This window comes from Xenopus laevis, chromosome 1L (assembly GCF_017654675.1).
Source record: "Xenopus laevis strain J_2021 chromosome 1L, Xenopus_laevis_v10.1, whole genome shotgun sequence".
NCBI lineage: Eukaryota > Metazoa > Chordata > Amphibia > Anura > Pipidae > Xenopus > Xenopus laevis.
The window spans coordinates 172521379-172665557 of record NC_054371.1 but is presented as its reverse complement, the minus strand read 5'-3'; the positions used below and the strand labels follow the sequence as shown (position 1 = coordinate 172665557).

At 37.6% G+C, this 144179-nt stretch overlaps 2 protein-coding genes across 4 annotated transcripts; one reads left to right on the top strand and one right to left on the bottom strand.

Moving 5' to 3' along the window:
* Nucleotides 1-51297: 51297 nt before the first annotated feature.
* On the bottom strand, nucleotides 51298-65829 carry slc15a4.L (solute carrier family 15 member 4 L homeolog). Its single transcript, NM_001093999.1, is given in 8 exon segments — nucleotides 51298-52638; nucleotides 53519-53677; nucleotides 54326-54481; nucleotides 55936-56104; nucleotides 59600-59668; nucleotides 60720-60879; nucleotides 61596-61891; nucleotides 65153-65829. Coding segments are annotated over 8 exon segments (1710 nt in total). The 5' UTR covers nucleotides 65720-65829; the 3' UTR covers nucleotides 51298-52504.
* A 5968-nt stretch (nucleotides 65830-71797) lies between these two features.
* glt1d1.L (glycosyltransferase 1 domain containing 1 L homeolog) lies at nucleotides 71798-143784 on the top strand. 3 transcript variants are annotated; one of them, XM_018245480.2, is made up of 12 exons: nucleotides 71798-72147; nucleotides 80632-80777; nucleotides 84512-84617; nucleotides 97555-97606; nucleotides 97912-97948; nucleotides 99296-99352; nucleotides 102458-102553; nucleotides 107264-107313; nucleotides 124112-124155; nucleotides 127602-127722; nucleotides 132203-132301; nucleotides 143208-143693. In XM_018245480.2, exons 1-12 carry the CDS (start codon nucleotides 72080-72082, stop codon nucleotides 143367-143369), a joined length of 1038 nt encoding a protein of 345 aa, XP_018100969.1. In that variant the 5' UTR covers nucleotides 71798-72079; the 3' UTR covers nucleotides 143370-143693.
* Nucleotides 143785-144179: the final 395 nt, after the last annotated feature.

Genomic DNA, 144179 nt, shown 5'->3' with positions numbered 1-144179 from the left:
GGGTAAAATACTGCTCTGATCTAAAACTAAAGCAGAATCCTTGTGTTCCAGCGACAGAGAATCCTTATAAACTAGAGCTATTTCCCCATCTTCAGAACATTTGCTGTTACTGCACCCTGGCTCCTGATTTTAAGTTATTTTATAAGGATTTCCTTTCCTGCTCTATTAAGATTGCTGTACTAGCAAGCATGGTCCCTGCTTTTCATGGTCCCTCAAGACTTGAATTTAAATAGCAATATTCAGTTAAGGAATACAGAACTGTGTGACATGTTTCAGAAGATAAACCCTTTGCTGTATAATAAAGAAAAAACAAAACAAGAAAAATATAGAAATTTCGGATTTCCGTGCTGCTTAGATAAACCCAAAGTCTTGTTACTGATATACAGTATGATTCCCAAAATCCTCTGTTAATAGCATAAAATGTTTATCTTCAAATATGTTTTCTTACTATTTTAACACTTTATATTAACTTTTCAATTTACTGCACAAAGCTCTTGTCAAAAACCTTGATGCTATGCTATCTAACATAATTATTTTATGATAAATTGACCAGATCATATGTCGCTCAAATGGAGCTAAGGGCTCCAGTAAATCATATCCAAACCAAAGACAGAATCTTAACAGTTTACCTGGCTGTGCACTGAAACCACAACTGAATACTCTACTAAATAATATAAAACCAAACAGTACACATTATGCCATCAGCAGTCACAAATGAGCTTATAGGATAAGTAAACCTTTAGAATAAGTGAATATAAAATTGAAGAGGGTGCTATACTTTTGCAATTGACATTCATTATTTATTTAGTTTTTATTCTAAGATATTAAGACATACACGTACTGTTAATATAAATGAATTTTGTTACAACAGAGCCACCTGTTGGTCAGTTTCCAAACAGTCTGACCCCCAAGTAGTCAAGAAAGTTGTCAGGAGATAGAAAGAGGCTGCTCTGAGGTTGGAATGATTTTATCAGGCCAGTCGGAGAATCAGTCATCAATATCAACTCACAGGCAGCTCACACTGATACCAAGCTGTCACAAAGTGAGTACAGGAAGCCAGTGGTGTGGAGAGAGGTTGGTGAGGTCTAGGACAGGGTACAAGGGAGTAGACAAGCAGAGGTCACACAGCCAGAGATCGGAAAAGGCAGCACAGGATCAAGGTCAGTTTCAGGCAGAAAGTCAGCTCAAATGGCAGGCAAGAGTCAAATAGGTAGAAGTCTTAACCAGAACAGAGAATCTATCACAAACAGCCAGTGACAAGTTTAGAAAACTAGCTTGTAAGTTATGAAATGTTGTGCCTGGTTCCTTTAAACAGGCTGGATCAAAATCTTAGCTGCTTCAAGACCCATGCATCATTGGAATGCACATTGACTTGATAAGCTGCAATCTTTCATAATCCACCTTTAGAATTGTTAACCCAATTTTAAGGGCATTGTCCCACACTATACTAAATTTGGAGTGCTGGTGTTTATTTTCCTTGTAAAAGGTGGTTTTGTTTTTTGTATAAATTTCAGTGTGTAAGGCTAATTAGGCTAGGGAGACCAAAAAGGGGTTAATGTCTAGCTAGTGATAGGAGCATGGGTTACATGTGGCTAGGGCCTTCGCTAAATGGAAGATTTCAAGAATGGTGTAGTGTAACTACAACTCTCAGGCTACTGATCTAGGAGCCTTGGGAAGCTACTCCCTGCTACAGATCCTTGATGGAGCAGAAAACTGCTCTTACTATCTGTACTTTTTATCTCACTCTCCTAGAGAGCCTATGCCAGAAATAACCCTGTCTCTAGCTCACCTCGTTCACAGGGTTCCCTGGTCCCCAACACCAAAGGTGTTGGTCCATTTAGGGCAATGGCTTTACTGGGCCTTGGTGTACCCAGGCTCAATGGGCACTTCCAGTCGATCAGGACACCAGCAGCCAAAAAGGAAGATCCACCCCTTTCCACAAACTATATTGAAGTGAAGAAGGAAGTGGTCATTACACCTCTTCGCCAATAACTGGAATATGTAAATTACACTAGATACATTTGCCCAGCAACTAGGGAAAAAGAGCAAGGGTAGGTAATTAAAACCATAGGGGCAACTTAACCCTATTGGTCACTACAAGTGTTACGCTGAAAGTGACTGTAACGCAAGTATGAGATGCCACAAGCCAAAGCAGTGCACTTTCGGGGTGTGGGGGTTCATACAGGTGATGTCCCCAGCTCCCTTATTAATTGTGCCAGAAAAGAAGTAAAATAAAATCTACACAGTGCATCTAGCAGTTTGTACATAAAATAAAATTGGGCATTTATTGAAAACAGATAGCAGATGTGTTTGAGGCAAACATAAAAGGTTTTCAATATCAAAAAATTTAATCACAGACAAACAACAACTTGCAACTGCAGTTGTGCATCAAGAGTTGTCTTCCATAATCTGTTATACATGGGCTGGTTTAAGATGCCGATTGGTCCCTTCATACCAATTCCGATGGCTTATCTGCCTCTGTATGGGCCTTCCCTGACTTCTCCTTGACAGATATCTGGGCCAGATACCTATTGGCAGGTTTGAAAAGGCAAAAAAAAAGGTGCCAAATGATTGATCGGTCCAATTTGGCCCAGCATGTAGGTGGCCAAATAGGTATTTGGCAACTCCACCAAACAAGCAGATCTTTATTTGTATGACCAGCTTTATAAAAGTAGAAACAAAAGGTTTACTACACATAAACTGATGGTCCCAGAAAGCTGTACACTGATATAAATTACAGTGTACCTTGTAAATCACAATTTCTCTGTGTCCACTGAGCTTGGTACATAAATTGTATGTAGCAAAGTTATACATATATCCTTTTATATCCTGGTTTAAAGCTATAATACAACACCTAATAAAAAAAAAAGGGTTCTAAATAAATTTACATTTTTATTTAACATATTAAATCCCTTAGGTTGGCACAAAAAGGCACACAACTGGTTAATACAGCAGAATTTTCTTTTCTTTTAATTTTCTATTTTTAGGAGCTGAACTCAAAATCTACATGACAAATGCAACACGATTTATTTTGCCACCAGAGAGGAATATGCTCATGTAGATTGCATTAATGGAATCACTTCAGGGTGGTAATTATTCAGCATTATACCAAATGGCCTGCTCTTGAAGTTCAGAGCACTCAAGTCTCCAGCCAACACAGTTTGAATCTTCTGGTACGTAAATTAAGATGTAATAAAGAACTGGATCAGTAAGACCATTTAATTCTTTTCTATGCTCCTTTTGGTGACCAGTATTAGCAACACCATTTCTAGTACATATGAAGGACATATTCAGAGCCAGTGATTTTTACCTGGTGGTTTAATCTGTTTCTAATAATAACACAGCATACGTGTTCATTGTGTGCACAGGGAATCAAAACACAAGGAAAGATTTATGTAAACGCTGAATACATCGATATACTATTATGTCTTTACGCTTTTATCTTTCGCCAGATATGTGACACAGGACTAATTAGGCATTATGTGCAGAGCTAATAACTATATTATGCACCTTTCATGCTTTTATTGCTCAGAGCGATAAGTCTTTCTAATGCACACTGATTCAGAGAACTATAAAGCTGTAATTGTTTTATACTGCCTAAATCCAAAGGGGGCACTATTGTAATACTAATTGCTAGAAATACAGTAAATGGCTGTTGTACAGTTAGAGAGCCCTCTGTTATATAAGTGTGCAAGAATGAAATGATGCTCAGATAATCAAAGCATGTCAATACAAATTAAACCTATGGCATAAGGTTGGGGGTAAGGGTTGATGGGAGTTGTAGCACATTTTACCAGTAAGGATCCCAAACATTGACTTGTTGATTTCCCTTAAGTGGTATCATAGCATTAGGAAGTAATGATTTTTACTTGAAATCCTCTTGCTTTGTACAGATCGATGTAAGAGCCTTAAATAAAAGTTTCTCCCAGCTGATTAATTAATTGACTGATTTCTGGAACTCAGCTTGTCCTTTGCAACATTTATGAATATCCAGTCCCTTCCTTTTTTCAGTGCTAATCTTTAAGGTTACTGCAAAGCACTTGGACCATCTGGCTACTAAAGAACATTTTAAAGCTAAATAGAGACACATTTGGCAGAGAACAAGCCCTTTAAGACTGGGCACTGACTGTGCTGGGCTCCCTTCCAAGGTTTTCATCAGAGCAATGATGAAGAAGAAGAAAAAACATTGTGAAGAATTTCAAGGTTATTCCAAAAATAAGTACATTTGGAAGGAAAGGCTGCATTGCTGTAGTGGTGCCTGAGGAGGAAGTGCCTTCTGTTGTGAGGGCCACACAAGGAGCAACACAGTGTATTTACATTGGTAAGCACCCACATTTCACCACTCCTCCCTGTGATCACATCTGCGAACTAAGTGCTGTCCTTTCTAGAGATTGTATGTCTGATTTACAAACATAGGTGCTAAACTGGAAAACTGCAGATAGCAACCAATCAGCAATTAACTTTTGAGCCGTGAATGAGCGAATTTCAGCAGGTTCACTTCACCTTTGATTTTGTTAAATCCTGGAGATTTCACAAACTCAGATGTAATGGATGGTGACATTTTTTTTAATTTTATGACAGCTAGAGCAAGCAGATGACTTGATTGGATGACATTTCCTGCTTGCACTGGCCATCACTTCTGTCTGCAATGTTTAGATCATAAGCTCATTTGGTCAGGGCCCTCTTTACTTTTGTTATTGATGGTTTTGTGTATTTTTCTGTATGTTTAATGTATAAAATCATTTATTGTACTACACTGTGCAATATGTTGGTGTTTTATACATGCTAATAGCCTTTGAACTCTGATTTGATTTCCCTCTCTATAAAGGGGCACTTGTATAGAAAGGGAAAACTCTGTATAGTTGGTGCCCAGAGTTAGAGAAAATACTGCAAATACCTGCAAATGACTGAAAATGCTAATAACTGCTAATGGTGCAAATTTGCCCAGTTATGGTAAATGGGCTGTTGCCCTAATTATAAATAAAACACATATACTGCTTGTCTACCTTTATGGAAAACTAAATGCACACAATAGCTAGACAAACAGACAGACCGACAGACAGATAGATGGCAAATAGGTCTACCCGTGTGTAAAGCTAAAATCGTACAAAATAAATGTGATAGGTAGATAGATAGATGGATAAATATATAGATACCATATTAAAATACTAAACTTACATAACTAAAACAAAAACTTGTTAAGAGCGAATTCCATGAAAAAAAAGAATGTATAAATACGCATACTGATGTGTGGTCAATGTAATACGCGTGTTTTTTTAAATGCACTTCCACAGAGTAATGTTAGTGTTTATTCTGCTTCATCTAAAGCTCGTGTGTAAATGCAATAAAATGACACAAGTTAACATGGCACCAATGTACACACATCAGCGGGGTAGACACATTATTTGTGAAGCATGTGCACCTGTATGGGATTCCTTTGAAACCATCTAATGTACTGTATATGTTTAAAGTTAAAGGAGCCCAAACTCTAATCCAGCACTGGGGCTATGTGCTATATTTGTCAGCCCAGTGCATTACTGTGCACATTAAAAATATGTTTAGTGATACTTCGTAATTAGTAATAATTCAGAGGATATGACTGTAGATTTTTCTGAATGTCATCATAAATATACAAGTTCTTTACATTTTTAATGAAAGCAATATCCATATGCAGTACTAAAAGAATGAAAATAAAATGCTTTCTGGAGCTAAGAATATGAATTCATTGAAGCCCACTTTTATCAGTCTATAGACCCAAAAAGCATATGTACTGTAAGTATACACACACATATGCAGCACCATACAGTCAAAAGGAACCAGTGTTTTCCAGCAGATTGTTGCTGCCCTGTAATCACTGCTGGCATGCGCTTCTGAAAAGATGCTTTCAAAAGTACTTAGCACTCCTACTGAAGCCCTATTAATGGGCCCACACAGCTACCTCGCTAGCATTAGTAATGATGCGCCAAAGTGCTAGTACATGTTATCACCGACATACATGCAAAGCAAAAAAAAAAAACATACATTAAAAAAAAAAGGGGCAAGGTAAGTTTTCAGCAGTTTCTCAATAAAAAGGTTACGTATGCTTGTTTAATATTGAATTTTAAGTCGCTTTTTTCTAGGTGTGATAAAGCTGCGAGCATATACATACATACATTTTGTATTCTTTGGTAGGCTGTCAATAGAGTATTTGACTGGCTAAATATGTGATAATTTGTATGGATCTTCTGTAACACATCTTTACACATTAATTATACTTAAATATCACCTAGGTGAGTGGTGTTTGTTGACCATACAACTTACACAAATTATTTAAAGAGACTGAATTTCCTACAGTGTTTTACCTTGGTACCTACTGATACGAGGGAATTTTAAAGGTGATTTCCGAAAACTTGACCAAAATCACCATAGTTACATAGTTACATAGTTACATAGTTAAATTGGGTTGAAAAAAGACAAAGTTAAACCCCTCCAAATGAAAACCCAGCATCCATACACGCACCCCTCCCTACTTTCACATAAATTCTATATACCCATATCTATACTAACTATAGAACTTAGTATCACAATATTATGTCTGTCCAAAAAATGATCCAAGCCATTTTTAAAGTTATTAACTGAATCAGCCATCACAACATCACCCGGCAGTGCATTCCACAACCTCACTGTCCTGACTGTGAAGAACCCCCTACGTTGCTTCAAATGAAAGTTCTTTTCTTCTAGTCTAAAGGAGTGGCCTCTGGTACGGTGATCCACTTTATGGGTAAAATTTAGATTTAGGAAAGATTTGTGGCTTGGTACTTTGGAGTAAACAGACATGTGTACCCATTTTGGATTCAGTGGAATGTGTACTTTCCAAAAATATATGGTTTTCTGGGGTGCAAATACTTTTTTGTACTTTTGCCCCTCATAATATGCTGTAAATGTGTTGATTTTGCGATATCTGAAATTACAGTACTAATAGCTTATCTGAGGTCTCTTTATTTTGAGGCCTCTATATGCCACATACTTAGGTAAACCTATGAATACTGGACATCAAACTGTTCAGCGGATGCAATGCATTCATATTTAGGGTGTTTTATCTGGTTACTTAATGATATGTGGGAGATAAGATGTTGCAATTTGAAATTTTTAGGTGATTTTCTGAAATGTCACCACAATCAACGATGGCATCACTTTGAGCATGCATCACTATTGTCAATTCACTTGGTAGAAGACAATTTCAGCTACTAGTGCACTTTATAAATTCTTATAGATTCTTAGAATAACAATATATCCAGGTACTTGCTGGTAGTTATTCTATTGTTCCTGGTTAGAAAGAGTATAATTTAATAGTTGCTTTGGTTTTGAAGTACCACATAAAACCATATATCTCTTGTCTACAGCCTGACACATGCAAGATCTAAGATGAGTGAGTGGAATAGAAATGACAAAGAATAAATCATATAAAACTAAAAGGGTTGTAATGTAGCAGCAGCAACGAAAGTTAAAGGAAAACAACCTTTAACCTCTTGTAACACAGCCTTATTTACTTATCTTTTATATCCTTTTACATCTAAGATAAGAGGTTTAACATTTAGGAATGGTTGGGAGTAACTGTCAGGATAACATCAATGACTGAATGATCCATCCTCTTAGAATGGTTTGGGTTTTTCCTGCCCTGCTGCCAACAAAGTCAGAATAAAGATATTAAACTTAAAGATGGCTCTACACCTGTAGGCAAATGCCTGCTGGAAAGATATTACTGTATTAAATATATACATTTTTAGAACCTAAAATATACTTGGATGCTAGAGGTGTTAGATAAAAGATTTGTACCCTAATTATTTTATTTTATGACATAATTTTTCATACTTTTTTAAACATGTTTTTAAACTTTATTAAATGTTATAACAATGGGATCTGGGATCACTTATTTTAATGTAAAATATATGTACTTTTTGTACTAAATGTGCTCTCGATGATGTTTCCAAATCTGCCCAAACAAATCAGAATAGAAATAACTAGATGCAAATTCATCAAGAATTAAATGTTTAGCTTGGCAAACTGGAGTAAAGAGAAACATACAATGAAAAATCGACATTCTGCTTTTCATTGATATAAGGTTGATATTTTCATACTTTTTTTTCATCCAAGCCCCTCTTTGAGGTCCTTCATTTGTTCTTGGACCCCTTAGCACAAAACAATTAAGTTTTTACACCCTAACTGAGCTAAATAAAGGTTTATAATGTGAAAAAGGTTTATAATGTGAAAACTCATTCTATTTGAGATGCAATTAAATTCCGAAAAACTTATCTCACTGTTTATCATGTGAAAAATTTATTGGGAAAAAACTGTAAGTGAATTAGGAGAAATGTTTCTTCTCCTAGAATGGAATATCATCCATGAGTTTTCACGTGATAAACTGCAAGATAACTTTTTTTTTCAATCAATTAAATCTGGCCCATTGTATGTGAAAAAGGCAACACTTGAATATCAATTAAAAATCTGACATGAAGAGAGAGATATTGCTGAGAGGGGGGATACTGGAGAATGTCTTAAACAGTACAGATTTTTTAACTGATTGTATTTTGAAACTTTCTTAAAACTTATATTACATTCTCATTTTTTGCATGAATCTCTAAGGGCTATGATGTTGCAGCCCATACTTCTGCAGTTGTGCCAGCTCTTAGTAAACAGGCCATTGTGATTCCTCTTATGCAAAGTGATATTTGCTTACTGGCAAAACAGTCAAATGTTTTCAATTTATCACAATGGGAAGTGCAGTAGGTGATCATCTGGTGGCAGACAGGATAATCCCCCACCCTCACTTTATCTTGTCAGATGTAAAATGCAAAGCTGTACAGGATGTATTTTGTAATAGCCTATACAGCGAATTGGTAGTTTATTTGACCACATACTGTATGCAACCAAGTCTACAGCCAGGCTGATCATACAGCAGGTTTAAGTTGAGGACTGCATCAGTCTACTGGTGGCCAAAACAGGTAAAGATCCACTCACTGGGGACCTAAGCCACCAAGCAGAATTCCATTGTGATAACCTGACTGGAGTTGAACCAGGGACCTGGTGTTCTTGTGCTGTTTGCAGTACCATTGCTCTATGTGAGCAGACAGTTAAGGCCCTGGTTCACTCTTATGGCTATGCTTGGTATTTGCTAGTAAGCATGGCTTGCTTCACCTGATGCCAAACTGGCAACAGGTGATTTGTGTAAGCTATTTGTCTGGCTATAAAACCCCTTATGCTGCTGTAATCATTGTCCAGTATAGATCTATGTTCCATAGTTCCTGGGTGTGATATGTTGTTTGATCCTGTTATTGACCACTGCCTGACCTTGACCTTGCTAATCTGCTGCCTGAACTGACCCCTGCCTGTGTTTGACTATGCTTATGTTTCCTGAATTGGTACACTACAGTTTGTTTGGTTTTGAACCAGCCTGTCCCCTGACCTTGCTCCTTGTTCCCCATTCCCTTCTCCAGTTCCCTCGCCTGCCCAGAGCTTTCCCCTTGGTCCGCTCGCGTTAAGTCCTGGTGGCATCCGAATAGCAGAGGGCTCCTCCCAAAGCCAAAGGCTGCTGCTATAGGCAGAAGTGCAAGCCGTGACTGGGACCTTGGGGTTTACTGTGGGTTTTGGGATACCATACGTTACATCCTTGTTTTTGCTCTCCTTTTGTCTGAATTAATTGGCAATAAATCATTGCACAATAAATACTAAATTATACTAATAATAATTAATAATACTCTGGTATTATCTGTTTAATGATCCATTCTTGCACTTCTTTTAGGCCTGCCTCTGATGCAGTTTTGTAAACCACGTATTGAAGGATAGTCCAGATATGACTGTCCTCTGACATTTGTTGTGCATATAATATTAGACATGGAAACCTATTTTTTCAAAGAAAGCGCCATTTACTTTTTACTTGCTTCATTTTCATTTACAGCATAATTTATGTAGATATTTATTTCTCAAATAGGCCAAGCTAATGATATCATGTATCATTTTCTACGAATGTCATAATGTCATATAAACATCATTATCCAAGCAAATCAACTCCTGGTGAAGCAAATAAGCATTTATTTCATTGAAGACAAAGTATATAGCAATTGCTGTTCATTTTCTAACTTCACTAATAGCCTGCAGTAAGACTATTTTATTTTATTTTATAGAATCAGAAAATAAAAGGTAGGAGTACTGCAAGAAGGTGCCCTGCATGCCAAAAGCAAGTGGACTAGAACATGACCACTAAGATTTCAATCATGATAGATGCGCCACCATCACTTATATATATAGTATGAACAAGTTTTGAATCACTTTACATTAATAACAATCATGAGTCAAACAATAATTTACTAAACAATGGTTACAGAATAAGAATAGCAACAATGGGCCCTGCTCACAAGTGCTCACACTCTACATTAGCCCCCAAGCAAACGTACCTGTGGTCCATCAGCATGACATGATGGCAGGTTAAGTTCATTATAAGTAAACATTATAGGTCACATTGAGTTGCTAGTCAAGCAGTCAAACAAGAATGCAATGGTTCATGGTCCACAAGGCCTTTGTAAATAAAAGATATGCTTTCACAAAAAAATCTAACACCATCTTGTGAAAGAAAAAAGTGGAATTCCAGAAGTTTGGACCTTAAACTAGTTCCCTGCCTGACTGCATGACTTTGCTTCTCTCTTCAACCTGCCCAGACCTAGGCCTGTTTACCGGACATTCCTCCTCCTCTGCCTGTTTCACGGAGCTGTCATTGCTACCTACCTGTCTCTGGCCAACTTGTGTATCTCTTTACGCTTTGCTCAGACTCTGCTGTGTTCTTGTTCTTCATTACAGCATGTCTGCTGCCTTTTAACATACCAAATACATGTACTGGACATAAGCTCTTACCTGCTAACCAATCAATGTCAGGTATCCATTTTTTGTTATTTTTTATTGCTAATCTTTCTTTTCTGACCCTCTCCTTTTCATCTCACATTCTTACTAAGACACTTCTTTCCGGTTGCAAAGGTAAATTGAACTCTTTCCTAGCATCCAAGTAACCATTGAAATTCCAAAGTGGATTGTTTCAGTGCCAAAATATAAATAATTCAACAAACAGGAAAAATACAAAAATGAAGAATAACTGTAAACTTTATGTAATCTTTATGCAATTAAAAAAAAAAAGGCACCGATTCGTAATTCAGAATGTAAGATGAATAGTAGAATGGCCAGAAAATAAAAAATAAGAATAAATGGAATAAAATGTTTCCCTGGTTGCCAGGGTAACTGACCTGAACAACCAAACAGCTTTTAGTTGCAGGCCAGAAAGAGGCAGAATAGGAAGGGAATCATTTTAAACCCTACAAATACATAAGGAAGGCCACATGAAATATTGCTTAGAACAGGTTGTTCTGTAAAGTGCTAAAACTTCATTCTATGGTGAACTTCCCCTTAAGCTGAATCCTCAGGCTTCAAATAATTCCAATGTTAATTAAAACTGAGTTTCAGCTATCTTCTATTTTCTCCCTACTCTTGTCTGCTAGGATTAATTGACAAGCCCGCAGGTAAAAAAAAAAAAAAAGCTTTATTTAATTTATCTTGTCTGCTGGGAAGTTTTCTTTGGGCATGTTAAATTAAAACAGGTTTGCCTTGCTGGGACAAACAAACTTTGTTCTGTCTTTTCCTCTGTCTACTAGAAAAAGGAGGAGTAATTTATTAGTAGGGATGTAGCGAACTGTTCTGCGGCGAACTTGTTCGCGCGAACATCGGCTGTTCGCGTCCGCCGCAAGTTCGCGAACGTCGCGCGACGTTCGCCAATAGGCGTTCGCGTCAAAATCGTTCGACCATTCGACCATTCGATCGCTAAAATCGAACGATTTTCGTTCGATTCGAACGAAAATCGTTCGATCGAACGATTAAAAATCCTACGATCGTTCGAATCGAACGATTTTCGGATGTTCGAAGTTCGCGAACAGTTCGCGAACTGTTCGCATTTTTTGCCGGTGTTCGCGAACGGCGTTCGCGAACACATACTCGGCGGTTCGCTACATCCCTATTTATTAGGAAACTTTTTAAAAGCGTTGTGTTCTCTAGTTTGAAAGCTCACTAAAGCTTTGAGTTTGAGGATATGCAATTGAGTAATTGTTTACAAAAGCGGCATTCCAGAAGTTTGGACCTTTATGTCAATGAAAGGATAGACGTTCATCTACTGTTGAAGAGATACTGTATCAGTTATCCTAATGCTAATCACCATGGAGTGGTTTCCATTTTTTTTCTAGATCACATGTAAAATTACAAGTGCTGCCAAGTTGTGTCCACTGCAATTTGCAGATGATGCACTAATATGGATACAAATTAGGATCTGTTTTGGTAACTCATGCACAAGTTGCAGCAGTAATTTCAGAACTCCCCTGAGTCACTGCATGCCCTTGCATGTAAAAGCATTTGGAATAAGCGTATATGGCTAAACATGGATTGGCAGGTAGGAAGGAAAAAGAAACCTTCACCTCAGACAGGACAGATATATTCAAGACATGAATAGGGGCCAATTTAACGCTCAACTTTTTTTGGTCAAGGTTTTTACGGGGAAAACTCAAATTTTTCGTTGAAAACTAAAAACTCAAATTTTCAAGATTTGTCATACCCCAAAGCTGCTAAAAATCCAAAAATACTCCATCCCAAACCTGTCGGGGTCATGTAGAAGTCAAAGGCAATGTCCCTGAAGTTGTTTCTTGTGATCTGAAGGGACAGATTCAATCCAGTAGAAAAAGGTTTATCACGTAAAAAGTTATGGATGAGATTCAATTTGAAATGCAATTTAATTTAGAAAAACTTCTCAAAGTTTATCACATGAAAACTCCATTGAAGTCTATGGGAAAAAAACTGGAACTCAATTTGGTAAAAAGTTTTTTCTCTTCAAATTGAATCTTGTCCATGAGTTTTCACTTGATAAACCAGGATCTTTTTCTTACTGAATTGAGTCTGGCCAAAAGTTGGGGTTTTTGTTCAATATTCCAAAAAAGTCGAGTTTTTGCAGCGAAAATTCAATAAATTCGAGTTTTCAGAGCTTAAATTTTCACTGTATGATTTGTCGCAGCATTTTTTCACTACAATTTTTTTCGAGAAAAATTATTGATAAATTAGCTCAATTCAGTTCAGTCATCTTTATTGTAAAAGAGCAAGAATTGTCTCCAGAGAGTAGTTGTCCATGGAACTATAGTGAAGCAGGGTTTTATGGTGGGTCCAATGCTGTTTATATTGGAAAACAGTTGCATAGGTGGGTGAAATCACTATGTATAAAATATATAAGGTAGCCATATAATAACTTCTCTGATGCCTTATTTGCCAGTAGATAATTGCAGAGGACACATTGGCATACCTTGAAATTGGAAGAATCTTATTGGCATTCCATCTCTAAATTGGCTGCATGCAAAAATATTTTATTAAGAATAACAAGTAAGAGAATACAAAAATTAGCTTAAATTAACTGAAATTAACTATTGGGGGTGTAAGTAAAATTGCATTTTTGCGAATGTTTTACATTGTTCGCAATGTAAAACCATTGACCGTTTGATTCGTTAAATATTTTGCTGCAAAAAAGTGCTTTGCAAAATTTTACTACATACACTGTTGGTGTTTGCAAAAATAGTTTTACATTCAGTGGTTGAGGTCTGAAATCAGTCAAAAATAACACAAAAAATGAAAATCTTGGTCACTGACATTCACAATTTTTTTGCGCTAACAAAACATATTACATTCCCCCATTAGTATAGAGTTGATCTTTACTCTACAAGTGGGGATAGGAAATCAGAGGTAAATGGCATTTATTTAAAGAAATATATCCCAAGTACACTTTCTCAAGAAAAGCAACACATATTAGATTCTAATATTACTTGTTTAGAAATAAAGGAAACCATTAAAACTGTGAAAGTGGGTAAAACTCCTGGGCCTGATGGCTTCTCCTCATTATATTCAAGATCAAGTAATTCCACATTTACAAAAGCTTTATCAACATATTACTAAAGGGAAATCTCTTCCTTCAGAAATCAATGAAGCCAGAATATTGCTTATATCAAAACCTAATAGAAATATACTTGCCCCAAAAATTATAGACCAATATCATTACATAGAGGGATTATTTATTAAGCGTTAAATTATTTTTTACTCGAACATTCTGAGTTTTCAAGGGTGTTTTCCAGTCAAAACTCGAGTTTTCGGGATAAAAACAAACTCATTTTTTTGCATTTTTAAAAAGAAAATTAGCATTTTTGGAGATTTATTATACCTGAAGCAGATAATTGCTAGAATTTGAAAATACTCCAGCTGAAAGCTGTTGAGGTCATGTAGAAGTCAATGGCAGAAGTCCCTTGAACCATTTAAGATGATTGTAGCCTTCATGATGAGGTTTTTTTTGGTTTTCGGGTTTTTCACCCAAATTCACCCCAAGTTTTTTCATAAATCAGAAAACATTCGAGTGTGAGTTTATTTGAGGTATAAAAAAAAACTCACAAATGTCACAAACTTGACCTTTGATAAATAACCTCCTTAATGTTGATATTAAAATCCTGGTCACAATATTGGCATCCTGACTGAATAAAATCTTAAATACAATAATTCATAAGGATCAGATTGGCTTTGTTCCCACTAGGTTTTTCCTATTCAAAAAACCCTTAACCTAATAGCCTATGCAAATAAATCTAAAAAGCTTTAGACACACTTAACTGGCAATATTTATTCAGTATTTTGGAAGTATTCAATTTTGGCCCTACTCTTATTAATATGCTTTAGCTATATTCCAATTTAACAGTGGTCCAACATAATCTACCTTCCACTACTCCTCTAAACCTCATTAATATGGCAATGTGGGACTAGACAGGGGTGTCCTCTTTCTCCAGCTTTATTCACCCTTGCAATGGAGCCTTTAGCAACAGCTATTAGAGACAATGTAGATATTAAGGGCCTCACAATTAAAGGGAAGAAATACAATAGACAATTAAAGGTAAGATCCTTAATTGCAGATGACCCTTTAGTACACTTGACTAATCCACTAAATCTAACTTTCCGACTATATTTAATCCCTTGTGAAAAATGTATTACAATGGAATAAACATCACATATCTTGGATTGGAAGGATCTAGTGTGTTAAAATGGTGTTGTTTGGCGAACACTTGCAAAAAAATATCATCTCACTTCCTCCCCCTCACTTCTTAGTCCTTTGTTGAATAATCATGACTTTCTGCCTGGGCTTTCCAGACACTCTTTTTGTTGGTGGACAAACAAGGGATTCTTTAACTCAACATGGGAAACTGCTCACTCTATAACAATAATGAACACTGCGGCTGTTACATTATGTTAATAGACAAACTAGTTCTGTGAGCACAGAACTTTCACTTCTTCTAGCATTGAATCTGTGTGTAAACAGGCTCATTTGGCTCCTGGGATCCTTAGCCTTACATAGAAAATGTTCAATCAGTTATCCCCAAATAACAAAAAAACATCCTTATATGCTTGAGTGGGAAAAGATCTTGATACAACGCTCTCAACTAAACAATGGTCATGCTGCAGCCTGAACCGATGAAACACTTGTGTAACTATTAGAGAAACTTCAATAACATTTTGCATAGCACATACTTAGTTCCAGGCAGATTGCATAAGATGTACCCCATGTGCAATCCACACTGTTTCAGGGGTTTTACAGAAAGGGGGAACTATGGTCAATATTTGGTGGAAGTGTAAAATTGTATCCAGATAATGGGACTCGGCAATACAGCTAATTTCTATAGTGTTACATGTTAAATTCTGTAAAGACCTTTTTGTTATGCTATTAGGAAATAAACCAAAACATGTTTCCAGTGCATCATATAGACTTTGTCAACACATTCTCACGGCAGCCAAGTTGATTATTGCCAGTAATTAGAAAAAAAAAATCTACCTTTGACATTTCCCAAAACTAAAATAATACATATAGAGACCGATGAAAAGCTCAGTTTTATGTTACACAATGATATGGAGGCATAAGACAAAATGGCTTCCATGGCTTATGAGAATGACTCTTTGCTTTTTTTTAGCATTACAAGACAACTTGCCGGTTTAGAGGTCTAGAAAGATTAATAAAGATTTTGCTGGTACAAAAAGCTCTGTAGTTTATGAAAACTCAGTCGCCAATTATACATTTCAGTTGTGATATTTAATTTATTTTTATTTTATTATTATTTTGTGTTGTATTGTTTGTATGTTTTAAACATTTAATGAAATATTTTAGTAAAAAAAAAAAAGTGTGCCTGCTGAAGCACGGATTTAAGCAGAGAGCAATCCAAAGCATAGGAGACCTGGGAATCAATGCTGGAATCCCATTCTTAATGCTATTTTGTGGCTTGAAATCTATTTTCTGACTTTGGAATTCAAGAAAAATTGCTATTCCAGTTGGAACCTCTGCTATCTCTATATCGATCAGTTGTCTTTCATGACGACACTAAAATGAAATGAAATTCCCAAACACAATCAGATCATTCTGATTAGATTCTCTTCATTGTAGACCCATCAGTATTGAAATTGATGCACGTTAAATAGCTCAACTGTTATGTCTGAGTAAGGCAGTGATGTATGAAGGATAAAAGATGTCTGTTTGGGTCTTAGATGGTTGCTGCCCCATTGATCAAAGGCGGCAATTGATTTAAGTTAACTGAATAATCACCCAGGCTCGTGCTTTTCTAACTCATGATTAGCTCTATTTCAGCACTTTCAAAAACATTTATTGCTGTTCAAAGTCAACTTTGTAATTTTAAATGAGTTGTTCTTAGAGATAGGAAATAAATGGTCCTGTTTATTATGAGCTGCTTTGGGGAGTTGCTGGAACAAACCATACAGACAATATAATGGCTCTGTGAAAAAGTACACATTGCATAAGATTAATAGAGCTCAAACTGGCATTTTCACAGAACGTTACCATTTCAAGTTTTGGACTAGGAAAAACTGACAATGTGCTTATAAAGTTTAAAGATCCTTTTCTTTTATTTGTTCTTAAGAATGTGTATTTTGCATAAGGAAAGATGGCAACAAATGTACTTACTTACATACTATTTTGAACATGTTTATTGATCTCCCTGTCTTAAATGCCAGTCCATCATTGTTTTTGGGTATTCTTTTAGAATAGTGAATTAGAGTTAGAGCCCAATGTATCTTTGAGAATTACAAGGTATATTTTTTATAATATTCTAGAGAGACAGGAGTTGGTGGATAACAAACTAGTGTAAATATATAGTAGTTAAACTTTAAAAAGGGTCAGGAGAACATCATGAGTGTTGGAGCAACAGACATCATTCTAATGATGGAGGCAGAATCTTTAGAAACATCTAAGGGACCATAAAATTTGTTGGGCAGAAAGTTGGCAGAAAAAACATTTTGAAGACAGATGGGTCCAGTTACCAACATACTATGGGTACTATGGGGTAGTTACCCATAGAACCAGATGAGATTTCAGATTGACGGGAATCATTTTGCTGTCAAAGCTAACTAAAACTCTGTTGTTAAGGTCAGCTAAACTGGTCTGATCTAGCATCTGTGTTAGTAAATATACTCCTGTTTTCTTTGTTGTTAGGAATACCTAGGAATATTTACTAAAGCTCAAATGTTTCTAATATTTTTATTAAAACAAAATCGACCTAACTCCCATCTAAGATTTGAATTCATTTGTCAATAATTCTTCTCGAAAAAAGTCAGGTGCAGAAAAAGTTGTGACAAATTAGTGCATCAATTTGAATTGTGCAACTTTATCGAATCAACACCGCAAAAACTCGACTATCAGATGAAAACCAGGGCAGATCATGATGTCAAGAAACATCTTCAGGGACATCTGCCATTGACTTCTACATGAGCTAAACAGGTTTGAGATGAAGTATTTTTAGATTCAATTTTTTTTAATAACATCTCTAAAAATTGTAGTTTTGCCTTTTAAAAACTCAGAAAATATTGAGATTTGATAAATAGGCCCCTTAAAGTAAGTAGAACAGGCAGCAATAGAATTAACCCTGCAGCTATTCCATGCAGTTTCTGGCAGCAGATTTGTTACTATTGTTTAGAATATATTATCTATACATTTTGTAATGTCATTTATCTCGTCTTTAGATACAGTATGTGCCCTGGAACATGTTTTAAGGTGTATATATTCTTTAATATATTTTTGCAATATGCGTTAGTAAGGTAATCTTGGAACATTATTTGCAAAATCACAGAAAAGGTGTTAGCGTTAGAGATACTGAGCTGCAAAAGAGATTGGAAGCAGATGGTTCATACCTCTAGGACAATGGATGGCATATGCATAGCACTCACTCAGATAAAGCAATTCTGCAAACATAAGTATTTAATTTTTTCCTCAAACTCTGTAAAGCATGCAGGTACCAGGAGCATCTGGAAGCTTTGCATTTTTCTACGGCTTGTGAATGAGTAATTTGTGATATGTTGCAATCTAATTACAACAGCGGATAGTAGTCTAATTTCTGTTCAGGCCTGCAATTTACAAAAGCAGAATTTTTAATGAGCACTGTGGGGAAACCTGTATTTCTTGTACAGCTCTAAGATTAGAGACTAGATTCTTGTACAGACATGGAATAGGGGGATCTTCACCAAGTAAAAGTCGTGTGTATTTATATATATATAGTAGTAGTGCCCTCAAATATATTACTCAACTGAGAACAAATATACTGGGTAGCACCCCATATAATCTTAAAATAGCTTTATTGCTTGATAAATTCAGGCTCGATTATGAGCCAACAGAGGCTTCAAACATTGCAGTTGCCCTACTGTTTGGAATAAAAGTGTTTTAAGGTTATTTGTAGTGCTGCCCACTATACTTGTTCTAGTATGTTGCAAACTGTTTGGGAATTTCATTTCATTTTAGTGTCTTCATGAAACACAACTGATACAGATGTAGGAAAGTAGAGTTTGGGTCTGGGGTTGTTCACCTTTGAGATAACTTTTAGTATGATGTAGAGAGTGATATTCTGAGACAATTTGCAAATGGGTTTTCATTTTTTATTATTTGTGTTTTTTTGAGTTATTTAGCTTTTTATTCAGCAGCTCTACAATTTGCATTTTAAGCAATCTGTAGCCAGTGTCCAAATTCCCCTAGCAACTATGCATTGATTTGCATAAGAGACTGGAATATGAAGAGCAATAACAATAGATTTGTAGCCTTACAGAGCGTTTGCTGTTTAGAAAGGGTCAGCAATGTCCATTTGAAAGCTACAAAGAGTCAGAAGAAAAAAGCAAAAAATTATAAAACTATAAAAAATAAATAATGAAAACCAATTGCTTAGAATTGGCCATTCTATAGTATACTAAAAGTTACCTTAAAGGTGAACCATCCCTTTAAGATCCAAGCAGTGCAGTGTTTGTGTCACTTAGGATAAGAAGTCTGGTTTTTTGTAAGTCTGGGTGGAATAGTGTGAAGCATTTCTTGTGCTTGGTTAAAATCCCTGTTGGTACAGGACTTTCAGGTGGTCTCCAATAGTGGTATAAAATGTAGCAGGCAGCCATGTTCACTCTCTTGGAACCCCTCGTGGAGAAGTATGACCAGAGCCTGGGTAGTGAGAAGACTACAATGAATAATGAAACCTCAGTTGATGGTGGGAAAGCACTATACTATATTTAAAAGGGTTAGCTAGAGGAGAACCAAATACTGATTGTAGTTGCTTTATAAGTAAAATGATGTCCTCTGTTTCTCACCCGACTATTTATGTAACATTGCAATGGTCTGTCTGGCTTCTACCACTTCAAACCCACAGAATACAGAAACCCCCAATTCCTTATCTAGTGATGATCAAAGCAACCAAAAATTTTCTTTGCTGAAGTGTTGCATGATGCCACTGATATCCTGCTTGCACCAATAAGAAAGCAGAAAGCACACCCTTTAAATTAGAATTGCAGAGCCATGTCCTTCTGTAATGTGAATAAATACAAGTTGTACTGACCTAAAAACTTAAAGGGGGAGTACCAGATGCCTCAGCATCTTGCTTGGCTACACAGCAGCACTGAGGTAACGCTATGACAAATGCTTATAGTGGCTTTCAGCAAATGGTAAATAAAACGGGAAGCTTTATTGTTGTTTGTGTGACACTGAAAAAGTTCTACACATGAAGGGGCAGATTTATCAAGGGTCAAATTGAAAATTCGTATTTTTTAATGGTCAAAACTGTCAAATTTGACTAGGGAGTTATTCAAATTCGGTTCGAGTTTTGGAAAAAAATATGAATTTGATTTTCAAGATTTATCCTACTCTGGCCCTTTAAGAACTCAAATTAGAATATTCACCACCTAAAACTTGCCGAATTGATGTTTAAGTCAATGGGAGACGTCCAGGGATCAATTTGGAGTTGTTTGCAGCCTTGCTGACATTGGCGTTTATTCGTAGAAAAAACTTGAATCGAGTTATCTAAATCTATTTCTAATTTCTATGTTTTTGGGTCGATTTAATTCATCTGAATTTAGATTTTTTTTTTAATAAAATTGGATTGATCGAATTTATGGGACTTTAGGGAAGTCAAGGCTCAGGGCTGCTGTACCAGGGAGGGCTACTCAAGTTATTTTATAAGATGGACTGAATTTGTTACCTGTGGGAAAGCCTTTCATCGACTGTACAACCTGAACAACAGCAGGTCACATTAGTCTAGTGAGGAAAATGAGGCGCCCTGGTCACTAACTGATTTTGTTATTCTAATATTGTTTCTTTATAGTGAATCTGTTACTGGGTTGGAAATGCTGCGGGGTCCCTATAGTTTTATAGTATTTGTTTTGTTTGCCCGTGCCCTGGAGTAAGTTTGTTCCTGTAGAAATGATTCCTGTTAATTTAAGGATTATGCCAAAGGGAATTTTATGAATGGGTAGAAAGTTGCTTCTTAATGCCATGTACCATGAGGCCAAGACAAACAGCAACTGTAATACTTTCTGTGTGGTTTTTAGGGACTCAGATCAGGTTTAGATGAATAGTAATAAGCCGTACAGCTGTACAAGGTGTTTCACCAAGGAGACCCTTTGAAAATGTTGTCTGACAGATCTCTAATAATTTTCTTTTTTTCTGCTTTATTTTTCTGTAAGAAAACTTGTGAGGGTGACATTACATGTCATATGATAATATTGAAATATATATATACACACATCAATCAAAACATTAAAAGACAAACGAAGCATGGACAACTTTCTCTCTCAAAAGCTGCCCATACACTATAAGATCTGCTAGTTTGGCGACATCGCCAAACGAGCGGCTCTTTCCCCCATATGACCACCAATGGTAGGGCTATATTTGGTTAATCTGAATGTTCGGCCCTAGGGATTACAACGAGGAGCAATGGATAACGACGGATCAATTGCCTAAAAAAATTAAACCTTCCCAATCGATATTGTGGCCAGATATCGATCAGGAAGACCCGTTGGCAGCCCCCATACACGGACAGATGCCTAGTTGGTCTAAAGGACCAATATCGGAAGCTTTAATCTGCCCGTGTATGACAGAAATTCAAATAATAGATACTAAAGTGGTGATGTCTACTGGCTTTTTTTGATCTCACAGAATGTAAATATTCAGGGTGAAATACATTTGTGTACTTAGATTGTAGTTTAAAGCCAGCTTATCCACACAGGTATAAGTACAAGATTTTAGAAACTAAAAACTCAAAGGTATTTTAAATTATATTTCTCTAAAAACCGACATGGTCTTACAGGTACATGCCCAATGGGGTTTTCACTATAACTGTAAAAGCCATGTAATGGCTAATAGACACTGTTAAACACAGTAGGGTATTATCTTGACAAATCTCTACTAAACCAGGGACGAACAATAAAGTATTACAAGTAGCCCACAGCACACAATTATCACTCAAAATGCAGGCAGGCTGTGGGAAAAACTCATGTTACTCCCAATGGCAGTCAATGAAAAAAGACCTCACAGCAAATGAAATGACACAGTTCTAGCAATGTGTCAATTTTCCAAAGGACTGTGCATCAAGCAGAACACAAATAATTGAAAACAGCAGCACATTTTTACTTAACTGTAAAAATCCTCTGTGGGAAATGATGTTTTCTCAGTAACTTCATAATAACTTACCCAAAGCATGCTGGGGATTTCAGTGACTAGCTGATGAAGAAGAGCCACACTGCCTTTGCACACTACAAGCTTTTGAGTATATTTAGAAAAAATTAAACTGCTTTTAAGGTAAGTCCAATAACTTATAACATCAACTTTAACAGGCATAGTGGAAACTGTATGCTGAGTTGTACAGTTATGGGATCTGCAATCTGGAAACACATTATCTAGAAAGCTTCGAATTACGGGAATTCATTTTATCCAAATAATCCAAATTTATAAAGTTATTTCCAATTTCTCTGTAATAATAAAACAGTAGCTTGTACTTGATCCAAACTAAGATATAATTAATCCTTATTTGAGGCAAACCCAGCCTATTGGGTTTGTTTAATATTTACATAATTTTTCGTAGACTTAAGGTTTTAAGATCCATACTACAGAAAGAACCGTTAATCAGAAAATCAAAGGTTCTGAGCATTCTGGATAACAGGTCCCCATACCTATAATACACCAAATACACCAATAGTTATGGACCAAATTCAAATTTGCTGCTGTGCTGTTTTTTCACACAAACATATTTATAAATTATGTATATATACAGGGCCGCCATTAGAAATCACCGGGCCCCGTACAACAAAATGTTCGGGGCCCCCTGGGTCCTGCCCACACTAGCGCCCAAGCCCCACCCCAGATCCCACCCACTCCACCCAAGCCCCCCCAAAGACCAGACAGACATCAGCACTAACCCAGACACACAAAGACCCCACACATATACATCAAAAGATAAAGATGGTCAGGGCCCTCTTATAAGTTTTAAAAAAAAACATTGGTGCCAGGGCCCCCCATAAAAGTTTTTTTTTTAAAAAGCACTGGTGCCAGGGCCCCCCTTACAAGTAAAAAAAATTGGGCCCCAAAATAGAAATTTTAAAAAAACATTGGCGCCAGGGCCCCCCTTACAAGTAAAAAAAAATTGGGGCCCCAAAAAAATATTTTAAAAAAAAACATTGGTGCCAGGGCCCCCCTTACAATTAAAAAAAAATTGGGGCACCAAAAACATTTTTTAAAAAAACATTGGTGGCAGGGGCCTATAGAATATTAAAATAATACATTGGTGGCCAGGGGATTAAAAAAAAAACACACACACAAATTGGTGTTCAGTAGAATTGAACTCATGGCTTCAGGACTTCAACTTCACCTCCTTTCGTGACTTCGGGTCTTTTCGCCGCTTCAGGACTTTGGCTTTTCGGCACTTCCGCATTTTCGGCTGTTCGGGCTGGCCGCTCTTTGGCGCTCGCAAGGGGGCCCGCCTCTTTCAAAACTGCAGCACTGCCGGATTCCCCATGATGCCCGGGCCCGGGACACTTGTCCCCCCTGTCCCCCCCTGGGTGCTGACCAAAAAATCCAATATAAGACAGCAGAATGAAAGCACTCACAGCAAAAGTCGAATTAGAGCAAAAATAATGCTTTACTGCATCACAGCAAATTATGGACATCGACATGTTTTGATCTTCTAGAGACCATCGCTAGGATGTCGACGATGCCGGTCCCTAGAGGATCGAAACACGTGATCATTGCTGGATTGTAATCAGGACTATTTATAGATAAAAATAGAAATATGGAGAAAGATAATTGCAGTAATATGCAAGTAGTTAAGGAGAGATAATGAAAGGACACATATGGTACCCTGAACCTAGAAACCTAGGGAAAAAATAAATCTTTACAGACAAACAAACAGCTACACTGAATGCTGGAGAGTGACACACCCCTCCAGATCAGCTACTTATGCCCCTGACGAAGCTGCTTGTCAGCGAAACGCGTAGGGTGGCGTAGGTGGAAGGTGGTGTGAATAGCTCCCACTCTTCCCAACGTAGCTAGGTAGAACTTGGCTGGGGAAAGGGTGGAAGGGTGGGAACCAATACTACTTTTTTGGTGGCATTCTGATGATTATACCTTTGAGCAGCTATTGACAATGGGTATTTAAACCTGCGATCAATTACTTTGTGTATACCCACCACCTTTCCCACCTACGTGATGAGATTTTAACTTGTGTGTTTTTTAGGGACATGGTCCCGCACGGTGTAGTGTTGTTTTCCACGCTGTGAGTGTGTATGCTGGTGTAGCCAAACTAATAATATTTTATAAACAGTTTAAAATAAAAGTTATGTTTTAATACTTTGTAGCAACCTTTGCCTGAACTGGTTGGCTGGCTGCAGCTGATCTGGAGGGGTGTGTCACTCTCCAGCATTCAGTGTAGCTGTTTGTTTGTCTGTTTTGGTTCATTTAGAGCATTACCAACCTGCGGGCTAAAGGCTACATTAAATCTAACAGGCTCCGATCATCTGTTTCTAAAAAATAAATCTTTGTAGGAACTGAGAAAACAAAATACTTTTTTTCTCAACAACTTGGTGCTTACTGGAAGGGAGATCACCTCTATCCCAATATCTATTGCAGTTCCCAAATTCTGGTTTGGTCTTTTTTTAGAACGATAGCATTTTTCTCATAGTAACTTTCCACGATTTTTTTCTGTAAAGGCCCCAAAGCCATAAAATACATGAAAACAAATCTACACCAAAAAAAAAGCTGTCATGGTCATATTGAAGTCAATGTAAGTTGCCCTTCATTAAAATCTGTATTTTAATGTTTTAGAGTTTTTCATAGATCCGTTTTTTTTTTTTTTTATCATGAAAAATTTGAGGTTTACAGATTTTATTTTTTGGATTACTCAGTGGATATTTTCGTTCGAGTGAATAGCGTAGTTTCAAAAAGCCTCCACACCTTTATTAAGCAAATATTAAGCTTTTACTATGTATTGATACGTCAAACTGACTTGAACTACTACCAGTTTTCTCTGCAGACTTTCAGAAACCCTTTGACTTCTGACCAGTGAGAAATAACATAAGAAAGAAAGGAAATTTTATTTAAGTAGGATGTTATTCAGGAAGGTACGGGAATGGTTTGCCAAACAACACTCTGCCAGAAGTCATCAACGCATTACTGCAGAGTCTTTCCACAAAGCCCTGTACTGTCATTTCTATCTATAATAATAAGCACAGAATTTATTACACATCTTTTCAGCCCAGTAATGAAACATCTGCTTAGAGTACTACCTATTTCCTTACATGTATTCATCAGTCAGACATAAATCCCTTGATAAAGCAGAGCCCAATCATAGCATGCTAATGAAGCTTTCCTAATGTGCAGAGATTCAGTTCGTTAAAGGCTAAAGATGTAGGTAAAGTGTTCATTGGATATCAAGAATCTTTTTAAACTTACCTTTTTTAGCTACTTTTAACTCAGTTTTTCAGTAATAGGAATGTTCCACATGGATTCAGTTATCTGCTTTAAAAATATTCAACTGATGGTGGAAAAGAAACTAAACTCCCAAATCAATATTTGCAAACTTTTGGAGGTGGAAATAATGTTGTTCATTCGTTAATGAATGTAATTCTATTTTAGCGTGGGGCAATTTGCACAAAATGGGTACTGAGATTCATAAATAGCACAACAGTAAAACATAGGCATGTTTGGGCTGCAAAACACAATACTGAGCACGTACAAGTTACTGTCTCTCTAGCCTGATTAACCTGTTGCCTAAACCTACAGTGTTTTGGACCATAGGTGCTAACCTCACAATATCTCCATAGTAGACAACAGCTAAACAAGCCTAAATATGTTGCTCCAGCACCTGAACTTAACATGACTAGGATTGCTTTTTGGCTGGTATTTCACTGTCCTAACTTGTAAAATACCAGCCAAGCCTGCGGCCAGTATTATAAATTTACTGACAATGTACTTGCTGGCCAGAAAAAAAGTCCTAAACATAAATAGTAGTAATAATAACTTATCCACTTTCACTGCACCTCTTTACCCAGCCTTAATCTTTAATGTGACCTGCTTTAAGCCCTGGTTTAGTCTCTGTCTTATGGTGGATGAGGGAACAACACAGATTTATATTATACTTATGGGTGAATTCAGCATAAAAATGGCTTACATATAAAGGGACCCCATATGCCTGTCAGTCACATGACATTTCCCATTGTAACAAGAAATTCAGATTTTCTAATGAATTGAGTCCTCAGTAAGCCCATTTCTACAAATCAAACCATGTCAAGTTTACATCACTGTATTTGCTTAGCACCTTACAGTGCAAGACTAAATACATATATTATGACTCATAGACACACATTTAGAAGAAATTTTGCTCAGCAGAAGGAAGTAAGATTATGATAGAAACAGTATCAACCCATTCTGAAAAAACCCTCTCTTGATCCCTCCAATCTTGAAAACCTCCGACCTATCTCTCTGCTACCTTTCATCTCTAAACTACTTGAGTGACTAGTCTACAACCAACTAACCTCATTCCTCTCTGACAATAACCTGCTGGACCCCCTACAATCTGGTTTTAAACCACAACACTCCACTGAAACTGCCCTGACCAAGCTAACTAATAACCGCTAAAGCCAACAAAAATGTCTCTCTACTAATACTGCTAGATCTCTCAGCTGCATTTGACACCGTAGATCACCCCATCCTTCTCCAGTCCCTCCATTCACTTGGCCTTTGTGACACAGCCCTGTCCTGGTTCTCTAATTACCTCACCAATTGTTCCTTCAGTGTCTCCTAAAATGGAGTAGCATCTTCTCCTCTACCTCTTTCTGTTGGGGTTCCTCAAGGCTCTGTCCTGTATACTTCCTCCCTCTGCAAATTAATCAGCTTGTATGGTTTCCACTATCACCTATATGCTGACGATACTCAGATCTATCTCTCCTGATCTCAACCCAGAACTCCTAACTCAAGTATCCTCCTGCCTGTCCGCTATCTATACTTGGATGTCGCAATGCTACCTTAAATTAAACCTCTCTAAAACGGAATAGGTTCTCTTTCCTGGAACTAATACCAGTAACATCCCAGAAGTATCCATCATAGCTAACAATTCCACTATCACCCCATTTCCCCAGGCCCAGTGCCTTGGGGTTATCCTAGATTCTGCCCTGTCATTCACTCTTCATATCCAGTCACTTATTAAATCATGTCACTTCCACCTAAGGAACATATCCAAAATACGATCATTTATCACCCAAGATGCTGCCAAAATTCTTATTTACTCTCTCGTCATACATGTCTAGACTACTGTAACTCTATTGTAATTGGCCTCCCCCTCCAGAAACTGTCACCTCTCCAGTCCATAATGAACACTGCCACGAGGCTTATACACCTCAGCAACCGCTCCTCCTTTGCCATGCCACTCTGCCAATCCCTGCACTGGCTTCCGCTACTCTTCAGAATTAAATTCAAATGAATGATCTTGACATTCAAATCACTTCATAACTCTGCCCACGCTACATCTCTGAACTCATCTCTATATACTCACCAAACCACTAACTACGCTCCTTTACTGACCTGCTACTCAACTCTTCTCTCATTAGCACCTCACATGCTCGCTTTAAAGACTTTGCAAGGGCTGCACCCCTCCTCTGGAATTCTCTCCCACAGTCTGTCTGACTTTCTCCCAACCTTTCTGTTTTCAAGAAATCTCTTAAAATGCACTTATTTAGAGAAGCCTACCCTCACTCTGCTTTACTACCAAATGCAATACCACATACAGTACCACATCTCTCACCCACTTAATTCTGATCTTGCTCACTCCCACACCTTGTGTATTATTCCCTTCCCTTTAGATTGTAAGCTATTTCTGCACAAGGCCTTCCTCACCTTTTGTACCGGTATTGATTGTGATGTATGCAACTCCATATGTTCTATGTATGTAATTAATGTGATTTAGTTGTATAAACACATTTACTTTACAGCGCTACAAAATAGGTTGGCGCTATATAAATACATGTTAATAATACTAATAATAATGTCTGAATGTCTACTTAAGGGGACTGCATGCATTCAATTGTATTGATGCCATTTACCAAGATCACTACAGCTTCTGCAATTAAAAACATATTAGAAAAATGCACAAATAACACCATCAGTGTTTGTTTTCTTACAGATTTTGCAATGTTCAGTAATTACAGATGAAATGCAATTTGCAAAATAAAAAGAAGGAACCTACAGACTTTTACATTTCCACTAATATATCAGCTTGGCTTATCTAAGTAATTCCCCTGTGTGTGTGTGTAGACAGATGTCTTGCTTATATTTTTGCAGGGACAGTGTCAATTCAAGCAAATAGAACACACTCAGCTGTGACACTCCAGTAATTGCAAGACTCTGATGATTCAGCTAACACAAACCTGGATTTTTCATGGGTTGTAATCAGTTTATGGAGATGTTCAGTACCCAGAAGGGATTAAAGGATTTTATCACTGAACCATGGTGGGTCATTACTGCAATGTAATGTCCAATATTTAAATTCAGGTACCTGCTTGTACAAGTAAATAGGCATTTTAGTTTGTTTCAAATTTAAAGTTAAATCAGGGGAATGTGTAATCTACATTTTTCAATTCACTAAAGAATGTGTTTTCACTATTTACCGTACTTTGTTCTTCTGCTCATTGTCTAAAAGTTTATGTTCTTATTGGAAAGCAAATCATCCCAGAGTCTTCCTTACTGCCATAGACATAAAAAATACGATCTTTCTGGGAAAAGATCTTTCCAAGAAAGATTGTTAGTTTCAATACACACGTGTAGAGCTGAATTGTCAAATATACAGGTAGAAACAATAGAATTCTACCTGTATTTGACGATTCAGCACTAACAATCAAAATTTTCCGTCCAGGCCAATCGATGAGCCGACCTCTTTCCAAGCCATCTGCCAATATCGGTCGGCTCTTTTCTCACCATACACGCACCGAACAAAATGTTTTTTTTATCATATTATCTGTGCGTCTATGGCCACCTTTACTTGCATGTCATTCAGATGGCAAGAGGTAAGGGCAGGGCTTGTCGGCACCTTACACCAGATTTTTTTTATCCAGTGTGAGGTACCGACTGGGGGAAGAAGTGCTGCCTAAATGAACCCTTAGGGCGCACTTATTGCTATTGCATGTCTTCCACCAGTAACTGTAAATAACCCGAACATGTCAATGCCATTTGCCGTTAATATAGCCACAAGAAGTAGTGACACTAGTTACTACAGTAACATTGACCTTATTCCATTTCTATTTAATTCCTAATTTCAACAGGATTTTTTTTATTATCTTTTTATTGAGTTTTCATTTTAAAACAGGATCATATGGAGCAGAAGTACAGCTCAAAATTAAGAGAAAAGGGAAGCAAAAGAAAAAGGGAGAAGAAGCACCCAATAACATCCAAGAACAAAATTATTGGGGTTCACGTATTAATATCTGAACACCATATTTCGGGTAGAATGGCTAGTCCCAAGGATAAATTGTGTGCCCTGTCTCTTTCAAGGCTTAAAGCCTGAGTTTAATTACCCGCAGTCTCCTGTCTGTTAGTGGATAGATTATCCACATTATCCCAATTCACCCAAACTATGCCAAATTTGCCATAGTATCATGTCTAAGGGCCATAAGATATTCCATTCTGTGGATATATTCTATTTAGGAATTTTACCAAATGTTAACCCTTCCTTCATATTCAGTTTCCAAAGGGGAAATACCTTCTTCTAAGACTCTATTAATAAGTCCTTCAAACTCAGTTTCTCTCCTGGCAGCACTGCATCCTTTATCTCTCTACTGGGCCAGTTTAATCTTCATCCCCTCAACCAACAAAATGTGATTTTTTTTTCTTCTTGCTCTTTAAATTACACACTAAATTACATTGTGTACATTTAAAAGCAATTCATTCTATTTAAAAAGTTATTCTTGAACTGATGAGTGTATTTTTTAGTTGTGATATAAAATAAAGGAGCAGTTCAGTGTAAAAATAAAAACTGGGTTAATAGGCTTTGCAAAAAAAAAAAATGTTTTTAATATAGTTAGTTAGCCAAAAATATAATCTATGTGCCCCTCTCAAGTCTCTGATTGGTTACTGCCTGGTAACAAATCAGTGGAAACCAAGAGAGCTGAAAAGCAGGAAGTAGTGTTTTGTCTATTATGTTAGACATTCAGTCACTCCAGACTTTATACATTACATTTTTGGCTAACTAACTATATTAGAAATATTTTTTATTTTGCACAGCCTATCTATTTACCCAGTTTGTATTCTTATATTGAACAATTCCTTTAAGGTGGAAAAGAAATGTTAGTAGCAACCTTGAAGTTTCAACCCTTTTTGACAATACCAACCAGGGTAACAGCACGCCTACTTGTTATTCCAATTGAAAGACAGGCCACCAAAGAAGCAATGCACTTCTAGAATGAGTCACTGGCTCCTCTGCTGGTAGCAAATTAAAGTGAATACCTCTGCAGTGCAGAGTAGTACCAACTAATCAGTTATTATCGTTACAAATCCTGAGTTGATGCCTCCCATTAGTCAGTGCAATTATCTGCTGCACAGTGATACTACATTGCACAAAGCCTGCACAGATATGAATTATATTGGCCCAGCCATGCTTAACATGATAGAAGTAACGATTCTGAGACTTTTTTTATGAACTAAATGCAGCGTGATTCTTCCTATTTCTCCATAATATACTAAATTCATTAATATTTAGAGACATCTGAATATAAATTGCTTCTTAAATATTCATGGTAGGAACTTCATACAGTATACGAATCTACTCTGACATTAAATTGTCACTTTTTATTTACAGGGGTGAGAGAGTTCAACATGATACAGCTGAACAAAACAACCGCTACAAAGCTCCCACTTTATTAATATGTGTTGTTTGTCTAAGTGGCATGAATAAAAAATGACAAATGCAGATATTCTGAATTTTAAAATTGGGGTGAGCTAGGCAGGCCAGTGTAAGTGCCAGGGGTTAAAGAGAAGCATTGCTCTTCCAGACTGCCTGTCATTCCTTTTTTTAAAAGAAAATATCTATGGCAGGATTGTTATACCAGATATATAAATATTAATTATACATTGACACGGCCTGAACTGATACTCGTTCACAATTTGAAATGATGCAGCCAACCCCAATCTTTGTATGACTGTAATTTTCATGTGGCTTCAGAACTTAATTATAACAAATTTTTATAGATGTCAAAATATAACAGAGATGGAATAGACACAAAATGACAACATATTTTGTATACAGTAGAACCCCCAGTTTACATTTTTCAGAGGACCAGAAAATATGGTGTAAAATATGTGAAAACATAAAATCAGGTTAATGCATTATGCACGATATAGTATATTGGTGGGACCACAAAAAAAACTGTGTAAAATGCAGGAAAACATAAAATCAGGGTATGCAAAATTTATGTTTCACCATATATACTGTATATATATTGTAAATGGTAATGTTTTCCCAATTCCCTATCATTTACATGATGACTTTTTAGTGCACCATGTTTGTGGGTGCGGACCCACAATCCTGTGCCATTCCTGGTTGGGGTCCGAGTTCTACTGAGTGCGCACACCATGGCCTGACTGCGGCTGAGATACATATGGTATTACTCCAGTAAACTGTATATGGCAGGCAGCGAATTGCGGTGGTAACCTGGCTATTCTCACAGCGGTCTTTCAGCCTATATTGCCACGTAGCCATAGACCTGGTTATGTTACTCAGATTATCCTGGGCTGTCTTTGATGAAGGGAAGGTCTTTGTTTGTTCTGTTATTGCCACGTCCTGCTCTGCTTTGCATCTGTCACTCAGATAATGTATTTTGTGATTACATGTAGTTTGCTCACTTTAAATGTTTTTTGTTACATTTGGGTCGTTTTCATCCCTTGACTTAATGCCCTTGTATATTCAAGACAGAACTTTATTTGCTTTAATGGCCACAGAATAACATTTTCTGGAATTAGACAACTTGTTGTCTACAAAAAAAACCAAGATCCTTCTCAGTTAAGGAAACTCTCAACAGTGCTGCAAAAATATGTTGGTGTTATTTAAATACATGTTAATAATAATAACACACTGTCAGGTTAGATTATAACTTGCATTGATGTTATTTCTACCAAAGTGCATAACCTTGCATTTATCATCACTGAACCTCATTTTTTTTCAGTTTGCAGCCCAATTTTCCAATTTAGTCAAATCACTCTGCCATGGCAACATCGTGTACAAAAGTTATTGTTCAGCACAATTTAGTATCATTAGAAGACAAGAGAATAACAGTGAGGAAAATGTACTAACTGCAGAAACCCACCACATTTGGTTTCTATCCTTTCAATGAGGTTGAAGTGAGATTTAAAATGTTTCTCATCTGAAGGCAATGTTATCACAGCATTTGGCCCATTTGGCCCATTGAAGTATGATGTATGATACGAGTATGATATGATATGAGTATGATGCCCTAACACATTTTGTGTGTTATATTTATGGCTTTATAATTATTTAATATTTTCTCCATGTATCTATGTTTGGGCTCCGCTTTCACGAGCAACAATTCTGAAGACTGGTAGTTAGTGACTTATTTGTTGGTGTGTTGGCAAGTGTGCAGGGCAGATTACTCAATTTACAACACTGCAATGGACATAAATAATCGTACACTGGTGGCCTTAATTCTTTCTCAGAACATTCAGAACACTAGACTGGAACTGCTGGTTTTGCCAGTTAAATTCTGGTTTCCTTAAAGTTGCATTAACATCTCAACATCTAATGGAAAGGTATGTTATACATCTGCATCTAACAGTTGTCATATGTGACATGATATAGATTGTAGGGACAGGGAATTCATGCCAACTCTATATAGAAACGTATCACACTTGTGTATTTATTCTTACTGTCTTACTGCTTATGTCCTGTAAAGCACTGTGTACATTTATGATGCTATAAAAATAAATATCAGGGAATTTACTGTTACTGGAGACAGTTTTAAAAATATATCATTTGCTATTTACATAGTTAAGTTGGGTTGAAAAAAGACTAAATCAGTTAAAAGCAAAAAAGTCCAATCGGCGCTGTATTGGATGTATACGTGTTTGACTGAATGTGTCCACCTTGCAGGACTAACACATGTATTCTGTGGGGAAGCACAAACAAGAACTCTTGGTGCAGAATATCCAGATAAGTATGTGCTCAGTAAAAAGTGCAGAAAACACATCCACTGTGTCAGTATGGTAACCTCACTAATAAAGGTAATAAGAAACCTCTCTGGAGAGAATACCTACTCACCGGAGTTAAGAGGTATATAGTAGGGATGGACGAATTTTTTGGCCTTGTTTCGCTGCAGAAATGACGCCCATAGACTGGTATGGCGTTGTGTGTCAAAAAAAAAAAGCCGCATGTCAAAAAATTTTTGACACCCACAGACTTTAATGGGTGTCTGCGACATTTCGATGGTGGCAAATTTTTGGAGAAATGAAATGGGTCAAATTTGCCCATCCCTAGTATTAAGGCCAAACACAGTTAGTTCAATCTTCACAACAAGATACAAAACTAAAACAGCATTGAACAAATGTTCAGTCCAAGACCACAATATTAATTCCTCTACACGTTTCATGGGGTGCGCCACACTTCCTCAGGAGGATAAAGTGCATCAAGTTCAACCCCTCCAAATGAAACCCAAAAGCCATATACTGTATGCACATGCTACTACAGATCTTTATAGACTCACATATATACTAAATACTGTATATCAATGTCTATACTAACTGTAGATCTTAACTGCCGACCCCTCCATAGTCCATACACTCACTGAAACTATATCTATATATAGTTCCACATTTAAATATTCCACATTTAAATATATTGGTATTGACCATATTCCTTCCCCTAGGAGAGGAGGTGATAGGTCCAAAATGCTGCTTCAAAGGGAATGCTTTTGGATAAAAAAAAATTGAATACATTGGCACCACATGGTCTCAACGAACAGTTGTCCCTATCGTGCTTTTTAAACCAGTGATAAACAAATGCCATGAAATTTACATGCCATGTTCTGTATTTTCCTTCATATGGAATTTAGACTGATAAATACTGACTGAAGGGAATTGTAACTTTTGAGTGTAAATTACTATGTTGCAATTTAACACTGAGTGTAACAAAGTTAGTGTTAAAATTACTTTGAAGCTGTAATATATAACAAAGTTTTAATTCAGTATAGATTGCATTGTTACCTTTATTCTGTATTATGACAGGTTCGATTCTGAATGTGGTGGAGGGTGTGTTTTGGTGATCTCACTTCCTGTTATGTGCTATATGTGAGTATAAAGCATTGTTTTTTATAATATGGGGGATCTTGATAACGATCCCAGACCCGGACCGAAACGTCGATCCTAATGATTTTTCATACTTTTGATAAATAAATGAATGATGTTTTAAATTCCGGTGTGCGCTGTTCACTACCCTGGATCTGTGAATATCTGAAATTACAGCAGCACCCGGTTCTGTTATACTCAGAGGTGTGCAAGAGACTTTTCTGGTTCTATATATATATATATATATATATATATATATATATATATATATATATATATATATATATATATATATCTACTAATTGTAGATTTTTCTATAGCCTTGGTACTATGTCCAGAAAATCATCTAAGCCACTCATAAAGGCATTAATAGCCATCACAACATCATCCGGCAGGGCATTCCACAACCGCACTGCCCTCACTGTGAAGAACCACATACACTGCTTCAAATGAAAGTTCTGTTCCTCCTCTAAAGTACTTGTAAAGATTAATCATGTCTCCTGGCAAGCACATTTTCTCCAGAGAAAACAACCCCAACCTTGACAGTATATCCTCAAAGTATAAATCCTCCATCACTTTTACCAGTCTCTGCATTCTCTACAAAAACAATATTGCCCTTGAGCCATCTCAGACCTGGTAAAAATATTTGGTGATAAATCAATAGTAACATATTAAAAATGCTTTAGTAAATAAGAAAAAAAATTGTCCTGCTAAAAAGGAAAGGCTGGTAAAAAAAAATGAAAACAACTTGTAAGGAACACAAACATGTGACAACGGAAACAAACATCTTTACATTCAAACTGGCAGCAGAGGAAAAATGTACCTTTAATAAATATTCCCATAAATGTCTGCCAGTTACTGTTATAGTTACTGTAGGACAACATAACCCCTGCTATTTAGCTTTATATGGTGCCATTCAAAAATATTTCCATTTTCCCATTATTTAAAGCCCTTGGCTCCAAAGTGGTTGACAAGGTTCTCATTTTATTGCCATGGGTCTGTTACTAAATAGTCAATATTCAGACTGTGTAGAACAAACAGAAAGCTATTTTCTGCCATTATTTCCTGCGGCTGGTACTTAGATAGCAACCTGTTTACTATATAAAGTGTCATACTCCCCCCTTCCTAGGAATTGCAAAAATGAGACTAAGCCATTAGCCAAATGAAGAAATGCAATGAATTCCCAGCTCTGGGGACTTTTGACATCAAACTAGCAAATATCCTACACAGACTCTAACTAGATTACCCATCAGTTTTCCCAAACTGCTCTCTAAAGTGAAGCACAAGCACAAATTGCTCTGCAGTTCCCGTCCATGGGGAGGCCATTGATGTGGCAGGCAGAATAAATCCTATATTGGGTACATCCATCAAGTATTTGAACAAATGTTTATATAGAGCTGGTGGCAGTCCCCAATGGTGAATGCCACCAGCAAAAGGCCATTTTATGAAAGCATCTAGGCAAATCAGGTTATATCTCTCAATGTCTATTTGTAGACACTATATTGTTACATTTTAAACATTTTAAACAAAAATTACTGTGGTTTTTGTTCTGGTGTATTCCTATATCTCTTATTTAGGTCACTTAAGACATGTGTGACTCCTATTTATATTACATTTGAAAAGTTCATAAAGGAAATAAACATTTTATTTTAAATCTGAAGGGATTGGCATCATTTTATTGAGGGGTAACCATAATTGCATCTCATTAAGATAAAGAATGTACTTAAATCTGCCCCTATGTTTCAGGAATGTTTCCAGACCCCTTTAATATACTGTATTTTTAGAAAAGAAAAAAGTGAAAGGATTGGCTACATTCTTGTGGTGTTTTAAAACTGCTGCATGAAAGCTTCTGTATGAAAGTAACTGGTTACGATCTGTTGGCTTGGTGAATATTTTGGTTGCAAACCTGTCTTGTGTCTGTATCAATTTCTTAGAAACTAGCATGAATAGTGAATTTTATATCATCATGGGCTTCATTAATTGCATCCCGGAAGGCGTGCAAGGAAGCCAATTTGCCCCCCATAGGAGGAACACATTATCGGTGTAACGCCACTAAGCCAAACAATGGCTGGCAAACAGTCCATCGGTGTAGATGTGTCCCTCCTCAAACCAACTCATGAATGAGTTGGTATATGCCAGGGCCACGTTGGATCCCATGGCAGCCCCCCGGAGCTGCAAGTAGAATTGTTCCCGAAATCTGAAATAGTTTCTAGGTAGAATAAAGCTTAATACCTCCAAGAAAAAAGAAATCTCTTAGGGCTATACAGGTTTCTTTGTTGCAACAAAATTTCCATAGCATATAAACCCTGGGTGTGGGGTATGGACGTGTACAGGCTTGAGACATCTAGTGCGGCAAGCCAGACCTGTCCATCAACCTCACTGAGTGTTTAAAGTTTATGTAAAAAATCAGAAGTATCCCTTACATAGGATTTTGTTGTTTGAATCAGAGGGCTAAGAATTTTATCTAGCATTTCAGCAGCTGTACTGGTTAATGATCCAATACCAGCTACGACCGGCCTGCCCGGTGGATTGATGGGATCTTTGTGAATCTTAGGTTGGACAATTGGCTGACAAACATGTGTATATATGCTTGCAGAAAGATCCGACTGAGGAATTTAAGGGTGAATTTAATTTGATGTTAAAACAAGCTTATGAACAGGGTGTTATTATGGAATCTACTAGGACATATATGGGTGGAATATCCCATTATCCCCCTCATCGATGACGATCTTCTGCAGATCGAAATGCATAGATAATACTATGGACGAATAAAGTTCTCTCTATTATAATGTCCAAATACATTGACTTGCCGTGAGTGCTCTCTCTAATGGCGCAATATATATACATTCTGACTCCAATTGCTGTGATAATGGCGGATTTCCACGTGAGACCTCCCTGCTGGGCCTGTATGAAGCTGTAGCAACCACTGAGGGCAATCTTTGCCAGATAGCTGAACTCACCAGATTATTTAACAAACTCTGAATACAAAAATTACAAAAAATTCGGAATTTATTATACCCCGAGGCTGAAAAGAGTCAGAATCCAAAAATCCACCATCTCCTGTCGGGGTCCTGTCGAAGTCAATGGCAAAGGTCCTATTTCAATATCATGGTCCTCTGAGTTTCTGGCAAAAGTCCAATTTTTTCAAATTTTGGCAGCAAAAGTCTGATTTTGGCAGGAAAATCAGACTTTTTTGACAGGAAAATCAGACTTTTTGCGGGAAAATCCATTCATTTTTCCGATCTTTTTGCCCCAACCGATTTTAGCAAGCCTTTTCTATGATAAATAAGGTCCAACCTGCAATTCAGAGTTGGTCGGACTTTTTTAATAAAAATAATGAGATAAAATCGGACTTTGATAGATAGTAGATCGATAGTTGATTTGGACAAATGTAGATGGACAAATGTAGGAGTGGATGGACAAGTGCTGCAGGTCAAAAAGAATATTCCTTTTCCTAACCTCAGTGAGTAGCTCCTCAATCATGGAAGGCAGGAACACAAGGCGATGATGTGAGAAACTGACATCACACATGAGGAAGGAATAGGAGGAGGGTTTTACAAACAAGGAAGTATAGCGCTGCCATATAGCTTTGGTCACATATAGAGATAGATAGATAGATAGATAGATAGATAGATAGATAGATAGATAGATAGATGATAGATCTATAGAATATTTAATGTATTAATTTCCCTTATATATAATATTTAATGTATTCATTTCACTTCACCTTTACATTAACTTTCAGTATGATGTAGTGAGTGATATTCCGAGACAATTTGCATTTGGTTTTCGTTTTTTTTTTTTGTCGTTTTTGAGTTATTTGCCTTTTCATTCACCTCTCTCTAGTTTGCAATTTCATAATCTGGTTGCTAGGGTACAAATTACCCCAATGCACTGCTTTGAATAAGAGACTGGAATATGAGAGGGCCTGAATATAAAGATGAGTAATAAACAGTAGCAATAACAATAAATGTGTAGCCGTACAGAGCATTTGTTTTTTTTAGATGGGGTCAGTGACCCCCATTTGAAAGCTGGAAAGAGTTAGAAGCAGAATGCAAATAATTCAAGAACCATGAAAAAGAAAAATGAAGGCCAGTTTAAAAGTTGCTTAGAATTAGCTGTTCTATAACAAACTACAAAATTAACCAAAAGGTGAACAACCCTTTAACAAAATAAGAAAACAATAATAATGTCAATAATCTGAATGTTTAAAAAATACTAGGGATGCACGGAATCCACTATTTTGGATTCAGCCGAATCCCTGAATCCTTCGGGAAAGATTCGGCCGAATACCGGACCGAATCCTAATTTGCATATGCAAATTAGGGGTGGGAAGGGGAAAATGTTTTTTACTTGCTTGTTTTGTGACAAAAAGTCATGCGATTTCCCTCTCCGCCCCTAATTTGCATATGCAAATTAGGATTCAGATTCGGTTCGGCCGGGCAGAAGGATTCGGCCGAATCCGAATCCTGCGGAAAAAGGCAGAATCCTGGATTCGGTGCACCCCTAAAAAATACAGAGGGGATGCTTGGAGTGAATGAAAACAGAACATGAAATCACGATAATACTCTTATATGCTAAATATGTGCATTTGTGGTTGAAAAAAAAAAGGGAACAGAATAGATTTACAGTTCTTGGCCAATCCTGGATCTTAACATGGCAAAGTGAGGCAAGCCAGCTATAGACCTATTAAATCTCTGGGCAGTAATTCTGCTCAGTGATGCAATACAATAAAATGTTATGAATTCAACTGTGAGTTTCTAATGTCTGGCCACAGTAAAGAAATGCTGGCATTGACCCTTTGCTTACCAATAAGCACAAACAAATGGACTATGAGGTTATTTAAAGTTATAATAAATATTTTGCAACACTGAGCTTTTAAATATCTTGTATCTCTCTTAAACAAGGGTCTTTGTTTTCTAGGAGATGCTTTGTTCAGAATTGATCACAGGATTTTATGGGGCAGATTAATTAAGGGTCAAATTGAAAATTTGAATCTGAATTTTTTTTTTAAGGTCTAATCTCTCAAATTTGAATTGTGAATAATCCAAACTTGATTCGAATTTAAATATGAATTTGCATTTTGAGATTTATCAAACCTTGGCCCTTTAAAAATTTGAATTCGACTATTCGCCACCTACAACCTGCCGAGTTTGTGTATAAGTCAATGGGAGATGTTCAGGCACCAATTTGAACATGTTACTAGCCTTCCTGACATTCAAGTTTTTTTCAGAGAAAAAAATCTATTCGAGTTTAGACGAATTCAAGTTTTGTTAAGATATGTATTAATGTGTGTGTGCTCTCATACAGATCCCATACTAATCTGATACTTATACAGTGTCACATGACATGATCTTTTTGTCTTCTTGCAGCAATAGAAGCATGGTGTCTTGTGTACAGTTTCTCCTCTGTCTAAAAGAAAGTTGCAGGCTCACGTGAGATTGAGCTACCGGTTATCCCATCTCTTAAGCAGAATGGCAACAAGTTTAGTTGAATTCGAGTTTAGTAGAATTAGATTCAAATTCGAGTTTTCAGGTCGGTAATATTTGTTCGAGTTTTAGATATTCAATTTTGTTATTATATAACCCCCAATCGAATTTTGAGTATATTCAAATGTATTAAAGTTAAAAAAATTCACATGAATTCCAAATTCGACCTTTGATAAATGTGCCTCTATGTGTCCTTGCAGTGAATTGCAATTTTAGTTCTCCCTAGGTATGGGTTTTATACAGAATGCTCGGGATCTGGAGTATTCCAGATTACGAATCTTTCTGTAATTTGGATTGCCATACTGTAAATCTAATAGAGAATCATGTAAATATTAAGGGGCACATTTACTTAGGGTCTTATATCGAGGGTATTCGACTGTTGAAGTTAAATCCTTCGACTTCGACTATCGATTTAGTGCTATTCGTTCGATCGAACGATCGAAGAAATAATCATTTGATCGAACGATTAAATCCTTCGAATCGAACGATTCAAAGGATTTTAATCCGAACGATTTTCCTTCGATCAAAAAAAGCTAGGAAAGCATATGGGGACCTTCCCCATAGGCTAACATTGATGTTCGGTAGGTTTTAGGTGGCGAAGTAGGAGGTCGAAGTTTTTTTTAAAGAGACAGTACTTCGACTATCGAATGGTCGAATAGTCAAATGATTTTTAGTTTGAATCGTTCGAGTCCAAGTTGAAGTCGTAGTCGAAGGTCGAAGTAGCCAATTCGATGGTCGAAGTAGCCAAAAAAACCTTTCGAAATTCAAAGTATTTTTTATTCTATTCCTTCACTCGAGCTAAGTAAATGTGCCCCTAAGTAAACCCAATAGGCTGGTTTTGCTTCCAATAAGGAATGTATTATATCTTAGTTCTGAGCAAGTACAAGGTACTGTTTTATTATTACAGAGAAAAGGGAAATATTTTTTTACAAATTTACAAACCATCCAAAGCATTAGCACTCTTCCAAAATTAAACAGAGATACACTTTTCCCCCACACCTTATATATTGATTCCCATAGTATGAATTTATTCTGAAGACTTTTTAATTGGTAAATTATTATAACATTGGTGTGTTCTTCTAGCTCTGAGGAATATATTGCCATTTTATAAATACATGTTAATAATAAAACTTGTTTTTAATACATTTTTTGCTTGCAGAGTCAATTATAATGGCTAATTAGCTTGAACTCCTTTTCCCTGAATTACGTAAATCAGTTTAAAAAGCTTATAACATGAAATAGGTTCTAAAAATCTATAATTCAGCACATGGCAATTTCAATTATACTTCCACCCTTCACATATTCCACTTTTAAGAGCTTTGATTTGGGATCAGCTGACGGCAGCCTGTACAACTGGAAGAAATGTAATATTATTTCACATCAAAGTTTTATCACTTACTTTATTTTACACATGAAGTTTTCATGGTGATATATAATGCAATTTTAAGATAGTTATACTGTGTTTAAATATTTTAAACACTTTAAACATTTGTTCAATCATGGTATTAATGACCAGAAGCTATAAACTACGACTTTACATGCATTGATTTTTTTAGGGGGGATATAAAGTTTAAATAATTATGAAAAATGTCAAATATATATCAACATTCAACCCATTATCAACATATTTAAGACATTGAGACATTTTGTGCATATGTCTCAATGTCTTAAATATATTGATAATGGGTTGAGTGCAGAGGACCTCTTGTATTTGTCTACAGGGTTGGACTGGCCCGCCAGGTGACCCTCATGGGCCACCGCCGGGCCAGACCCCCTCTCCCGATATTGGGATAACAAAAAAAATAATTCTGCACATGCGCGTGGCACCGGTTGCGCATGCTCGCCAAGAGGATCGGTGCATCACAGTAGGGGAGCGGGGGAGGGGGCAGGAGTTCTGCATGGCTGGGAAGTATCAGCTTTGTTTATGACGATCCCTAAGCAGCCCAGACCACACTGAGCATGTGCACAGTCTTAGTCTTGCAAAGATGTTTAACAAAGTTACAAGATGGTGACCCCCTGTAGCCAACTTTGAAAGCATAAATTATTTGTTTGATTAGGCTTGTGGTGCAGTAAGTTCATGTTTATATTTAGTATACAAAATACAGCATTTCTAGCCTTATTTTATTTTAGACTTTACATGCCCTTTAATGCAGTTCCTTGGGGATAACCAAAGATCGAAGTGAGGCATATAGGATTAACTAGATATTGCATAGCAGGTTGAGGATTGTTGCCCAGGCACACACACACACACACGAAAAAAGCCCTAAACAACCTGTGGCAAGACATTTTCTACAAATGGGCCACACCCGTGGATTGAACGAAACCCTCCCCCTTGTCTGCCTTATATGAACCCTTGGATTGAACTTTTATATGGGGATAGTTTATATCACTAAGTACAAAACTCTGCACAATGGCGATATTGATACATTAATAAGACTTTCTGTGACAAGCTTACTAGCTACATTTGTAGCTTTCTTTATTTGTTTGAGCTCTATGATTTCTATCGCAACATTTCTTTTTGCTTCCTCCATCCCTTAACCCCCATCTTAACTATTGTTCATGTGCTGTCCTGTTATTTGTGTTTTTAACCCTACGCAGTACTGGGGCACCGGACCGACCAGTAGCCACTAGACTCCTATGTGTTTCCATACGCGACGGGCCCTAGCAACAAAGTAGCATGTGGGTTGTGGTCAAAGTACTCTGTCTACCTCATAGCTGCCGCACTCCTTGCCGGAGTGGCGCAGCGCCGGGCATACCATCCCCCGACGCAGTAATCCTTTACCCCAATGACAGGCCTGGAGTTTATTTACCCTCTAGTTCTTTAAACTTTCGTGCAGCGACACTGAGAACCACTTTGACAGTGATCGTATCCTGAATACCACACACTCCATGGCTGGGCTGGATAATTGACATGCAGAACTGCTTGGACAGCGGTCGTGTCTTAATTACTGTATGCTCACTGAGATGGTTATTCGCCCAAAGCACCCGATAATGCAGAAGTACAGAGACCCAGTAGAAGCACAGTATACACCCACCACTGCTCAGTGATAGGTCGCCAGGCCGGCCTTTGACACGCACTGACAGTTAAAGCAGGAGTTGGGGGAGTGGCCTTTATACTGACACTGTGCACTCACAGTACTGCGCTCTCGTTTTCTTTTTGTTTTCTTTTTCTCTTAATCTTTTTTGTGCGTTTCACCCTGCTGTTATACCTTTCCCTATGTGCCTTTTAGATTATATCACTGGCTAATAGATTTGAGCACTTTCACTGACACCTGTATGGTTGCCTAGCAACATATTTGGGCGCCATTTCAAGGCTTTATTACCTCTGGGGGGTTGTGGGTGCTGGATGTTTGTTTGTTTTTGCTCCTGATGAAGATCCCTGTGGGGGATCGAAACGTTGAGGCTTAATAATAACATTTTATTTTTTCACTAAAACCCTGTGAGTGCCGCAATCGTTGTTCACTGCTTATTTCCCATGCTGGCACCCAGGAATTCATTTTTTCTAAGGAGTGCACCATTCCTTTGGTTATATATATATTTTTCTCTGGGAAGGCTTTGCCACACTTCGCCAGATGCAAATTTAATGTGAAGTTGCGTCTTAGCAGCCGAACGCTGGTAAAGTTTCGTTAGTGTTAATTTTTCAGTGGCTATTTCATAGCGAACTTTCTCTAATGTTCATTTCTGCCTAGCGAAACTTCGTTAGTACTCTTAAGTCAGTTTGAATAGGGTGGGTATATATAGGTCATATTTATGTGTCTTTATTCGGGATGTTGGTGCAAATGGTTGAAGTGGCCACTTATTATTACAAATGTTCAAGGAAGCAAAATAAAGACAAAAGAGATCCTCTAATGCCCTAAAAACAAATGTGGCATGCCCCTCAAATGGTTAAAAAAAGGTTAAACAAATTATAATAAAAATTTGTAATAGTTACAGCTTTTAAAGACAATCTTGCTTTAAAATATGAAAAAACTGCAGCACTTTTTATCATTTTAATAACTTTTCGGCATACAGGATATGATGTCACTGACAATATTGAGGAGGATGTAGCTTCATCTTATCAGTTCGCTAGGTCTAAACTGGCGAAAGTAACTGTCATAATCGGTAACCCAGAACCACTTCCAAGATCCTGAGGCAGCTCACACTTCTGCCTATAACAGAAGTGAGAGGATCAGGGCAAAGATTGTATAATGAGGACTAAGGTAGCTTACAAGAATCAAGGTCAGGCAAGCTTGGTCAAAACCAATCGGTAAAACGGTACAAAATCAGAATCCAGTAGAAAAGTCAAGCAGGCAAAGAAGGTTGGTCCAGGCAGAGTTCAGTCAAAGTCAGGATACAGGCAGGGGTCAGAATCAGATTAGCAGAACAGAATCACTCCCAGGAACTAAACTAGATATAGTGAATAAAGTACCCCCTCTTGTAAAATATAAGGATATTAAAAGTTACCGAGGAGTTTCATGACCATATAAAAACACGAGGCCGAAGGCCGAGTGTTTTTATACAGGTCATGGAACCCCGAGGTAACTTCTAATATCCTCATATTTTACAACTGGGGGTACTTTATTTATTAAAATACACAAATTTCAGTGAGTCATGTGACAGAAATGACATCAGAACTCACCGTTTATAACTGATGACATCAGAACTCACCGTTTATAAGGATATAATTTACAAGATATTCATGGCTTTTGTGTATTATAGACCTATAACGGGCGTGGAAGGAACTGAGAGGTAGGGATTTATAGGCTGGATAGGTGTGGCTTAATACACCTATAGCCATCATTTCTGCCTGAAAAACGTAGAATATTATTGAAGTGAACCAGAAAACCAGTAGTCTGTTCAAATAGGTGATTGACATGGCGACTTCACAGCAAGCAATGAGTCCCTGGTTCAAATCCAGGCAGGATGTTACAGTAACATTCTAATTGTTTGCCGGGTGAAACTACTCTCTTTTGCTGGCAAATTGTCCTTTATGCTTATTAGTAAATTAGCAATGTCCCTGCGCAGGCCCGGACTGGCAATTTGTGGGTTCTGGTAAATGCCAGTGGGGCTGCTATAAGGTGCCATAGAAAGTCACTATTTAAGGGGCTGTGTGGGCTGATTGGGCCTTTGTGTACCTGAAATGTCAGGGCCTATTTTAATTCTCAGTCTGGACCTGCGGGGTGAGATTTCTGGCAATGTTTTGCTAGTGACGGCCACTTCACCATTTAGTAAATCTGCCCCATTATGTTTTGGACTTCTGTACCAGCCAACAGCAAACACAGCCCTATTTCAATGAAGACCTGTGCCCTCTAGTAGCTCCCCATCTTTTTTTCCTGCAGATTCAGAACACATGCTCTGAGCTACTGTCAGTTATCTGACCTTAGGGACTGCCCAATAATATATTTTATATAGAAAATATATATCTTACAGTACAAGGCTGACTAGATTCTCATTACCTGCAATTAGCATCAGCATTTAATAATCAGTCCTGTAGGATCAGCGTATACGACCTTATTATATCAGTCCTAAGCTTAGCTTCTCAACAGCTTCTCAAAGCCCACTGAGTATGTGCAGTGTCACAGACACTCCTAATAAAATCAAAGATGGTGCAGTCCAGTGACAAATTGGAAGGCCTGGATTATTACTGTTGTAAATATTCTGAAGCTTTAGGCTGTTGCATTAAGCTAAGTATATAAAATGAGGCATTTATAGCTATACCAACTCAAAAACCTTTTCTAAGGTGGTTATCAGCACGCATACACAGGAGTAATCATCCGGACCAACGAGGAGTGTAAATGTATTGGTGTAACTACAGAGGAAGTAGATCCTGCAGTTGCGGGGGGGGGGGGGGGAGTGTTGGCAGTGCAGTGAGAGCCTAATTAATGAGCAATTTTAATATATCATGGTAGAACAGGCCAACCTGTCAATATTTTGGGGCTCTAAATTGAATTTGCTGTAGGGCCAGTAGCATCTATTTATAAATGGTTTTAGCTCATGTTCAATGCAAAAATCAAATAAAATGTACCCCCAGTTCTACAATGTCAATGATGCTCGGTTCTTACAAGTTAATAAACTTCCCCATGAAGTCTGACTCCTCATACCCCTACCTACCTGTGCTGTAAGGGCAAAGAGATGTGACTCATCTTCATACTGATACTGACACTAAAAAATTTTAGTTTCTAAATATTAATCTACATTAAAAGTTACCTATACGTCACGTTGACCATTCTTTGCCGATAGTTCTGCTTTTGTAATAAATAGTATTTGTTACTTGAAGTTCCTAAACCTGACTGTTTTGCCAACCTGACTGTCCCTTGTCAGCCTGTCAGTTAGAGTTTCTAATGCTAACGGACTCCTGCTGCACAAATATGGCAGCCCCCTCATACAGGAACATGGGGATAAGAAAGGTAATGTAAAAGCATCAGGCAAATACTTTTTATGGCAAAATTATAAATAGCATTCAATGATTATGATGGATATAAAAAAGGGTTATTTTCTGGTGTCAGTATCTCTTTAAGGCTATGGGTGAGTGTTCATGATATGCCTACAACCCTGTGAAAAATATATAGGTCTGGTTCAGTCCTAACCAAAATAAAATAAGGATAAAACTACTTTATTAATACTAAATGAAAGGGCAACGTTTGGGTTTAAGTGCATGACAAACCCTGGTAACACCATGAGGTTAGGAGAATCTTAGGACAGATGGCAAAGTTCCTAGGAAGCATGAAGGGATTTATAGTGTAGTTTTATTTCTAAATTACACTGTTTGCACTGAAAATAATTCACTCTACAGTATAAAATTTCATTCCTTAATCAGTAAGTGTTTTTTTTTTTTAGTTGTAATATTGGTGTGTAGGCAGCCATCTGTTTACTCTTTTGAGAAACTAATTTCAGTGCAGAATCCTGCTGGAGCAGCACTATTAACTGATGTGTTTTGTGGAAAAAAAACCATTTTCCCATGACAGTATCCTTTAAAGGAAATGTTTTAATTACAAACAACAGGATCATATAGGGAGCCACTGATCACCAGGATGACTACTGGTTTTTAGTACCCTGTTATTCTGCTTATATATTATTTCTGTATAAATATATATATATATATATATATATATATATATATATATATATATTTATGCTAGAATAACTATTTGTACTTTCAAATGTTGTTTTAATGATGAGCCACTAGGGGCAACGATATACTGCTACTTGAGGATTAATTATGACTGCGCCCATGAGACTTACTATTGGCTCTTTTTCCCTTTAAATACTTTGTATGTATCAGTAACAAGTTAGCCTATGATCAAGTGTCCTGTGGGGACACGAAACGCGTCAGGCTATTATTTTTTATACAAGATGTAAATAAATATTTTTGTACTGCTTTATCAAATTTTCAGACTCCTGGATTCTACTAATCAATCAACTTTTTTGGGGTTCCGGAATTGTGCCAGCTTAATTTTTAGGTTTTTGTACATATTCCACCCCCTGCTGGGGGTTTGGAGCATGAGCACCGGGACTCCTTGTGGAAAGTGGTAAGCTTGTCCTTATATTTTAAATGTCCATGCTTTCTATGATCTTCTACTATATGGGTGACAGGTCCACTTTAAATAGATACATAGAAAATATAAAATGTAACTATATATATATATATATATATACACATACACATATATATATATATATATATATATATATATATATATATATATATATACACATATACACATATACACACACACACACACACACACAATATCCTAAGCCTATTTAAGGTTTTCCTGCTGAAAGCAATTGCAGCCTATTGCAAGTCCAGAAGGCAACAAAAATAATACCGGTACTCACAATTTAAGGTACTCTGTACAAGCTGCTCTGTATTTTAAAGCATTTTTATGTGTGAACATGTACATTTATCTATCTTTCATTTTAAGTCTTTCCTAAAGTATTTGTAGGTAGACCGATACAAATGTATGCCTGCATCAGTGACCATTAGTGTCAATGTGCTTGAGCTGAATTGAGCCTTGTCATACACATGAATTTGTGAGTGCTATAAATATTGCTGTGTCTGTAGCTGCTGTTTCACTTCAGTTTAGAACTTCTCAGAAAGAACAAAACAGACCGTTTTAGGAAAACTCAGATGCTACAAAATCAACAGAAATGAGGCTCTCTGCCAAACGATGTTGGGTTGCTGAAACCTTTAGTTTTCAGTAGTATGTGGGGTGCCAAAATCTGTCTCTTTCTCTCTCTCTATAAAATACTGTCAATATTTTCAGTAAATTGTGCATGCAAAGATGATCATACATTTTGTAAAAATAGAATGTTATTGGAGGTCACCCAGTGGTTTGCACTTCTGTCACACTCCAAAAACATACAGACAAGTAAATGGCTCCTATCAAAATCAACCCAAGTGTCTAGTGTCGATGTGATAGGCACCTTATTACCATAGCAACCATACACTGATTTGAATAAAAAACTGGAATATGAATAGGAGAGGCCCTGAATAAAAAGATGAGTAATAAAAAGTAGCAATAATAATACATTTACAGCCTTACAGAGCATTTGTTTTCTAGATGGAGTCACTGCCCCCCATTTGAAAGCTGGAAAGAGTCAGAAGAAGAATGCACATAATTCAAAAACTATAAAAAATAAATAAATAATGACGACTAGGAGCAGATTTATTTAGATTTGAGTTGTGTTTTCGAGGTTAGAGTCTATAATTGATTCTTCGGGTTAAAAAAAAACTTGAATTTTTCAAGATTTATTATACCCCAACCCTGGAAATAGATCGAATCTAAAAAAAGACACCATCTAAAATCTGTCGAGGTCATGTAGAAGTCAATGGCAGAGGTCCCTTGAACCACTTAAAGATGTAAATAGCCTTCATGATGTTCACGTTTTTTCAGAGGGTTTCACTTGAAAGTTTTTTTCATTCAAGTTTTTTCTTAATTTTGAAACCATTCAAGTTGTACATTCATTTGAGGTCTAAAAAAAACCTCACATTACTCTAAAATTCAACTTTTGATAAATAACCCCCTGTATGTTACTTAGAATTAGCCATTCTATAACATGGTAAAAATTAACATATAGGCAAACCACCCCTTTACGATTGTGAGCTCCACTGGGGCTGCGTAAATATGCTGGAGCTAAGCACTATCTGTAAGGATACAGTACAACAGAAATTGTGTGTATTACATATTATGGATATATGGGGATGATATACTAACATTTGGATTTCCTTTTTTTTTTTTTTTTCACAAATAGTAAAACTTATTAAAAGACATTTTTTCTCTAAAAAATTGTGGTTGTTTTTTTTTCTCTAAAAGTCTAACCCCAATATGTGAAAAATACACTAAGTTTTCCCAGGAGCAGTAACTCATAGCAACCAATAAGAATCTTGCTTTTAAACAAGTGACCAGTGGTACTTGCTGATTGGTTGCTATGGATTACTGCTCCTGTGCAAACTTGGTGACTTTTATTGAAGTTAAATGTAAAAAACATGAAAAACTCGAATACAAAACGTCTCCTAGTAAAAGCAGTCGCGGTCCCATAGAAGTCAATGGGAGCTGTCCGAAAAACCCAAATTTTTAGACATATCTGTATTTTTTAGCGCATCCTTCAGCACTTTTTTCAGTTCATAATTTTTATATTTTGATCTTTTAATAATGTTCATGGCATTCATAATTTTAGATATATAGGTGTTTAATTGTAATTTCAAAAACCTCTAAAACCACTTAAATTTGACCTTTAATAAATTGGCCTCTATGGGGGCTTATTTACTAAACACCAGGCTTTTTGGGGCAAAAGTCATTTTTCAGTGGGTTTTTTTTTTTAACTCAAATTTTTCGAGATTTATTAAAGCCTGAAGCAGCAAGAAGCCCGAATCTGAAAAGCCGTCATCTCAGACCTGCCAAGGTTGTGTACAAGTCCATGGCAGAGATCCCTATTCTATTTTGAATTTTCTGTGGTCTTCGCTGGAATTAGCCCAAAAATCCGACCTTTTTGGGCAAAAAAGACCGAAATAAATAGAGTAATTCAGGTTTTTGCTCGATTTTACCGAAACCCATAAAATCAAGCTTTTTTTAATAAATAAGGTCAAATCAGGTATTAGTTTGGTTGTGTTTTTTTATTTAAAAAAATGAGAAGCTTGGATTTACTGTAAGTAAATAACCCTCCCCGTGTCAGTTTAATAAGTCTTAAATGTTCATGTTCCTATTTTAGAAATGCAATCTTTGAATAGTACACTCTTTCAAACTTAAATTGTTTATTTAGAAATTTAAAACAGATTTATAACAATAAGGAGAAAAAAAACATTTAACACTATACAAAAGCAAAGACAAGAAACATTTCTGAAATAATGTAGGCTTTTTAGGCAACTTTACATTATTCTGTGCAAACAAAGCTCCAGCAGATCTGGTACTGTCGGAAAAGATTGGCAATATAAAACATTTAGCAGATTTCATATACACACAGAAAACAAATCACAAGTTACCCTCCCAGTGCTTTGGTCTACTCCAAACTGGCATTAATACAGACAAATATTAGAGTTAAAAATTTCTAAATCTGATGTCTGGTAACTCAAGGTATTCAAGGCAAAACAAGAGGAAGACTACGTGCTGAAAACATCAGTGGAGATGGAACAGGTCTTCAGAGAAACTGCCGAAAAATGTGAAATGTGTCTTGCTTAAAAATGGTGTTCTCCATAAAGGAACATTTCCCACTATACCAAAAATGTTTGTATTCACGTCTTTATACTAAAGACATACAGTATTTGTTCATATTACACTGAAGTCTGGTTGTGAGCAGAATGCATTACAAGACGTATGTTCTTTATTGGCAAAAAAAAAAGATCCACTGAAAAATCAAGTGTTTATCAGCTTTCTACTTCAAGTTATATCATTCAAGATTCACCCTCACTAATAAAGGCTCTTAGTGGGTAACTGGAAAGATGTTTTTTTTTAAACTCTGACTCAGAATGAAGAAGACCATTAGCCTGTAAGGGTTTTCCCACACTTAAACGCTAAACAGGTAGTAGGAAGTATACGGTTTAATGTTAGTATTGCTGATGGCATGAAAACTCCAAAGAACTTATGAGCAATCATTATTTATCAAACATTCATTAAATATTCAAAAGGCCACTCAATAATACTCAATATAGAAATGAGGCATTTGGGGGTTTAGATGCATAAACAAAGGGGTCTCAGAAAACTTGTAATCATTAAAACGAAATGGCTACGTATAGAACAGCTGCACTATATTGAATACACATATATAACGTAACCTGTCCTCTGTTTTGTTAACGGAGGTACGATGCACAAATAGACGTATGCATTCATTTATCTGTATCCATGGGACTTATAAGAGAACAGCTCATCCAAAGCTTCACGTCAGCCACTGTAATATCTCATACACAACGTTTACATTCTAAATCGAGCAGTTATAAGATTCCAGAAAACCACACTGTGAGCAGAAAAACTGCAATAAAAATCTCCTAATGCTATATTTTTAGAGGTAAATGTGTCACTGGTGAATACCTGTGTTGTGTTATAAAAACAATTTTTTTGGGAAATTTATATATTATTCTTGGTTCTCCTTTCCAGATCATGTGGCAATCGTGTTTTTTTTTAATTTTTTTTTTTTAAATCTAGCGGTGGCATTTTTGGAATCTTAAAATCTGCATTATTTTATCTCAATAAAAAAACTCATGTAACTGGCTGGCATTATTTTCACTCTTCATTATAAAAAAACAAAAAGTTGAGATCAAAACTCAGGTAGTAACTAGGGGCTCTGGCACCCATGAGCGTTGGTTATTATCAGGTAAAGGTTGAAGATCCTTTATCCAGAAACCAATTATCCACAACACTCGGAAATACTGGAATATCATTGATCCTAATTAAGCTGTATTAATCCATGTCTATGGATTACATGATTTTTAACAGACTAGTAATACAATGATTCAGTACTTAGTCCTCCAGCTGTAAGAAAACTGCTGTAAGAATAGGTAAATCTTACTATAGCTTAGATTTTTTCAATTAACACCCCCGGTCACCTTGCTACTATATAGCCTTGTGTAAGCATAATTCTAGCTGGTAAAAAAAATCCAAGGGGGATGTAATACTTTATTATTACAGCAGTATAGGGGCAGATTAATTACTAAAATATTTGGTGTTACTGGCCCTTTAAAGTATAGAGATCCAAATTTCAAAATCCTCCCTTATCTGGAAAACAGCAGGCACCACGCATTTCATATAATAAATACTGTACCTGTATATGTTTGTTACCTAAATGGTGCAGGCAGAAAGTACCTTTCACTTCCAGAAATGTCACTCAACAACCACTTTCCTTTGACAGAAAAGGATACAGTGACATTAATTCACTTTGCACGGACTCATTGCTGACAGCCCATTAACTGGAAGAATAAAACTGAGCTGCGTGCTGGGCAGAACACACACTTGTAGCAGCAATTTAAATATTTGAAGTCCACGGGATTATCAAAGGCATGTTCAAACAATGATCTCAGTTTTTTAAATATCTCAAAATAAAAACTTGACCACTAAATATCAGCCATATAAAAATGAACCTAGTTTCACTTTTTACTAAGAGGAGTGCTAAAATACCCTTCAGTGTACTTGTAATTGGCTTGTCCTGAAGAATGAAAGTAGTGCAAAGTGTTTGTAGCCCTTCAAATCAAGTCTCTTTGGCTTTAAGGGACACTCTGAGCAGTGAAACTGAAGTCACAGAACAAGCTGGTGCTTTTTAGGAGTTTGTCAATACTTCAGTCAGGCCTTCAGCTTAACTCCGCAACAGTATAAATGGTATATTTTAGCAAATGTAGTTAAAGTCTCCTGTGAGTTTTGGACTGCTGTCGTTCATATTTCACAGAAATGATAAGGAAAAGAAGGAGCGTTGCAGCCTGAACAGCTGCTAGTAGGAAGAAATAATAGTTCAGCGTGCACCCATTTATATTACCTAAGGGAAAGAAAGAAAAGAAGGTAAAACTTATGACCTAGATTTGCCCACATCGTATGGCTGGTTTAAACAAATATAATATCATCTAAAGAGGAACCCTTGAGAATATTCAAGCACTGAGTAGCTTGCCAGCTGGATCTTCAATGCTCTGCTTCACAATATCATCAATATCTTCATGCTTCTGAGCAACATGCATATGTCATTTTTTCAATCAACAGAACAAAGACAACATGTATGTGGAGGGCTGTAGGGCCTAATCTTTGCCAAGCAGGCAAAGGATCTTTAGGGCCCATACAAAGACACACTGGATGACGACTTGGACAAGAGTAGCTGAGTTACAGGCCAATATCTGTCCATGTGCCAGAAATATACTATACTGTGACATTTATTATTGTAATAGTATACCCCTTTGTTCAACATGAGTATAACGAATATGGCTTGTGCCCTATTCACCACTAATCCATGGTTTAAATTATTTCCTGAGCTAAACAGGGCAAACAGGGAAATTGAAGCTACTCCTTGGTGGGTCCTTACCAGGTATATAATTAGATTCCCAGTATACAAACCTCTCCACCCCCCTTTGTAGTGAGGAGTCCATTATGCAGGAGCTTTATCTGTTCTCTGCTAATATAATTGTCTAAGTCACAAGGACCAAACAATGAGTATTCAATCTCTTTATTTGCTCTGTTTAGCTCAAGAAACAACACAAACCATAAATTTTGCATGATGAAAAATCAGAACAAGCCCTACTAATTGAATCCATGTTGGATAATACTTTGAATAATACTATTGATCTTTTCCCATTATCCCATGGCTTTTTAACCTGCCTACTTTAAAAGGGTATGTACGGCCCAGATCTATAAAAAGTGAAAATACTTACCTAGATCAGAGTGATTGCTCATCCATCCAATTTGTGGAATAGACACAAGGGCAAGAAGTCCAGAGCCAACAAAAGATCCAATTCCAGAAAAGAAAAAGAACAGCCCCATGATCACACTCTGCATAGATTTAGGGGCGGCTGAGTAAGCAAATTCCAGACCTAATGAAATAGAATATATCATAAAGGAAAGACCACTCAGTTCAACCTAGTCCTAACTAAATGAGTTTATTATTCTAAACTTAACCACTGATATACTAACTTCACTCACATACTGTATGATTCTAAGAGTAAGCCACTGCCAATGTGCAAGACTGACTATGTAGTGCAAAATCATATAGCAAGGCTGACTGTGAATTTTTCATACATCCAGGGCACATAACAAAACCGCACAGGATATAAATTTACAATAAAATCCCTTGAGTGCCCTGAATTTATGAAGAATACATTAGTTGTTTTGTGGTTTGGCCCAGGGAATGCAGCAGGTGACTGAAGTGACAAGAGTGCAATATGACATCTGAGAAGAGTTGTAAATCCTTTTTATTACAAAAGTGAAATTATTTTCATGTTTTTTTCACATCATTAACTTTTCTTGTCGCTCGATTTTCAAGTTATGTTGAAAGAATTAATATGTAAAGAACACTAATGGGAGCATTAAGGGATAAGCAAACATATTGGCTGAGAGGACACATTAATGGTAGTAAGAATGAATGTTAATTGACTGTGAATGTTGCCAGGGACAGTTTTTTTTTTAATCAAAACAAATTATAGACAAATAACATAAAACAACAAGCCCTAAACGTTACTTACCTGCAATACTTGCAAATATCTCACTGATTCCAATTAGAATGTACTGAGGTAACTGCCACCATACGGTCAGATTAGCAGCGTAGTAAGTCACATTACCAATCTGCTGCTGGATCTTATCACGCTTTACAATCTCCAACCTTTCACTTTCCAAAATACCTAAATTATGATAGATATGATCACTTAGACATCTATACAACAGTTCTCACTACATTTAAAGTTTCTTTAATCTCCTACACTATTTAAATTATTGATGTGATCTATCTTATAAAGCTGTCCAGACTCCCACTTTGCTTGCCTGTGAAATCAGAGGTGGACAACAAGGGAAAGCTGTTAAGGCTGACTGGATGCTACAGGTAACTAAACATGTAGCACCTTTTATCTCATAACACTGGGGCTCATTTATTAACACTGGGCAATTTGCCTGTGGGAAATAACCCATAGCAATCAATCAGTGCTGGACTTTTTTTATGCAGCTGCATAAAGAGAGAAGAACAATTAATGCAACAATTTGATTAATTGTCACTGTGTTTGATTAATGAAGCTGTAAAAAAAATTGTGTATTTAAAAGGAAACAGTTGCTTTATGTATAAAGGTGTGCATTTTCCTTCTCGTCAACAGCTGCAGTATTTTATGCATTTATTTTACACCAGGTCAGACCTTGTTGAGGACATTCAAAGGATAAATTCCAGAAGCTGCTGAAAGTATTTTCAAGTGGCTGCTTCTTTTTGTGCCAGAATTTTGCAGAGCCAAGAGTTTCAGATCAATACATGCTAAATTTGTAGGATTTTACAAGGCAATAACTTATCTATATTCGACACAGTTTTTTTTTTTTTTTTTTTAAATAGACCTTTACACTCAAATGGGTTCTGCAGGACCAACGGCTAATCCACAATAGTCATTCAGCAGCTAAGTATTGGCAGGACTGGACAGGCCTTCCGACCCCAGGAAATATCATGGGCCCCGTTGGCTTTGCTGGTTATCCCACCCTGGCAGGTGTCGAGTTTCCATAATAAGTCTCAAGGCCTTTGAGGGTATCGATTTAATACAAACAGCACAATAACTCCTAATAGTTGCTGCCAGTCCAAGTGTTACTATGTTATACTACCTACTATCAGAATTCAAGAACTTACTCAGCCGTGTAGGGATTGGTTAAACCGAATGATTTTCGAGGCACCCCCAGATTGCTGGCAAATATAAATGGAAAGGCTGGTTTAAAGCCTGTGTGCTCATATACTGCCAATTTTTTAAATAATACAGAAAGAGGAAGTGATTGAGAAATTGTGAAAGCAGAAGTGAAAATGGGAAAAGAGAAAGGTAGGAGAAAAGAGGAGAAAGAGTCAAACATGGAGGGGGAGAAGGAGATCAGAGGAAAAATGGGAAAAAAGTGAATGTAGGGCATATGAAAAAAAAGTAAGCCTAGATGAAAAAGTAAAATAATAATCGTTAAAGGCTTTGCAAGAGTAAAAGCCTTGATATTCAATGCTTAAACTTAACAGTCAGGGATTCAATTTGTGATTTGTTTGGGGAGTCCTTCACACAAAACTTTCTGCTGGGCCCAATATCTCCAACACTGGGTTAGCTGGTGTAAACATCAAGCAAATATGACTTACCTGCAGCTAGCACTGAACACATCACAAAGAACATTCCAACAGCAATCCGTTTGAGGGGTGATGGCAAAAGGCCTCTCTTTTTCAAAAAGGGATCCACCAGCTTATCTTTGAGCGGTATGAGAATCAAAATAAGCACTGCATCAAACATGGTAAGCCATGCTGCTGGGAGCTGTAACAAAGTTTTAACATTTTAGACATATACAAATTTTTAAATAATCTGTGAAATGTTTTGACATACCCAAAAATCTCATGACAATTAGCAGACTGCAAAAGAACTTTCATGTAAACACATTTGTTAACTCTGTAACCAAAGTAATTTGCAAATACAACTGTAGGTTCAGTGATATCGCTAAAACATTGTAAATAGGGTAAGAAATGGTAACACATGCAAATATTACAAAAAAGCCCTTTTCTGTAAAAAAAAAAAACATTTCCCCCACCCCTTTTTTTAAACATTGGCAAATGCAGCCTTTTCACTAGTTTCACAAAAACTCCAAACTTTCCATTACGTAGGACATTAGTGTGTGTTGGAAATTTTATGAAATCATTTAAACAAAAAAAGAACAAAAACAGAAGCTAGAACCTGCTGTTACTTTGGTTATGACGGTCTACATCTTAATGATTTTTTTTTGTTTTTAGCTGAACCTTCATTTTTGTACAGAAAAAAACCCAGAAGGGACATCTCAACAGACCATAATACCACAACAGACTTCCCCAGTGCTGTGAAAGAGGAACTCTCTAGGTGTGATTGCATATATGAAATGAGTTGTAAATGGTTCACTAAGTTTCAACTCAGAAAGAAAATTTTTTTAAACAAAGCATAATCCTTAGATACTTTCAAGCTTTAAATTCTCATTTACAAAACAGTTTATATTTTTGTAAGATCAGCATACAGCTACAGTTCTTATTATATTTAAGTATTCAGTGATCTCATACTTTATTGCCACATCTACACATGAAAGTACAGCAGGCAGAGGGACTTTTACTCCTTCTCGTGTTTCAGTCCCTGTTATACAAACATTGCACAAAGTAAATATGCTTAACCAGCTGACTGACACAAAAAGTAGGTGAGCAAAGTAAAGTTGAATAATTGAAATTAATCAGCACTGAAAGTTCTACTGTGCTCAGGTATATATGCACAAATGAACATGTTATAGGGACCCTGTTCTATTCCTATATAAGCTATGCTTATATCACGTTAATAAAAGCATTAGATTTATATTCCTGCTGTTATTGTTATTATTTCATTACTAGTTTTATTTGGTTATTTTTATTCACCTCATCTTAATTGTGTTGCTTCTCCACAGAGACTGCTCAAGGAAGCCTTTTCAAGTCAAAATTCATGAAATGTGCACAGTTAAGCTGGCCATGGATGCAAGAATCATCGTACGATCGGACTTTCCCATCTCCCGACCTGCCACTAACCATTCCGATCAAATAAAGTACAAATGAACAGATCAGCCGATGTTCTGCCCCTGACAGCAATTGTACGAAAGTTATGTCCGACCAAAGCTAGTGACAGTCTCCCTCTGAAAATCGTACGATCGGCAATACATGTAGAGATATTATCGGCAGCTGACAGAAATCTTATGACCTGTTCGATCGATCAAACAACTGATCTCTGCCGTCCGAAAAATGTCGGGACTCTCCACACAAGGTCCAAAAATCGGTCCTCTATTCGTATGATCAGATCTTTGCGTCTATGGCCAGCTTTACAGGCAGATGCCATTTCTGTCCCTGCTAAGAGACATGGGGTGGCATTCAGTGGTATTTGTTTTTTTTGCACCAGCAAACAAATTGCTTGGTCTGACATTAGTCTTAGTATTTACCTACAGAGTAATTTGATCTTGCTCCACAGAGACTGCATTAGTAAAGAATTAAGGAGTTTGTATTAATATATTTGTTAATAATTTATGTATATTATGGAAGGCTGGACAGCTACTTATTTTATGCACAACTTTTTTACATGCTTATTATAAAAAGTTCAATAAATATGTTTCGGATGTCTACCTACAGGCTTCTGCCACATTTCTATCTGCTCCAATACATGGCACCGCCATGAAACAATTGGCCTCATTCAGCCATGATTACGCATATGGTCCTGTACACTTGGAATAGAGAAAAGCACAGAAAATTGATGGCCTGAGCCATCATTCACTGTTGTTAATCAAATGGATGTTGTTGGGTTTGTTTAATGTGTTCTGAAACACATGGTGTGGCTTGGTCAGATCCGACGCAATGAGAGGAAACTGATGCGACGAGACGGATGCAACGAATATTATCTTAGCTGAGGGCAAATAAATGCAAGCCAATAGACCCCTAGGTGTAGGTAGGTGTGTGTATATAATCTTCTAAAATCTTTGAAGTTTTCTCCATGACTACAAAGTGAAGTCACATAAGTAGTCCAAGGGCTAAAACACACAGCGCGGCTTTGGTCCGATCTGACGCAATGAGAGGAAACGGATGCGGCAGAAATTAGGTAAGTAATAGAAATATCGGACCTTGTCGCCGCGTGTATCCGACACGACTGTCGGATGAAGACACAACGTGCAGCGTTCACATACAACATTCAAGTCGGATGTTAGCAGCGACAAAGCCCAACATTTCTATGACTTACCTTATTTTTGTAGCATCCGTCTTGTCGCACCCGTTTCCTTTCAAGCAGCACCATGTGTTTCAGCCCTAAAGGTTGTCTTTATCAACACAGAATATGATGCTGCATATTTCAGGTAAATAACGGTAGATTAGTAGCTACTCTTAGTGCTACCTATTGTAATCGACTGATGTACTTGGATTCCTTGGGGCAAATTCACTAAGATTCGTAGTTGCGCCAGGCGTAACTTCGCCGCACTGCGTCAGGCGTAGTTTCGTCAGCGCTCCGCAAATCCCCTAAAATCCGAAGTTGCGCTCAGGGTAGCGTAAGGTTGCGAAGTTGTGCTAGCGTTGATTCGCTAAGCGAAGCAAAGTTACGCTAGCGATGGTTAATTTGCATACGGCCCAAATTCAAATTTCAATGGAGGAATACGTACAATCACTACAAATGCTTGGGAAACCTTCAAAACATCAAATACAATTTTTTTGCCCTACACATGTGCCCACTGTATAGTTAAGTTGCCATGAGTTAGGAAATGTAGGGGGGAAGGAGGGGAGCCACAAAAATTGTTTCGATCTTTTTCAGCCTATCACCCATAATATAGAAAAAAAGCCAGCGTTTTTTGGGACTTAGAAAAAATGTGAACTTTTTTTGAAGCAATCCCTATCTACTCTATTGCGCTTCACCTGGTCTGAGGTGGCGAAGGAAGTCTAGCGTAAAATGTAGCGTTCAGTACAATGCGCGTTAGTGAATTTGCGTAGTTACTCTGTTGCGCAAATTCGCCAGGCGTAAGGGTGCGAAGTAACACTAGCGAATTGACGCTAGCGTTAGGCGCTTCTGCGCATAGTGAATTTGCCCCCTTGTGTTTTGACTGCAGTTACTTTCCCATGGAAAATACAGCAGCCATTAAAATCTTGGGGATGCCATAATTTGAGGCTTCATCCTTGAGAGATTAATGCTCTTATATCATTTATGCATCTAGTATACCAGACATAATTAGGCAAAACAGAGGTGGTGCAGGCACACACACAACAGAACCCCCCGTAACTGTAAATGAATTGAAATGCATACCGTATGATTGTTATTGAAGATTTGTGGTATTCTTAAATGAAGACTCTGAAGTACGTATGTAGTTTGCATCTATAGAGAAAAAAAAAATGTTTATTATGAATAAAGCAGAAAGTAGCAATAAGCAATATTTACACACTTGCTGTTTTTAGTTACTTATTGTTTAATATAGCCCTATTTTGGACATCAGAAGGAACTGCCTCAAACAACTGCCTCTTATACAAACTAGAAATTATTGTATTAAAACATACCTCAGCTATTGTCACTTTACAGTCCTGCACTTTAACGTTATGAATATACACCACAGCCCTAATTAGAGGGAGTTTGGAGACAATTCTTGTCAAATTGTTACACATTTTCCCCAGGAAACGCTGCATGTGTCAGGTCTCTAATGCTAGCAATAAAATATGTCCATAGTGAACTTTAAAGTCCACAGTGACCTTTAAAATAGAGTTTCTATACAGTGGTAGAACTTAATAAATGTCCAGGTTTAAGTTATGTGCGGTGCAACCAATATTCTCAAGTTCTTTTCCTGTATTCTGTAATATATTATGCCAAGACACGGAAGGAAAAAAATAGTAATTTGAGGGAATGGGAACCACTCAGAACCAAGCAGCAAGTCTTTCTTAAACGGAGGCAGACCTAGGTACAAGTCCTCATTCTTGTATGAAAACCAACTAGGAAACTTGGATACCAGTCTTCAGTAAAAGCTGCAAAACATTCTCTTCACAACAGCCAATTGCAAGATTAAAGCATATAGGGAAAAAAAACTACAGGAAAATGCAGTGTCTGACACACATATGGCAGGCAAAAGCATAGGTCAGCCTTTTACCATGTCTGCTTTAGTAAATGCATTTATCATAGTTCTGAGTGAAACAGCGACAAGAGGATTGGGGCATTTTGACCATTTGTCTGACTCCCCAAACCCAGCGTATAAGCTTCAAAGTAAGATTGCACAGGTTTAGTACATGCTGAGCCAATTAAATATAGAATATGTTTGGGATGCACCGAATCCAGGATTCGGCCTTTTTCAGCAGGATTCGGCCGAATCCTTCTGTCCGGCCAAACCAAATATCTTTCCCAAAGCTAATTATAAAAGAAATTTTTATATGAAAAGACAAACCTGAAAATACACAGTCCAATAAGGAATAAGTGCCAAGAATACAGGGATAATCTTTACAAGGGCTTTTACATCTTCTACTTTATCTTCCCTAAATTGTCCACCATGTGAAGCCTTTGCCATATCCAACCTGCTTTGTTTATGTCTATGTTGATTATTCTGGCTGTTGAGAGGTGAGAAAAATATATATGTTAAAAAACATTTAAACAAATAGATTCATATTAAAAAAAAGTTGAAGTTTTAGCAGCCAACAAGCTAAAGACAAGGAAAGTTGAATTCACTCGACACCCTCAGTGAATTTAATTGCCAAGCTCTTTACCTGAGCTAGTGCTTCTTTTCAGAAAAAAAGTGCACTTGACTGGTGAAGTAGCCTGCAATCACCAGTTGTCCCTAGGTATATTTTGGGCTTTTATACTGCTGTGGTGTTCAAGTGTAATTAGATGTGACAGATGACTCGGAAAGGTGGAGGGGTCTGCTCAAGCAAGAATTAGTTATGGGGTGCATAAAAAATAGTCCTCTCAACTGCAATGATCCTATATATATGCACACGTTATAGTTACTTAGACAAAGCACTATATTCACAGCTGTGACCTTATACTAATGTTCTATAGCACTTTAGCTTGGCCTTCAGGCACAAGGAAGCAGGTTGACCAAGAGAGATACTATAGAGACATTTGGAGGCATAGGTCACAAACATATTGCTCTTACAGATGCACCATTCTAGTAAACATGATTGGGTGTTTGTAAAACTGTCCAAAGTGTTGCTTTATGGGTGCTTCACTTCCCTGTATAGCTGTTTAGTAATTACAATTTATAAATTTTTCTCTAATCCTGTAACTGCTTAAAAAATACAATATCCAGTTGCTACATGTTACATACATATTTCTGGTGTTTTCTCTTGTATGTTTCCGTGAACAGCAGAAGTAGGCCAGAATCTTGACCATATCGGTGAAGGCACTGCCATCGGCTGGTTTGGTAACAAACACTGTTTTTCCACATAAAAAGACTAAGAAGGAAACACCGATACACACTGCAGGAATAATGTATCCAATGAGGAATTCTACATTCTGCTGGACATATGCAACTCCACCAAGAGATATAATGGCTCCCAGGTTAATACTCCAGTAGAACCAGTTGAAAAATCTCCGCGTTGCTTCTGGTCCTCGGTCTTTCACCTGAAGAAGAGATAACCCATGCCAAAAAGCCACAATTAAAAAAAATAATGAAGGTAAAACTTAAAGTGGTGCTTCCTATTTAGATTAACTTTTAGTATGGTGTAGAGCAGTGATACAGAACCATTGGCTTTCAAGCAACATGTAGCTCACCAACCCTTGGATTTTGCTCCCAGTGGCCTCAAAGCAGGAGCTTATTTTTGAATTTCTGGGTTGGACGGAAGATTTAGTTGCACAAAGACAGGTGTACTGTCAAACAGAGCATTCTTCAGGCTGCCAGTTCACATGGGGCTACCAAATAGCCCGTAACAGCCCCTATTTAACACCCCTAGGATGCTTATGTTGCTCCCCGACTATTTTTTTACATTTGAACGTGGCTCATGGGAAAAAAAGGTTGGGGACCCCTGGTGTAGAGAGTGATATTCCGAGACAATTTGCAATTAGTTTTAATTTTTCATTATTTTTGGTTTTTAAGTTAAGAGACTGGAATATGAATAGGAGAGGGCCTGAAAAGAAAGATAGTAATACAATGTAGCAATAACAAATGTATAGCCTTACAGAACATTTGTTTTTTAGATGGGGTCAGTGACCTCCCATTTCAAAGCTGGAAAGAGTCAGAAGAAAAAGGCAAATCGTTCAAAAACTATAAAAAAGAAAAAACTAAGGTCAATGGAAAAGTTGATTAGGATTGGCCATTCTATAACATACTGAAAGTTAATTTAAAGGTAAACCACCCCTTTAACACACGTCAGACAGCTCAACCCAATGTCTTCTTAGAGGGGCCCCTTAAATGCTCCACAGACCCCTCAACAGGATAAACAAGAACTTGTAAACCTATAACAAGTAATCCTATTATTTGTGCTATTTCATAAAGTCCTCCCATCCAATAAATAATACTTGCTCTCTTTATTTTCCACCAAATGTTGCCGTTTCCCTATTTAATTGTTCATCTGTGTGTAATGGGAAGAAATAATGTTGCTACATGTTCCTTTCTAAGAAAGTGGAAATCTAGACTTGCTGAAACATATGTTAATGTACTAAATAACATCGTTGCTGACCTAAATTGAAATTCAGAAACAAGAAAAATCTAAAAATAATAGTCACAGTACAGAACTGCCCTTTCATAACTAACAGACACCAAATTAGTACATCATCTCATGACTGAAACCCCTTAGTCATTATCATGTGCTGTGTTATTCCAGCAGTGCAATATTGAGCCCATATAAAGAATCAAGTAATGTGTCCCAAGCTCTAACAAAAATGTTCATGGGGCGGGGGACCATACATAATATATCCCTTTCTTTGTTTATATAAGAAAAAGTATGGATACAAAGATCCAGACACTGTCCCCTGGAGCAGTATATTGTGCTGGAGCAAGGACTGAGATACTTTGTGAGCAGCCTGGCTAAACATCAGCCAAATACAACAGTAGATGGTTGATCTGAGTTACTGGCTAGGGGGACTGCCTATGTTATTGCATAGATCAGTTTGTACGCCCAGTAACAACTACATGGAGCACATTATGACTACAAACGCACAACCATGGACCTTAAAGAAAACCTCATTTTTTAATGGTTTATAGATGGGGTTATGCATATTTGAGTATATATTCTGAAACAATTTGCAGTTGGTTTTCACTTTTTATTATTTTTAGTTATTTAGATTTTTATTCAGCAGCTCTTCAGTGTGTAATTTCTGCAATCTGGTTTCTAGGTTCCAAATTACACTAGTGACCATGAACAGATTTGAATGCCTGACTGGAATATGAATAGAAAGAGGAGTAATAAGTAGCAGAAGAGGGAGTAATAAAGTAGCAATAACATTACATTTGTAGCCTTATAGAGCATTGTTTAAGATGGGGTCAGTGACCTCCATTTGAAAGCTGGAAAGTGTCAGAAGAAAAAGGCAAACCATTTAAGAAACAATGAAAAAGAATGAAGACCAACTGAAAAGTTTTGCCCATTGTATAAGATAATAAAGTTAACATTTACTTATCACTTACAGTCTACACCAGTTTTTACTAATTTTTCACATTGACCCAAGTGCTGGCTAATGTGCCACCTCCATTGTTGGGCTTACCATGAGGGTACTAAAACGTCCTTTTTTACCATATTTCTGTGGCACACTGTATGCCTGGTGCCCCATGTGTAGTGCAGGGCAGCGCCGCACACATGCATCAAGTGGGTCAAGGCAGAAAAATGTCACTGCTGTTGGGGGGGGGGGGTCAGCTTTATATGTTTAAAGGCCAATAGCTGAGGAAAGTAGTAAAGCAGCTCTATGCCAAGAAAGGAACTTAAAGAACCATACTTTTCTTACCAACATTAGTTGCCCTTTAAACTGTTGTTTGCAACAACTCAAGTATTATCAGAGACATTTTTTCCCTAGCATGGTTAAGGGGTTGTTCACTTTTAACTGAACTGCATGAATGTTGCAGAGAGTGATATTGTTAAACAAGTTGTCATTGGTTTTCGTTTTTGTACCATGTGTGGTTTTTTGGTTGTTTATTCAACAGCAATTCCAGCAATCTGGTTGCTAGGGTCCAAATTACCCGAGCAACCATGCACTATTTTGAATAATAGGCTGGAACAGGAATTGGAGAATCCCTGTATAGAAAGATGAGCAGTGTCGGACTGGCCCACCTGGATACCAGGAAAACTCCCGATGGGCCAAGGTGTCAGTGGGCCTCTTGATTTTAACCACTTGGCCTATTTCATGGCCATTCCCTATTTCTTTAAGGGGCTTAATAATGGAAATTTTTGTATATTATGTAGAGATAAACTAGAAAAATAAAGAGGTTGAGTGAGGAGAGGAGGAATAATAGTTTGTAAAGTGGGCCCACGGTCTAAGGTTTTCTGGTGGGCCCCTGGCATCCCAGTCCGACTCTGAAGAGGAGTAATTAAATGTAGCAATAACAATACATTTGTAGCATTACAGAGCATTTGTTTTTGAAAGCATCATCATTGATAAACTATAAAAGAATGAAGACCAATTGAAAAACTGATTAGAATTAGCCATTCTATAACATACTTAAAGTCAACTGAAAGGTGAAGCACCTAATTAAAGAAGATGTTTCCCAGTTAGCTCAGAAGTACAGCTCCCTATTAGGGTAAGGCCACACGAGGAGATTAGGGGAGATTTTGTCGCCTGGCGACTAATCGCTTTGTCTCAGGCTATGAGTGCAAGATGCTAGTTGGATTACAGCAATTAAACCGAGAGACAGAGGGCACGAATGGCTGTGTAACACAGGGTTAATGATTATTATACCTGATCGGCACCAAACGGAGTGATATTGGCCTTGACCGAGCCCACTCCCAGCCCCACAATGATGAGTCCCAGGAATAGCGCGGGGGCGCAGTATCTCCGGCTCGGCTCCGGGCAGGTATCGTCGCTCGAGGCGTTGCTCCTGCTACAGTTCTCTATTTGCGCCCATTGAATGTCCCCGCAGAAAGCAGTGCGGGTGCCCGAATAGGAGACCATAGGGAAAAGCAGCATGCCCAGCAAGTAGAGCACCATGCTGCCCAGAATGACGTAGAAGCGACCTAACAGGGCATCTGCCAGCCAACCAGCAAAGGGAGACACCAGGTAAGTGATGCCCATAAACAGTAACAGAGCCTGGCTGGCCTGGGTCCCTTCCCAGCCGAAGATCTGTCCATTGAGGAAAAGGACCAGGTTGGAAGTAATGCCGTAAAAAGCCACCCGCTCCAACAGCTCGGAAAGCAAGACCGCCGCGCAGGCCAGGCCACGGCCGGAGAACACGGATCCAGCAGGAACAGGGGGCTCGGAGCGACCGCCCAGCAGCGGACTCCTCTCGCTGGGATCACGGCTTGCCATTGTACACACGGGAACGGAGGACAGGAGAAGCTCAGCTCACCCGCGGCAACATGCAGTCAGAGCAGGTCAAGACTAACACACCCGGTTGGGCAATGCCCACAACACGGAAGCTATCCCTCAACCCAGAGCTTTTGCCACCTCGCCGCCCACTACTTCTCCACTAACTCGTGACTCCGGTGCCCGCCTACATCAACCGGTACCGAATGGCGATTGGTTGTCGCCAAGTAAGCCAAGCGTTACTCTGCCACCTATTGGATACATTGGATGTCAATCACATCATGTCCACAACATTATAAAAGGCATAGGTTCATAGGGATGAATTGTAGCTTTGTGTGAATTGACTCAATAGTGTAAAGTACAGAAAAATAGATGCAAGCCACCTTTGTAAGGTACTTTGCATAGCACAATGCTTTCCTGTCTACTTCAGCTTCAGTACCAATGCAATAGATTATATGATTCTGTGAACCCTATGCGTGTCTTATAGTACAACACTAAAAACTAACACACAAAAAGTATCAGAGCTGGTGAAACCTGGGTTGCCACCTTTGAAGAACAACTGTCCTTCATTTTTATTTTTCTTACATATTCACGGTTAATGTTGTCATCAAGCATCATTTTTACCAGCCGTACCTGTAAAATATCAGGTAGGAGTCCCTGGCATGTCACTTGGGGGATGGGGTGTGGGTGCAGTCACAACCCCCCCCCCAGAAAGTTAAACAAGTAGATTGGTGCCTCTAATTATTTTACTATACGCATTGAACATTTGAAATTAATTGCAAATTAATGTACATTTTTGAAGCTTTAATTCTAATAAACCAATAAAGATGTGATTTTTATTCAGAGTTCCTGCTTTGGGTTAGCCACTTCCTACAGTGATGTTATCCAGGCCCATGCTAACTAGTTTTTTTGATGGAAAGGTCATTCTCAGTTACCATAAGTGCACATGACTCCCAGCATCAAATGGCCCAGTGACCTGCTGCTGAAAATGGCGCAATAACCCAATATCAATGATCGTTGTAAATTACAGAAACTACCGGTACCTGTTACTGCTCACATGGAGTGGATTTCAGCCAGAAAATGTATTTTGTAGCTGCAGTCTTCCCTATTGGTGTGATGACATCTGCAATCTTGCAAAGCTTTGTTGTTAGCCTTAAGATGGCCATAGACGTGCAGATTATAGCCTATGTCGGACAAATGAACTTCCGTGTCAATCTTCCGACCTGCAACTAACCATTCAGATTAAAATAAAGTAGCAAAGAAAACAAATCACACTTTGCTTGGGCCATTAATTGACAGATAGCAATCGTACGAAACGTATGTCCGACAAATAGTAGTGACAATCTCCCATTTATATCATAAGCCATATATGTAGAGATCTTATCGTTAGCTGATATAAATCGTTTTACCTGTCCGATCAACTGAACTGCCGATTGCCATGGTACGAAATATGTTGGGACACCACACATGGTCCCAAAATTGTAATTAACTTAGTTTTGTACAATAGTACCTTTGTGTCTATGGCCAGCTTTAGGCTTGATCTTTCTTTACAAAGAACCCAAGGCTTCATTAGCGGTGGGTTATTGGCAGTTGGCACACATTTGTTATCACCACAGCCGCCTCAAGGAGATGCACAAAGTGCTGGTGTGATGGCATGGTTCCATGCTAGGATGTAGATACATTTGTTCTGGGAAGATCAGTTATATGAAAATCAATGAGAATGTGACCGCTCAAGACTCACCACACTACATCAGTCTCCCCAATCAGCTCTATGAGCTCCGTGTGCTCAGCCACCAGCGCTCCAACTGTGATAAATCCAAAAGGAAAATGTTCCAGGCGGCACTCCGGATAAGTATAAAGAGGTATCTTTATTGTGTCATGGTGGGTAACATCATCGCCTTACACGTTTCGGGAAAGCATTCCCTTAGTCATAGGCGGGAATGCTTTCCTGAAATGCGTAAGTCGATGATGTTACCCACCATGACACAATAAAGATACCTCTTTATACTTATCCGGAGTGCCGCCTGGAACATTTTTCTTTTAGATCAGTTATATGGCCCAAATTTTCAGTTTAGAAACATTGAGAAGTGGGTACTAACCCATGCTAGGACAAGAAAATTGTATAAGCAAACCACATTTTTCTCTGGAATCACTAGACAGACACTGTTTATTTGTATTACTTTATCCAAATTTAATACTAAGGCCCATGGCAGTGAAGTGGCAGTGTATAGAATACACAGTCATACAGCAAGTCATTTGTTTAAATTGTGTCTGTTTGTCACTAGCTGCCAGAGAATAGTTTTGACCAGAATACTATCAAGTCTGATTTTTTTCATGCAGAAATCCACCCATCACAATTAGTGCCAGGTGGATTCTATTCAAGTAAATGACATGCTGATGTCCATATTTAGATAGGATGAAGGCTAGATTAGGATTAGATTGGATTCCCGCGCACTGCCGTTTTCCTGAATCAAGTAATTGTAAATTAACTCTATAGTCAGTTTCAACTTGAGGGGGGCAAGTAGAGGGACAGAGTGCAGAGAACTTCTAGACCTTAGGGTCCAATACCACTTGGTCTTTAAATTTTTAGTTTTTCGTGTGATATTCCAGAATACAGTAGAGTAGGAGATTTGGCATACTAAAATTTAACATTTGAGTTGAATGACCCATTTAAAGCTGACATGATACAAGGTATTTTTATCTCCATGATACCCTCATGGAGAAAAATACGTATTGCAATGCTTTTCCCTTGCAAAAGTCACTTTCATTTCACTTGAATAGAAAATGTAATGCCTGTGTGTTGTCACGTGTTGTCAGGAACACTCCAACCAACAGAGCTAGTGTCTGTTATAGGCATTATATTTCTGATGTAATAGGAAACAACTATCAGGGCATGCTAACTGCCTTTTAAGAGAAATATGATTATTAAAATGCCCTGCATATCTCACAGTGCTGGGACAAATGCTATGGGAACCCAAGGCAATCACAACCCCCCCCCCCCCCCACACACACACACAAACACACACTCTAGCATTCCTCTCTCTGCAACTTCTGCTTGTCAAGTCACGCAACCCTCCTCCTCCCCTTACTAATGAACTGTCGCTGATACCTGATCTCTTAGTTACAAATTTGCTTGAACTAGGGGTAGACAGGCAGATACAAACAGTATGTGATGCCCCCAGACCTTTGCACCCAAAGGTACATGTCTCTTCTGCCTGCCCTAAGTTCCAGGGCCCTGTGATTTATTAGCAGCATTACATGGTATCAATTTAAGAGGAGTGGATATCATTTATTTGGCACTCTAGGAGGAATTGGTTTGGAGAAGAATTGTGCTGATGTTCCAAGACTTAACCCTTTGGATATTGCAAGCTATGATTTTCGTGCAAAGCTTAGGAAATCATAGCTTGTTTCTTATTCCCCATCTCTTCTGTATTCAGTGTTATAAAAGTCAAATAATGGTTTTATTTATAAATGTAGTTATCACTGAAAGTAAAGTCTGTCAGTCTGTTTATATTATCTGTATTGCTGGTTCTGGCTCCTAAAACAAAGAAGCTTATTAACAGACCCAGAGATTAATTGATCTTTGTTATTGTTTTAGGAGTCAGAACCAATTCTAAGTATAAAGATCAGAAATGGACAAATACTGCCATTAATTACAATTACATTTGCAAACACCATTAAAATCCTATATGAATGTTTTCTGTTAATGTTGAACTTTATTTTATGCAAAGTTTGTAAAAGCCAGCCCAGCCACCTTTACTTCATCCAGCAGTGCACTGGCTGTGAGAAGAGAGAGCGACATCTTGCAGTCATGCTGGGCTTGATGCTGTTGACCTTTCCCTAGGGTGGAGTACAAATAGAAACATACTTCAGCCTAAGTAAGAATCTGCCTCCAGTCCAGTCTGACTGGGTTAGGGTGAGTAGGGTTAGGCTGGGGGCAGATTTGGGGAAGTTTTGTATTAAACTTAACTGCACAATGTAGCACTATTAGTAATACTGACACATTCCATATTGTAATAGCTTCCTTATACATTGGAAAATTGCATATATTTACATTTCTTTAATTATGCAAAAAACTATTTTTGGTAGACATGCCCTTTAATCATATATGAGGGATTAATTGAAAGCCACTGTACATATATAATGATTCATTATCTCTTCTTGGTCATCTGGCTGTCAGTATCCAGGAGAAATCAGAGGATTCCAAACTCATCTTGACATAATCCCAAACTTTAAGGTTCATCAAGGATAGGTTCTTTTCTCTGCTAGGGCTATGCCACTTTTCAAACAGAGATACAAAACTGGGACTCTCTTGTAAATGCAGTTTGTTCATTGTAGTTTGTTGAGTCCCAACAGTTAAATATAATTTCAAGGACACGTTGCGACATAGGGTACTCACCCTTCATAGATAATCTCACATTTTTACTGTACTTGGTTATAAGCATAAGTGGCATCTTTTATAAATAATAATGGATTTATAAACTATAATGGTTTATTAATGATATGCACAATGAGAAGAAAAGGGGCAGGGGTGACTAGCATTTTGCACCCCCATTTCCTTTTCTTTCAAGCAATATTTTTATTGACATTTAAATTTAATCATGTATATCTGGCTCAAAAAAGGCCTTTACAAGTTCATAAAGGTTGTCATTAAAGTATGAGATCAGTTATCTGGAAACCCTTTATCCAGAAAGCTCTGTATTATGGAAAGCCTGTCTCCGATAGACTCCATTTTATGTGAATAATCCAATTTTTTTAAAATGATTTCCTTTTTCTCTGTAGTAAAAAAACAATATCTTGTACTTGACCCAACTATATACTACAATTAATCCTTATTGGATGCAAAACCAGCCTATTGGGTTTATATAATGTATACATGATTTTCTAGTAAACTTTAGGTATGAAGATCTAAATTACAGAAAGAACTGTTATCATGAAAACCCCAGGTACTGAGCATTCTGGATAACAGGTCCCATACCTGTACAACAAACCAGAAAATAAAACAAAAGCAACTAAGCACCATTGTGTAGGGCATTCTTAGGGTCAGGGCACATGCTCAGATTCGGGGAGATTAGACACCCAGCGACAAATCTTCTTGTCTTCGGGGCGACGAATCTCCCCGAATCTAAGGGTGGAAACACACGAGGAGAATTCGGAACACAAAGTACGACGAGTGCCATCCCGCCGTCAATTTACATTCTAGACGGCGGGAGGCAGTTCGGGGAGATTAGTTGCCCCGAAGAAGGGGAGATGAATTGCCCCGAAGAAGAAATTTGTCGCCGGGAGAATCTGAGCATGTGCCCTGACCCTAATTGTAACCCAGAATAACTATACATTGTGCAATGTGTATCATGTGTATGTACAAAATCTCCAGGGCCGGATTTACATAGTGGGCGCCCTAGGCCCACTGCCGTTTGTCGCCCCTGTCCCCTCCCCTTTTATCATCTGGACCGGAGCCATGGGGATTGACGCATAGGAAATTTAACAAAATGGTTGTATCTCCAGCACATTCCCACTGTTTTCGAATAAATGAATCCTGCCCCCTAGGCCCGGGCCTAGGTGGCCTTTCCACAAATCCAGGCCTGAAAATCTTGCAAAAGTACAAGACGTAAGTTAAGCTTGTCCCAGGTAGCAGTAAGTCAGGATGGCTGAATATTAAGTTGGGTGAAAAATTACTTGCAGGAATTTTCCATAGTCTTCCGTTGATTTTTTTTTTTACAGTGTGAAATAGCGTGAATAGTTTCAGAATGTCTGGAAGGTTTTCATGTGTGAAATAAATTGACCAGTTGGAAAAATGCTAAAAAAACAATTAAAGGTTTGATACATCAGCCCTTATATGCCTTGCACAACGTTTTGGAACATAATGTTAAAGAATGCAACTTGTGATGGAATATAAGAAATGAAAGTTTTATTGAGGTCGGTGTGTGCAATGTTAGCTTGGAGAATATTGGACACTTTGCATGGCGACATATTCTATTGGTGTTCCATACGGATTTCCCTACTCTCTTGTGCACACGAAATGCCTCTGCTTATATTGACACCATTATAATATTTCCTTCTTCCTACTATCTCCTTGTCTCCTCTCTCAGCCAACAGCCTTATCGCAGAATGCAGATAGGAACTATGAGAGCGGCTACCGGTTTCTGACGGTGCGCGTTGCTGGCCGGACCGTGTGTAGCAACAAACAAAGTCGCGTTAACCCGCAGATTTCTATTAAGTCCTTTACCTACCAGGTGTGAGCTATTTATACGGTCTCTAGCCGAGGAACCCGGATGTGTTGATGCCGCGCAATGACAGCGAGTGACACGTAGCAGACACTGGCTCAGTGACAAGGAGGGCTGCTTCGTTTGATCGCTGCCAGTCATGAGAATCCTTTTCTTGGCCTGCCTCCGAGCTCACACTGGCAACTCCACAACCGCCCTGCGAATCAAGTAAGTGTGACAGTTTTGCAACAATGTATCCTACACAGCGCAGAGTGGGGAACTGAGTTCTTTCTGCCGCTGAAGAGCACTGGCTCTGCTGGTTCCTCATCATCCAGGATAGTCACAGACTTGTATTGGTGCAGCATGTGACCCAAAATTGCATCCAAAGACTAGAATGCTGCTTTAGACAGGAAATCCTCTAGATTGCAAGCTTAGTGGGTTTAGTATTGCTAAATCCAAATCAAGCCATTGTGAATGTGTCTATAGATTAACTGCAGTAACAACTTTGTGACTGGGCCTCTGTTACATAAAAGAACTGACAGATTTCCTATAAACTCTTAACATCATATGCATTAAAGGCAAAGCAAATCCAGCAAGGTGCACTTGTAATCGTTCCTCCTTATCTGGTTAATTGCATCTCCTTTAGCCTAATATACAAGTCATCAGGTAACCATCCCTTGTATGTTTAGTCACTGTGATGTCCCCTTATAAACTGTTTGTGCCAGATGTCTGCACACTAAAAGAAAAAAAGGGCTTCTTTATACCATGTATATGTAATGTATGTATGTTTATATAGTTTTGTTTATACTTGAGAACCAAGCACTGTACAGCAGGTCCAGACTGAGAATTAAAACAGGCCCCGGCATTTCAGCTACTCAGCCCACACAGAGGCCCAATCAGCCCACTAAATAGTGACTTTCTATGGCACCTTATAGCAGCCCGTGAAGAAAGAGTCAGCACATGGATTCTCAATATTCTTTGGGGATGGTGCATGTTCTGCAATGGCCACTTCCCATTGGCAAACATTGTAATGCGAAATTGAACAACACCATCGACTCTTGAAGTATTTAAAAAGCCTTTATTTATGCTTTTGTGGGCATCACCTTATAGCAGCCCTTCTGGCATTTGCCAGAACCCACAGATTGCCAGTCCGGGCCTGCTGTACAGCAGAATAATAAATTAAAATAAATGGGGTCAATACAATGATAAATAAAATAAATACAAAGGACAGGTACAATAAACATTGAGTTTAGGGGACTCATTTTTTTTTTTTGTTTATAGAATCAGACTTTTAAAAATATCCCTAATTTTTTGGAATTTATTAAACCCCGAGGGCTAAATAGCCCGAATATAAAAACCTGTCGAGGTTGCATCAAAGTCAATGGGAACAGTCCCATTGATTTTTGGTTGTGTCGGGGGTTTCGGGCAATTTCACAATGTTTTCTGAGCTTTCGGGTGAAAATTCACGAAAAAATCATGAAAATCTGAGCTTTTCCCGCAAAGCAAATTTTCGGGAAAATTTGATAATAAATAAGTGTTAGATCGGAGTTTGTAGCAGCCGATATTGAGATAAATTTGGACCTTGATAAATAACCCCCTTAGTGTCAAGGAGACAAGAGGATGGAGGTCCCTGCCCCATAGATTTTGCAATCTAAATGGGGGGGGGGGTAACTTACAGACATATAAGGGGATAATGAAAGGCTCTGATGGGGCTCAAAGCCAGGACCTCCTATGGCTCTTTACATATAAGGAAACTATATGTGCAATGATGCATACAACTCGGCAATTATTATTATTTTTTTTTTTTTTTGCTGTGTTGGTGCATTAGGCAATTATTGTCCAAAATTAAGAAACTGATATCAGGATGTTGCCTTGCAGATCTAAACTCAAGCATATGGTTAAACTGTGTGTCTTAAAACAATATTACACACTTAGGCAGGGGGGTTATGATGCTGTGTGTGAACTCTGCCTTTTGAGATTTGCTCAGTCAAGGCCAATTTAATTTGCTTTCCATTACTGTCAATGGAAACCACCCAATGGCTATTTTGAATGCTGCTAGAAGAGTGGGCAAGACTACTGATTTGTTTGCTTGTATGTATGCTTGGAAGGAGAATAATAAACCCTAAAGATCTTGTTGAGTTAACTTAAGATAAGTTAAATCCCAACAAAGTATAGGGCCTCTCTGTTGATGCCTATGATTCATTCATTCAACAACTTTTATTTCCTGCAACAACTTTTATTTCTTTTCCTCTAATATCTCACTCTACTTGTTTGCTTTATAGCAACTCATGTGCGCTATGCTTAGTGTTGCTGTCGAACAGCTGAAGTAATGGCTAGGCTTATTGATGTCCTTTGTTTAAAGCAATAATGTAGATTTAGTAAATAAGAGTGGGGTTCTAACATTTTGATTTCATTTATAATCACATTTCTACTTGTATACTCCCTGGCACACGGGGCTATTTGCTTTTTTCCAGCCATGTTCTAGCTTAGCACTTGCAACCCCCTTGTCCATGTCTCTTCTGTGTATTCATTTGGTTGTGCAAGAAAATAGATAAAATCAGAAAGTCATACATTTTCAAATAGTTTTTATGGAAACTGCTTCAGTTAATTATGTGATCATGACATGAAGGGCTGCTTTCAGGGGCTCTGTTGATGTGGGGGAGCTGGACTGCTGTAAAAGGGTGAGGTTACTTCCAAAATGTGTATTGTTTCAGTTGTATAAATAGATTGGGAGCTTAGCCAAAAGGATTCTGTGAGTACTTATGGCACCCCTACTGATACATACTTATTAATTATTATAATTATGAACGTGCAAGGTAAATGGCCTAAACTGCCAGCAGCTCTCTTCTCAAAGCACACCAACCAGTCTAAGTTGTCTGATTTCCAAAAGCCATTGTTTCTCCTGCTCTGCTGGTAGTGGTGTTTCCAAGTGCTGGTTATTTGAAAGCATTTACATCAGTATTGTCAGGCAATTCCCATAGAAGACAATGGGGAGGAATATTGCACAGAGGTTAACACCAATACAAACAAGAACTCCACTTTCATGAAATGCTTTGTGATTTTTTTTTTTTTTTAACCTTTGTGAATTCTAACCACATCTAAATGTTTAAAAAAAATCTTTACGCATAAAACCTTTTTTTTTTTTCTCTCTCAACTTTAATATCGTGTATAGAACCAGAGACTTCAGATTGACTAATATCCCAATCTTCTATTTTTTCTTTGAAATTTGATGCTTTACAGTTGAGCACGTAAAAGAGTAGCACACTGCAGCCTTTGGCTACATAGGGTTATATTTACAAAGGTGAAAGTAATCTAAAGTTGTTGCTAAAAGAATGCTAAGAATGCCTCCCTCCAGTTTTTCATAAATAAAGCACTTTTCTATGCTTTGGGGTAAATTTCTTGATACTGGGTCTCTTATGTATGAATCTGAAATACCACTTAAAGGACATGTAATGCCTACATGTATATACATGTATTTAAGTTGGGTATAATCTTCCCCACCCAAGCCACATCATTTGTACTGCATATTCTTTCCACCTAATCCTACTCCCCTATTTACTATCTCTATTGATGGCATGCTCATTAATCCTGTCAACTCAGCACGCTGTCTGGGGGTAATCTTTGACTCCTCTCTCTCCTTCTCTGATCATATTAACACCACTGTCAAAACCTGTCACTTTTTCTTATGCAATATTGCCAAAATCCGTCCCTTCCTTTCACCTGATATATCCAAGACGCTCATGCATGCTCTCATCCTATCCAGACTAGATTACTGTAACCTTCTACTAACTGGCCTCCTTAACTCCCATCTCTCCCCTCTACAGTCTGTATTAAATACTGCTGCCAGAATTATCCTCCTCTCATCCAAAGGGATACAGCCCCCCCCCCCACTGAAGCACTTCATTCCTCTGCACCTAACTACATCAAATCTCATGTTTCTCTATATGTTCCTTGCCGAAACCTCCGCTCCTCTCAGAGCAACTGCTTGGTTGTACCCCCCACTACTACTGCTGTTTTCCATATCAAACCCTTCTCTCTTGCGACTCCTTACATTTGGAATGTCATTCCTGAATCTCTCTCTCCTTCAGTGTTTTTAAAACGAAACTCAAAACTACCTCTTGGAGCACCTGGATAATACCAAAACATGGAACTGGCACTTATATAACAGTGTAACAAACTGTAATCTACAGCACTTTAATACCCCTCTGAATTGTGTCTGTATGTTACCCTCCCATTTAGACTGTAATCCTTATGGGGTAGGGTCCTCTAGCCTTTTGTTTCCTTGACACTGAGCACTTAATCTGTATTGTAATTATATTTTATATTTATGTGAAGTGTATTTCTAATCATGCACTTATTGTTACTATTTGTTTCAATGACCCCTTGGTTGTTACTACTAATTTATTGTTTTGCTGTACAGTGCTTTGCCCTCAGGGAGCGCTATACAAATAAAAATATACATATACATTCATACATATACCCCTCCATTTGTCAGCACCATCACATTTTCCTAAAACAAATAGCAGCTTTCACCAGGCGGCTGTTTCCCTCTGACACATCATTAGTAACATAGTAAGTTAGGTTGAAAAAAGACATGCGTCCATCAAGTTCAACCTTTCAACTATTTAACCTAGCTAACTGCTAGTTTATCCAGAGGAAGGCAAAAAAACTCATTTGAAGCCTCTCCAATTTGCCTCAGAGCGGGAAAAAATTCCTTCCTGACTCCAAAATGGCAATCGGACTAGTCTCTGGATCTAGTACAATGAGCTATATTCCATAATACTATATGTATGCTGTAAAGTTCATGCAATGCAGAATGCAGGTTTACACAGGCACAACATACTTTGATAAAAAGTTCTGCTCGTGTTGAGCACTGTAATGGTTAAAGGAGAATTCAACTGTAAATTTAAAAAAACTCTACCTCCCTACCCTACATAGACCCCTCCTCCTCCCCCCAGCCTAGATGCTACCCCGGCAAATGCCCCTAAGTCTTTACTTATTCCTCGTGCAGATTCTGTCCAGTGGAGTTCGCGGCAGCCATCTTCTTCTCTTCGGTAATCTTTGGAATGAGAGCGGCATGTCGACACATGCACAGTTGGAGCAATCTTCTGCTTCGCAACAACTGCGCATGTGCGAAAGTCACGGAAATTGCTAATATGCCGCACTCATTCCGAAGATTACTGAAGAGACAGAAGATGGCTATCGTGAACTCCGCTGGACAGGATCTGCCCCGGGGGATAAGTAAAGACTTAAGGGCATTTGCCCTGGGTTGCAGCTAGACTGAGGTGGAAACCAGCAATACTATCTCTTCATTGGCTGTTAGACTGGAGGGTGTGTTTAGTAATTTGCTGAGAAGAACTGAGCATGCTCATAAGTCAACAGCCAAAGTAAATGTTTGAGGGAGGGGGCCGAGTGGGTTAGAGGAGTAGAAGGATTTATGATTAAGGGGATGCTGCAAGCTTACTGTTAACTTTTTAACAACCAGAGTGGCAGGTATCTAAAGATTTCAAAGGTTGTTCACTGATTGCATTTTTGTGGAGGGGGTTTACATCCTTTAAAGGGGTTGTTCACCTTTGAGATAACTTTAAGTATAATGTAGAGAGGGATATTCTGAGACAATTTGCAATTGGTTTTCATTTTTTGTTATTTAAGGTTTTGGAGTTATTTAGCTTTTTAGTCTGCAGCTCTCGAGTTTGTGTTTTAAGCAATCTGGTAACTACATTCCAAATTACCCTAGCAACCATGCATTGATTTGAATAAGAGAATGGATTATGAATAGGAGAGGCCTGATTAGAAAGATGAGTATTAAAAATTAGCAATAACAATACATTTGTAACCTTACAGAGCATTTGCTTTTTAGTAGGGGTCAGCGATGCCCATTTGAAAGCTGCAAAGAGTCAAAAGAAAAAGGCAAACGAACTATAAAAAAAAATCAAACTATAAATAGTGTATAATGAAACCCGATTCAAAAGAAATATCCATTTTATAACATACTTAAAGTTACCTTAAAGGTGAATCACCCCTTTAAGAATGTTACTTATCATCCTGAACACTTGACATTCCCTACTCACTTCCTGCTGTTCTAAATGTTTGTGCTATTTGCACTGTTGCACTAGAAAGCATCAATAGCGTGCAGGGTCCCTCGTACACGATCCATCCATTCAGCTTAAGGGCTGATCAGTTGAAGTGCCTACCTGATGGCCCATGTATGGCTGTTAGCTATTCAAGCACTTTCCTTTTGTTAGTGTTTCTTGAGATTGCCTCTCTTATTTCAGGTATTTTCTGCATTTAATATAAAATGGAATTGTTCAGTGACAGACCATATTTTATCCCACAAACACGCTTTTTACTGTAAGTGATTTGCTCACAGGACAGAATGTGCGTGTATGTACTTTTGGTTGCAGTGCCAAGCTGTCACATATCTGCTTTAATTAATAACTGTACAGGCGCAACCCTCTTGTTTTAGCTACTTAAGCAATGCTCCAGCTGAAGAGGTTCAGGATAATCTGTACAAGTACTAATAAAAAGTACCTTCTGCCAAGAATCTTGCCTGTCCTCTTTTCCAGTAATCATTACAATTGTGTTAAGCAAAAAGTACCTTTGTGGAACCGTATGTTTGGCATTTCATTTTCTAGGCCAGATTCACACTCAATGCTTAAATTATTTTCTCTCTGAAAATAGTACTGATTATTTTAAAATGGGAAATATTTATATGCCTTTGTATATGTACCTAGAGCATACCTCCCAACTGTCCCTTTTTCTGTGGGACAGTCCCGATTTTGACAGCATAACCTGCAGGCCTTGGATTCTTACTGAAATGTCCCTACTTTCTCTTTGATCCTCTGCACTGATGCTGGAAAAAGATACAAAGTTTCCAAAACTTAATTAAAATAAGAGGCTTTTGCCAGAGAGCCCAGAACACTCAGCAGCTGCACTTGGATACTTTTGTAACAATTTAAGATAAGCAAGATAAACTAATTTAAAAGTCTCAGCTGTCAAGCATATATTGTGTGCCCCTCCTCTATACCTCAGGCATAGGGGCAGGCAGGCAATTACTTTCACTTACCATTCTGTCCTTCCTAGATTTGCACTCCCCACATTCCTCCTGCCTCCTCTCCATCTAATTATGTAGCCAGTGCATAGGCAGGGATGTCAGGTCCCCCATTCAGGCACATAAACAAGTTTTTGGCATGAGACAAAGCTTGCCTTAATAACAGTGTCAACAAAATGGCAGCTGCCTTCTTGCTGTGATTGTGAATTCCAAGACTAAACAAAACCAAGATTTAAATACGTTTTATAGTGTAAGCGAAGTTTATTTTGCTTGGCTAACATTGTAAAATAGTATTTGGAATTGTTTCTTACTGTGACAGATCCCCTTTAAATAAACCAAATATGATTGTTTTGTCACCAACAAGGATTAATTATATCTTTGTTGTGATCAAGTACAAGGTACTGTTTTATCATTACAGAGAAAAAGGAAATACTTTAAAAAAAATCGGAATTATTTTATTAAAATAGAGCATGGTAGATACTTTCTGGATAATGGGTTTCTGGATAATGGATCCTATATCTGTACTCTGCGGATGTTGCACCTTGCTCAAGGGTTAAACTTTACCCTTGTACTGCCTAGAAACGCAAATACATAAATGAAAAGAAAAGCAAAAATAAATAACACATCATTCAGCTGTCCTGCTAACTTGCCATTATTCAAGCAGTTGTAGAACTTTATATCGCAGAATCTTGTGACAGCTGTTGCAGGACATTAGAAATAGAGAGAAAATGTATTGCAAAACAACACAATTATACATTTTTGTGTAACCAGCAAAAAAAAAATTAGATGCTTGGAAAAATTTGGGGGGCATTTTAAATGATATTAAAGGGATACTGTCATGGGAAAAACATTTTTTTCAAAATGCATCAGTTAATAGTGCTGCTCCAACAGACTTCAGCACTGAAATCCGTTTCTCCAATGAACAAACATATTTTTTTATATTTAATTTGAAAATCTGACATGGGGCTAGACATATTATCAGTTTCCCAGTTGCCCCCAGTCATGTGACTTGATAAACATGTGCTCTGATAAACTTCAGCCACTCTTTACTGTTGTACGGCAAGTTGGAATGATATCACCCCCCCCCCCCAGCAGCCTAACAACAGAACAATGGGAAGGTAACCAGATATCAGCTCCTTAACACAAGACAACAGATCCCTGTTAGATCTAAGAATAGCACTCAATAGTAAAACCCAGGTCCCACTGCTTCGCATTCAGTTATATTGAATAGGAGAAACAGCCTGCCAGAAAGAAATTCCATCCTAAAGTGCTGGCTCTTTCTGAATGCACATGACCAGGCAAAATGACCTGAGATGGCTGCTTACACACCAATATTACAACTAATAAAAAAAAAATACACTTGCTGGTTCAGGAATTAAATGTTTTATGGTAGAGGGAATTATTTGTAGTGTAAACAGTGTAATTTAGAAATAAATACTACATCAAAAAAATAATGACGGAAATCCCTTTCAGCAAAGGTTTGTTAAAAGGATCAGAAACAAAGAACAATGCAAAAAGTTAGCATGGACAGCTTGTTGGACAGCCTGGGTAACTATAGTTCTGACCTAAGAATTAGGGTAAAAATTGAAGACACTCTTTAACTTTGGTATACAGTTGGGGTCTAAAGGTATAATTTTTATTACTTGTCTCCCCTTTTCTAGGGATCACCTGGAAGCAGCAGGTCATGCTTGTGTGCTTAAAGATGCAGCAGCACTGGAAAGCTCTGAAATAGAAGCTTTAATGTCTCAGGAAAAGTTTGATGCCGGACTAATCATACAACTTTATAAAGCTGGCCGGTTTCTTCTGGGTAAATTTTTTTGAACTGTTCTACTAACCATTTATTCAATATAGTGGTAACAAATACATTCTTCTGAAACCTGTTATCCAGAAAGCTCTGAATTACGGAAAGGCCATTTCCCATAGACTCCATTTTATCCAAATAATTCAAATTTTTAAAAATGATTACCTTTTTTTCAGTAACAATAAAACCGTACCCTGTACTTGATACAAACTAAGATATAATTAAACCTTATTGGAAGCAAAACCAGCCTATTGGGTTTAATGTTTATGTGATTTTCTAGTAGACTTAGGTTATGAAGATCGAAACTACGGAAATATCCCTTATCTGGAAAACCCCAGGTCCTGATCATTCTGGATAACAGGTCCCATACCTGTACAGTATTACTATACAGGGCAAACATGGAGAGTTTTATGAACAGCTCTAAGGAAGACGTGGTAGGAAAAATCACTACAGGGGAATTATTAAAGTACAGCTTGGGTTTGAGCAGGAAATAGGCGTAAACATTTTTTTCTGATTTAAAATCAAAACGGGAGGTATACAATTACCGAAAGCCCCCTCCACAATTCTATTATGTCAAAATTAAAACATTTGATCCATGAAAAACCAACATTTTAATCCAACTTTTAAAGGCAGCTACATCTCCGATTCCTATCCACTGGGGAAGTATACAACCCCCAACTAAAGGAGATTGGTACAAAGTGGTAAACGATATATACCTGATGGAGGAGATAAACAATATATATGATGAATTGGCTGCAACATGGTTTTTCTGGATGCAATTTATTGAAACCAAAATTTTTTTAGATAATACACAATAAATGGCAATGACAATACAGAGGTCATTAATATGTTTATACCCTAGCCGTAAACATTGTTTAGAGACATAAAATCCTTGGAAACAACACATAACAACACATACATTGAATGGAATGCCATTGCATATACAGTAGCAAATATGTATACATAACTTTGATTCATATTGAATTACATGACTGTTTTGTTTATTGAAATAACAATACATTTGAATATGGGGGAAAAAAGTCATAATGGTATAATTTACTTATATTTGCTGTCATCATTTAATTATTTTTTTGTAACCTGTGACTGTAAACATATACACTGTTTTTGAAAGACTTGTAAATGTTCTGTTAGTTATTTATCTTTTTTAATTCATCTTTAATGGTAGTGGCCAAAGTCACTTTCCCCTCTCATGCCTTTAGCAGCCATGTTAAAAAGCACATCATTAGTCAATAGGAATGTTGTACTTTTAGCTGAATTTGCATGAGGCCTTACACATTCTTCTACACTGCATGTGCCATTAGTGTCTTGCTAATGATATTATCCAGTTATTTATAACCTTATAATATCATAATAACGACTATGAGGAAGCTTATTTGTAAATCCATATTGTCTTGTGGGAGAAGGATGGAGTCCTTATAACCATTATGCCAAGTCTTTATTTGTTGATCTCTGATATAAATCCTTAGTTGTTTTGCAGCTATGGCTATAAGGTCATGACATAATTAATGGATATTTCCAGAGAAGGCACAATTTCTGTTCTGCATTTTCTACCTAAAAAGTCTATAATTTTACACATTACCTTATAGCAATTATAAAACCTTATTGTAAAAATCTAATGGACTCTGCATGTTCAGTGTTGTGCATGTTCAGTGTTGTGCATGTTCAGTGTTGCTTTAGGGACCCAGAAACTGTTAAAATCAGAGATGCGTGCAATATTCTTGAGGTCTGCTATCCAGTTTTTGGTCACTCTTCATGGCTGCATTCACCAACATTGGGTTATCCCTTTCCCTCTAGTTCACTGGACAAGAAAACGTTAACACATGATATATAATTTCCACATGCCCCTCCTAGACCCACTAGTCTTAGTAACTAAGCCACTGAAGGGAGGCAAGTTTGTATCAACCCAAGCTAAGAAGGGAGGGACACCAGAGGCTTAATTAATTTATTTCAAAACTATTTCGGTGAACAACAGCCTGAAGAATCTTCCTCCCAAATCTCACAGGACTGCAGATCATCTAGTCTGTAATGGCGAATAAAAGTATTTGCAGAGGACCACCTTGCTGCCTTACCTCTGGTGGTGCTCTGGCTTCTGCCTCCCAGGTATTCAAGTATTCAAGGCTCTGGTAGAATGAGCCCTAACCTAAGTTCCTTTGTAACTTCCCTGACAGCCATCCGGTATGCTAACACAATGCAGGAGACAATCCATCAATTTACTGTAGTTCTAGATGGGGCAAATACCTTCCAAGGGCCTCTAGGAATAAGGAACTTTTTGACCTTGCACCTTGTTTGCTCTAAATAGTGGGAGATGACTTGAACCAAGTCTAGGTTATGCCACAATATTTCTTGTTCAGACTTAGAGTCTGGGTAAAATGATGGTAAAGATCTACAGATCCAAATGAAACTGTGAAACTGCCTTCGGCAAGATCCCAAAGACTGCCTCATGACCACTTTATCTTCAAACACCACTGTATGTGGTTCACTAGCTGAGAGTGAACATAATTTTCCAACCTGACAAGCTGAGGTACTTGCCACCAAAAACAACACCTTAATTGCTGCATGCCAATCTTAGGCTTTCTCCAAAGGTTCAAAAGGGGTTGCCATCAAAACTGTCAAAACATCTAAGACCACCAGAAGGTCTCATGTGGGGACTCTCGGCTTACAGTAAGCCTTTGATTCTTACTGTTGTCTAATATTGTGGAGACAGGTACCCTGGTACAGTATTTTGTGTATTATGTCTGTGAAGCTTCTCATTCATCCATGTCATGGTATTTCTAGTAATAAGTCAAATCAACGACTTGCTGTATTTTTCTTTTTCCTTGATGAAGTTTCACTAGTCTTCAGACCTGCTTTCTAGTAATAAGTCAACACTCTGCCTCCATGAGGTCCCTGACGCCATGCTGGTTTTACTAAACAGATAATTCTAATTGGAGTAACATTCCGGGGTATATAACCAGAATTATTTTTGTACAGGACATTCTGAATTGAGAAAGCCAGTCGGATGACTAGCGAAACGTCTTAAGAGAAAAAGAAAAATACAGAAAGTCCAGTTGATTTGACTATTATAGATATATTTTGTGGTGTGTTTCTACCTGTGTGGGAATCTAGGAAAACACCAAAATGGGTCCCTCTAGGAAAAAATAGAATGTTGGGTTCAATACTAATCAATTTTAAACCATCAAGCAGGGGTGCAATCTGGTTCTAAACACAATATTTCAATTACTCTTCAAGTTGGCTTTTCTATCTGCTTCCGTTCCCAGACATATTGTCCTTCTGCCCAACTCCTTCTGCTAGTGGAGTGTGTGAAGGACAAATGAAACACTTGCCCTGAATGTTTGTCTTCATTCCTTTATCTACATTGTCATGTTAATTGGACTTTTTTATATTGTTCACCTGCGGTTATTCAGCTATTAATAAGCAATATCTATTGGTTTGCATTAGGAATTCTAATTCTTGCGGTGGTAGTTCAGGTAAGAATGCACCCAGCTATATTTGGGCATTCCTTTTTATTAATGCAATTTGCCACAAGGACCCCATAAATCATAGCTCATTTTATTCTAACCTCTTTTAGACCAACATGGTGCAGTAACTGAAGACGTTGAGGAGTTGTATTTATTTTTTTTTTAAGAAAAATATCTCTCTATTAAGGTATTTTAGCCTTTTTACAGCCACAAATACATTTACAATAAAGACCTTTGGCGCTATTTTGATTTGAATTTCAGGTAACCGAATTCCCTTTGGTGCCATCTTTGGAGGAACTGACATTAATGAAGATGTCAAAAATGAAGAGAAATGCAGAGTTATGGGAGCTGTGCTTGAAGAGGCCAGGTAGTAAAACAGAGCACTGAACAAATACTGCCACTAAGAAATCTCTTTGCATATATATGGTAATGTTTGTCCTTGGGAAATGTCTAACATATGTTTGGGGATTTAAGGTTAATTCTCAGTGACATATCTAATGGGAAAATATATTTCTTCATGGCTTCTTTAAACTGTGAGTCACCTTTCTCTCTCTCTCTCTCTCTCTCTCTCTCTCTCTCTCTCTCTCTCTCTCTCTCTCTCTCTCTCTCTCTCTCTCTCTCTCTCTCTCTCTCTCTCTTCTCTCTCTCTCTCTCTCTCTCTCTCTCTCTCTCTCTCTCTCTCTCCCCCCCCCCCCCCCACAAAAATCGTAGGATGCCTCCTGCACTCACTTATCTGGGTTGTTGCCCTGGTGCTAACAGAATATATGTATAAAAGTAGAATCAAAGCTGTTGCACAACAGGGTCTTGCAAAAAAAGTTATTATTTATTATTTCACAAATCGACGTTTCGACCCTCACTGGGGCCTTTGTCAAGATACTGAGAATTACAAACAATGAGCTTTAAATAGGCAAACTCACCCAGCTACGCCCAGACACCAACCCCCACCAAGTGAAAAAAGTCCAACAGATCAGGCATAGCCTTCCCAGCATGCTCGTTTGTCCCGAGTCAGAATCAAAAAAGTGAAAAAACACATATTTGTAGATAAAAGGCCATAAGTTACATTTCAATGAACAGGATAAAAACCATAAATATGTATCAAACATTAAAAATACTTAAGGCCCCTTGGGGAAACTGTATTCAGAGTCTGTATCCAGAAAGTTTCTCTTTGTAACAATAAATTAGTCCAATCACCTCCTCTTCTAGGTTTAGTTACAATGTCAATGCCCATGAAGCGAGAAGTGGGAGGGCCATGTCCTTTTTCAAGATAATGTTTATACAAGGCAATATCACTTCTGCCTGTTTCAAATGCGGCCCGTAATGATGAGCGATGGTTGCCAATTCTCTCCCTTAAAGTATTCTGTGTTTTCCCCACATACATGAGGTCACATGGACATTTTATTATGTAGAAAACGTGGGTACTGGTACATGTGATACGATGCTTAATAGAAATGTTTTTGCCTGAGTGTGGATGCTGAAAATCCGGACCAGTGATCATATTTCAGCATGTGGTACAACCTGAACATTTGTAGCAACCATTTTTAGGGGGGCAAATGGTTGCTACAAATGCAACAATATATATATATATATATATATATATATTTTAATCCAGAGGAAGGCAAAAAAACCCCACCTGAAGCCTCTTCAATTTGCCTCAGAGGGGGAAAATCCTTCATGACTCCAAAATGGCAATCGGACTAGTCCCTGGATCAACTTGTACTATAACCCTGTATTCCCTCACTTGCTTAAAAGCCATCCAACCCCTTTTTAAAGCTACCTAATGTATCAGGCTTTACAACCGTTTCAGGGAGAGAATTCCACATCTTCACAGCTCTCACTGTAAAAAAAACCCTTCTGAATATTTAGGTGGAACCTCTTTTCTTCTAATCAGAATGGGTGACCTTGTATCAGATGCAAAGACCTACTGTTAAATAAAGCATTGGCGAGATTATTATACGATCCCCTTATAGATTTATACATACCGTATATACTCGAGTATAAGCCGAGTTTTTCAGCATCCAAAATGTGCTGAAAAAGTCTACCTCGGCTTATACTCGGGTCAGGGGGCAGTAGCTGAGATTGCAGTCACTTTTAATCATTCCTATACCAACAGTTCGCTTGGGGAGAGACTGCAATATCACACAGCGCCCTCTGTTGGTTATATGAAAGAATAACAGTGCGCCCTCTGTTGGTTATATGAAAGAATAACAGTGACTGCAATATCACACAGCACCATCTGTTGGTTATATGAAAGAATAACAGTGACTGCAATATCACACAGCACCCTCTAGTATAACAGTGCGCCCTCTGTTGGTTATATGAAAGAATAACAGTGACTGCAATATCACACAGCACCCTCTGTTGGTTATATGAAAGAATAACAGTGCGCCCTCTATTGGTTATATGAAAGAATAACAGTGACTGCAATATCACACAGCGCCCTCTGTTGGTTATACGAAAGATTAACTGTGACTGCAATATCACACAGCACCCTCTGCACATGGTAGTGGGACAGTGGGACAATGCACACAGTAATCCGTTTGGCAATTCTCTGTCACCATCAACTTTGCAAAGAAGTCCGGTTGATCGCTGGGGGGGTCGCTTTGGCGGAATGTGGAGACGAGGCTGTAGTTATGTCTAGGCTTATACTAGAGTCAATAAGTTTTCCCAGTTTTTGTAGGTAAAATTAGGTACCTCGGCTTATACTCGGGTCGGCTTATACTCAAGTATATACGGTAGTTATCATATCAACCCCTTTAAGCACCTCTTCTCCAGCGTGAACATCCCCAATTTGGCCATTCTTTCCTCATAGCTTATATTTTCTATACCTTTTACCGGCTTAGTTGCCCTTCAACGGACTCTCTCTAATTCAATAATCTCCTGTTTGAGCACTGGAGACCAAAACTGTACGGCATATTCTAGATGGGGCCCTACCACTGCTCTATGAAGTGGAAGAATCACCCTCTCCTCCAGTGAATCGATGCCCCTTTTAATACAGCTCAATACCTTATTTGCCCTTGATGCTGCTAACTGACATTGTTTACTACAGCCAAGTTTATTATCTACAAAGACTCCAAGGTCCTTTTCCATAATGGATTTGCATTTATCAACATTGAATCTCATTTGCCACTTAGCTGCCCAGATTGCCAGTTTGTCAAGATCCTGATGCAAGGATGCCGTATCCTGGATGGTATTAATTGGGCTGGATAGTTTTATGTCATCTGCAAACACTGATACATTACTTACAATACCCTCCCCTAAGTCATTAATGAACAAGTTAAATAAAAGGGGACCCAATACCCAGCCCTGAGGGACCCCACTAAGAACCTTACTCCAAGCAGACAATGTACCATTAACAACCACCTGTTCCTATTCATGTGCAAACGACTTCATTAAGCCCAACAGACCTTAGTTTAGAAAGCAGTCGTTTGTGGGGCACGGTTTCAAACGCTTTGGCAAAATACAAATAGATCACATCTACTGCCCCCCCCCCCACTGTCAAACATCTTACCTCATAAAAAGCAATGAAATTTGTCTGACATGACCTATCCTTCATTAACCCATGCTGATTGCTGCTCATAATGCCATTCACTAGGACACAATTTTGAATGTGATCCCTTAACAAACCTTCAAATAAATTGCCTACCACAGATGTCAAACTTATTGGCCTATAATTGCCAGTCTGAGATCGTAATGCCTTTTTAAATATTGGAATGACATCAGCTTTTCTCCAAACCATAGGTACCATACCAGATGAAAGCAAATTTGAAAAAAAACAGAAATAGGGGCCGGTCTAAAACTGAACTTAGCTCTCTTAAAGGACCAGTAACATCAAAAATTTTTATTTAAGAAATCCATTCTATATGTTAAAAATAATGGCCATGCCCTACTACATTAATATAATATACCTAGCATTTTTTTTTAAAAAAAATGTCAGAATACCTATTCTCCATTGCCGTGGAAAACGGCAAATAGGCGACCACTTTGTGCGCTTCCTCGACGCTGTAAGTAACCGGAAGTCAAAATATAGCCAGTGAGTAACGTAGTGGGAGCCAGAGCAAGAGGCACAGCATCAACAGGCAGTGATGAGTGAAACTGCTGCCTGAGAGAAAGGCTGAGGCTCCAGGGAGACCGGCTGCAATGTAGAGAATGGCTGCAGGAAGAGAACGATGAGGGAACAGAGTCTGTGGGGAGCGAGACATAAACGCTGGGGGGAGGTAATGTACCGAGAACGGCTGAGCATGGAGAGCGAGAGAAATGCAGGGGGAGGCAGGCAATCTAAAGGAACAGCTAGGTAAACGAGCAGGGAGAGAGAGAAATGCAGGGGGAGGCAGGCAATCTAAACGAACGGCTGGGTAAACGAGCGGTGAGAGAGAAATGCTGGGGGAGGCAGGCAATCTAAACGAACGGCTGGGTAAACGAGCGGTGAGAGAAAAATGCAGGGGGAGGCAGGCAATCTAAACGAACGGCTGGGTAAACGAGCGGTGAGAGAGAGAAATGCAGGGGGAGGCAGGCAATCTAGTTGGGTAAACGAGCAGGGAGAGAGAGAAATGCAGGGGGAGGCAGGCAATCTAAACGAACGGCTGGGTAAACGTAGCGGGGGGGAGAGAAATGCAGGGGGGAGGCAGGGAATCGAACAGAACAGCAAGATAAGATAGAAATGCTGGGGGAAAGAGAGGAAACCAATGAGGGCTGTGTGGAGTACAACAGTGAGGGCTAAAGACTGTCACAAACCAGGAAGTTGGGTGCTGGAAAAAAGACACAGCAGCGCGCACGTAAAGGAGAAGGAGAACAAGCAAGAAGATGGCGGAGACCCCGTGGACGTCGTGGGACAGTGACGGTTTTAGTTTTTTCTGATGTCTTACCCAAACAGCAGGAAAGATCAGCATATTGGAAGTAAGTAATGTATATGCATTTTTTTTTTCTAAAAATAAAAAATGGTTTCTGGTCCTTTAAAACCCGGAGGTGTATGCATCAGGCCCTGGAGCCTTGTTTACATTAATTTTTATTAAAGCTTTATGAACCATATCCTGAGTCAGCCGCTGACTAAATTGAGTTGAGCCATCAGTGCAGCTATGAAGTGAGCCTGGGAACACAGACTCCTCTATTGTATACACTGAAGAAAAGAACTGATTTAGTTTCTGTTACAACCATACTGGTACCATTATTTAAAGGAGCAACACTCTCAACCCACATCTTTTTACTTAAAAAATGTTTTCGGGTTAGTCTTAGCCTCCTCCGCTATGCACTCTTCTTTTCCTTTCTTTGCCATTCGGATTGCTGTTTTACAACATTTATTATAGTGTTTCTATTCATTAAATGCAGCTTATAACCCCACAGACTTGTAGTTTTTAAATGCCTTTCTCTTCTTTCCTATTAACTTTTTACTTCTATATTAAGACACATAGGGTGATTCTTAGTGCTTCTACATTTACTTCTTAAGGGAATAAATTGAGAACAGTAATGGTTTAATATCATTTTAAATGACAACCATTTCTGTTCTGTGTTTTTAGCTGAAAACATAATCAATGCTCTTAAGGGCAGCCCTCAAGGCACTAAAAATAAAAGCTTTTCTGAAATTTATGGTTTTTGTTTCCCCTGTGTATATTTGTTTTTTTGCACCAGACATTAAATGATATAACATTATGGTCACTATTACCCAGGGGTTCAATGACTTGCACATTTAATATTAGTTCTGGATCATTTGAGATCACTAGATCCAGAATAACATTTTTTCTGGTTAGCTCCTCAACAACCTGTGTCATAAAATTGTCATGCAACAAGTTTATAAACTTGTTCCCATTAACTTATCTGGCAGTACTGTTGCTCCAGTCAATATTTGGGTAATTAAAATCCCCCATTATCATTACTTTGCCCAAACTAGCAGCCTTTTTTATTTGTATCAGGAGCTTAGCCTCCTCCTCACTTACATTATGGGGTCTATAGCATACTCCTACAATTAATTTGCTGAACTCTTTACAATTGGTGAAGAACTCCATCCATAAGACTTCTGCCCCCTCATTTTCTAACATAATCTCCTCCTTTATATAAGCTTTTAAATCCTAACAAACAGACATGCCCTTCCTCCTTTTCTATTGCCTCTGTCCCTCCGAAACAAAGTATAGCTGCTGATATTAACTGCCCAGTCATGTGACTCATTCATCCATGTTTCAGTCACACCAATCACATCATATTTTCTCACCAGCACCTCCAGCTCTCCCATTTTACCAGTCAGACTCCTTGCATTTACAAACATACATTTAATACTGGTATCATATTGAACATATGACGTGGTCCTCCCTATCCTTAACAGTACCCCCAACCAAATCTCCACCCCCATTTTCCCTTCCTTTGCCCACTATCTCATCTAACCTGTCTTCCACACTAGTTTAAAATCTTCTCCAACCCTTTAGCCATCTTCTCTCCCAAAACAACTGCACCATCATCATTGAGGTGCAGCCCATCCCTAGCAAAGAGCCTGTAGCCGACTGAGAAATCAGCCCAGTTCTCCAAAAACCTGAAACCCTCCTCCCTACACCAGTCTCTCAGCCTCACATTAATCTCCCTAAGCTCCCACTGTCTTCTTAGCATTGCTTTTGGCACAGGTAATATCTCTTGAGAAAATTACCTTGGAAGCAGTGCCGTGCCAGCCTGGGCAGACGCCCTAGGCAGACCAGCTGGTTTGAGCACCCCCACAGAGGCGCACACGTGTGCATGCGTGATAACCAGTGCGCATACGCGAAAGCCCTTTTGTGTGCATGCGCAAAATAACTTGTGTGTGCACTTGCGCGAGAACAGAGGCGAAGCAAAACGGACAACGCACGTATGTGCAAAGAAACACACGCTGGCCAGAGAGTGGACCGGACTAGGGGTGGGAGAATCAGAGAAGGTGCGTGCCTGGCGCCCATCCAGCTTTGCGCCCTAGGCACGTGTCTACTCTGTCTACCCCTAGTTCCCTGCTTGGGCCGGAACTAATTTTTTTACTCCTCTAACTTTAAGTGGTCTTGGTACACATAGGTACCAATGACAGTCTTCCCCAGTCCCTCCCAATAATCTGTCCACTCGTTCCACCATATGCCAAACCCTAGCACCAGGCATGCAGCAGACTGTTCTGCATGAAGGGTCCTTACGGCAGATTACCCTATCCACCTTTCTAATAATTGAATCCCCTATAACTAAAACCTGCCTTTCCTTCCTTGCACTCCCCCACCACCCGTATTAGAGCCACTGCCTCCCAGGGTGCTCTGAGAGTCAGCCTGCTCCTTACATACCAGTTCAGAGCTTTCCTCCCCAGTATCTTCAGCCAAAATGGTGAATCTGTTGTTTTGGACAAGCTGTGGACCAGCCCCCCTATTCTTCTGTCCCCTACTTCCCCCTCATAACTGTTACAAACCTGCCTCCCCTATTAGCCTCCACTGCCCCTTCTCTTCCCCCCAATTCACTGGCCCCTGCTAGTGGTTCCTCTGCAAGCCTCCTTTCCTCCCCCTTATTTGCTGCTGCCCTCAATGCTGCAAGTTCCCCCCTTAGAGTCTGCAGTTCAGATGCCAAGATGAAAACCCACCGACATCTTTCACATGTAAATACTGCATGGAACTGCTGCTCCAACACCACATACATGTGACAAGACACACACTGAGTGATACCAGCAAACCCACTTGCACTCATATTTACACTGGGTACTTACAGTCTCCCAAGTACAATTCCTCACAAATGCCTTTTTAGTTTTAAACGCCTTAAGTTTTTTAACACTGCTTAACACTTAATTCACATGCAATACTTAGATCACATGTAACACTCACTTAGCAGCTCCCACACTCACTATGTGTTTACAGACTTAAAAGGTTTTAAACCACAGAACACAAAGCCTGATCAGAATTTACCTGATTAACTCCTCCCCCTTAATTAGCAGAAAGAGGGAAAGAGAAAAAAATGTTGTTTGCTACCAGCAGTAAAATAACTACCACTTATTAACTTTTTTTTAAAAAATGTTCGCCCTAAAAACTATCTCAGGCTAAAACACAAAAAGAAAATAAATGCACTAAATATATCTACCAGTTTACCCCAAACAGAGAAAAGAAAAAGCTGTTTGTCAGATAACTCTCAGAACACACAGCAGTCAGTTATTTGCACTTGCTCCCTTCTTGCACCCAGCACTCCCAGCATGCACAGCAAACACCAATGCCTTAAGGTTTTTAACGCTGCTTAACATATATGTTGTGTTTTATTTTATATATATATATATATATATATATATATATATATATATATATATATATATATATATATATATATATATATATATAAAATAAAACACAACATATACAGTATATAATTATATTTATACAATATATATATATATATATATATATATATATTTTATAGATTAAGTCAGTTAGTTCATTGGGTGGTCATTGGTTTTAACCCCAAGATTAAACCCTATAACCCGTTAAAGGGTGCAGCTGTCTGCAAGATGTGATTTTATAAGTAGAGATGGGTCTACTACTTTTACCATCTTCTCAATGACATTGAGGCAAAAGGGACCTTGGGATAGGGGACAGGGACAATATGAGACAACCGTTTTTGTCCTCATCACTTTAATTCAAACACTACTTTTGAACCTTAGCTCCAGAGGGCCTCTAAAGCCCCTACAGTACCAAAGGCAGTATATAGAAGCAATCATTCTGTCAGTTTTCATTATCTGGAATAATTCAAGAATATATATAGAATATTTGTAACTGAAAAAGGGAAAGTCTAATAAATTGGGGAAGCATAAGTATCTATGAATAAACCTGCATGTCTTTTAAAGTTAGTGCTAGATTGTAGAAAGATTACCCTTTTCAGCAATAATGTGATTTCTATAAAAAGGTCCTTGCCATTGTCTTAATTGTTCAGTCAATAAGACACTAATTTATGAATTTTCGAGGCAGATCATATATATATTGTGGCCAAAGATGAATTAAGTAACACCTGTGCCTGAATCCTTTTCCTATAGGCTAAGTGGCAGCTAGAAGCAATATTCAAATTTAATATACAGTGCGGAAGTAGGTTTCCCAAATAAATATAGACTAATGCTGAGTTTAGAACCATTGTTACAGATTTTATTATAGAATCCAAACAATTGAGAACAAATGACAGTGACTTGTGTGTGCTTCTTTAAGTTGTTGAAACTTCATAAAAACATAACTTAAGCTTTTTGAAAATTAAACATAATTTCAAGCACTCTGCAATATACATCATTTAAAAAATATCCAGACTTTTCATGATTTTTAATGGTTTCTGACAGTTCCCTAAGCCTAGCTCCCTGCTCTCCTACTGATCTCTCTGACTACTTTGCTGAGCTGGCCGACTACTGTTACTTTGTATCAACAGCCAGCTGTCCTCAGCCTGCATCCTCGAAACCCCCACAATTCCCTGCACACATGATTTCAATAAGGAAAGGAACAACATAATGCATTTTGGTTATGTATGCTTCCTGTAAGCTGTGGAGTAGTTGTTACAATCAGTATTTTAGTCCCTCCTTCCCTGCCAGGATTTCAAATGATGCATAAATAGAAGAACTGTTAAAGAGCTGGATTTCAGCGTAGAAAATTACATTTATTTATACTTTTTGAAGAAACGGGTAACTGTGATGGATATATAAGGGGGTTCTGTGTTATGTGGGCCTCTTTATCAAATTTTGGTTTGGAAGCTGGAGTAACCCTTTAACTTTAAAACAAATGTAGAATTGCCAATCCACCAACACAACTGAGCACAATCTGTTTTTTGACCTGCCTCTGTTCCTTTTAAACCACAGGCTTTTGTTGTGTAATGAGCAGCCTGCTGAGATTCTGTGGCTTGTCAGCTGATTTCTGAAATTTGTCATTAAAACCAAGGGTACCTCATTATAAGTAAAAGCATGCATAGATTGCAAAGAATGGTAGTAAATGGAACATTTCTAATTGGACCAGCGTCCTTGGCTCTTTGATTTTTAACTTGTTTTTAAATGACCTGGAGGTGGGCATTGAATGAGATGTCTCTATTTTTTGCTGATCGTACTAAATTGTGCGATCCATGTTGGATGCTGCCATTTCGCAGTGAGATTACACTAAACTGGGGATCTGATTAGCAAATGAGGTTCAATTTTCATAAATACAAACAAGGTTTTTCACTTTGGTAGCATTAACATAAATGCAAGACTTAGAATATGAGGAAAGACCTTTGTTTTCTCTGGAAAAAGGGACATCATTTCTCTTCACAAGTAAAACAGATGGGGGGACCTTTTCTCTCTCTAAAAAGATCAAAGAGCAATCTAGTCTTTAGAGGAACAGGACTTTAATTTGAAGAAGTGTAGGTTCTGAATATGCATAATATAGGGCTAGGCTATAGTGATTTTGAAATATACAGTTAGTTTAGTATAGGAATACGTACATATACACTTAGGGGTTATTTATTAAAGGTTGAGTTGTGTTCTCGCTAAATATTTGAGTTTTGTCTCGAAAAATATTTGAGTTTAGTTTCACTAAACTTGCATTTTTTGAGATGTTTAATGCCGAAATCCTGGAGCTGCAAAACGTCGGATTCCAAAAATACTCCAGCTAAAACAATGTAAAAGTCAATGCCAGAGGTCAAGGCATCTAGTTCCGGGGACAGCAAACCAAAGAATCAGCAAACCTCCTCCCCATTTGATTGTAGGGATGGTGCTCTTTTCTTTGAAGGCTTAATTTTTTCCCCTATTTACAAAGAGATCTTGTTCTTTGCCACCAAAGCTCTAATCTGTCCAAGGGACATCTTCAGAGAAGGTTTTGGCCTCTTCTTGTATATTTTGTCAAACACCAGAAAGGGCTTCTTATAAAGAGGTAGTTCTTGAAAGGACTTGAAAGTGACACAGGAAGCCTTGTGTAACTCTTGGCAACATTATGGTATATTTTAAAAAGATCGTGTGCTGTTTTCTATAAGGAACTGAAAGTGCTTTTCGGCAGATGGGAGCATTTTCCTTGAGCACAAACACTAACCGAAACAGAAAAATTACAAATTTTTTTATCTTTTTTTCCATTATTAAGGTAATGTACTTTTTAGAGGCATTCAGCATGCTAAATATATGAATACATGTTGCAATGAAAATACATCGCACTTTAGCTGTAGCAAGCAGCACCAAGGGCCAGCAAAGTTTTGAGCTGTATACATTAGTGAGAGGAGAGAGACATTTTTTCTCCTTACAAAGCACTTTTAAGGCCCCATCTTGAATATATAGTGGAGTTTAGGACTCCATAGCTCAAATTGTAAGCCCAAAAAAGGGTGACTAAGCTGGAAAGGGGCATGGAGGGTTTCAGTAATAAAGAAAGGTTAATCAGGTTTAAAATATCTAGTATAAGTAAATCTAAAAACAGCTGGACTTGCTGAGTATGATTTACCTATACTAGATATACCATGACCTGGATGAATGAAAATCTTCATAGTCAGGTTGAAAATGTTTATAATGAAAAAAAGCTTAAGGGGGGGCTTTATATATATATATATATATATATATATATATATATATATATATATATATATATATATATATATATATATATATATATAAAATCAGTTTTACTGGCAGATACATTAGATTGTTTCAGGAAAGGGTTGGATGGCTTGAGAGGAAATAGTGGGTTATTGAAAATAGCTTAGCATAAAGTGGATTCATTGACTCCCACAATTGCCATCTTGGAGTCTTTAATGAAGGGTGAGTGTTTCTTACAATGTGGCATTTGTATTTATAAAAACAGTGACATTTAGCTTTAAAATAAGTATGACATCAAGGAAGGAGAAATACTCAGGTTTCCTGCCCAAGCATTGTGAAACAAGGCAGCCGTCTAGAAAACTTGTCACATTATTTTCCTCTACTTCTTCTTTTAAAGACTGTGATTTCATGTATGTTTGCTGGTTTTGTAAGAATAATCTGTAAACTAGACTAAGTAAATTTTATAAAATACATGTGTAGGATCTATTACGTGGAATGCTCAGGATCTGGGGGATCTTTCTGCAATTTGGATCAATATATAACTGGTGATCTCCTAAAAACATTTATACTTTAACCCCATAAGACTGTTTTGCCACCAATATGGATTTGTACAGCTTAGTTATAATTAAAGGGCATGTCAACCCCAAAATAAAAATTTGCCTAAAAAAAGAAAACATTCTAAGCAATTTTGCAATATACACTCATTACAAATTTTCTATGGTTTTTAAGTGATTTGTATATGTATTGCTATTGAAAGTACTGTTGGTCTGTCCCTTTCTATTCGCTGCCCTGATGTCTATGGGGCAAATTTACTTACCTACGAAATTGCGCCAGCGACGGCTTCGCTGACATTCGCCGCCCGTAGATTTGCCAGGACAACGCTAATTCACGAAAATCCGAAGTTGTGTCCAAGGTACCGAACGCTTGTGAAGTTGCGTTAGTGAAAATTAGATAAGCAGTTCGAAATTACGCCAGCGATGCCTAATTAGCATACAGCAGCTACATTACATTACACTACACAAGGCCAGGGAACCATAATAAAATAAAATAGAGTTGTTATATTGTCCTACACATGTGCCCACTGTATAGTTTAGGTGCCATATGTTAGGAAATGTAGGGGGGAAGGAGGGTACCCCAAAAAAAAATTTACAATCTTTTTCAGCCTATCATCCTGTAAAAAGTAAAGGACACCAGCGTTTTTTTGGACTTCGAAAAAATTTCAACTATTTTTTGACCAAGTCCTATCTATTCTATTGCACTTTGCCTGGTCTGAGCTGGTACAATGTAAATGCTTTGTTATTGCAGAAAAAAAAGAAATCCATTTGCAATTAAATATTTTCCGAAGGAACATTATCCTAGTGTTAATTTACTAACTGGTCTGTAGAGGTATGGGTGCAAGGAAGTGTTTCCCATCCTGTTTAGGCATGGTCTATCAGATCTGAATTTCCTGTTGGTCCAGTGGTGTTGGGTGTTTTCCACATGCTAAAAAGTGTAGATAATAGCTATTCGGAAGCTTATATGGCTGCACTGAATAAAATAGGGTGCTGGGATAATGAGGTAATGGAGCTCTGAGTTATAGACATCTTGAAGTAAAGGAGTACACCTCTGGTCTTTAAAACCACTGGTGCCCGTGTTATTGTGACATGTGTAAGTAAAGTGAAGTTAAAGTGTTTGAAATAAGCCACTTGTAAAACTCATTAAATATACTAAAAGAATTTTACTTAAAAGTTTACTTTTATATTTTTACTATATTGTTGTTAGCCCAATTTATTCAGTAGAACTAGTATTTAGGCACATCAGATATAAACTGTGTGTTATTCCTCAGATTTGTCGTGGCTTTTACTCACGAGATTAAAGAGCTGGCTGCATCAAAGTGGGTAAGGTATTTTTCATTGACCTGCCATTTTAACCATTTTCGTTGTAGTGAGACTTCCTTATTTTAATATGCTTACTGTGCTTCTGAAGCATCTCAGTTGTTAAAACATTATGCTAGCCATGTCCCAAGCTCAATATTTTCCTAAGAGTCTATTACTGAACTGTAATTCTAAATTCATTTAGAATCTAATTTAGTCACATTTAATGCTCATGCAAAAATGTGTTCATAGTTAGACTGGGATGCCGAAAAAAAGGATGTTTTGTTCTAGTAAAAAAAATGTTTTTTTTTCCCTAATTATTTTCTTAGCCTCATGCCAAGCATAAAATACATATTCAACCTCAAGGTAAGTTGTGTTATAAATATGACAATCTTAGAGGCTGATTAGTTAATGTTCATATTTCCCCCGAATCAAACTTTTTTTGTTCTAAAAATCATGCATTGAATTTATTCTAAATCACGAAAAATTATATATATATATATATATATATATATATATACAGTGTATATATATATATATATATATATATATATATATATATATATATATATATATATATATATATATATATATTACTTCAGTACAAAGCTTCGCCACCTAAAAGCTGGTGAGGTCATGTATAAGTTAATGGGAGCTGTATTTATCAGATTGTAAAATCCTTATTTATTTCAGGTTGTAATTGCACAAAGATTCTGACAAAAATAAGGATTTGAGGTTTTTGTTGTTGTATTTTAAAATGTGAGTTTAGTCGAGGTTGAACAGACACAGATTTGAATTTTGATAAATAAGGCCCTAAATGTACTGTATGAATGAATACAAAAGAATGTTGGTTTCTCCGCTAACACCAATGCTGTATTTCTTGCTACTTGTTGTTATATTAGTGCATCAGGTATCTTTTTTTTAGATACCTGATGAAAAACCAGTAATAATGATTTTTGGCTCTTTGTTTGTTACAGTTCTCATATGTCACTTGGTTAACTTTCAAACTTGGAATTTGGTACAAATGTTCAGTTTGTGTTATTGAATAATCTTACTAACATAAGAATGTACATAAGGGTCTAATATTGCTCATTTTTGGGTTACAGCAAAAGTGCATTTACCTGTTTAGATATTTAAACAGGTAAATAAACTAATTTGATATTTTAATTTTGTAGTATATACCACCCATGAGAATGTATAATCTGACCCCATATTCAGGTCACCCTTCATATTCTCTATCAAATCTGCCCCCTTCTTTACATCAACTGTTCTCTAAATTCTCAATACATTTGATTATATACAAATATATTGGATAATCTTCTTGAATTTAAACAGCATTGTTCTACCAGACTTTCTTAAGAGAATTTTCTCTTTGTATCTACACTATTTATTTAATATTGTCATGCATGACCATGAGCTGAGGCTGGCATGACATCATCTGTTTCTGGTCTAAATATGAAAGACCAGTTACTAATATACAAGTAAATGCTGTAAATGTTGCCCCTGTATAAACTCCTGTTTCTTAGGGAATTTGGGAATGCTAGGTGAAGAGACAGTTTGAAAAGAAATATGGTCTAAAAACAGAATATGGGTTTCCCTGTTTTAAGCAATGGCATGTTATATTCTTATAACTAGCACCTAAAATATGTTGCTGTGAGTTATTTAGCTATTTTATTTTTATTTTACATGAAAAATAAAAATGCATTTTTTTAGGGATTTTAACAATGCCAAGTGAATATTTTGATTATGAAGCATTTCTGCAGAATGCAGGTGAGTGTTCCTTTCAACCTACTCAGTGAGTCCTTTTCTTCAAAAGCTGCTATCACTTTCTGCAAAAATTTCATTTTAAGCTTTCTTGAAGAATGTGTGTATGTCCAAATACTGTATATAACCATTTCATTGATTTAACTGGAATAAATATCTGAAGAATCCTGTAAGCTTCCCAAATCGTTCCAAACATGGAGTTGAAACTTTAAAAACATTGAAGTGTACAGGGTGTGTTAATCTGTAGTGACTTTGAAGGGGCCTTAATGCTTTACTAACTTTCTGTATGTTTGTTAAATTGTCATCGGACATAAATTTCTTTAGTCTGTTAAAAAAGGAAAAAAACATAAATTGTTCTTTGAATAATGTAGCATATTACAAAATACTCTTTCATGAGAAAAAGGCGTTGTTAAATATTAATTTGTATAAAGGTAAATTACAGAATACAAAATCGAGCGATCCAGGGGAAAAAAATAAATAAAACTTGAGGGATTCAGGTTTTCACTCTGTTTTATCGATCAGATTAATCTGGATTATTTTATTAATAAATAAGATCAAATCGAGCATGGGAGTTTGGTTGTGGTTTTTTATATTACAAAATATGAGATAAATTCAGATTTTATTAAATAACCCCCTTAGAGTGATCTATTAAAGTGAGTAGCTTTCAACCTACTAAACCTAGCAGGTTCCATGCTTGACCTTCTCTTGGGGAAGTCTCTGGACAAAAAGCCCTTTCAACCACATGGCTTCAAAATATAAATCATTACACACCACCACCTTGTGGCTAAATTAGGGAAATCTAAAGGTTGTAATATAACACAGGGGGGCTCATTTATTAATGCAGCGCAGCGCTAAAAAGAGCGCAGTGGCCTGACATTTGCCCAGCGCATGCGAGTATTTAATAATGTAGCGCACGATACCTTAACAGTGCGATTTGTGCGCTAATGTAGACACAGACAGGTGCGACGTGTGAAACTGCGTATCAGCTTTCGCAGTGCTTATAATAAATTGTGCGCACAGGAAGATACCGCAAAGGTAAGGATTAGTTGTGCTCATGTATGAATGCGCTGCTTTAATTAGTTGCGTCACATATTGCGCATATTGCGTTCACTTAGACGCATCTGCATTTGTTTCTGTGCTAATATTTGTCTGGTTGCAAAGGTGTTTAGCCTACCTGATACCCTTAAAGGAACCTTGGTCAATATAAACATGTTGGGTGGAAGGCGTGGTTAATATGCACTTTACAGGGGTTGTTCATCTTTGAGTAAACTTTGAGTTAACAAACATCCCCACCAACAGCAGCACCATTGTATTTGCCAGAACCCAGTTTAGCAGTGTGGCTCTGCACACATATATAAAATTCTCTTTTAAGCAACATGAAAAGCAAAAATGTGAATATACTAGCGCAGCTGGGCAGGAATGAGCATTTTGAAGAGCGTTACTATTACGCCACGAAGAGGCAGTCGTAAAAATTGTGGTGCTGTTGCCCGGGTGCAGTTTTGCACATATACAGACGCAAATCTGCGACGGCCGCAGTGCAAGCGCATTGTAGCCACGCCCACAGCCACGCCCCTAACAACCACGGCATCGTTTGCGACATAAATGCCCAATCTTTTGTGCAATGCGCATAAACAAAACCATCGCAAAAGCTCTCTGTTATGCGCAATATCACGCAAATATATTAGCGATCACGCTCGTGATGGCGCAGACAATCTTTTGCGTCCACTTATGCGCTGCGCTGCTTTAATAAATGAGCCCCAGGAAGAGGAGCATTACTCCTTCATAAATAAGCGGCCCTTTAGTGGCCAAACTTTGAGTCTGCACAATAAAAGGGGAAGACTATTTACCAGTTCCCTACATGTGTATATCACAAACATTTTTGTGAACAATCATGCTGGGCTTTTTTTATGTTTTCCAAAAGTCAGTACAGTTTCCCCAATCCCTTTTTAAAGAACAATGCAATCTATTACAGAAAATACAAACAAGTTCAGGAATTTACCATAGTTGTCTGTCTTCATTTTGCCCAACCAAAATTCTTAAAGGATCGTTTCCTGAAGCCCTAACTGTGGTGGTGATATTTCAAATGAGTTATACTGGGGTGTGGAGAAAAAAAGAAAAAGAGAACTACTGTGAATTCATTCTTGAGGAAGCATTTTCATTTATAAAGAAAAATTGGAATAAAATGTGCTGATAGGATGCTAAAACGCATACCGTATCACATTCAGTTTAATTACATTGTCTTCCTCTAGTTATCCTATAACATCGTAGTTTTAGGACAATTTAATTCTGATTAACTCCCTCTGGAAGCTTATTTCAGAATTTGTCCTTGATTACTGTACCAGTTACAATCACAGAAATATTGTCTTATAAACTTTCTTTTCTTCCCAGTTCTTAAAGAATTCAGATTGAACCAAAGTTCGCACTGCATTATTTAATAGGTTGATCAATATATACTCTCATTCCCTGCGCACTCTACTTTAATTCCGCTTTGTTGCATCAAACAATTTATTACAATAATTATTTCTTGTCTGCTCTCTAGTAGGTTGGCAATAAACACTTTTTAGTTGTTCACATAGCCTTTTTTTAAAGACAGTTTAATTTAGGATGGTTCTCAATACTAGTTGAATAACATAGTTTTATTACTTCAGTAGTGTAACCCCTTGCCACTATCTAAAGGGTTGAACAGAAAGGGAACGTCTGAAAGTTGTTTTTTTTTGTAGTTATGGGACCATGCTACTTACATGCAAAAACTTTCCTTTTATCTATTTTCAACAAAAAAAAAAATATTCTGTAATAGCAGATGACCAATAAAATGACATTTTAAGGTAGCCCCTTCTTATTAAATGCACTTAGCACATTCAGTCCTTTTCAAACTAATTTTAAAGCAGGAAAATGTTTTGTTCCTTTAATTAATAGGTATGTTTAAGTTTACTTACTAACCAATAAATGGCCATTTTTGCTACTTGTGGGTATGTTTTTGTTGTATTTAATCCCACAAAGTAATGTTTGTAATTGCTAAGGAGAATTGTTCTGTCTCAGGACAAAAAAGGAATTGAGCTCCATAAATGTTTATAAAATATAAACTACGGTACCTTACAAACTGTGTTGCAGGTATTCTACACAAACCAGGGCATTTGCATCTTTATGTCTTGATATGTGGACTGAGAAGAGTGAAAGATCCCCTTTATTTGGCTGAAATATTTGCAAGTAGGTAATATTTACAATTGTAATGTAACTGGACATGGACCAAGTTATAAAAGAGGCAGAGTATATGAAAAAAAATCTCATAACCTATAATAAGGCCGATTGTCACATTTTCAAGTTTAAGAAGAAAAAAGTGATCGCCTGAAAAAAATCCTTAACAAAATGTGTAAAACTTTTTTTTTTTTTTTTCCATTACCATGGTTTCTTTTCCTTGATCACTAGCTTATTTAAAAAAAATCTTTACGCAAATAGTGGGGTTCATGCTTTGTAGCAAAAGAAAAGTAGTACACCAGTCAAATCACATTGTTCCATTCAGTTTCAGTGACACTAAAAAAAAGTTTTTTTCTGGCATCATTTAATTTTTTTTTCTTTAGTAAATTTGGACTATTCAAGGTTTCAGGAAATACTTGTGTGTATATTTACATTTGCGTATTTATTGAATCACATAAATCTTGCATTTTGATAAATTGTCCCTTATTATTATCTGAAAAACTTAATTATTAACCTGAATATTGTACATATTTATTTTATATGAATGGTTGCAAAATATGCTGGTCAGTTTTGGAACGATTAGCAATTCTTTTTTCAGGGCACAATGTTATCGGAAAAAGTTGGCCTTGTGCATCTATTTGATGTATGGTGCATCCCATGAACAGAAGTTAGGCAGGAGGAGATGCAGGTATTGGCACTGGCCTAGCCACAATGAATCCAACAATGAATGAAAAGCTGATACCTTTTTATGAAACAAACGGGGTGATCCCAAGCTTTATTCCATGGTGCTCTTGACACAGTTCAACAGATCAAACGTTCCATGACCGCATGGCCCTTCATCAACGTTTGATCTGTTGAACTGTGTCAAGAGCACCATGGAATAAAGCTTGGGATCACCCCTTTTGTTGCATAAAAAGGTATCCACTTTTCATTCATAGTTGCATCCCATGAACCACAGAAGCTCAGGTAATAAAATAAAAATGTGCCTTAATATACTATGCACAGCAGCATTTCAAAATGGTGACAAACTGGTTTATTGTGTTAAAAACAGATATTTATGAGGGATTAACTCCAGGCAACTGGTCACAGCTTGTACCTGATACTGCATAAAAGGGAGTGGAAGCTGTGTAGCTCTTTTATGCACATACACATATATAGATTTGTTTTAGGATGTTATATATACATTATTTTATATGCAATTGCCCTTTCTATAGGATATTTGGGGTTTAACATTTCATAAAAAGCATACAAGCAGGAACACTCCAGCTTGGCACTTCTTAAATTAGTAATTTCTGTTACTTTCAGAAGCTGGATTGCATTTACTGAAAAACTGCTGATGTGCCCTAAGCCGCACACTATTTAATATTATCTCTTTAGTTCACACTGTATCCCATATTGAGGAATAAGATGCCACATTCCATTAAGGTCATTACAAGGAAGAAAATCACAACCACAGAGATGCAGGATATGCTGGAAAGTTCTTTACAGGTTTTATAGGACAAAATATACTAAGTATTTTAAAGCCTTAGGCTGCATTAATAAAACTCTTATAATAATTTTAATACATAAATGAGTATGAAATAGATATTTCTGCCTGCGTCTGTATCATGTCATTGGCCTTGGTAAATTATTGTAGCCCTTATTGCAAAGGACTTTATAAAAAATAAATAACTAAATCAATGTTAGTTATTATTTATAAAATTAATTTACATATGCCAGCTAAAAAAATGCTAAAAGAATTTTCAACGGGCTCCAGGATCTTAAGTAGAGGTCTTGTTTTTAACTGCAGTGTTTGTTGTTCCAAGAAGTGAAAACCTGTTAACACTTCTGTTTTGCTAATTTTCTATTTATTAAATTGTTCCATAGATACTTGGCTTAAGGAGCATTTTCAAAATTTCAGAAAATCTCAAGGAGACCTCTGGTTTGACCATACTATACATAAATAAAGTCGAATATTTACCATGGCATGCCAATTTCAGGCTGTATTTACTAAGTGCACAGCCATTTACAATGCTCTAAAAGTCTAAAATATGCTTGAATATTCCATTACATAAATGATATATATATATATATATATATATATATATATATATATATATATATATATATATACACAGTATAAATAAAAGAGCAGTGGGTAAGCTTCAAACTGGAAAATTGGGTTTCCAGTAAGGATTCAGTGCCACACCGAGAGCTCTTCTAAGAAACAAGTAAGTGTTTTCAAGTTTCAAGTCTTTCTTAAATATGGGCATGGCCGTGGTCATGTTTTTTTTTTAATTAGAAATACGTGATGAATCTGCCTCTTACTGTACAATCTAAGGTATAATGCTAAAGGATAGATCAGCATAATAATTATATGATACTAAAACAAGAGAATTTTTTTGTCCAATGGTAATGATCTCTTTCATTTTATCTCCTCCATTGCCATGCATTTTTTATATATTCTATTTATGCAAAAGTTCTTTAACAAAACCTTCATATTTGCATTTCATTAGGAGCTGCATCCAGCTCTAGCAAGGTGAGACTGTATGTAGCTGAGTAAATGAGGAATCCTCTACTCATGATTTCTGCACTTAACTCAATCTTCTCCAGTGCTGTGATTATTAAGGCAAATTAAGGAAATGTTACAAAAGATGCTTGTGTAACATTGTCTGCAATGTTTAGTAAAAATTACTTATTTTTGTTTAAATCTGTTGATATTTTCAAATCTGATGATGCTCAAGAAATATTGTTGACTTTAAAATGAAGTGTACCTGAGATTAAACTTGTGTGAGGAAATGTAATATAAGTAGTTAATTGGGGGGGAAAAAGTGTCAATGGAAGAGCAAAAAAGAGCAAAACTTTGTATTTTGCTAAGTAGCACTCTCATTCGTTAGTTATAACATAGCAAATTAAGAATGTATATTTTGCAATGTCTAAGGCCTGCTTAAATATTCTGTATTTTGGTGCTTGTTCACAATTGTATTAAAACTTATCCACAAAAAGGAAACTTATTTAGCTGGGCATATTTTTCCTTTAATGACTTTCATTACATTCTTATTATCATGCTGTAGAAAATTGGTATTCGAAGACAATCTATTTTTTTTTTTCATTTGATTTAAATTAATACTGAACTGTAAAATACTGTGTGGTTGCTAGCTTTTGCAAGGGAAAATGGGGCCAATTATACAGGTAATTCAAATTTAAAATTATAGAGCTACAGAACCAAACATTAATTAAAACAAAAATGAATTGTCTTAGAATCTCATTGTCTATAGCCTGATCAAGTTTTTTTTATTTTGAACAATTTTTCAACACAATTGTCATATCCTTTGATGCATACATGATGCCTTCTAAAGTTTTATTTTAAGGTTTCCATGTACTTTAATTAACCATGTAATCTTAATGCCTTGGGGTAATATTAAACATTGCTGTTTATCAGGCTGAACTTTTAGCCTTGGTGTTCATGTAATATTAATCCCAAAAAAGTAAGAGGAAACTCATTTTTATTTTCATAGTCTCTTCTTTTTATCAGAATTGCTTTAATAGAGGTAGACAAAAAGGCCTAGGAATCTGTCATTTAGAAATCTAGTATTGCTATAACAGGATAAACTTGACAACTAGCCAAAAAGCAGGGCAAACTATTTAATTGTTTTTTATTTGCATGAATACATTTGACACAAAACAAAAAACAAGCACAATTTGTACAAAATGCTATGCTAATAAATTCAGAAAATGTATGGAAAACATTGAAATAAAAAGTTATGTCTAATGAATATGAAATCTTGTCAAATCATGTTACAAACAATGTAATCTTCCTAAATCAGTGGCTCCCAAACTCAGGATTGAATACTATCAAGAACAGCTACTGTTTATTATGGGCTGGTGGCTGTCTTAAATGGCCACTGGGCTATTCATGGTCTGCGGGAAAGGCAAAAGTCATCACCAAATTATATAGCACTACAAAGATTGAAAAATTGGGATCCACTGCTTTAGATGATCATGATTTCATTAATGACTGCAGTATTACAAATAGCTTGCTTAAAATGTGTTTCCTCTTAGTGCTTTTTACCAGTTCTCTGTTAGGTGGCAAGGCAAAATGCAACATGTGTTTCTTATAAAACAAACTCTGTTGCTATCCCTCCCAAGTCAAATGAAGGTAATCTTCTGACTTTCCATGAGCAATACACTGTGCATGGAAAGTATTCAGTATAGGCTAATAAATTGCTAAACTTGGAATAAAGCAAGTTGCTGCTATCAAACATAGCCTAACTGCTACTGCGAACTGTGATTGCACATATGGGATTTTCATTTTGCAGCATCTGGAATTCCATTGGCTAGGCATCTGTTTTAATCATTTAGACTCTACCCACTTGTCCCATACAATGAATTTAGTGATAAATTAACATCATGTTTCAAAAGGCTCTGTCGCACATAAAACACTATCTACTTGCTTTTTACATAACACACATTACGTGATTCACCTTTGCTACTGAAAATCAGCAAATACACAAATAAAAGCCTCTTAAACCAACACAAATCTTATGGAAATACAAAATAACCATTTTTACTTTGCTTTGCAAAATGACTCCATTTTGCTCTTTACTAAAGGAATGGAAGAGCTGTAAACCTAACTTTTTTTTTAAAGATCCTTAAATACAAACTACATTCATTATTTAATAAAATTATAATAATAATATGTCTTAAAACTGAGTCTGATAAATATCTTATCCTTTATTGCAGAGTGGCATGAAAAGGAACCAAATGTTTACTTGGCTATTATTGGACCAACGGTAAGATTAGAAATAATACTGACGGTTATTTATTATTTAAGTTGAAATGCAAAGGAGGAAAACCATGTAAAATTGGTGATCAAACTGTAAGGTAAATATGCTACTGACGCTACAGTATATAAACTACACTAGGGGCAGGTTTATCCATTTTCAGAATGACTAGTTTCGCTCACTACCATATTAAAATACAGAGTAGTCACGGTTGCTTTTTGTCATGGGAAAAAAAGTCACACACAAATGAAAGCCACCGTGATTTATTTTCAATGAGACTTAAAATCTTAACTGTTTCAATAAACTGGGGGAATAAAACCTAATATATCTCTTCGGATGCAATTCCCATTGACTTCTACAGAAACAAATGCAAATGTTTGGCATTTTTTTTTTCTTTAATATTCTTTTGAAAAATATTTTTACATGGATAGTGCAGTTTTATTAAAAAAGAGTATATTTATTTCTTAGATTTTTTGTTGTGAATTGAGAAAAAAACTTGAATCTTGATAAATCTGGTCGTAGATGTTGGCATTGCAAATATTTTACAAATAACAGTTATTCAGAAACACAGCCCTAAACATTTGGGGGGTTATTTAGTAAAATCCGATTTTATCTAATTTTTTTAATAAAAAACGCTCAACCAAATTCCCATCCACAATTTTGCCTTATTTATCATTAAACTCGAAAAAATCAGATTGGAAAAAACTCAAGATCAAGTGAAAACCAGAATCATATGATTTTTTTTTTTCAGACTTTTCTGATTTTTTCAGGTTATTGCACGAAAACACAGAATTTTGCAGATTATCAAGATAATCCCAATGCAAACTATGATCTCTTCAAATTGGGATGGAGACATCTGTCATTGACTTATACATAACCTCGACAGGTTGTAGATGGATTTTCGTATTCTGGCTTCTGCAGCATCGGGGTATAATAAATCTCGAAATATTCTGGGGGTTTTTTTTCGCCAAAAATTGAGTTTTTGCCCGAACCAGAAAAAAATTATTTTTAGTAAATAACCACCTTAATGTAAGCAGGCGAACAATTAATTTGTTATTTTTAACTTAATCTGTTCCCTGATCTCTTGCTCATGGCACCAGTGATTTTTCTCTTACTATGATGCTGTGCAGACCGGAGCAATAAATTTATCGGTAATATGCAGCCTTTTTGTGATTTTTAGCCTCCTGAGAATAAATTAGAAATAGTATCAGCATGAACTCATTCTACGCTAGATGCAGAATGGTACAGCTTCTCAGATATAAACTCAAATTGCTGTTACATAGTAACATAGTAAGTTAGTTTGAAAAAAAGACACATGTCCATCAAGTTCAACCTTTTTACTTTTTTTAACCGGCTTGTCTGCCAGTTGGTCCAGAGGAAGGCAAAAAACCCCATCTGAAGCCTCTCCAATTTGCCTCAGAGGGGGAACAATTCCTTCCTGACTCCAAAATGGCAATCGGACTAGTCCCTGGATCAACTTGAGCTATCTTCCATAACCCTGTATTCCTTCACTTGCTAAAAAGCCATCCAACCCCTTCTTAAAGGAGAAGGAAACCCTTTTGGCACAAAATAGTTTTCTTTTAAAAATTAAAGATTGGGGGGGGCGTGGTCTGGATGGCAACCTAGCAAGACGTGCGCGCTAGGTGCTCTGCACTCACTACATCCTGAACTTTACTCTAAGCTACTCTGAAAAGCTGCAAGAGGCTCATTTTCTCTTCCCCAACACTCTTTGGACTGCCCAGACGAGGATATGGGGAAAAATACCCAGAAGGTGCGCTCAGAGGCCGCTTCCAAGTTGGAACAATTCGCGCTGCAGCAGGCCCAAGATGGCGGTGGGCCCTCGCGAAGTCCCGCCCACCAACCCTCACTGGATCAGCCGTACGCACTAGAAGTTGACCCGCAGCCAGCGCCTACACCGTCCGACCTAATGTCGGCTATTTTGCAATGTCAGACTACCTTGACTACCACCTTTACTTGCAAGATAGAAGAGCTGCGGGTGGATCTCTCCCTGATTAAACAGGATTTACAAAATGTCCGCGAGCGCACCGGCAGGGCCGAAAACAGAATCGGTGATCTAGAGGACCGCACTGCCTCTCTACCAGAGGATCTGAGGCTTCTGCGCCGCCAGGTGCAGGCCAACACAGACCGCCTTGATGATATGGAGAACAGGCTGCGCAGGTCTAACGTTAGAGTGGTGGGTCTGCCGGAGCGGAGCGAAGGGTCCACCCCTGAACAATTTGCGGAGGCCTGGCTCAGGGATCTCCTAGACCCGGCTACCTTCTCGGCGCACTTTGTGGTGGAAAGGGCGCACCGTGTCCCTACTAGGCCTGGCCCACCCGGAGCGCCACCACGCCCTTTCCTGATCAAGCTGCTGAATTACAGGGACCGGGACGCAGCCCTAAGGGAGGCTTGGAACAGGGAATCCCTCCATTACTCGGTGGCCCATATATCGCTGTACCCTGACTTCTCCGCCGCAGTGCAGAAGAAAAGAGGCTCCTTTATTGAAGTCAAGAGGAAACTGAGGGATCTGGGCCTCAAATACGCAATGCTGTTCCCGGCCAAGCTGAAAGTGCTGGAGGGTGACAGATCCCTGTTCTTTGACCACCCAGCGGGTGCCCAAGAGTGGCTGGAAGCCAGGCCCGGTGGGAACCGCCCGCCTAGAGATCCGTGAGTACCCGTTTCATTGCGACATGGCTGCGTAGGCCTCACTGCTGCACATGTCTTTCTACCCCTACTTTTCATCCGGATATGCATAGGGTTTCCCTCTCTCACGGTGGTATCCTGCGGGCCCCATTTTCCCCGCATGGGGTTGTGACGCTGTCGCTGGCAGCGGCTCCTGGTGCGGTCAGCCCCTTCTGCACTATTGGCAGTTTTGGAACCTGGATGAGTAACGCTCTGGAGGCTCTGAACTCTTGCTGCATCCACGCCGCAGGCTGTACCTAAACTGACCCCGGGTCCCTGGGCTACGCCATTCTCCTGCTTTCCGGATGGGATACTATCCCAGTTGAACGGCCTGCTGTGAGTTCCGGAGGCCTCCTAGTTTATTACCTCCCCTTTCTAGCACACGATACAGCCGTTGCGGCCTGTCACTCTGCTTTACCCCGGCTTCTATGGAGCCCGTCATAATGAGAGCACCTAGAGGCTTTTTCTCTATTTACAACGCCCTTGTTTGACGAAGGACTAGAGACTGCTTTGACCACGTTCTGAGTTGGAATTTTCTTTCGTTATGGGATACAGGTATCCCCAAGTTGGGGGGGGATGCGGGGATGCGGGGAGGGGGGTTAATGTGGGTGATATGTATGTATTTTTCTTTGCTTTCTCTTTTCTCTCTTCTTTCACTCTTCTGGGAGCAGGTAATGATTGTCATGCTTAGGTCTTCTATAGGTAAATGCTATGATGTGCACGCACCGTGGGGGCGACCTGCCCTGGGCCTGAAACCTATGGCTGCTTGCCACACTTTACAAGAAGCTACGGGGCCTTTGGGTAGCGGCTCCCGGGTGGGGACCCCCCACTGGTGCTGGTTTATTTTATACAGTAAATTATGTCTGTAAAATTCACTGTGTTGTCCTGGAATACCCGGGGGCTAAATAATAAGATAAAACGCTCTGTAGTGATGGGCCAGCTTCGGAAATCTGGAGCAGACATAGTCCTGCTTCAAGAAACACATCTTATAGGTCAGCGTGTGCTAGCTTTGAAACGTAACTGGGTAGCGGCTGTATATCACTCGGAATACTCCACCTACTCAAGAGGTGTGGCGGTCTTAATTAGAAAATCCCTTAATTTTGTGTTAGAACGGGTGATCACTGATCGGATGGGCAGATATGTCATTGTTAAATGCAGGTTGAATTGCCTGCTGTACATTTTAGTGACTGTATATATCCCCCCCCCCCCCCGCAGACACTACTCTCCTTAATGAAATTCTCCAAAAAGTGGCCACCCTTGGACCCTATCCTACTATTTGGGGAGGTGACTTTAATATGGTACCCGACCCTGGCCTGGATAGGCTAAAGCCAAGTGTCAATGACTCCCAGGCATTTGGTAACTGGCTAGATTCCGCGCACTATGTGGACGTGTGGAGGTGGAAATATCCACACCTCCGATAATATACCTGCTACTCAGTTGCTACATCTGTCCTATCTAGAATTGATCTCATTCTGACCACGTCAGACCTTCTGGCAATGGTTTCGAATATTCACTTTGGCACCCGGGTATGTTCAGACCATTCCCCTGTACTGCTGACTATTGAGACTGGTGGGACCGCCCATGCCCGCGCCTGGCGGCTTCCCACAAAGTGGATCTCCAACCCTAGGGTAAAAGATAGATATGTTGCCCAGCTACAAAGTTACTGGGAGATTAATGTGCACACAGCCCCTGACCAATCAGTTTGGGACGCCTGCAAGGCACATACTCGAGGCCAGTACACCTCACTGATCTCTGCAGCCAGAAGGGAGGTTGAGGCGGACCTGACAGTGGCTAAAGTTAAGTTAGGAGAGGCGGAACAGGCTCTAGCCGCTAACCCCAGTGATGAAGCTAAACAGGCTATGGCAGCTGCACAACGAGATGTAGACCTGATACACATAGACAAATACTCCCAAAAAGAATTATACCATTCAGCGGCGTGGTTCAGCCAGGGAGACAAAAATGGGAAACTTCTCGCCATTCTGGCCAAAGATGCCACCCCCCACTTAGCGATTGCAGGAGTCAGAGATCTATCTGGGGTTCTTCTCACTGATAAGGCCCAAGTCACCGAGAGATTTGGGGAGTACTTTCAGGGCATGTATGCTGCCGTTCCTCCTCTGCCTGGCCAACTGCTTTCGGAATATCTGGGGAAAATAGAATTTCCATCCATCCCCATAGACATGAGGCTCTTTCTAGATTCTGATATCACGGAGGATGAGATAGGGGCAGCTATAGCGGCCATGCCGTCCGGCCGGTGCCCAGGGCCTGATGGCCTACCAGCTGAGTGGTACAAGGCGCACGTCCAAATCCTAACCCCCCAGCTTCAGCCCATCCTGAACAACGCCTCTGAGACGTGCCCACTCCCCGATACGTGCTATATGGCGCATGTCACCCTCATTCATAAAGAAGGCAAGTCCCCGGAACTTTGTGACTCTTACCGCCCCATCTCGCTCCTAAACTGTGATGTTAAGATCTTTGCTAAGGTGCTGGCCAATAGGCTTAAGAGAGTGGTGAGGGGGATAGTCCACCCAGACCAGACAGGTTTTATGCCAAACAATGCCACGGATATAAACATCCGGCGCCTTTTTAATAACCTTGATGCCCCCCATGTCAACACAGGGAGTAGGCTAGTCGTGTCCCTTGATACTGCGAAGGCATTTGACACGGTCTCTTGGACCTATCTTTGGGAAGTCCTCCGACACTTCGGTATAGGTCCTCGTTACGTCTCCTGGGTGAAGGCTTTGTACCTAAAGCCTCAGGCTAGGGTAATGGTCAATGGCAACCTCTCTGACGCCATACAGCTGGAACGGGGAACTAGGCAGGGCTGCCCCCTCTCACCCCTGCTCTTTGCACTTGCAATTGAGCCACTTGCAATACAGATTAGGGACTCCCCGACTGTAACTGGGTTGCAAATAGGCAGACTTGAGGAAAAGGTCTCCCTTTACGCAGACGACATGTTATTGTACTTGGCTAATCCTAGAGGAGCCTTCACTGCTGCATTAGACCTCATTGATGACTTTGGGAGGTTTTCTGGCTTAAAGGTCAACCGAGAGAAGTCTGTGATTTTCCCTATAGATCCCCTCCCTGCTGAATTTGCTGCTAACATTGGCCGTCTCAGGGTGGTACAGCCCTTTAAATATTTAGGGATCACCATAACGAAAGATTGCAAGGGTTTTGAGGAGGCCAACTTGTCCCCAATAACCAAGGCGCTGGCCAACAAAATTGATGTATGGACGCAATTACCCCTTACCCTCCCTGGCAGAGTGAACCTCTTTAAAATGATTTTCCTCCCCAAATTTTTATATGCCCTCCACAACTCCCCCATTATACCCAGATCCCAGTGGTTCAAATATGTGGATAGGCTTATCAGGAGACTTGTCTGGGCTGGGGATCGCCCCCGATTAAGTTTTAAAACCCTACAAGCCCCAGTTGCTAGAGGAGGACTAGCCCTTCCCAACCTTAAGCTATATTTTCTCGCAGGCCAGTTGACATACTCGCATTGGTGGCTGGTTCCCTGTCGAGACAACACCGCTACAATCCTAGAAGCTAACATTGTGGGGTCATTGGAAGCCCTAGCACACCTCCTTTATAGGGGACCTTCTATAAGACACACTACCACGACTCCCATGCGAACAGTACTGGCGGCTTACCAAAAAGCACTTAAACTGGCACATGGGTCTCGAACAACATGGTCCAAGTGGACGCCTCTCTGGGGTAACAGCTGTCTTCCTCAGTTTCTCACTATTCCGGATGTCTATCATTGGGCTGCATGTGGTGTCAAACAATTGCAGGATGTAATAAGGGAAGGGGACTTAAAGTCATTCCAAGCACTAAAGGACGAATTTCGCCTGCCCCAGGGTATGTATTTCAGGTACCTCCAGCTTTCCCACGCCTTTCGCTCCCAATTCCCTGAGAGACCATTGAACATGTCAGACACTGCTATAGAAAAATATTTACGTAAAGAGGGCCTAAACAAACCTCTCTCCCGTTCGTACACACTGCTAGGGTTGGCCTCCCCTGATCCACTAATTTCCGTCCTGGGTAAATGGAAGAGGGATATTCCTGAACTGACCGATGACATGTAGGAGGACAGCCTCAGGCAGATCCCCGAGATTACTATACCTGTGAGGGATCGGTACATTCAGATGAAGTTCCTAAATCGGGTCTATCTGACTCCCTATAGGCTGAGTAAAATGTTCTCTAATGCGTAATCCGATATTTGCTTTAGATGTGGGGGTGATGTTGGTTCATATATGCATGTATTTTGGCATTGTCCCACCATTCAGAAATTTTGGAAGGACATTGTGTTTTATTCCTCTGAAGCCGTAGACATGCCCCGTATTGTGTCCCCACTGGTTTGTCTACTTGGCATATTTGAGGACCTAGATCTGGACCGCTGCTCCAAAAGCTGCTATCTCCAACTTCTCTACTTCGCAAAGAAAGCCATTCTACTGAATTGGAAATCTACTGCCCCTCCGTCTCTACCGTTCTGGCTGAATCTAGTTAACAGCTCTCTGTCTAACCAGAAACTGACATACCTCTCCCGTGGCCGGAAAAGTTTACCAACATATGGGGCTTGTGGCTGGCCTACGGAGAAAACCCGGTTACTCTGCTGTGAAATGTAAATTGTTGAACTGTGCTGTTCCTGATTGCTAGACATGTTAACTTGCCCTGCTCCCATTGCCTTCGCTTTCCTCTCTTCTCCCTTCTCTCTCTATCTTTTTCTTCTCTTTTTCTCTTCTGTTGAAAACCTGAAAATAAAAACTTTTAAAAAAAAAAATTAAAGATTGGAATTTAATGAATAATGTTTTGTAAAATATAAGGATATTCTAGTTCCTCAACCATATAAGTACATAAGGCCAAGTGTTTTTATACAGGTTATGGAACCCCATGATTTCAGTGTGCCACATAGCATAAGTTGCATACCAAATGTTTACTTGCCTATTAGTTGACCAATGGTAAGACTAGATATAATTGTTCGTATTTACTGTTATATGTATTTGTGAAGTAAACATGTACACAGTAACAATATATTTTATTGCACATAAAACACATTTTTTGATGTTACTGTTTCTTTAAGAATACCAGCAGTACAAAGGTGTAGGTACATGTAAAAGTGCAAATATTATTGTTAAAGAGAACTCTGAGAAAGCAAATATATGTACTTAGAAAGTTTAGTTTGCTTTTAGCCAGGTCATTCTTTTATTGGATTCCTCCTTATCTGGTATGTACTTCTAATATTTAAAGAAGGTTTGTTTGTCTCAGACTGGCATATATAGATTCAGGGAAGGAGAGGAGCATTCTTCCATTTTACAATGCATTGTTAGGGACCCATCTAGATTTAGTTTTTTGTTTTAGTACTCAAAAGGATCATTATTGAAATAGAGTCCAGGGAAGACTGGCTAAGCCAAAAGGGTATGAAAGATCTATTACGAAGAAAGGCTAGCCAGCTGACTCTGTTTATACTGATCTCAATGTAGAAATAAGGGAATCATAAAATAAACTCTCTGAAGCTTTGTTCACTGTCCACCTTTTCAGAGTATATAATGGCATCTCTTGAAATTAAAAGAAAAAAAATAAAGGTTTTAACTGATGTGAAAATGTGTGAAAAGGGTTTTCTTTACAGAGAGAGAGCTGTGAAGTTGTGGAATTCTCTAGCTGAAACTGTTTTATGGATGCTCTTGATAGTTTGAAGAAAGGGTTGTATGCCTTTTTACAAGTGAGAAAATAGAAGGTCACTGATATTAATGATCTTAGTACAATCTTGGTCTAGAGACTATTATGACATTTTGAAGACTGGAAAGAATTGCAGACTGTTTTTTCATTCATATTGGTAAGCTTGATAGTATCATCAATGTATTATTGATATTACATTCGTAGATCCATATTATTTCATATCATATGGCACGCTTCAAAAAAAGGTCAAGGATTTAAATGTGCATTAAAACCTCCTAAAAGTGTGTAAGAACTTTTGCAGTTTCTATTCATTTTATATTAACTTAGCCTTTATAATATTAGATTAGGAATTTTACATTACTATCCTGCCTCAATTGCTTGACTGCTAGCCCATTGGTCAGCAAGCACAGCCAAGCACAACTGCTCATAGAATTCATATTTACTGTAGAAGTCTGCTAGTATCATGAAAACAAAGAAAATATTTTTAAAAAATATGCAGATTCCAAAAGTGTTTTTTTTTTAATATCGTATTCTTTGAAGGGTATTTCTAAAAATGATGCATTGCAATATACCTGCTGTTTTTAGCTGTAGATTTTTTTTTCTCACCCAAATCAGGGACTTGGTTCTAAGAAGTTTTGTAAATACTGTATATAAATTTAAAGCATATTGCACAAAGGCACACACGCCCATATTTGGTACAAATGCCCTCTCCTGAAAGACTACTGAGGCAAGATATTACAGGATATAGCCGGAATCACACAAATTACAATTAAGGAAAACAAAATTCCACTAATCCTGCTTAACATAATAATAGAAAAAGTGTACTGTCTGACACACTTACCTTGCACCTGCTAAATGCAGCTAGATCTCTAATCCCGAGACACTGGAAGAAAATATCTCCTTTGCTCTCCATCACATATGGAGTGGCAACAACTAGTAGAAGAAACCAGAAAAATGGAAGAGATAACACACATACTACACAAATCCAACAAAATGTACTGGTAAACTTGGTAAACCTTGGCTTTCCTTCCTAAAAGATAGATGTACATAGTATTACCAAACATACCAGCTAGTAAAAAATATCACATTAGATGTTATATACTAAAATGCAACAGTATAAGGAGATACCTGATATTATATAAAAATGTCTTAAATGTTTATGGACAAAATATGCTGTCATAACTTGTCATATGTATATATATTATGATGTGTATTTTTAGTACTTCTTCTCCCCCTTTCCCTCCCCTTACATGTTTGCCTTCTGTACCCCTTTCCCTCTTAAAATTTGGAAAATAAAGAATAATTAAAAAAAAAAAAAAAAAACAGCATATCGCTGGAACTAACCATATATTGTACTGCAATGAGTAGACAAACACTCATCAACAAGAACATGTATACTTCAAATTAATTACATTTTGGTTACACTAGGAGCTTCTTATTTATAGAAATTTTGCAGTCTTTTTCTTTAATAAATTCTGCCTATTTGGGGTTTCAGAAAAATAATTGTGCATATTTTGGTAACTCAAATTGAGAAAAAAACTAATTTTTTTTCGGTTTTAGTTATAAAATATTACTAAAAACCATAAATCTAATATGTAATTGTCTACTCCAACAAATTACATGAATAATAAAAATAATTCACGTCCAAACCTGTCACTCATTAAAAAAGCAAATTTTTAACACTCCCCTTTTTTCGCCTTTCTTTTAGCATTTGCTTTTTCTACCCTGACACAACATTCTTGGAAATCATTCATATCTGCTCAACTATTTTCATTTCCTGTCTGGCCTACCATTCCCTTAAAGGGGACCTGTCACGCAAAAAAAAAATTTCCAAATCCTATTTTATCATGTTAGTAGAGCAAAATTAACTTTAATTACACTATATAAATTATTTTAACCTTGTTTCCTTCAGTCTGGGAACATAAATATAGCAATGAGACAGTGGACACTGTTATTAAGGCAAGCCTTGCATCATCTCAAAATTGTGTTTGTGCATCAAAATGTGGGACCTGATGTCTATCCCCATGCCCTGATTACACAATTAAATGGTGAATAGAGAGGGGGGGATGAAGGGAGAGCAGTGACATCTAGTAAGTGCTGTATAGAAAGTGAAAGTAATTGCCTGCCTAAGGCATAGAGGAGGGCAGGCAATATTTGATTGACAGCTTAAAATTTTAAATGAGTTTACATCACCTATGAATGCTTTAATAAAAAGAGAGAATTTGGATTTCATGTTTAATTTGAAAAGGAATTTTATTATACAGCTTTTTATGTCTGGGTAACAGGTTCTCCTTAATTTATCTATGGATATGCAATTCCCTCCTGACTCAACCTTCTTTCCATTGAGTTTTCACCTGGGTAACAGCTCATCCATCTTGGCAATGGCAGTTTTCAGCTAAAAGTATTTCCTATCTAGTAGAAAATACTGTTTCACATTTTTCATACTCCTTTCCTTTCCATCCTGTATTTGACCACCAACTTCCCCAACACTTCCCTTGTAAATGAACCATAATATTACACATGCCAGAGGCATTTATTATATTGTTAACCAAAAGTGCTGAGTATTCTTTTGGCTCTGACAGTTTAAACCAGTTCTTTCCTTGAAGCTACAGCGGTATGTAAAGTCAAAATGTTCTGTTTGATTCAGCAATCTATCATATTTAATTCAAACTGTGATACACTTTGCAGTCCATTAGTAATTTTTTTGCAAACAGAGAAAAGAATATATGATTTTTCTGCCTGATCATTTATTCAGACCAGGCCAATTTTTCAGTACATGTTTCTTTTATAAACTTCTGACTATCCAATTTTCTATTTGATTTTCTTTCTTTACACCTTACTACACAAAAAGATTTAAAAAGTGAAGTGGTGTGTAAGACATTTGCAAGATGATAAACTTCTCTTACTGCTTGTAATCAGAATAACATGTTTACATTTTAAACAATCACTTCATGCGTTTGTATCATCTATTTATACATTTCCTTTGAATGGTAGCTGTGCACACACAAAAGCTCGTTCTATATCACTTTTTGTTGTTCTGGATAGTGATTTCAAAATATACAGCCTTGAAGACATACCTCTGTGTACGGTCATTTTGGAACATCCTTTTATTAGCACATAAAGAAGGGTTATATATTTACTTGGCTATAAACCTTTTAAGAAACCTGTTACAAATATATCTTTCACAATGCCTGTGCTTGACTTGATGTTGTTGAAATACACCATAGGGAACATTTGGGTTTTGCAGCTTTTTGGATTTAAAAGCTCACAGAATTAGGCTATAAATGCTACTCTTTAGTTCTGGAGATTTTTAACCAGCACTACAGCCCTTAAGCAGCGAAGATCTATGTCTCCAATGTCATCCCCAGTAGCTCCCCATATTCTTTTGTGCTGATTCAAAGTGCATGCTCTGGGCTGCTTGTGGGTACCTGATTTTAGGAACTAACAGTATATGTAAAAGTAATGACACAAGGCAGATTATAACCCATTACTATATAAAGTCTACACAGTAGAACCTCAATTGAAAGAATTTAAATTTTACTGTGATTGACACCATAAAGTGTCACTGGTACTGAAATATGACTAGAAACATCCTATGGACAACTTTTAAGGCATGGAGAATTACTGTTATAGGGCTACTGACCCCTGCTCAGACCATGCAAACGACAGATTCCAAACGATACAGATTAGATTGCAAAGATTGTATTGTATTTTCAAATATCAAACTTTTATGGGCCAGAATATTTTGCAAAATAAAATAATCTTTGTCTAAGCTGTGCTTGCATCTGTTCGTCTCTACCGCTTGGAGCAATTCCTAGAATTAAAGTACCAGTGGATGAAGAGTTCCCTCTCTAGATGGTTTTAGCCAAAAGTAAATACTTTTTTGAAAAATACTTTTATGACTTAATTTACTGAGATGCATTCATTTGTGCTGTAGTTTATATGAAAGTGATACTGTATAACTTCTGCCCTTCATTTACCTTATTCATTTCTTGAAGACTTTTCCACTCATTTCAGTAAGGCCCCATGTGCAGTCTTTGAGATTCATCCCTTAGTAAATTGATAGCATTGATAATTCAATTGATCTGACATTTTGCTGGTCCCTGTAGCTGCTAACACCTCAAAAAATAAAATAAAGATCCACAGCCTGAGTGTGCCTGGAATGAGAACTAGATAGATATAGTTAACAACTGTATATCAATCCTTTCTTCTTTTATCTTTTTGTCTTGCGTACTCTTAAAGGAACAGTTCAGTGTAAAAATAAAAACTGGGTAAATAGATAGGCTGTGCAAAATAAAAAATGTTTCTAATATAGTTAGTTAGCCAAAAATGGAATCTATAAAGGCTAGTCTAACTGGATGTCTAACATCCAAACCCAACTTCCTACTTTGCAGCTCTCTCAGTCAGTGAGTTTAAGCAGGCCCACATGGGACATAACTGTTCAGTGAGTTTGCAATTGATCCTTAGAATGCAGCTCAGATTCTAAAGCAACCAGTTATGACCCATGTGGTACCCCCTCAAGTCAGTGATTGGTTACAGCCTGGTAACCAATCAGTGGAAACCAAGAGAGCTGCAAAGCCAGAAGTTGTGTACTGGCTATTATGTTACACATCCAGTCACTCCAGCCTTTATATCATTATATTTTTGGCTAACTAACTATATTTGTAATGGCAGGGTTTGTGCCAATGCCATACAAAAGCATATATACGGTACTACTAAAAAATGATTAAAAAATCAGAAAAGGTTGATAATCAAATATTAAATAAACCTAAGAGGTTTTACTCACAGTTCACCCCAGTCCCAGGGTGCAAGTCCAGAACAATATATCAAAAAAGAGATGTGAAACAATCAGTTAAAAATTTGAAATTTTTTTATTAGGACTTGATATACATTTTCAAGGGTAAACTACTCAAAGTGAGCCACGTAACATCAAAGTCGCTATTTAAGCCAGAAGGTTTCCTGATCTGTAAAAAGAAGATCCACTTGGTTTCGAAACAGAGTAACTTGGGCAGGGCATCTCCCCCTCGTTTTCCTTTAAGCACTCTATCAATACCGAAGAGAGATAATTTAGTAATATCCCGCCAATTACATTCTTGAAAATGCTTTGCTACTTGGGAATCTTGATGTCCCTTCTATATATCCAAGATATGCTCTCTAATACGATTTTTCAGTGGGCGGGACATTTGACCTACATATTGAATGTTGCAAACCTTACATTCTAGAAGGTAGACTACAAATGAGGTGTTACAGTTTATAAACCACTTAATGGTGTATTCACGTCCAGTGACATTGGACCTGAAAGATTTAGTTTTGGTGACTTGTGCACAAGTTAGCCATCTAAATACCCTTGGTGTTTAACCAGCTGGTATTGGTAATGGGTGCTTGGACGAAAACTAGGGGCAAGTTGGTTGCCTATTGTACGTGTACGACGAGTAACTGTTTTATAACCTATGTCAAGCACCTGATCAAGGGCTGGATCTGTTCTTAGTATACTTAAATTCCTTTCAAATAGTTTTTTTATACTACTGTATTGTGGACTAAACTCTGTGATAAAATAAACAGGGTTATTTATTCGACCTTGTTGTGTAGTGATGTTTACCAATGTGTTGTTTTCTGTCCTCAGGCACGTCCTATCTCGTTTTTCACTAGGATGAAAGTTAAGAGCTTTGTTAAAGGCATGGTCTAAATGAGTTTCTGAATATCCTCTGGCGCAAAATCTCTGTCGTAACGTTTCTGACTGGGATACAAATTCCTGTGTTTTAGTACATAATCTCCGCAATCTCATAAATTGCCCTATTGGTACTGCCCTAATCACATGTTTGGGATGGCAAGAAGTTGCCTGCAGAATAGAGTTTCCTGAATTCGGTTTTCTATATATATATATATATATATCTATATATAAATTTCCCTTATTTCCATAACACTCGTGCATCCATTGTGTTATGGAAATAAAGGAAATTTGAACACTTGAAAACCTGGTGTACTGGTCCATTTTGAAGGACATACATTACTTTGACCAAAGCAGCCACAGAGAAAAGTAAAGGAAAGAGTGCAGGTACTATACAGTGGTGTGAAAAACTATTTGCCCCCTTCCTGATTTCTTATTCTTTTGCATGTTTGTCACACAAAATGTTTCTTATCATCAAACACATTTAACTATTAGTCAAAGATAACACAAGTAAACACAAAATGCAGTTTTTAAATGAGGGTTTTTATTATTTAGGGAGAAAAGAAATCCAAACCTGTGTGAAAAAGTAATTGCCCCCTGAACCTAATAACTGGTTGGGCCACCCTTAGCAGCAATAACTGCAATCAAGCGTTTGCGATAACTTGCAACGAGTCTTTTACAGCGCTCTGGAGGAATTTTGGCCCACTCATCTTTGCAGAATTGTTGTAATTCAGCTTTATTGGAGGGTTTTCTAGCATGAACCGCCTTTTTAAGGTCATGCCACAACATCTCAATAGGATTTAGGTCAGGACTTTGACTAGGCCACTCCAAAGTCTTCATTTTGTTTTTCTTCAGCCATTCAGAGGTGGATTTGCTGGTGTATTTTGGGTCATTGTCCTGCTGCAGCACCCAAGATTGCTTCAGCTTGAGTTGACGAACAGATGGCCGGACATTCTCCTTCAGGGTTTTTTGGTAGACAGTAGAATTCATGGTTCCATCTATCACAGCAAGTCTTGCAGGTCCTGAAGCAGCAAAACAACCCCAGACCATCACACTACCACCACCATATTTTACTGTTGGTATGATGTTCTTTTTCTGAAATGCTGTGTTACTTTTACGCCAGATGTAACGGGACGCGCACCTTCCAAAAAGTTCAACTTTTGTCTCGTCGGTCCACAAGGTATTTTCCCAAAAGTCTTGGCAATCATTGAGATGTTTTTTAGCAAAATTGAGATGAGCCTTAATGTTCTTTTTGCTTAAAAGTGGTTTGCGCCTTGGAAATCTGCAATGCAGGCCGTTTTTGCCCAGTCTCTTTCTTATGGTGGAGTCGTGAACACTGACCTTAATTGAGGCAAGTGAGGCCTGCAGTTCTTTAGATGTTGTCCTGGGGTCTTTTGTGGCCTCTCGGATGAGTTGTCTCTGCGCTCTTGGGGTAATTTTGGTCGGCCGGCCACTCCTGGGAAGGTTCACCACTGTTCCATGTTTTTGCCATTTGTGGATAATGGCTCTCACTGTGGTTCGCTGGAGTCCCAAAGCTTTAGAAATGGCTTTATAACCTTTGAAATTGAACTCAGGTGTGATAAACCACAGTTAAGTTATTTTTTAACAAGGGGGGCAATCACTTTTTCACACAGGCCCATGTAGATTTGGAGTTTTTTTTCCTCCCTTAATAACGTAAACCTTCATTTAAAAACTGCATTTTGTGTTTACTTGTGTTATCTTTGACTAATAGTTAAATGTGTTTGATGATCAGAAACATTTTGTGTGACAAACATGCAAAAGAATAAGAAATCAGGAAGGGGGCAAATAGTTTTTCACACCAGTGTGTGTGTGTGTGTGTGTGTGTGTGTGTATATATATATATATATATATATATATATATATATATATATATATATATATATATATATATATATATATATATATATATATATATATATATATATATATATATAATGTCCATATAGGTGAACACACTCTTACCGGATTTGATGAAAGTGTTGGTCAAAAGATTAATACATCAGGACAAATGGAGTGCGGGTCCATTTGTCCTGATAGATAGATAGATAGATAGATAGATAGATAGATAGATAGATAGATAGATAGATATTAGATCAGGAAACCTGATCTAATTGAACTTTTATTGCTTATTTTTAATGTTTTCTATTTTCTTTATCTTCATTCATCCATTATTCTACATTTATTTTTTCACTTATTTTTTCATCTGTTTACATATTGTTAATTATTATCACTAATTATTATTTTTTCAATGATTGTGTTCGGATTTTTCTATTTTTCTTGTTTTTTTATTGTTTCTTACTACTGGAGGTCCTCATATCTCCTTTTTTAACTAACTATATTGGAAACATTTTTTATTTTGCACAGCCTATCTATTGATCCAGTTTTTATTTTTATACTGAACAATTTCCTTAAAACCCTGTAGTTTGATTATTTCATGTCTTGCATCAAAATCACAATTTTCCTCTTTCAGGATCAATATAGCATTTCAAACCAAGGATAACATAAATATGTAAAAGTGTCCATTGACAAGATGTTTACTATGGGTGAAGTTTTATTGATTCTTTAAATGTGCTATATTTTGGAAATGTCTTAGCCAAGGGTGGTATGATGTTTGCTGGAACATCATATGGGTTAATCGTAAAAAAAACGCGCTCTGAGGTCTCTTTGGCCTCTGGATAATGTACTGTATTTCAGATTAGTATACTATACTTTAATTTTTGAATTTTTTTTTAAACTTTACTGTTTACTGTTTTTGACTTCTAGGTTGATCCTGTATTTACAAAGGAAGTTGAGAATAAGCTTGAAGAGTAAGTATAACATTACATTTATTGATTGCTCCTACTCTTCAAGGTATCTGCACTACAACAGTAAGCAGGTAGTCTAAATCCATATGTGAACATTATTAATAACATATAGGGGTTAAAACAAAGAAACAAACAATGCTCAATGTAGAAGTTAACGGTTATGGGTGTGATACATTTGTAACTCTATACAAACTCACGTGCACACTCAGGCCCTTTCTGTACGGTCACGCTTGGTGCACAGCTCTTCAGGGAGACGGCCCTCCCAAAATATACTTGAAGAAAGTAAAGCAGGCTGGCACACAAAGCTATTCAAACCGGGGTGCAACCCCTGGTACGTTTATTGCGTCACAGCGTTTCGGGGGCGTGGCCCCTTCGTCAGGTTTGAATAGCTTTGTGTGCCAGCCTGCTTTACTTTCTTCAAGTATATTTTGTGATACATTTGTAACAGTGACAAACTATATGTGCTCCCACTATCTATTTGTTTAACTGATAAGGCTATAAGGAAAACTATACCCCTGAGCGTTGCAGATCTCTAAAGCATACAGGTATTGGACCTGGTATCCAGAATGCTTGGGACCTGGGGTTTTCTGGATAATGAATCTCTTTAATTTGGATATTCATACCTTAAATCTACTAAAAAATCATGTAAATATGAAATAAACCCAACAGGCTGGGTTTGCTTCCAATAAGGATTAATTATAACTTTGTTTGGATCAATTATAAGGTACTGTTTAATTATTACAGAAAAAATGGAAATATTTTTTACAAATTTGGATTTTTTGGATAAAATGGAGTATATGGGGAAAAGGCCTTTCTGTAATTTTGAGCTTCCTGGATAACAGGTATCTGAGTAACGGATCCCAAACTTCTGCTGCTGTTTATGCAGTCCAATAGGCTATATACTACTGTGTCATCCAGCAAATGCAATTTTGCAACTGAATGTATTCATGCATGAACTGGTATACGTGATATCGCTAGTATTTATCTTTTTCTGTAGTTTTTATCTTTAATAAGAAGCCATACTGTATATGTACAGTTATTTGGATACAATTGAGTCTATGGGAACAGGCCTTTCTGCAATTTGCAGCTTTTTGGATAATGGATTTCCAGATATGGATCCCATACCTAGCCCATTTAAAAAGCAGTACCTTCTAGAAGTATGTGAAATTGGATAATATGAGGCACTGTGCTCTCACAATGGCATGCATACATGCTTTGTTTTATCAGCCAATGGATGGCAGAGCTCTGTGTTCTACTTCTACACATTTCCCTCTCACATTTAGAACCTGCATTATTTCCTTTCAGGTGATCTGAGTGATAATTCAGAACATCACAAGAGGCAACCATTACTATTTTGTCAGTTTTCACATGCTATATTGCTTTTTTGTAGTTGTTTGCTCAAATGTATACTGTAATTTACACTTTCTAAGTTCAGTTCTGAAGAGCTGACCTTCCAACCATACCATCTATCTGAAATGAAATCAAGATATTCGAATCAGCAGGGTTATGTTTCATTTATTATTTGTACACGATTACCTGAGTTATCGCTAATGTGTGGCTTCCCTAAAGGTTAGCTACATACATATACTATGATAAATGGAGCATGAGTAATACAGGTATTGTATCCACCATCCAGAAAACCTGTTATGCAGAAAGTTCCATATTACAGGAAGGCCATATGCCATAGACTGCATTTTAAGCAAATAAATCTAATTTTTAAAAATGGTTTTGCTTTTCTCTATAATAATAAACAGTACTTTGTACTTGATAGTAACTAAGCTGCATGAATCCCAAATTATGGAAAGATCCGTTATCTGAAAAAGCCCAGGTCCCAAGCATTCCAGATAACAGTTCCCATACCTGTATTGTTATAATAATACAGTGTAAAATAGTACAGACTGCAGACTTTATGCAATCCTTTTATCATGTAACATATTAAAAATTATATTTATGCAGAGAGTACACGTGTAACATAAGATTCTCGTTACAAATCCATCTCTGCTTAAAATGTAAAATTACATTACCATATGTTAAACTTACAATTTAATTCATCCATTATAGATTTTTGCCTTTCTTTGAAATGACATAACCACGAAGAACCGTTGCCAATCTTAGCAATCTGTGGCTTAGTAAATTTATTTTTTATTTAAACCGTGCAGTACAGGTACCTATTATCCAGAATGCTCAGGACCTGGGGTTTTCTGGATAACGGATCTTTCTGGAATCTGGAATCTTCATACCTTGTCTACTAAAAATAAATTAAAACATTAAATAACCCCAATAAGCGGGTTCTGCTATCAATAAGAATTAATTATATCTTAGTTTGGATCAAGTACAAGGTACTTTTTTATTATTACAGAAAAGAAAGAAATCATTTATAAAAATTTGGATTATTTGGATAAAATGGAGTCTAAGGGAGATGGCTGTCCCATATTTTGGAGCTTTCTGGATAATGGGTTTCTGTATAATGGATCCAATACCTGTATCTGGTTCACAGTGCGCTCTGCAGCTAAAAAAAAGACTAATCACAATGACTTTTTATATAGGCCCCTAACTCACATATCTGTGTCTCATGTTTTAATATTTATCAGTCATGTCCCAGATAACCAGAAAACTGAATTTATTAGGAGGAATTAATTGGACTGATAAACTAAATGCTTGTGCCACTCGCATCATTCACTGACAATTACAGCAGTAATTTACTTTTGATTTCCCTGCTGGTCTATCTGTTGTATTGGTATTGTATCAAGTTTCTGCTGCTGTTTATGCAAACAGTCCAACAGGCTATATACTACTGTGTCATCAAGCAAATTAAATTTTGCAATTGAATCTATTCACGCATCAACTGGTATATGTGATATTGCTAGTATTTTAATATTTTCTATAGTTTTGCTATTTTTTTAGCTTTAGTAGGAAGCCATATATGTACACTTATCTGGAATCCCACTATCCAGGAAACTCCGAATTATGGGAAAGCTATCTCTCATAGAGTATATTTCTAATTTTTAAATATGATTTATTTTTTCTCTTATAATAAAACCGTACCTTGTACTTAATGGCAGCTAACCTCCATAAATCCATATTGGTGGCAAAACGATTCTAATGGGTTTATTCAATGTTTATAGGTTTTTAGTAGATTTTCATCCTTGATTCTCAATTAATTACGGGAAGTGATATGGAACAATTCTTTTGCATTTTTTTTTAGCCAAAGAAAGGCAACCTACTTCACTAGCAGAATTAACCTCAGATAATGCATTTCCACGTATTGGAATTGGCTGTTAATGTAAATAGACCTCTGTTTTCCAGAGAAGGTGTGCATGTGCTGTTCCATAATCTTCTCCAAGCTTGTTGCAGCAACTCAATAGATAAGAATAATATTAATTAGTACTAGTTTATTTTTTGCTGTCTACTTTTACAGTAAATATAAATTTACTTTACTTTTTTTGTAGAATTGATGGTGTACATCTGATTAAGGAAATCCCTCAATCAGACCTGCAAGCCGTTATAAAGAGAAGTTTTGCATTGGTGAACAGCTCTTTGTCTGAAGGGATGTCAGCAGCTATACTAGAGGTATGCAAGTATAGGCTTATTAGTCCTTCAGGGTTGGTCACATTTAAGGTAACTTTTATTATTTTATAGAACAGCCAATTCTAAGCAACTTTTTAATTGGTTTTCATTATTCTTAGATTATCACTCTCTATACATTATACTAAAAGTTATCTCAAAGTGCTATATATACGTTTGTGCTGGTCTGAATACAGTCTTTGATAGAGTATAGTGCTAAGGTGGTCCCTGAAGATAATACTTTTAAATACACAATGAATTGTTTTAGATTCCAAACTAGTTCATTCTGACACATTATGCACAGAGAAGTGTAGGTGTTGGAAAAAAAATGCTTATTTTTCATATAATAATTTGTTAAAATGTGTATATATAAAGCATAGAAAATTGTATAGTGATTTAGTTTAACAATTCAACTTTTTTTTTTTTTAAACAGGGTATAAACAAACAATGTACCACATAGTCTAACTTATTAGTGTCATAAGTGGGAAATGCACACATTAGTAAATAATCCACAGCCTATTAAATGATCCCAATCAATAGTAAGCAAGCAAAAAGAAATTGCACACTCAAGAAAATCTTTATTAAGTTGCTACCTCATATATAATGCCCAACATGTTTGAACCAGATAAGGTCTTCGTTGGGGCAAAATATAGAAAAAGTATAGACAAAGTGGTAGGTCATCATATATCAAAAACAGTTCCATTCTTTATCATGTATTTTTTTTGCCTATGCCAAGATTTATGTGCCAGTGAAACAAATAAAAGTGCTTAAAAGGGTTAAAATGATGAAAGGATCATTTCAGTTTCAGGTATAATGGTTAGATCAGATGCCAACTTGCTGTTGGTTTGGCTAATAATTTTGATGAATTACATGCACAAGAAGGCCACGACCTTATTATAATAAATAGATACCCACCATACTCACATTAGGATAAACCCTGTAAACAACTGAATATCTAAGTGTGCAGTGTCCAGTATCTTTACTATGTGAGCCTGTATGTCTGGTGCAAGAAAAGCAGAAAATAAATAACTTTTTAGATTTGAAATAAAATCTGATTTGGAACCACATTCTAATTTCTGTCCCATAGCAAATTGCAAACTCCATTGTTGTTTTATGGTTTTTTAAATGATTTTGTGTGTGTGTGGGTGGGGGGGGGATACACATCTTGCCATCGATTTTAGGATTCCATAAAAATGTAATTTTAATTTGAGCTTCTACTTTAAGATTGTATCCATTAAAACACAAGTTCTTTGAGCACAGAAATGGTTTTTGAAAAACCTACAGATTAGAACAAATATGCTTTAGGTGGCTGCTAGTTTACAAGTTTATTAGAAATGATGGTGACAGGCTCTGAACATCAGAGCATCTAATGGGAAGTTTTCCTCTTGTCTGTGACAGCTTCCTGCAGACATGTTATAATTTACTTCCAAAGAATTGTATATTTCCTAACCCTCCTGCTTGGAGAATCACTTTCACATTTAAAATAAAATCAAAATGCTTATATTACTGCTCTCTCTTGTGTTTCTCTGGTAAGATGGGTGATGATCAAGAATCATAATATTGTAGATCAGTACTGTACAATAATAATGAACTTCCAAAGAATATTAAAGGAATTGTTCAGTGTAAAAATAAAAACTTGGTAAATATAATAAGATAGTCTGTTCCTTTAAAAAAGGAACAAAGACAGACAACTTTAACTTTGTAGCTATCAGCCCAGATTGCAAGAATATTTAAACTGTTTCTGAAATATTTTCACTTATGCAGACCTACAGTATCTTATCCATAAATCTATATTTTATGTATTTGTTTTTGATTTTCTGCCACTGCTTATGGAAAATATTTTCCTTCTGGCAAACAAGGTGAATAGTACAACCCCGCACAAAGTTTAGCTGAAAAATGACTTGGTTCCACCAGTCACAGCTCAGACTGGGTGCTTTACATTCACTAGTATAGGAGTGATGAAGGCGGAGACACCCTAATGTTTTTGTTGTTTTTTTTAAAGAAATAATAGAGACCTTAAATATTTAAAACAGTTTTCTGAGTTTTCATAGAGCCATGTCATTATCTCTTTAAAAGCATTTCCTCCAGCCATCATGAACACAGAAAGAAATCGCCAGTGATCAGTCTAAAGGTGGCCATACATGTATGAGATCTGCTTGTTTGGTGACCTTACCAAAGAGTGAATCTCTCCCTGATATGCCCAACTTGAGGTCCCAACGATCAGACCACAACAATCGGGTCACAATGTTGAGTATATGGGCGGTTGGATTGAGGACAGCATCAACAATGCGGTCCTTGATCCGATGGGATTTTTAACCCTGCCCGATCGACAGCTGCCTGACTTTTGGCCAGATATCGCTCAGCAGAGCACCCGGAGGGCACCATACAATGCCCAATAAGCTGCTGACTTATTCTGTCAGCAGCTTATATCTGCTCTTGTATGGGGACCTTAACCCATGCTGTGGTCTTTAGCAAAGGAGGCACAGAGCCTAAAATCTGATATCCCAAACAGTGACTTTTATCTAGATCTAAAAGTGTAGTGAATTTATTTGTCAAAGGGAATAGCTAGAATTCAGTATCATCGGTGGCCCATCTCATTGAAGTGAACAAGAAGTACGAGAAATTACAAAGATCACACAACCTATGTGCCTTTGGCCTTACAACTACAACAAGCTGTATCTGTAAAACCATCATAGCTTGGTGGATTAAGAAAAATGGAATATAAAAAGGATAATATTATAGGTGTCACATTTCGGAGTGTCAAATTTTGTTGCTAAATTTGTTTTTACTTATGAACCCCAAAACGTCAAACAATATAATTGATTAGGGTAGTAGGCATGAAGGTAAATGAACAAAGAAGCTAAAGATTTAGAAAAACCAAATGGCTTTTATGTTTGCCCGATATACCACCTTTTTTAAACAATGCATTTACTTTTTTTTTTTTTTTTTTTAAAGCATCTTTTTTGTTTTTGTTTTTTGCACTCAACTGAAGGTAATTGTTCTTCCACTTTTCTACACTTTTCTACACTTTTCTACACTTTAGGCTGTCACAGGTACACACTGCAGGAAACTATTTAATTCATTTAAAATGCTACTTTTGCAATATAAAAATAGCCCAGTGATTTTCTACGGCTGTCGGTATTTCAAAATACAGAGAAATTTTGTTGGTTGCTGGTGTCCCAATTTCTTTTTTCTCTAACTGCATTTTTCAAAATTCTTTTCATTTACCCTTTGCTTCTGTTGAAACCAATACAGCAGTTACATACCCAAATACACACTTCACTGTGCTTCTTTTCAAACAACTCCTCTCCCAGCCTACCCTCCCTGTTTAGCCTTAGACCTGCAACCCATCTTTCCAGTTCAGTGTTACGCCAGAATCTAACCCTCACTCCAGCTGAATTGTGAAGCTTTCAGTTACCCTTGGCAGGTGAATCTCAATCCTCATAGGCGTAATGCTGGTTCCTTCTGTACTCCAACCTATATGCTTTAAGACCACTGGGAGCAACAATGGGTTGGAGAGTAACATGTTGCTTGTTTGCCACTTGTTGGAGATAGCTGTGCTCACAGCATGTACAGTATTTGTCAGTGATAATGGAGAGATTCCTGACATTCATTGGAATGCATCAGTGTAACTTCAATATATAGCTCAATATAAAATGTATGTATATGTATGTGTGTATGTATATATATATATATATATATATATATATATATATATATATATATATATATATATATATATAATGTATGCATTATTTAATCTATGGAGAAACCAAAAAATAAAGCTTGTAATGCTGTAGGACTTAAAATATATAAAACTGCCTTCGGCATGTCAAGGTGGGAGGCGATGGTAGATTTTCTAACTGTTAAATAATTGTTTTCTTTTATTTGGTTTTTATGGTGTATTCTCATTGGATTCCAGCATGATCTTGCCACGGGGAAAGTTAACACTCAGAAATAAACTATGAAGTCTTTTCCTGGGTGAGGAGGTCACTGTATATTGATTTTAAATCTGTTCCTTGTCCATAAAGTTAGGAATAAAAATGTTCTGTCTCCATCATTTTGAATAAATAAAGCATTGCCCTTATGCACTGTGCAAATTTTGGAAGTCTTGATCTTCACCTTATCCACATTGTAAAACTGGTTTTGTTATGTGACATTTTTACCTGTTTAATTCGCAAAGGATAATGAAAAAAAAAATCTAGTTGCCTGCTATCTAGTTTCTCTGGTAAGTTGCCTTTTACTTTAATGGGAAGCAGCTAATTAATTACAAAAATATATGCAAGTAATACCTTATTTGTTGAAATACACCGCTAAGTGTTTTTGGTTTTATTTCCCACTTTCTAATTAGGTAACAAAAGCTCCAGTGTAGAAGAGATACATAATTCAGAATCATTCTAAACCATTTTATCATTAATTTAGCATTGCTCTAAAGCATTATACACTGTTTAGCCTCATAACTATGTTTTTTTTCTTTATTGTGTAGGCGATGGATTTAGAAATCCCAGTACTAGCAAGGGATATACCTGGAAACAGTGCAATAATAAAACATGAAGATACCGGCCTACTCTTTTCTACCCCTCAGGTAACATTAAAATTAAATTCTCTGTTTTTGAGTGCTTCTCTTCTTGAAGAGCAGCTTTCTATCAATGAAAAGGGTAACACTTTTCTTATTTTAAATAGACCATTGGCTTTGAAGAAGTAATTATAATAGAATATATTTTGTTTTTCTTTTACATATGTACTGATTTACTAAAATTTTGAGTAAGGTATCCTAAAACATTCAAAGCAGTTTGAACACTGAAGATTTTGCATTCGGTGAGCTGCCTAACATGTAGATATAAATCCATATGCAGTTGTGTGTGTCAGTCAGAATGAGTTTGGCTGCTTTGACCAGTGGAACATCATTCTGTTCTATAAGGTGTACAATTTACTGAATCCTTAATCCCCAACTGTAATTTGCATCAAGTATTAAAGATTTGGACAAATCTTTTCTGTGCTGGAATGAAACGAATGGGAATTTTTCAATCAGTGGGATTTTAAATTGGGCCCCATAATATATGAATAGACTTACATGCTCTGAAAGATGACATTGATTGCATTTAGTACGAAACGCACCTTCTATTTTGTACTTATGGAAATTTAGCCACTGCATGTATAGGATGGGCAGAAGATGTATGGATTACAGAAAGCCAAATATTGATATTGTTGAGAGAGGTGAACAAGAATAAAAGGCAGTGTTAGAATGGGCTTTAGGGTGACTGGGGAAAAATCATGGGCCCGCTGACCCAGGCTCAATCTCCTTGGGTGCATTGGATTGTGTGCTCCTTTTTTAGGGGTAATTTAGAAAAAAAGGAGGCACTTTGCATTTTTGTTGCACTTTGCTTGTTGTGCTGGGCATTGTGCAAATAGCCACAGGCCTCTACACTGTTTGACTGCTTTAGGCCATTCTATATTCAAAAGGGATGGACAGGAGAAGACATATAGGGGTCTTCCCCCCCCCCCCCCATTTTGTGCATCATTTGCATGTGAGAATTAGGGAATGGAAGAAGGAGCCCATGTAGGGCCCTGCCTTAACAGGTTTTAGAAAATCCATGAGGCAGGTGGTTATGTTCTGCCTTCCAATACTCTTCTACAGCACTCTAATATACACATATATTAAGTTTCATGTGCAAACTCGTAGTAGTAGTAGTAGTAGTAGGACTACTATGAGTTTGCATATGAAACTTAATATATGTTTATATAAGTTACTTTTTGTTTATAAAGTATGGAAATATTTAGAATAACTCAGAATAAGAGAAGTCAATCACAAAGACTAGTTTATATTGGTGGAAAAACTCTCTTTGTTTTTTTGCAATGTGGTGTGAAGAAATAATGGCCCATATGGCAAGGTCAGAGGGAATGCTACGCTTCAGGAAAATCTTGCAACATGGTTTAATGAGAAGAGAATGTTTCTTTCAAACTGAGTTAGGTCTAAAAGGAGAAAGTTTATAAGCTATATTGATCTAATACACTTGCCAAAAGAAACATTTTAAAATCAAATAAAAAAGTTCCTCAAGGCATTTGAAGAAATGTGAGAGGAAGTTGTCTACATAAGTACCAGAAATATATTACAGATAAGAATCTTGAAATTTCCAGTGGGAGAATACAATTGTTATATTTTTTCCACTGACTGTTCTAAATGATCTGCTTTTATAACAAGCATTTCAGGGAACTGCTGGGAAAAATGTATATCCCCTTGCATAGAAAATGTTGCACAAAGGTGTTCATGTAGGTATGCAAATTCTTGGGAAATACACAAACAAAATAACATTGGCAGTCTCATCTAGTTCTTATCTAAATCTGTAACAATATATACTTTATGGCTATAAATACCAAAATAAAATTAAAAAAATATTTTTGTACAATAATATATATTTATATTATATTATATTTTATTATATTTATGTTATATTATTTTTTTTTAACTTAACAAAGCTACTCCCAATAGTACACTACCAAAGTACCACTTCAAAAATCGGCATCATTTAGATTACAAGGCCAAAAAATTCTTTAACAGTATGTTTACCAAGGAAACCATATATTTGTTGAAAGTACACATTGTGATTAATCTAAGGTGGGTAAATATGTTGTTCTACTCCAAACTGTTAACTGTAAAGCTACAGAAGCTTTCTATTTTTATATGAAATCTAAAATCATCTCAAAGCTTGCATTTTACACCATCAAATGCCTCATATATCCTAATATGCCAATTTAAGTAATTTTAGGCTCCAAAATGAAAATGGTGCACACAAAATGTTTCCATCAAAAACCAAGGAATCGCAAAGAATCACTGATCAAAATTGAAGTGTAAATAGTTTTGCTATTCCAGTTAAGCTTTATTTAACAAATCAACAGCTATTCGGAAAAACAAAATTGCTAAAAATGCGATAAAATAAAAAATGTATCGCACAGTCCGACCAGCGATCAGAATAATAACTTAGGGTTTTTGTAACATTTATTGTGACACCCTATTTTTTATGGGTGTGAAATTAGAGCCCACCAAAGAAAAACTCACCTACCGTCTATTCACTCCTATTACAGTTTTAGAAGCATATTTAGCATATGGTGAACTTTCACCAATTGATCAATACATTTCTAAAAATCCCATACAAATGAATAAAAAATGAGAGAGTTTTCCTGCTTCAAGCGCTAATTTCACACTAATATATCTGCCCCTTAGTATTATGTGATGCTGTTACCTATAGAGTTTATTTTGTTCAGTAGTATAGTATATCATCTCTCTCTTATGGAGGTATTTAGGCCACCAACATTAAATAAAAGTTAACATATGTACAGTTGGGAGAGCAGCTGCACAGTGTTGTGGGTGTGTGATATAAAGGGCATTTTTTCTTCTTGTAGTTAGGTGGTCACATTTATTTGTCTTTTAACTTTGTTTGAACATACACCTTTTTATTTATTGAGCCTGCTGCTATAGGTGGTAAATAGGGCCTTATTCAAATCTATCTATGTAATTCCCTAGTCAATATTTAGGCACTGAACAAAATTAGATTCCTAGTAAATATGTCTGACAGAGCCTGTGTGATCAAATAAAGCAAGCATTCTCCTGCACAGGCCCCATACTGGCAGTACCACAGGAAATTATTTTTTTTTATCTATTCAAATCACATGATATAATCATAGTAATAACAATTGTGAGCACAAGTAGTATGCTCACAGGCACAAGTAGAGAAAATAGTGACTGCAAAACAAATATATGCACAGACTGTGATATCCAAAGGGTTAATGCCCGTGATTTACAAGACCTTAGGCTATATGTGATCTATGGCAACAAAGATTTACTTTTGGACTCTGCATATGCTTAAGTATGTTTAAAGTAAGCATGCATTTCAGCAATAGGAATTTAGTATGATTGTTACAGAAAATAACAGATTCAAGTGCTGCTCCAGCACCCTCATCTGGCTGAAGACTGAAATATAAGTACTGAAGGATTTTAGCATTCAGCATATTTGGCGTTTAACTGTTTAATTCTATACAAATGGCAAAATATTTCTGCAGCCAATTAAAGGGACAATGTCTAAGCTTTCCTCCAATAGTGCTTTGACTCCCAACATAATGTAGTATATAAATACACAGTGAATGCAAAGCCAACATATATCCGTGTTTTAGCTCCCATCATACTCTAAAATGAAATTATAAAGCACAGCACAGAGATTCCGCATAGAATGGCACTGTGACCAGCTGCAATCCCACAATCAAGCAGCATTTTAACTTAACACCCAACACAAAATTACAGTTTGAATGCAACGCTGGCACTTCAATAACATAAAATAACACTGTGACCCACAGTTTTAAAAATGCACAGTGACTCTTAAAAGGATATTGTGGCCATCTTCAAACATCACAGAACTCCACTGTGACAAAGGCTAGAACAACACAGTGATTCCAATAGCAGACTAACACTATGACCCCCTTTAACCCTAGTTTAGAACAGTTCTGCAAAATAGTAGGTGTAATCAAACCTGCTGATTAGATACAAGTGCTAACTGAGACAGAAGATAAAGTGGTCCTGCTCATTGTAGATTACAATCTAAAAGGAGAAAGGGTGGTTTAAAGGAATTGTTCAGACTATAAATAAAAACTGGGTAAATAGATATGTGAATAGGCTATGTGAAATAAAAAATGTTTCTAATATAGTTTGTTAGCCAAATATGTAATGTATAAAGGCTGCAGTAACTGGATGTCTAACATAATAGCCAGAACACTACTTCTTGATTTGCAACTTTCTTGGTTTCCACTGATTGGTCACCAGTAAGTAACCAATCAGTGACTCAGGAGAGGGCCACATGGGTCATAACTGTTGCTTTTGAATCTGAGCTGAATGCTGAGGATAAATTGCAAACTCACTGAACAGTTATGTCCCATATGGCCTCCGTTAAAGTCGCTGACTGACTCAGAGTTAGAGAGCTGGAAAGCGAGAAGTCATTTTCTGGCTATTATGTCAGACATTTGCTCACCCCAGCCTTTATAGATTAAATTTTTGTCTAACCATATTAGAAAGATTTTGCAGAGCCTATCTATTTAATCCGTTTTTGTTTTTACACTGAACTGTTCCTTGAAGAGACGTGTAATGAGCAGGGAGTTGGAGTATATTCCAAAATTTTCAGACCATTGCAGCCTCTCATTGTGTTGTTCTTAGAACAGCAATGGGCTTCGCCATGTAACAGAATGAGACTCTAAAAACTCAGATATCTGACTCTTGCAAAATATGTAAACCTATTAAGTTTGTAATATGATAAAATATAAATGGTAAAACATTCTAGAATGTACTCTTAAGCTAAGGGCACACTCTGTGGGATATGATCCTCTTCTCTCTACCTGTGTTTTGTACACAGCTGGAAAAAGCATATTAACTCCCATCTGCTCCTTTGTCTAGCTCCACTGACAGACATAGAGTCAGCCTGTGGGCAACTACACTGAAGGGTTTTTGAGCCAAAAATTTAGCTGCACACAGACAATAAATTGTATTATCCGCATATGGTCTTGTGTTAGCCTTAGTTCTTCTGCCTCGAGATTGGTATATTTATGTCTCATATAAAGTCAAACCAAGAGTGAAACTTTCCAAATACAGGTGAATTTAAACTTCCAGCGCCCCAATGTAATCTTCATCTGTGGTGTAGGGTGTCCTGTGGAATCATTCAGTTGCAGAGCACTCTAAAAGGGTGTGTTTTATCAACTGTCTTGAAGTTCTCACCTGCATATGTATCTTACAGTAAATCTTACAGTAAATCTACATACATTAGGGATATTTACAATGCTAGGTGAAGAAATGTTTTTTTACACTTTGTCAGTTGAGCCTACTTTCATGTGTTCTGCTGCTATGGGGTCCTGCACCTGACACCACCTTTAACCATATAAGTAAAAGGCTACATTATTATGCCATTACTTTGCATGTGCAAAAAAATGTTTGTGCCTTGGGTATGTGGATAAAAAGCAGGGTAAACTGCAGCATTTTTTTGCACTTTTCTCCTTGCACTCCTATAGTAAATTAGCTATATTAAGATTATAATCATCATATATAATATATATATTTAATCAAATATATTTTGTTATGAATACTGTGTGCTGCTCATGTGTGTTGGTGGAGGAAAGTCCGTCTTACTATGCCAGATCACCCAAATATCTTCTTTTCAATGGCAGTGATTTTTTCAAATCTGGATTCCTATAGATTCTCACAGTGGTTACATAGTTCAGTGTAGCTTAGCATATAACCACATTGACCTTCCTAGTAACTCATTTGTTTACAGTTAAAACTGTATTTTATCTCTCCTATTACTTGAGTATACAAGTTTATGGGATGTGTGACATGAGTTATAGTGCCCTAAAAGAATAGCTGATGACTACAAATTGCAAGAGTAATGCTCTGGATCAGGATTATAAATCGTGATTGCGGGAATTTATTTAAGAGGACAGAGGAGATACTTTTCTATATCTCAATTATTTTTTCAGATTAGTGTGCTTTTATAAGCCTCTGTCATACTTTTCCTAACATTAGCTGTGTATTAGATGTATATTAGCTGTAGATCAGACTGGGGTAACTGGTGGTCCTTTAAGTTGCTGATCATCAACATACAAATAGCTGGTAGTTATGATTCAGCAATATAGGTTGTCCCATCTAAAGTACAGTATGTATAAAGATGGCTGATAATTTATTCATTGGTGTAACTGTAGAGCAGGGGTCCCCAACCTTTTTAACCCCTGAGCCACATTCAAATGTAAAAAGAGTTGGGGAGCAAAACAAGCATGAAAAAGTCCCCTGGGGTGCCAAATAAGTGCTGTAATTGGCTATTTGGTAGCCCCTATGTGGACTGACAGCCTACAAGAGGCTCTCCCTGGCACTATACTTAGTTTTTATGCAATTAAAATTAGCTTTCAAGCTTAACATAAAATAAATAAGCACCTGCTTTGAGGACACTGAGAGCAACATTCAAGGGGTTGGAGAGCAACATGTTGCTCACGAGCTACTGGTTGGGGATCACTGCTGTAGAGGATGCACTATGGGTATAGGATGGAACAGGGGCTTTATTCTAAACATTCAGATTTCAATAAAACAATGTTTAATTAGTACAAGCATGCAGTTGTCTTTCCACCATAATCCAAAACTCAATCCCCCATTCCATATGCCAAACTGCTTTTCTATGCTGCATAAGAGTAGTTGGCAATTTATAATAAGCCATAGCTATATGGTACAAAGATACTCACCTGGAACATTCGGATATTTGAATTTTCATTTTGGGTAATCTGTCCAAAAATACATTTTTGTTTTATATCTCTAGTGAAAGATTGAAAATCTTATTTAACATGAATATGCAGACATCCATCTACGCTTTTTAGCTTTACATAGGGGTCATGCATGTTTCATACATCCTGACAAAGCAAGTTCATTAAGGTTATTGTGATTATATGAGGCTGAAGATAAAAAGTTTAGATCCTTCAATAGACTGCATATGTTGACCCAAAGGGACGCAAACAAAACCCCCTATCCTTGAGCTTTGGTTTATCATTGTGTAAATATTCCATTGTGTGAATGTTAAATGCATCCATTAAGTGGAATTATTTTATAGCTGCTTTTAACATAGAGTGCAGAATGTCCCTGTGTAAAATGTAGCCTGTTTACTGTAAAAGCTGAATAGATGCATTTTGACGTACATGCTAATAAAGCTACAAAAATCAGGCCTTTTGTATTGTACAAAATACACAGTTGATTTATTAATGTGGCAAGGCAAGCTAAAGTGCTCCGCAATTCCCTTGAGATAATTTCTGGAGTAAATGCTTAATCTGAAAAAAGAAATAGATCCTGATCCATGTGCGATTCTAAATTGATACAAATGGTGTAGTTTTAATCTGAGTTTAATCTGCCACAAATTTTAGCTTCGGACTGGGAGGGTGTAGACGGGGAATTAACATTTACTTCAACTGAGGAGGGAACATGGCACATTAAGTAGGGGTTGGGGAAAAGTCCTATTAAAATAAGCACTAATGTAGTCAATGGTATTACAAGGCAATTTGTCTTTTTTGTAGTTTTGGAATTGTTGTACTTTTGGTTCTGATGTTTAAGCTGAGAATGGGAGATGGCATATTAACTGGGGTTTCAGGAGAGAAGCTGCATCAAAAGGATAGTTCATCTTAACATTATCTTTAAGTATAATGTAGACCGTGGTATTATAAGATAATTTAAAATCGGTGCTCATTTTATGTGGTTTCAGATTTAACCATTCTCCACTTTGAAAATGTTATTTGATTGCTAGGGCCCAGTATCCCCAGTAACCAAAGAGTAGTTTGGAAGTCTAAATGGAAGCTTCTCTGTAGAAATGTAACCTCACAAGGAATCAGATATTGGTTTCTTAAGTGGCCCTGCAGTCTCAAAATTTGAAGAATTCAATGGTAAACAATGCAAAAACATTTTAAAGAAATGCAGACTAATTGAAAGGTTTCCAATATCAGAGGCGGGCCTGTCTGGCCGGGTGCCCTAGGTAGCCCAGCCAGCTAGCTCGCCCCCCCATCTCCGTCTCATGCGTGGCAGCAGGGTTCACAAGCGAATGCGTGGCATCAGCGCTCGCTTGCGCAGTAACGACTTTCATGCACGCATACAGGAAAGGGGCATTCTCTGGCACAAGTCTAGTGCCAGGTCTGGTCTACAAGTAGGCTGAACAGGTACTTGCCCAGAGCCCCCCAATCGTTGCGCCCTAGGCAGCTGCTTTTTCTGCATACCCCTAATTCCGGCTCTATCCATTATATCCAGCTAGTCCTGTATTGTGAGAAGAGTCTAGATTTTGTGATGGTATTTACAAGGGCCAGACATAGAGCAGCTGCTAGGCCCAGATTTGTGGGCAGGCCACAAAGGCCCAGTCGTAGGGGATGAAAAATCTCCACTGGGAAATGGGTGGAAATTTTGAAAGCCATGTGACTCTTATCACCCACCCAGTCCCAATGGAAGTGATCATGCTAGAGCAGAGGAAGCAGCAGGGAAAGCTCTAAACAGTGGCTAGATGAGAGTGGATGGAAGCAGCCGACCCTGGTAGCTTCACTTTCTCTGTTTGCCCTGTTTAGCTCAAGAAATAAAAACCATGGATTTTTCATGATAAAAAAATAATATATAAGTAATAGACAAACATATGTTGAGCACAAGCCTTACCCATTGCATGTTGAAGAGGAAGTATACTGCCCCTTGAAGGACCATTGACATACCAGTCATTTTGATATCCTCGATCAAAATGTGACTACTCTCCTGTATTCCCAGAGAATGATAAACAGGTAGCCTTGTTTTGATCTGCAATACAAGTAGCTCATGACCTATTACTGATAGGGGATAGAAGCAACTGTCTGTCTTGTGATTGATGGCATGTGTCCAGTAGCTGCTCAGTTGAATGTATTTCAGGTTTGTGAATATATATTTTGTAAAAAAATATCTGCATAGGTCTTTCTTCAGTGGTCCATATTTAGCTGCATATTCTTCATTAGTAGGATGCCATGCTTTTACATAAAATATCAAGTGACTCCTACTAAGTTTTACTTGGCAAAAAGAGTCCAATTACCTTTTAGGTATCGTATAATAGGGGCAAGCTCTTAGTCATGAGAGTGTTCAGAGTGCAACACAAGGCTACAAGGTTAGGGGTTTCTGCAAGCTTAAGGACAGTGTGCAGCTTCAGATGGTCAGTTACTAACCCCCAGAAATGCAGCCAGATATTTTCATATATTTCCGTATCCCACTCTGACCTTTCAGCAGTAAGTTTCATATGCAGCAGCCTACCATATTTTCTATGCAGCCGTTATTAGCGTTCTTAATTCTATAGACATTGCCGCTTAATGTATTCAAGATGCCTCATTAGCAGCAAGCACAAAGCCAATTGAGTACAGATGAAACAATGTACAGCGCCAGCTGTCCTTCAGTCACAGATCCAGTCAAGTTTAGAATTTAATCATCTAGTCAGTGCCTTGCTACTACTGGGGACGTGTGATATTTAGCTGTTTTCTTTCTCATTAGCCACCTTCTTAGTGAATTTAGCTGGTAATATCTTCAGAAATCTGCCCTTGGTTATGGCATTCATTACTGGTTGTCATAGCTATTAAACAATAGCATCCTTCTTTTCCCACTGCATCTTATTTAAGTTCATATAAAGACTGTACATTCTGTTCTGACAAATCTTAACATGACATACCATTTACCTGCGCTTGGAATTCTTCAGTGGCACCACATGACCGTTTCCATTTCACCATTTCTAACCTAATTTCAAGGGAGAATACAGACGAATGCTGGGACATTTAATTATGCCAGGACCTTATGTGTAGCTTTTTTGGATGAGTTTTGGGGCCCTTGTAAGGCTAGGGTGGATCCCAGTCGGAGCCCCCTTTTTGCTGCTTAAAACAAATGATGTACATTACTTAAATGTATAAATTGGCACAGGGGCATAACTAGAAGCTATTTGGTCACACAGCAAAATTATTTTAGGGCCACACCTAAACTTTCAGAATAACACATTTGTCATAAACATCTTGAAACTGCTTATCAGTTGGTGTCCCACTCAGACCCTTATACCACTCTGGCTCCCCAACAGTTGCAGAATATGTTTCCTCTGTAGTTACACCCCTGAACTGACAAACATTACTTATTTAATAGCCAGTACTAACTGATTAATTGAACCTTTTCTACCTACTGTTGCATTCACCCCAAACACCATGGAGGTACTTTCTTGCAGTGAGAGGCAAGAACCTATGTAACACTTTTGCATTCTTGGCTAGGTTTAAAGAAAATGGTTAAATTGCAACCAAAACCACTTCTCACTACTAATATTTCTAGATTTCTCGGCTGTTTTTGACACTGTTGATCACGCTCTTTAACAGTACCTCCATACTTTTGGTCTTTGTGACATTGCCCGGTTCTATTTTTCCTCTTATGCCTCATATAGCTCTTTCTTTATCATCTTTTCCCCTAGCCTTCTTAAGGCATTACTATGCCCCTTATTATTTTCTTTTTTTAAAGATGCACTAAATCTTCTTATTTTATGATTTGGCTGAATCCCAAATCCTTTATAAATATTCACTGAATCACAAGAGTAAATAGATTTTATTTGGTTTCAATTCTGGCTGAATCTGGAACTGTATCCTAGATTCGGTACATCCCTATTCTGTATATACTCCCTCACTTGGTAAACTAATCAGCCCATATGGTTCCAATTCCTCATGTATGCTGACCATACTCAAATGTATCTACAAAGAATGTCAATGTCATCTCCAGTCCATCCTCTGAACAAGGAAGACTATTTATTGAAAATCCTTCTGTATGAAAGCTCGCATACCTGTACTCAATCTAATAAATCAGCCATATAATAATGTGAAAACTGAACAGACGTATGTTCATCCCTGTCAAATAAATATAAAGGCTCTAGAATTTGACTATTTTTTTTTAATGGATATGTTTTTCTGTGTTTCAGGAGTTTGTCCAGCTGTCTAAAAGACTAATGAATGAGCCAGATTTGAACAGGAGAATTGTTTCTAATGCAAAAAGATATGTCAACACCAACCATTCATGGGAACTCGAAAGGGAGACCTATCAAACACTTATACTAAACCTGCAAGTGAATGGAAATATGTGAACGACTATACCTACCATCACAATGACCTATTATCTGCCAGACTTTCTAAGGCCTTTGTGTAGCGGATCTTTCATTTGGTGATGCTTAAACAAATCAACAAAATTATTAGTGTGTCCTAAACATTTAGCATCTAGTGACCTTCCACAGATATTGCTTCATTGTAGTGTTTTATAACAGTCCTGCGTTTTAAGTTAGGGCTAAAATATTTCACTTTTTAATGGGTCTGGCAGTATTTGTGCTAAACTTTTTAAAAACCTCACAAATTTTCCACTATTTTTATGAATCAATTACTTTACGGTCATTCGTTTTGTTGTGACTTTTTTTTTTAACTGTTGGTGCAACTATGCTCAAGTAAATTATTTTAAATGTATATATGTCTTTAGCTATAAATAAAATATATATGTTGTTGTGGGAATTTCACTCAAGTGGTAGCCATGACAATAAGTATTTATAGTAGAATGCATTGACATACAGGTATTTTTTAACAGAAATCCATGTTTTATTCACAACGGAGTTTTCAACTCTGTGTAATAGAAGTAAAGTTCTTGTCCAATGGTCAGAACAGCCTGTTCAACAGGGTAGCATAGGTTCCTGCACTTTACATCAAAGTATTAGTCCCACTTAGGCGGCTAGTCTATATCTCAGTCTCCAACAGACTTAACACAACAGAATTTCCCCTCTTTGCCTCAGAGATCCATTACCTCACATCTGTCTCTCCGTCACACACAGACTTCCTACTTCCTGTGGCAGAGCTCCCTTCCCCAGGGGAAGACTTTTTGCTCACAGCATCTGTTATTCTGCTCATATTTT

Bases quoted from the DNA above. Each gene is read 5' to 3' on its own strand.
- glt1d1.L (XM_018245480.2), top strand. From the start codon at position 72,080: ATGAGAATCCTTTTCTTGGCCTGCCTCCGAGCTCACACTGGCAACTCC. The intron at 102,554-107,263 runs GTAGGTAATATT...CCTTTATTGCAG, and splicing joins TTTGGCTGAAATATTTGCAA to AGTGGCATGAAAAGGAACCA. The intron at 127,723-132,202 runs GTATGCAAGTAT...TTTATTGTGTAG, and splicing joins TGTCAGCAGCTATACTAGAG to GCGATGGATTTAGAAATCCC.